Consider the following 144,179-nt stretch of genomic DNA (forward strand, 5'->3'; position numbering starts at 1 on the left):
CTTTAAGATCGAGTATACTACTGAATCTCTCTCTCTAACCTTCCCCCTCACCCCCCTATATATATATATATATATATATGCAGATGTGGTTGCCTGCCCCTTCACCAATAAAAGAAGGATATGACTATTTTGCCATAAGTTTTCTGTTGAGCAACAATACCCATATTCCTCCAATTTTCTCATAGATTTTACATCCCGTGGATCTACTCCCAAAAATTTTTCTTCCACAAACCAAGACACAAAGGACTACCGTGGTTAGCCCTCCACGATCACTGCAAGTGGTATAAAAGTTGATATCCGTCCGAGGCCTATGTCCCATCAATAGAAAAGTGATTTTTAGCCAATTGACAATATCTAGCTTTGACAGATGCTACCCAAATTTCATTTTTATAGCAAAAATCTATTGCATATGCATAACTAGCCATCTCCAGCAGCAAGCTAGATTTTATCCAACAAATAAAAAAAATTCTTCAGCAACTCAAGACAAAAATTACAATTCAACAGTGTTGAGCATCTTCGTCTGGAAAGTCATCATTATCATCAGAAGATGACCCCGATATGATTTTCTAGGAAACTAATCAGACATTACATCAATATGACAACATATTGACATCACCATAGCTAACATCATCTATGATATCAACAAGCATTTACTCCTAGGGACATCATCCATGACATTAAGAAACACTGTCTTGTTTTTAATTTTTGGCTGTAAATAGCCTTTCCCATCACGTGTAATACACACACTACACTACTACTTCATTAAAATTCTCTTCCCCTCTCTGAAGAATCGGTTAGAGCATAATCCCTCTAGCCTACTATTGTAAGTTTTTGACTTGTAATTCAAATTTTCAGCTTGAGTTTATATTTATATATTACTCTTGCATTATGTTTGGCTAAGCCAACTAACTTATTTTTTTACATCCCATTTATATGGTCGGGTCTACCATCCAACTTAATTATTGCATTCTAACTGTGTTTTCTGTAGGTTTAATTACATCGTTGTCACTTGCTTCATGTCCTTACTTCTCTTTAATTCATTCCCTAATCTTTTTGTGGATCCGCATTTGGTCCCCTTGGTATCAGAGCCACGGGGGAAAGTAAGAATTATCATTCTTTCTTTTAACTTGCTCTTATATGGTATTGATATATAATAAAACTTAGATCTATAAATATATAACTTCTTTTATAAACCTTTCTTAAATCATAATTTTTTTAAGAAGATCCTTTAATGATGGTAGTGTGAACCTTCCGGATCTATATTATAGGTAGTTTTCTTGAAAAATATGGATATGTTAATTCTCAGTTGGCTTGCAGATGACTATTTATAACCTTTGGGTCATCCGAAAGAACAACTTCTTTAATATGATCGGATTTAACTATTATATACACAGTCCATCATTTACAAGTCTTTACGATGGCCCTTAACCAATGATTATCATATTTAAACCATTGAGCAAATCATTCCTTTTGAATCAGATCATGAGGAAATTAGACTTTTAAACCCTTAGTCAGTTGAAAAATATAGGCAAAAATACAATTTTCATTTTGGTTTAGTGCAAATTGCAGCTAGACCTCTGTTCAAAGAAGGTCTAGAAACGTCTCTACTCCCCTGTCTTAGAGATTCTAGATTTCTAGACTTTCATGATTCCCTCCTAGGAATGATAGAAACCAGCCTTTCTAATGGTCCAATTTACTTGATTGTTTTTCTAATTTTACAGTGTTTCTAATACTACCCACTTAATATAATAATTAACCAATTATCTCAAATTACTTAAAATACTACTCACTTTTAACACACTTTATACACCTTACTATCATGGTCATGTGGTACCTTGTATGGTACTAGTCCATAAATACCTGGTATTATAGCTCGGACCCTATTTTATCCTAAATTGTCAAACTTCGACGAAATTCATCTTCTTCGATTTGCTTACCCTCTCACCTTCACGAATTTACTTATCACTTGTTTGAAACAACTTAATACTTATTATCCCAAAATAATCTCATTGCCGAACTTACGTCGATTAACTTACGATGAAACTTTAACATACGAAAATTTGGATGTAACATCTCATTTTCGAGCTTTCATCAATTCACTTATGGCATACTTAAAAAACATGGGGTGTAACACTTCTGATAAAGATCCTCTAAGATACTCAAAAATTACGAATGTAAAATCCTTTCCGAGTTTAGGTGGTATAATGATTTTTTTCTCACCAGAATCTACGAAAGACCAGATGGTAACCTCTCATATTGGAAAGAAAAATTCCTAGATAGTCTACGTAAACCCCTCAGAGATGTAGTCAAAGAAGAACTCCAAAACCTATACACTGGTGGTATTGTTCCTTATGAACAAATATCATATGGCCAACTTACCAGACTTATACAACAAGTTACTCTCTAAATCTATCGCCAAGATAAGTTCGTAATACAATTAGCCAAAGATAGAGTACAAACTCACATAGATTTATGTAGCTTCTGTGAACAATCAGGTCTACCGCCTGTAGCAAGAAGTCTCTTAAACAATGAACACCCAAACATATCTCAAAACCCGCACCCAAATTTAGGAAACCTTCCATTGATAAACCCAAAGCTATTACCAACAAATATAAGGAATCAACTTTCCCATCTTACAACCAAGGAAAATGTTTTAAGTTCCAAAGACCATGACATATTGCCAAATACTGCAATTTTTTTAGAAAGGCTAGAAATCTCGATTTAGATGAGTCTATCCTCAGTCACAGTGAACAACTCATGCTAAAAAATAGTGATGCTTCTATTGCTGACGTTGAACTTGAACACCAATTCAAAGACGATAAAATAGATCCACGTTTTTCCCAATCAGAACAAGAAGAACAAAATAGTCAACCTAAAATCAATGTTCTCTCTAAAGAACATGATATTTTTATCAAAATTATAAGCAATCTCCAGGATTCAGATCAGAAGAGGTATAATCTAGAACAATTTAAAGAAACCCTAGATAAGCCCTTCACCTCTTTCTCAAATATTTTCATCAAACATCCTCAGATAGTAAATACGTACAACATCGTTGATATTCTTTCTAGATATCCTTCTCAAAAACCAAAAGAGATAACTCTCCAAGATCTTCAATTTGAGATAACACTCCTCAAGGGAGAAATTCGGAAAACTAAGGCTAGACCACAACTATATCGCCTTGTTCTCCAAAAGCTCTCTACCAAATGTGAAGAACCAAACAAACTGAAACCAAGAAGTTTTTATCAACTACCTCTCCAGAATTTCCATATGAAAATGACATATGAGAATTACCCTAATTATTAGTAAGTACTTTACCTTAGATATCGTTTCCTTATTTAATACAGGTGCAGATCTCAAATGCATACAAGATAGACTCATTCCAACCAAATTCTTCAAAAAAATCAAAGAAGGCCATAAAGCTGCTAATCACGAAAGGAGTCAGCTTCAAACTCTCCAGTGTTAAGTCAGAGCCTCTCTACAAAATTCATCTTTGTAAGTCTCAAGTTCCTTTGTATTAGTAAAATACCTTACTAATCCAGTTATATTTGTACTCCCTTCACCGAGGAGATCATACCTTTTATTTAACCAACAAAGGGATTCTAATCGAATGTGTAGGAAGTACAACTCTTCTTCACTTCAATAGATCTCTGATTACAAAGATCTTATCTACCATAAAAAGTAAAGAAGCACAGACCAACTTTCTTAAGTATGAAGTAGCATTGCATAGGTTACAACAACAACTTCAAGACTATTCTCTCCAATCCAAAACAAAAACTTCAGAAACCAAAATCCAGGAAGAACTTTGTGCTGATTTACCTACAGCCTTCCTAAGTCGCAAGAAACACGTTGTTAGGTTTCTTTATGAACCTGACTTTGATGAAAAAATCATCCGCAAAAATGCTCATCCTATCCATATGAATCACGAGCTTTCCACTCATTGTATCATTGTCAAAAAAAAAATCAATGAGCTTCTTGATAGACGCATCATATCTGCAAGCGAATCACCTTGGAGTTGTGCTGCTTTTTACCTCAATAATAACTCAGAGATTGAACGAGGTGTACCTCAATTAGTCATCACTTATAAACCTTTGAACAAAGTACTCTGTTGGATTAGGTATCCTATTCCAAACAAAAAGATTTACTTCAGCGGCTTTATGCTGCAGCTAGCTTTTCATAATTTGATTTAAAATTAGGATTTTGGCAAATTCAAGTAGATCCCAAAGATTGGTATAAAACTGCTTCTACTATACCATTATGGACAATGAATAGAATGCAATGTCATTTCGTTTAGAAAAAGTTCCTTCTTAATTTCAAAGGATAATGGATGTCATTTTAAATCCTTTTTCAAAATTTATTATTGATTATATTGATGAGGTTTTAATATTTTCTACTAGCATATATCAATATTTTAAACATCTAAAGATTTTCTTTAATGTTATTAAAGAAAATAGATTAGTTTTGTCAAAAACTAAATACGATCTTTTTTCAAATCAACATCCAATATCTTGGAGACAATATCCAATAGAGAAACTGTCACAACCTAAATTTTACATGTCATGATGGTACCTATTGCAAAACTAGGCAAGCCGACAATCACAATAAACCACACATCTTTAAATTTGGAAACATAGTAAAATAATCTCAAGAGTAAAACCTCATAAATACTGATAAGAACATGCCGCGACTCAATAAATATCCCCCAAAATCTTGGTGTCATTGAGTACATGAGCATCTAACTGACAACATAGTTTGACTGCTAAACACTGTCTAGAAAGAGAGAACGGTAAAAAAACTGAAAAGAAGGAGAATCAAGACCTGTGGACACCAAAGCAGCTACCTCAAAAGTCTTCGATAGATAAAGCTCCAAAGCTAACAACCGTCGTACTAAGAAGTACCTGGATCTGCACACGAAGTGCAAAGTATAGTACGAGTACAACTGACCCAATATAATCAATAAGTAACAAGACTAACCTTGGGCTGAAAGCAGTGACGAACTCAACACAGTCCAAATACATATTTTTAAACAATATAATTATGTCAAGAAATATGACAATAATATCCCAGAGGAACTCATAATCTATTGGTACAAGGTATAGGAATGTAGACATGCTTCTAAGTTTAACAGTTATGCTCAATACAGATAAAATATGCCAAGTATGACTGATATGCGGAATATTAAATCTCTATATCCACATGTTAATGTGCATGTCACATGTAATGCAACAAAATGAAAACTTCACTGTTACATCTCGCATTTTCGTACGTTAAAGTTTCGTCTTCAGTTAATCGACGTAGACTTGGGAATGAGATTATCTTGAGGTGACACGCATTTATGCTATTTATAACAAACAATAAGTAAGAGTCGTGACGGATAAAGGTTATACGAATCAAATAATATAAGTTTCGTTGAAGGTTGTCGATTTAGAATAAAGTACGGTCCGAGCTACAATACTTGGTATTTTTAGACTAGTACCATACAAAGTACTACACGACCATGATAGTATGGTGTATATGATATGTTAAAAGTGAGTAGTATTTTAAGTAATTTGAGATATTAATTATGTGGGTAATTGATTAATTATTGGGTAATGGGTGATTGCCTAGTTAATTATGGAATTATTGGGTAATTAATTAAAGAGTGGGATAAGATTTAGCCCCCACCCCAACGTGGCAAGCATCTCTTTCCCATTTAATGACTAGTAATAAAGGTTGCAAGGTGTTAGACTTTAAGAAAGAAATGTGATACCAAGCTTAATTATGTGGGGCCTACCTAAAAGTTAAGGGATAACATTTATAATCTCTTAAGAAAGAATTTCAAGCAAGCTTTCCTGAAGGTTGTTGATTTGGAAAAATACCCGGTATATATGGGCTAGTGCCATACAAGGTACCCCATAACCACGATAAGTAGGGTACATAAAGTGTGTTAAAAGCGAGTAGTATTTTAAGTAAGTTGTGATAATTCTTAATTATATGGGTAATTGGTTGATTATTGGTTAATGGGGGATTAATTAGTTAAATAAGACAATAGTAATTAATTAAGTCTTTGAGATAAGGCCTAAAAGGACAAAAACGAGGCAGGCCCCCCCCCCTAAATTTAAGATGACTCTTAAGTCTTGCATAAATGTCATACTTTGGAGGATCTAAAGTGGTTTAGTCATCCTAAGTGGGGCCCACCTAAAAATTAAATGTAACATTCCTAGTCCGAAATTCATTTTCAAATCTCTTAAGAAAGAGCTTCAAACAAAACTTCCTTGCATAGAAACGTTACTGCTAATCACTTACAGAATTCAGCCAAGATTTTCTTTGCATAGCAACGTGATTGCTTCTAGCTTTTCGTACGACTTATTCCGTGTTTTGTCGCAATTAACGTGTGTTGGAGGATTGTCAACATAATCGACTCAGTTATGTTAAGGCTATCCCTTCTTTCCTCTTGGCATGATCCATAGATACAAACGAAACGAGTAAATACACAACTTTCATAAATAACTCTATTCGTAGAAGTATTAGAGGTGCCTATATTCTTGAATTCTCATATGTCTTATTATCCATCGTCTATTCATGGATCTCACAAAATAAGTAAGTTGATAAATTTTATTTCATGATATTAATCAGAAACATAATGGTCTTATGACGTTCTGAAAGATTTTATTGACATACTTCTCGTGCATGCATTCATTTATACATGCACATTGACCCATGACCAGATGGCGTTATATACGCGTATATATATATATATATATATATATATATATATATATATATATATATATATATATATATATATATATATATATATATGAGATACGCACAACCACTTGATCAACTGATATATGCTGATTATTTTTCCCACAGTGGCCGAGACGATATGATGGGATGCCCTCAGAGGCTTGATGATGTTATGTACACCTATACCTATGCATGACACGATATTTATACGCACGTGCATGACATTATAAATATTTTAGGATTTACAAAGTTATTTAGACTTACAGGCGAAATTCCTTATTACATGTCTCATCTATGTATCTTATGTATTGATTTTCATGCCTTACATACTCTGTACATTATTCGTACTGAAGCTCTATTTATCAGGGCCTGCGCTTCATGCCCGCAGGTGTAGGTAGACAAGCTGACGGTCCCCCTCCTTAAGATCCTTGATCAGCGAGAGGTGGTGTGCTCCATTTGATCCAGAGCTACTTTTGACCTTGGTACAATATGTTTGTATACATATATGGGTATGACGGCATCCAGTCCTGTGCTTGTACAATTGTATATTCTTATAGAGGTCTGTGGACAGTTATGTATAGTTGGATAGTGTGTGGCCTTGTCAGGTTCCAGTTTTGGGTATATTGTTGTCTATAACAGCCTTGCTGACTCGCCCCACTGTATTCCGCATGTATATATACATATGTCTTTTGGATAGGTTTCTCTCACATATGTTATTCATGTTTTATATCTCGGACACATGCTTAAGGATGTTTGACAGGTAGGACTCGGACACCCGTCGCGGTCCATCGGTGTGGGTTGTGACAAAATGGTATGAGAGTAATTCTGTCCTAGGGTTGTCTACAGACCGTGTATAGTAAGGTCTTGTCCATGGGTATGTTGTGCACCACACTTATAGACAGGAGGCTATAGGACATATAAGATGTTATCCTCTCTTCTTTTCTTAGATTGTGCGATATAAGAATTCATGTTCCTAACGATATGTTATATTTTTAACGACGCCTCGAAAGACTACAGCCGCCCAGAAGGGCAAGTCCGTGGCTGGTGAGACTACTAGTCGAGCGCCACGAGTTACCAGGGCTCAGAGCGAGTCTCATAGTGAGATTCTATCTCGTACTTGACATACCCCGCCCTCTCTAGAAGAGCTCTGAGGGGCACCAGCTCCAGTGCCCGCCCCTGTATGTTCAGCCCCTCAGCCAGATGCACCGGGTCAGGAGATGAGAGATGTTATTCAGCTATTAACTTGATTAGTAGCCGCATTGGCTCAGCATCAAGAAGTAGGTATTGGTCATGCAGATAGGTTCGTCAGTGCAGGGGTTCGTGACTTCATTTATTTGGACCCTTCGGTATTCACTGGAGCAGATCCAAATGAGGACCCTCTTGTATTTATCGATAGGATGCAGAGGACTTTGAGGGTAATGAAGGCCACTGTGACTGAGTCAGTTGAGCTAGCTTCCTATAGACTCCAAGAGGTTGCAGTTAATTGGTATGAGTCTTGGGAATTGTCCAGAGGTGAGAATGCCCCTGCAGCAGTATGGCAGGAGTTTACAGAGGCTTTTCTGTTACATCCCGTACTTTTCTACAGAGGATTTATGACCATAAGACCCCATAAGTTTAACAACTTTGATACGTTAGATATATTTAGATATTGTATTTATATTGAGTGGAACATTTTTGTAAAAAGTTTGAAAAATATGATTTTATAAAGTATTAATATTACTACTTTGGAATATATTTTAAATTATACACATAATATGAGGAAGTTTATGAGATTTTTTTTATTGTAAATATAGAATTATTTTCTCACCAGAAAATAAGGTTATCTTTTTAATATTTTAAGAATTAAGCGTACGAGAATTTTTACTCTTTACATGAGATTAGGAAAATTATAAGTTGAGAAAATATATGTATTTTACATGGATGTCTTAATAAAATAATAGTGTATGTATTTATTTTATATGATACCACATGACCATGATAGTAGGGTACATAAAGTTTGTTAAAAATGAGTAGCGTTTTAAGTTATTTGAGATAATTCTTAATTAGGTGGATAATTGGGTAATTAATGAATTTCAGTGGGAGATAATTAATAATCTTTGGATAAGGTTACATTATTTCACATGGCAGCTTTTGCCTTTGTAACAACCCGACCGGCCGTTTTGAGCTTTTGCACTTTCCTCGCCAGTTCTCGGGCATGAATAGCCCCGTGTGATGTATTATGACTTATGTAAATCGTCGGTTTTGGTTTTCAGGGTAATTGGAACGGATTTGGAAGAACAGTTCTCAGTTTGAAGCTTAAAATTTGAAAGGTTAACCAAGTTTTGACTTGTTAATAAATGATCTCGGATTGAAATTTTTATTATTTGGTTAGCTCCGTTAGGTGATTTGGAACTTAGGAGCGTGATCGGAATGTATTTTGGAGGTCCGGAGTAGATTTAGGCTTGAATTGACGAAATTGGAATTTTGGCATTTTCCGGTTGATAGGTGACATTTTGATATAGGGGTCGGAATGGAATTCTGGAAGTTGCAGTAGTGTATACGGCAAAATCGGAGGGTCCAATTTCCCGTTATCGAGGCATTTTGGAAAATCACCTCAAAGCCTCGAGGCTGCAAAGATGCGCTCGAGTCTTCTTCCTCGGAACTCATCGACACCCGGCCTGAAGAGAATATCGGTCGAGGCTATCGGTCAAGGCTAGAGTAAAATGGGAGTTCCCAAGACGCGGCTAATCCGACAAGGTCTAGCCGGCCTACCCTGAACTCACATCAATGTGTCGCATCTAGCCGTCCCATCTCCACATCTTTACAATTAATGTATGTCGTACCGTAGAAGGTTTCCCCTCTATATAAATGGGATCTTTACTATTTTGTAGAGGATTGATGTTGCTCTTACTTGCTATCTTCATACTTGTTCTTCATTTATTGCTTATCATTGGTTAAAGAGCCTACTTTAATATTATTACATCTGTTAGCCTTTCCCCGACTGCCCCTAATAGCTCGGGCCTGAGCTCGGGAATCAACCTCGAGGCCCCAAATCGGCTAGCACGAGGCCCTGAACGGCTAACCCATCGGTTCGAATATAACTCTATTTTAGCTTGCATCTCATTCTTATACTTCACACACATAGCATCAACTGCTTCACAACTAGCATAAAAATAGATCACATTTTTTTAGAGTCCCATCAACAAATTTAATTGTTATTACCATTTTTATGGTAAACAGTTTGGCACCCACCGTGGGGCTAAAAATAATAGTGATTATTTTCTTGCTAGTTTCATTACACAACGCAAGTTATCTTTCACACGTTTTCTTGTCCAGAATCTTTGATTTTAGGTCAATATGTTTGGCTCAGTGAACAGAATAGAAAACGACGACCTCGAAAATCATGGAGAAAACGGTGTGGCTGCTCCAATTGTTGGCACGCCGCCACTGAACCCCAAGAATGGAACTGGGCCGACTCCAGCAGACGCGGCTCACGCGATGCACAACAGATCGACGAAACCTCACGCCCCGACAGGAGCATACAACAAGGCGACCAACAGGAAGCCCAAAAAGCCCCAGCTCGGGAAGAACAGGAAGTTAGCCTTCATGTTATTTTTGAAATGTTGTAGGCACACAGCTGGCTATCACTCAGCTGCAAAGCCACCCAAAAACTCCCAGCACCGTAGCACCGGAACAACTCCCCCGGCCGAACAGGTACCGGAGAGATTGAGCAATAATGGTTCGATAGCCGACCCTGCTATCGCAAAAATGCTCGAAGATCTTACCAGAAGGATCGAGTCGGGCGAGAAAATGATAGCAGCCAACGACAAGAAGGTCGAAACTTATAACTCCAGGGTCGACCAAATCCCGGGCGCGCCCCCGGTCCTGAAAGGCGTAGACTCGAGGAAGTTCGTGCAGCGGCCGTTCCCGGAGGAAGCGGCTCCGAAACCCATTCCAAAGAAGTTCAGAATGCCAGAACTCCCAAAATACAATGGGACCTCAGACCCCAACGAGCACGTTACCACCTACACATGTGCAGTGAAGGGCAACGACATAAAAGACGACGAGATCGAGTCCGTCTTGCTGAAGAAGTTTGGGGAAATGCTCTCAAAGTGGGCCATGATGTGGTACCATAATATAGCTCCCAACTCCATAGACTCATTCATGCTGGCAGACTCCTTCATAAAGGCACACGCTGGTGCCATCAAAGTAGCAATGAGGAAGTCTGACGTATTCAAGATCAAGCAAAGGGAGAACGAAATACTGCGAGAGTTCGCATCTCGCTTTCAAACGGAACGAATGGAACTACCCCCGGTCTCCGACTACTGGGCGGTACATGCCTTCACTCAAGGCCTGAACGAGCGGAGTTCAGTGGCCTCAAGGTAGCCGAAAGAAAATCTAATCGAGTATCCTACCGTAACCTAGTTGGACGTCCACGACTGATACCAGTCAAAGATCAGGGTCGAGGATGATCAATTAGGATCCCCTTCGGGCTCAGTATACCCGAGCAAGCTCTTAGAAAAGGAATCAAAGCCAAATAAAGAAAGGTATCAGCCATACACTGAAGATACGAGAAACGCCACAAAACGAAACCCGCCTCGCAATGACCGGCTGGTCAACCAAGGGCAATCCTCAGGGATTCATTAACAGAGCCGAATTCGACAGAAACACGGGGCCAACAGGGGCACCACGCCTTTCAGAATACAACTTTAACGTTGATGTTTCAGACATCGTATTCGCCATCGGCAAAATCAAAGATACCAAATGGCCTAGGCCTGTATAATCGGATCCTTCCCAAAGAAATCATAACTTGGTATGCGAATTTCACAACACGCATGGCCACAAAACCGAGGATTGTCACCAACTACGAGAGGAAGTAGCCAGGTTACTCAGTAACGGTCATCTTAGAGAATTCTTGAGTGACCGAGCCAAAAATCAGTTCCGAGAAAGAGAGGCGGCCAAGAAGAACGAAGCAAACGAGCCACGACATGTTATCCACATGATATTAGGAGGCGTCGACGCTCCTCAGGAACCCGTGATGAGTAGGACAAAAATATCCATCACAAGAGAATAGCAAACCCGGGGATACGTACCCGAAGATGCCCTCACATTCAGCAAGGAGAACTCTGAGACCTTGTCCCAACCTCATAACGACGCACTAGTAATCTTTTTCCTCCAAAGTCGTAATCCCTCAATGAGCCAATCCCGATCTCACGAGTAACGACCCTCGAGCCAAAACAAACTCGATGACTCGGAGACTGTCGCCAATCGCTATTCAGCAAAAAACCCGAGGCCGTAAGACCCCGAACGGGCAGACTCGGTCTCGTAAGACCTACATAAGGCAACAACAAAAACTGTAAGACCTCAAGCAAGGCATGACTCATACTTATAAAGAGTATCAACAAACCGTAAGACCTCAAAGGCATGAAAATATTGTAAGACCTTACTACAGGCATAAAATCCCGAAGTTTAGGCTATATGTCGCATTTGTAAGATTCCTGAAAAGGCATACCCTCGATATAGACACCGAAACTACTATACCCGGGACCATAAATGGCTCCGGCCAGACACAAATGACTACGGTCATACGGCTGTACCAGCCAAACTAACGCGAGTCGGGGACGCCCGACAGTCACTACAAAATCATAGGGCATTACTTCGAATCTACTTCGAAAAGAACGGGTTAAATAGGCTACCCTCAACAGGCAAAAGAGCTTCGACCATGTCAGCTCCAAATCACGAGGCTTTGAGCTACTCTGCCAATGAGCCAAACCTTACGAGGTGCTCGAACATCGCTACAAATAACTTAAAATCGAGGTTCTCCCGAACCGACGATAGGTTAGGAAAAATCATTGCAAAAGTCCTTAAGGAGAGGAAAATAAAGCCTACATATGCCTAAGGGCAAAGCATAAGAGCCATTGTCGCCAGCCTAACGAGCCTCAGGGCCACACATATGTCTAAGGGCAAAGCATAAGAGCCATTATCGCCAGCTTACATAAAAGGTCGCTTCGACCCAAGGCGTAAGAGCCGTTGTCGCCCGCCCATGCAAACGTAAAACTTGAGGGTCAAATGAGCTCGAGTCGTAACCCGACTCGGAGACTGAACCCAAAAGAGTTAAGGCGTAAGAGCCATTGTCGCCAGCCCGTGCAAACACAATAAGCCCCAGGGCCATTCACATAAAAGATTGCTTCAATCAAAGGCGTAAGAGCAACCGTCACCAGCCCATGCAAATACAAAAAGCTTGAGGGTCATATGAGCTCGAGTCGAAACCCGACTCGAAGATATTACCCAAAACAGTTGAACAAAAGCACAAGTTCTCAGACGCCTGCTTGAACTAGAGGTCGCATCGACTGAGCGCGTATGAGCCCCCGGGCCAGCCTAATGAACCCCAGGGCCAGATGACGAATTTAAGGATTCTCACCGACTCCGAGACCAGTTCATCTGGCCAAATGAGGGATAGAAAGGGGTACAGAAGAACTAAAGCTGCAAAGGGTTTTTCTTTCATATACATACGTGGAAAAATACATTCTCCATCGACAAACATACTCTAAAAAGGTACTACATACGGGATGGTGAGGTATATGCCCTGCCCCTGAGGGCTACGGGATATCGGCCTCATCTTCACTCTCCACGGCATCAGACAGGAGTAATCGAGCATCGCGCTCGTCCGCCCTCGCCCGAGCCGACTCTTCCGAGTGAACAAAACCCCTGGCACTGATCTCCTCGAGAACCTTTCTTCGAGACTTGCAACGAGCATATTCTTCGATCCTCCCTCCACGATCAACGACCCTCTTCAACTCGTCTTGGGCGTCGGTAGTGTCATTTAAATGAATCGCCATCTCCTGATCGGCCTTAGTACAGTTCAGTGCCGCTTTGGTCCGAGCATCAACGATCTCACCCCTAACCTTCAAAAGTTCGGATTCACGCTTCGTGATCATATCCGCTTGAACTGAAGCGTTGTCACGAGCTAAGTGGAGTTGGACCCCAAAGGCAGGAGCTTTAGCCAAGGCATCTTTCTCCTCTGAATCTTGGACCTGCGCCCGAGCTCTCAGCTCGCTACAGTCATTCCTGATTCGGTCGGCCTCACCCCTAAGATGCTCTAGGGCCTTCGTCTTTTTCTGCAGCTGGGATAGATGAAGAGTTAACCTTAGAAGTTAAAAAGCAAAATGCGTACTCAACCAGGACGGGAAGTTACCTGTTCCATCAGATAGCTCTCGTAATTCGAGCTCCGGTATGCCTTATATCGCCAGTATGCCAACTCGACTTCGTTCTACTCGCAAAGGAGCCTAAGGGATCTACCCTCATCCAGAGCTTTCCGGAGCCTAGCTCCATGATGGAGCAGCTCGGACCTAATCCTATCAAAGGCCTACAAAATGAAAAACCCGATAAGGAAGGGAAGATGCAGATTCGAGAGGCCTATGTCGAAGCTCACCGCAAAGTGAAGTCGGCGGACTTCCTCGAAGGCCGAGCACACATCTGTTGATCTAGTCCCCTCAGCCCCGAAAGAATTAACCCCAGTCAAAGCACGATCGCTCGGAGGAGCCATCTTTCCAGAACCAGAAACCTTGGGCGCAGCAGGCTCGGGCGATGTTTCCGTCTTAGAGGTCCGACCCCATTTTGCCTTGCCATGAGTGCCATCGCCCTGCAAGTACATTTCCAGCTTATTGTTGTCGCCCTCTGTCTCGGAAGCTAGCAACCCCTCCTCATCTCCGGAGGAGCACAACCTCGCCTTTGGAGGCTCTCCGATACCTACGAGAGCAAGGTTAATACATGAAAAAGGAAAAATGTCTCTCCAAATGAACAAGGAACAAGGAAAGAGCAGTATACACATGCACCGTGATGTTTTTCTTCCCATCTGCCCCGAGACACAGCTAGCCACCTACGCTCGTCGCAAGTCGACTGGGTCGCCAATTTTCGGACCCAACTAGGCAGATCAGGAACTTCGCCCGGCGCCCATTAAATTGCTGCAGAAAAGAAGGAAACATGATTACGCAACTAGCTTCCCCCATGAGCGGATCTGAGAGAGTACGGGACGCTCTCACGCATATAGTTCCATTCTTCAGAGAATGGCATAAGTTCCACGGGGATAACGTGAGCCGTCCGGACCCGGACAAACCGAATAACCCACTCTCGATCTTTGTCTTCCTCATCATCAACAACAAAAGGCGTGACGAACAACATCGAGGTTAGCATACCTCGATGGTGAAAGGGCCGATACATCCTGACGAGATGGCTGAGCGTGAATTCAAGCCCCGCCTTCTCCGCAAAAAACCTCATCATCAACACTATTCGCCAAAACGACGGGTGTATCTGCACAAAGGTAACCCGATACTTTACACAGAAGTCGAGCACGCACCTATCGAGAGGTTCCAGTGTGAAAGGATACGTAAATACATTCAGGAATCCATCGGCAGGGTCCATGATATCCTCGCCGGGGGAAAGCACCTGTAACACTGCCTCCTTTCCCCATCCGAAGTCTCTCCTCACCAACTCAAGGTGCTCCTCTCTTATCAAAGACATAGTCTTCAAGGTAAACTCCCGCGGGTCCTGAGCACTGGGAGCGGAACTCTCCCGTCTCTGCCAGGCAAACCCCGAAGTAGCAGTCATGGCTATGGCAAGACTAGAGGAGCTAAAGCGGGAACCTACACAAACACTCTGGTGCTAAGGTAACGAAGGGCTCGATGCCGAAATGAAAGGATAGCTATCTAAAAAAGTACGATCTCCCAAGAAGAGGAAGCAACCCCATATATATGTGGAAACAACAATGGTTCGCCTGCCCAAGATAGGCCCCGGGAGGCCAATGACTTTGATGCGAGTCCCGAGGTGGTACCCGACCTCGACAACTTCCATCAAAAACAATTTAGGCTTTAAGAAGCCAATAGCATCATCTCCAGTATCGAGGTGGTACCCGACCTCGAGGAGCTCCATCAACGAGAAGTTAGGCTTAAAGAAGCCAATAACATCATCTCCAGTCCCGAGGTGGTACCCGACCTCGAGGACCTCCATCAACGAGAAGTTAGGCTTAAACAAGCCAATGGCATCATCTCCAGTCCTGAGATGGTACCCGACCTCGAAGACCTCCATCAACGAGAAGTTAGGCTTAAAGAAGCCAATGACATCATCTCCAGTCTCGAGGTGGTGCCCGACCTCGAAGACCTCCATCAACAAGAAGTTAGGCTCCCGGAAGCCTTCAGCACCATTGCAGAGCTCAAGATGGTATCCGATCTCAAATATTCTCCTCAAGAAGAAGAACGAGCATTTTGTGCTCCGCCCATAAAGGCTCGACCTTGGAACACCGCCTAAATCTGGGTAACCCCTCATCTGGGACGTATCTACAACGTCTCAAAATGTTATCTATACTAAGTTCAAAACAAATCTCCAGGTGCCCGAAGCTGACCCTCACTCAGATACCGCTCTCAAAAACTTCAAGTCTCGAGGTGCTATCTTCATATGACTCGACGTTCCCGACGGCCCGAGTTTATCGGACCACTATGGGCTCGGTCCGAGGAACAACGGTGGGCTAAAAAAGGAGCCATTTCTATCAACCAAAGACCGGAAACTACTCGCATCCGAGTTAGACATTGACAATCGCCAACAGAGACATACATTCAGGATCCCCACAAATATAAAAGAATATGGCAAGCATCAAAGGCAGAAGTTAAGAAAATATCTTTATCTTCATAAACATTTGCTTACGTCGGCCCTCGAGGGGTCCTTACATATGATTAAAAAAGCTTACAAAGGGTTCCTACATAGAAACACAGAACCAAACGGATACATAGAGTAAAAGACTAAAAGCCTAGCCTATTCTTAAGGGTGCAACTTCGGCAGCAACATCTCCGGATATCATCCCCTCGGGCACATGACCTCAAAGACAATATCCTCCAAAGCGCCATCCCTTCGAAGCCTTACCTTGAGCCCCCAGAATGGCATCTACAAAAGGGAAGATGTAGAAGGGGAAAGCGATGGAGAATAGCAAAATGACGAAGGAGAAGCCGAAAGGAGCGAAGAAGTGGCTGGGTGAAAAATATGGCTGGTGCGAACTCCTCCAGCACTGCTATTATAAAGCCACTTCTTGGGATATTGCCCCGGCATAGGATGCAACAGTTAGTAGATGAGCGCCACCACACCCCAAGGAATCCAAAAGGGGTGTAATGCACCGAGTCGGGGCAGGAGGGTGAGCAGCGGAGTATAGTCCGAGCACCGTCATGAGCAGCGGTGTAGAGTTCGAACATCCATCTAGACCGGAAGAAGTCATTCATTCCTGTATCTTCATCTTGGGACAACAACAACAACAACAACAACGGAGAAACGGCGAAATCTCGCTCAACTAAGGGAAGTTCAGGGGGTAAACCTTGGCACGACCGATATAAGCTCGACCAGACAATCGCGAGGCCATGGGCCTCAATCAGGGCGAATGATGGTTAGGGATGGAAAGAAAGGAAGATGTGGCAAATATAGGAAGATACTTGGATGGAAGATTAATCCCAGGAGGCTCCCATTTACGGGGGGGGGGGGGGGAACGTAACCGACGACGCCATTATTATCCTTGGAAACTGCAACGGCAGGAACATTTGATGCGTCCTTGGGAGTTGAATCGGGTACGACATTATGGCTTTGAAGAATAAGAAACCGCAAAGCTTTGAATGGTCTTGGAAAGACGAGATGACGGAACGTTTTCGATTGTCATAAAGGCTCATGTCACATACTGCGTCATCAGTATGGCGTCATCACATGGAGCCCGAAGAGTCGGGCGTCAAAATCATTTCCTATCGCTTTGTTCTAGGAAATGTGGAGACTATCTGTATACGGCAAAATCAGAGGGTCCAATTTCCCGTCATCGAGGCATTTCGAAAGATCACCTCGAAGCCTCGAAGCTACAAAGATGCGCTCGAGTCTTCTTCCTCGAAACTCATCGACACCCGACCTGAAGAGAATATCGGTCAAGGCTATCAGTAAAGGCTAGAGTAAAAATGGGAGTTCCCAAGACGCAGCTAAGTCTGACAAGGTCTAGCCGGCCTACCCTAAACTCAGATCAAGGGGTCACATCTAGATGTCCCATCTCCACATCTTTATAATTAATATATGTCGTACCGTATAAGGTTTCCCCCTCTATATAAGGGATCTTTACTATTTTGTAGAGGATTGATGTCAATCTTACTTGCTATCTTCATACTTGTTCTTCATTTATTACTTATCATTGGCCGTAAAGAGCATACTTTAATATTATTGCGTCTGTTAGCCCTTCCCCGACTGCCCCTAATAGCTTGGGCCCGAGGTCGGGAATCGACCTCGAGGCCCCAGATAGACTAGCTCGAGGCCCTGAACGGCTAACCCATCGGTTGAATATAACTCTATTTTAGGTTGCATCTCGTTCTTATACTTCACACACATAGCATCAACTGCTTCACAACTAGCATAAAAATATATCACATTTTTAGAGTCCCATCAACAAATTTAATTGTAATTACCATTTTCACGGTAAACAAGTAGGTTCATTGGGTCATATGTGATGTGTGTGCAAAATTTCATGTCATTCGGACGAGGTTTGATGGACTTTTTGATCAAAAGCGGAATTCGGAAGTTTTTGGAAACTTAGGCTTGAATCCAATGTTATTTGGTTGATTCGATGTTGTATTAGGTGTTTTAAAGATTGGTATAAGTTTGGATAGTGGAATGTGACTTGTTTGTGCTTTTGGTTGAGGTCCCGGGGGCCTCGGGGTGATTCGGATGCTTGACAGGTGATTTTGAGTTAGGTTTGGCAGCTGAAGTTTTTTGTTGCTGTCAGAACCACACCTGTGGCTAGGGGACCGCAGGTTCGGATTCGCAGAAGCAGATTTTGGAGCCGCAGAAGCGGCCAGGAGAGGGGCAGGCTGGGACTGCAGAAGCGAGGTCCTGGTCGCACCTGCGATTGCGCTGGTGCGAATTTCTTTGCGCAGATGTGACCTTGGAGTTTTAAGTGAATTTTGCAGGTGCGCACCTGGGACCGCAGGTGTGCGTCCGCAGGTGTGCGTCTGCAGGTGCGACCATTTAACCGCAGGTGCGGTTTTGCTGGGTCAGAATATGTTTATTTTACCCTTTGCGATTTTGAGTGGTTTTTCATAACATTTCAAACGGGAAGAAGCTTTGGAGAGCTAATTGAAGGGAGAATTCAAGTGGTCTTCTTAGAGGTAAAGTCCTTGGTTCGTAAACTCATTTTTATGATGATTTTTAAGGTTGTAAGCTTGAATTCTATAGGAAAATCAGTAGCAAATTGGAAGTTAGGGCTTGGATATTGGAGACCTAAAGATATTTGAGGGGTCGTTTGTGGTTGGATTTTGAAGTATTTGATATGTATGAACTCATGAGAGTGTAAGGATTCTAGTTTTGTGATTTGTATTGATGTAATTAGTTATTTTCGAGTGGGCTTTGTTCCCTTAGCATATTTTCATGGTATAAATCTGTTTTGGATAGATTTGGAGCATCTAGAGGCCGATTCGAGAGCCAAAGGCATCGCGGGCTAAAGTTTGGACCGGATAGAGGTAAGTAATGACTGTAAATACTGTTATGAGGGTATGAAACCCCAGCTTTCACATCGTTGTGTTACTTTGAGGTGACGCACACGCTAGATGATGAGCGTGGGGTCGTGCACCGTTGGGGATTGTGAATTGGTCCACCCCGTATGACTATTAAGTCGCGTGTTTTACTTGAAAACAATTTGATATTGTTATATTTTGGAAAATATTATTCTATTTGGGGCTAAATGCAGTGTTTGGGCCTTGTGCCGATTGTTTGGACCCTTAGGGTCTTTTACTACTGTTTTACCTCACTGTTTTGGTTTAATGTTTACACTCAGTCATGCTATGTTCTTATTGTTTTCATAACTCGGTTTTATTAACTCCTTTTGATTTCATAAATTATTTTGAGCCGAGTACTTGTTTTACTGTTAGCCCGAGGGGCTTGAGTGAGATCCGACTGAGCGAGGCCGAGGGCTTGTGATGTGAGGATATCATGGGATCGGGCTGCACGCCGCGACATGTGGTACTTATTTGTGATATATGAGAGGCTTAGGGACTGACTTATTATGCCACGAGGTGGCTTGTGATTGATATGAGGCCGAGAGCGTACTTGATAATGCCACGAGATGGCTTGTTATTGCTCTTGGGCCGTAAGGGGCCCCTCCCGGAGTCTGTACACCCCTAGTGAGCGCGGGTACCCTGTGTGAGTGATGTGTTGTAGCCCGAGGGGCTGTTGTTGTTTCATATTGAAGCCCGAGGGGCCGTTCTTGATCCACGTTGCTCGAGGGGTGGTTCTTGATTAATGTTATGCCTGAGGGGCTGATTACGAGTGATTGTGAGGTAGCTTGAGGGGTTGGTTCTGTTGATATTATGCTCAAGAGACAGTTTATGGTACATGTTTTGCCCGAGAGGCTGTTTACGTTTCTATTATTTTTACTCACTGTTTTATCACTCATTTGAAACTATTGAAAGTTGTTTTAAAAGGTTTTACTGAAACTGAGCATGATTTACAAAGTAAACAATTTCTGTACTGTTTTGGAAATGTACTGCATTTGCTGTAGCATTATGACGTGGCTTACGTGTTTTCTTACTGCCCAACTCTCATGTACTTTCATTACTTACTGAGTTGACGTACTCACATTACTCCTCGCACCTTGTGTGCAGATTTAGGTATTTTTGAACCTAGTAGCGGGTGTTGATTGCTCAGTGGCAGAGTCATCGGAGTTAGCAAGGTAGCTGCCCGACGTACGCAGCCCTGCTCTTCTCTCTCTTGTCTTCCTTAGTTTGTTTCAGTATATTTTCAGACTCTTCGTTATATTTCGACCTTAGTAGATGCTCGTGACTTTTGACACCCCGATTTCGGGCTTGTGTATTTATTCCGCACTATCCATTTAGACTTACATTATGAGATATCTGATTAATTAAAGGCTTAAAAATGATTGTTATTGATTAAATAGTTAATTCGGGAGCTCTGTCGGCTGGCCTAGTTTCATGATAGGCGCCATCACGACTGGGTCAGTTTTAGGGTCGTGAAAAGTTGGTATGATAGCCTAAGTTACATAGGTCTCACGAGTCATGAGCAGGTTTAGTAGAGTCTCGCGGATCGGTACGGAGACGTCTGTACTTATCCTTGAGAGGCTGCAGAACCTTTAGGAAAAACTCCAAATTCTTGATTTCTTATCGTGCATGTTTGATTCAACTTGAAAGGTAACTCTTTGAATTCCTTCCACACATTCGTATGCGCGCATGAGCGCTCAGTACCAGATGTGAAACGATGGCTTGTGATTCCTTGATCGAGGGGCGGGAAGTGATCTCTGTGTGTTGATGTTGGGCCAGTCTGGAAGACTTGAGGCCGGATTTTGCCTATAGCTTGAGCCTTGAGCTGTTGATTGCGCGAGCGCGTGTTTCTGGATCTATATGTTCGATTGTGTCCCTATTAAAGGAAGTGATGACTGGATAGTTACGTGATGAGTGTGATGTGACTGCGAGATGTGTTCATATGAATTAAATGCGAAGAGAAGGGTCTGCTTTGGGGCAGTAAAAACTATTTGGTGTTTGATTTTCATCGTGATTTGATGTATAGCCCCGAGTTGTGGGTGTAATGAAGGATCTTTTCATGTTGCCTAGTTGGGAAGTGAAGTAGATTTCACGTTATGATATGAGTTCAGACTCAGGAAGATTAAATGACTGCGTAATGTTTATGACGGTGGAAGGGTATAAAGAGATGTTAGTTTGAGGCGCAGCAGATGGTTTATCTCCTGTGGAGTGTTCTGAAGTTTGTGTTATCCTTATGTTGTTGTTGGAAGATCTCCTTTACCGGTGAAGTATATGTGTTGCAATTTAAATTTGGGTCGCTTAAGAGAGTGGGCTTGACTATTACGAGGGTGAACGCAAGATTTGCGGAAGATTTGAAGTACTAGATGGTCTGTGTTACACGAGCTTATGAAGGATTGACTTTAATCTCACTATGGTATTATGGTAGTAATAGAGTATATTCATTATGAGTTATTGTGTGTTTTGATCTATGGCTTCGAGCCAAGTGGAGGAGTCTGCTATTGATTAGTTGATTGTGCGGTTATGTGCTCTGATGGTTCCAGTTTGAGGCGTATCGATGAATCAATTATGGCTTACGGAGGTTGAGACCGAGGATGGCTCGAGTGAAGGAAATTTCAATAAAGGTTATGTTATGCTTTATGGGTGTATGAAAATCGTGGAATGACTTGAGTTGTTATTGGTAAATGATGTGCGGTGCATAGATCATGAAGTTGCTTCGTTGCATTAAGGTGAGGTTACACTCTGCGGTGTTGGAGTGCTATTGGAGCACAGGTCGTTCGGTCCGTTTGATCGGTCTAATCGTGGTTTGAGTAGAGTGGATGACTCTCGAGAATGGTTCTAATGGGTTCAAGATTTTACATGTAATAATTGGAGATTTTCAAGTTGTATATTTGGCTAGAAACTGAGGTTTGCATTGGAGGGTGTCAAGACTCGTGGTATTTCTATATCATTATGGGATTCTATATATCTGTATCAGGAAGGTAAAGGTAATGGCTTTGGATTCGTAGGAAGTCCCTTCAGGGTAGGTATTTTGAATGTGGTGCTTTTGGGAATATTTAAGAGAGTATTCAGCGGCTTATAAGCCTTAGACGGTGTGGTTTTATGCTTGGGTCTCGTATGGTGAGTCTGGGTTGAGGAATTGTGGTATTATAACAAGAAGGAGTATCAAGTTGAAGGTAAATCAGAAGGAAACTCCAAATAGAAGGGATAGCTTGGTAGTAGGCCGGATTGGCATGGTAAGGATATGATTAGTTCTTTGGATGCTTACGAGGTAATGAGTTTTTACAGGTGTTTCGTGGCAATGCTCTTGGGTTTTGGTGATCTGCGTAGCTTGGTTGAGTTAGAACGATACAGTACTGACAGCTTGGTTTTGTGCAAATGGGATTCGGAGAGTTCTTAATGGTTTCTAGTGCGGTGAGGGAGGTATATTTTCTACTGGCATGAGGAGCATGTGATGAATAGTGATTTTCTTCTAGATGGATCAAATGGAAAGTTCTCGGCTAGTTGAGTACGCAGTTGCTTGTGGCTCAAAACTGATATGAAGTTCACATGGTTATCCTAGGATGGTATGGTATATGTGGTATGTGGTGTAGGACTGAGATTTGCATGTGTAAGGTCACGGTTCAGTTCTGAAAGGAAGGTCATAAATTCTTAAGTAGCTTGGATAGTTCAGATGACTCGATAAATGAGATCACTAACCGGTTTTGATGAGAATAGACGTTTTAGAAAGGGCGATATGTTGAGTTGAGGATACTTCATTAGTGTTGCGACACTCTCTTATTTGATCGACTGCTGATATTCGAGTTTGCTTGCTGGCACAGAAGAATTATAGGAGTACCCGTCATGGGATGATTGGATATTAGAGGTACGTTGTATATTCGGACGATGGAGTTGGGATCAGATATGGTGATTCGCGTGCTGTATGGAATTGGGGACTGCGCGTTCTCATAAGCAGGTTAGGTCGTGGTTGGGACCGCGTATATCGGTCTTGTGTGGTAACTATTAGAGGTTTGGAGACCTGAGTGGATCCTTTGTGCTTGGTATGTTAGATTTTGGATGTGATATTGGGCATAGACTGGTTGTCTCAGTGTCGTGCTATTCTGGACTGTTGCGCTAAGACGACAACGTTGGCTACGCTGGGGATGCCATGGATTGAGTGGCAAGGTTCGACGGATTATGTTCTCAGTAGAGTAGTTTTATTTTTGAAGACCCAGCGGATGGCTGGGAAGGGTTGCCTTTTTCTTACTGGGCCTTTGTGATGAATATTAGTGCAGAGACTCCCACCGTTGATTCGGATCCGGTGGTGAGGGATTTTTCCAGATGTGTTTCTTGCTTCCGGGCATGTCGCCGGACAGGGTTGTTAATTTTGGTATTGATTTGGTAAGGGCACAATATTGTATGGCACCGACAGAGTTAAAGGAGTTGAAGGAGCAACTTCAGCAACTCCTTGATAAGGGGTTCATTAGTAGGCCAATATGGAGGTGTGTTCTACATCGAGTCGGCCTGGTTGACTCCGAGTTGTATTATTGAGGGATGTGTTGATTTGATTGTTATTTAGCTTATTAGTGATCTGGGGAGATCTATGAGTTATCTTTCCGTGATGCGAGGTGTTAGGATTTGTTGGTTATAGGCACATGTGGTGCCGTTTTATTGGGGCCTCTCAGTGGAATTCGAGCGGGAAGAATATTGGGTATTGCTCAGCGGATGGCGTATCGGTTGCGTCCTTTCGGGTTTGTGTAATGTTATGTCAATTGCTTCGCCGTGATTATGATGATTTGCTTTAGTCCTAGACATCAATTGCGCGTGGTTGTCAATTTTGAGCATAGTGACTTGAGGTGTTTCATGTGGATCAGTGTTTGGATAGGGTCGCACATTGCAGCGAAGTTAGGTAGAGGTATGACCCTTCGAGTTAGATTCGTGTGTTATGTTTCTACGAGGTATGACGGGTTATTAGCATTGTGTGTGGTGGTACTGGTGAGCTTGCGGTACAACTCTCTCATTTGAGTCATTTTCATGATTTGAGTATGTTTAGATTGTTGCGTATTGGTGCCCGGATTGCACGAGTTGTGGCCTTAGTTTGTATTGATGTGTCATGTCACCAGAGTAGTTGTGTTGGATTAGATGAGATCGTTGGGATCTATAATGAATACAAACGGATTCGATTTCAGCATGTTGGAAGGATAATATCGATGTTCGGCTCAGAAATTTGCTATGGCCCTTGCCAAAGGAGAAGTGGCTTCACGAATGGTTGATCTGAGGAATGGTTATGACTTTCTACGTGTTTCATTAATCATTGGCAGTATACAGAAGTGTTGGAATGAGGCTTTATTTGATAAGAGGCTTATTATCGATATTCGGTTGTTTTGAGCAACTGCTGTGATTAGAAGTTATCGCTACGAGTATTTGAGTTATGGGGTATATCATGTAATTGCATCTGAGGTTGTAGACATGGTTATTACATCTTGCTCGGGCTTATTCAGAGTATAGATGTGAGATTTTGATCTTGTGGATGATTTCAGAAGTGGGATGTGGTTCTAAGGTTTATGGGCTAGGTTGGATTGTGGAATTACAGTTACATTGTGTTATCGGACCTATACGAGATAGGGTGACGTGTGATCACCCCCGGGTATGTGCATGGTAAGGTTCTCAGCGATTGATGGTTTTCGGAACAACTCTGGGCACGTTCGAGGACGAACGTATGTTTAGTGGGGGAGGATGCAACGACCCGACCGGTTGTTTTGAGATTTTGCACTTCCCTCACCAGTTCTCGGGCATGACTAGCCCCGTGTGATGTATTATGACTTATGTAAATGGTCGTTTTGGTTTTCAGGGTAATCAAAACAGATTTGGAAAAACAGTTCTCAGTTTGAAGCTTAAAATTTAAAAGGTTGTCCAAGTTTTGACTTGTTAGTAAAAGATCTCGGATTGAAATTTTTATGATTTGGTTAGCTCCGTTAGGCGATTTGGGACTTAGGAGTGTGATCGGAATGTGTTTTGGAAGTCCGCAGTAGATTTAGGCTTGAATTGGCGAAATTTGAATTTTCGGGTTTTCCAGTTGATAGGTGAGATTTTGATATAGGGGTCGGTATAGAATTCTGGAAGTTGTAGTAGGTTTGTTGAGTCATATATGATGTGTGTGCAAAATATCAGGTCATTCGGACGAGGTTTGATGGAATTTTGATCAAAAGCGGAATTCGGAAGTTTTGGTAACCTTAGGCTTGAATCCGATGTTATTTGGTTGATTCGATGTTGTATTCGGTGTTTCGAAGATTGGTATAAGTTTGGATAGTGGAATGTGACTTGTTTGTGCTTTTGGTTGAGGTCTCGGGGGCCTCGGGGTATTTTCGGATGGTTGACGGGTGATTTTGGGTTGGGTTTGGAAGCTGCTGCTAGGGGACCGCAGGTGTGGACTCGCAGAAGCGGATTTTGGAGCAGCAAAAGCGGCCAGGAGAGGGGCAGGCTGGGACCGCAGAAGCGAGGTCCTGGTCGCACCTGCGATTGCGCAGGTGCGAATTTCTTTGCGCAGATGTGGCCTTGAGTTTTAAGTGAATTTCGCAGGTGCGCACCTGGGATTGCAGGTGTGCGTCCGCAGGTGCGACCATTTAACTGCAGGTTCGGTTTTGCTGGGTCAGAATATGTTTATTTCACCCTTCGCAATTTTGAGTGGTTTTTCATAATATTACAAACAGGAAGAAGCTTTGGAGAGCTAATTGAAGGGAGAATTCAAGAGGGCTTCTTAGAGGTAAGGTCCTTGGTCCCTAAACTCGTTTTTATGATGATTTTTAAGGTTGTAAGCTTGAATTATATGGGAAAATCAGTAGCAAATTGGAAGTTAGGGCTTGGAAATTGGAGACATAAATCTAGGGATTTGAGGGGTCATTTGTGGTCGGATTTTAATGTATTTGATATGTATGAACTAGTGAGAGTGTAAGGATTCTAGTTTTGTGATTTGTATCGGATTTCGAGACGTGGGCCCAAGGGTCGGGTTTGGTCAATTTCGGGATTCTTGATGTAATTGGTTATTTTTGAGTGGACTTTGTTCCCTTAGCATATTTTGATGGTATAAATTTGTTTTGGATAGATTTAGAGCATCCGGAGGCCGATTCGAGAGGCAAACACATCGCGGGCTAGAGTTTGGACCGGATAGAGATAAGTAATGACTGTAAATACTATTATGAGGGCATGAAACCCCGGATTTTACATCGTTGTGCTACTTTGAGGTGACACACATGCTAGATGACGAGCGTGGTGTCGTGCACCGTTGGGGGATTGTGACTTAGTCCATCCTGTACGACTATTAAGTCGCGTATTTTACTTGAAAACTATTTGATATTGTTATATTTTGGAAAATATTATTGTGTTTGGGGCTAAATGCCGTGTCTGGGCCTTGTGCTGATTGTTTGGACCCTTAGGGGCTTTTACTACTGTTTTACCTCACTGTTTTGGTTTAATGTTTACACTCAGTCATGCTATGTTCTTACTGTTTTCATAACTCGATTTTATTCACTCCTTTTGATTTCATAAATGATTTTGAGCCGAGTACTTGTTTTACTGTCAGCCCGAGGGGCTTGAGTGAGATCTGACTGAGTGAGGCAGAGGGCTTGTGATGTGAGGATATCATAGGATCGGGCTGCGCGCCGCAGCATGTGTACTGAATTATGATATATGAGAGGCTGAGGGCCTGAACTATTATGCCACGACTTGGCTTGTGATTGATATGAGGTCGAGAGCCTGTTTGATTATGCCACGAGATGGCTTGTTATTGCGCTTGGGCCGTAATGGGCCCATCCCGGAGTCTGTACACCCCAGTGAGTGCGGGTACCCAGTGTGAGTGATGTGTTGTAGCTCGAGGGGCTGTAGTTGATTCATATTGAAGCCCGAGGGGCTATTCTTGATCCATGTTGCCCGAGGGGCGATTTTTGATTCATGTTATGCCCGAGGGGCTAATTACGAGTGATTGTGAGGTAGCCCGAGGGGCTGGTTCTGTTGATATTATGCCCAAGGGGCGGTTTATGGTACATGTTTTGGCCGAGAGGCTGTTTATGTTTCTATCATTTTCACTCACCGTTTTATAACTCGTTTGAAACTATTGAAAGTTGTTTTAAAAGGTTTTACCGAAACTGAGCATGATTTACGAAGTAAACGATTTCTGTACTATTTTGGAAATATACTGCATTTGCTGTAGCATTTTGACGTGGCTTGCGTGTTTTCTTACTGCTCAGCTTTCATTTACTTTTAGTACTTACTGAGTTGGAGTACTCACATTGCTCCTTGCACTATGTATGTAGATTCAGGTATTTCCGAACCCGGTAGCGGGTGTTGATTGCTCAGTGGCAGAGTCATCGGAGTTAGCAAGGTAGCTGCCCGACGTTCGCAGCCCTGCTCTTCTCCCTCTTGTCTTCCTTAGTTTGTTTCAGTATATTTTCAGACTCTTCATTATTTTCAGACCTTAGTAGATGCTCGTGACTTGTGACACCCCGATGGCGGGCTTGTGTATTTATTCCGCACTGTTCATTTAGACTTACATTATGAGATATATGATTAATTAAAGGCTTAAAAATAATTGTTATTAATTAAATGGTTAATTAGGAAGTTGTATCGGTTGGCCTAGTTTCACGATAGGCGCCACCATGACCGGTCGGTTTTAGGGTCGTGACAGCCTTAGAAACAGTATGACTCTTACATTCATTAAATAGGTGGCGGATGCTTCTTCTGACTGAATGTGATGTAGTGTCTTCTAATTTACTGTAACATAAAATAAATTAGCTATTCTTAACTTGAAGCTTATGTCAACCTGATGCCTCCAAAACATTTTTATTTGTTTTTCGGAGGGGCTTGTGTTTCTTGGGAGAGGACGTAGTATTTAAATTTTCATTGTGTTAAGCATCATGATCTCTGTCAACTTTTCCTTGAAGAAGAAGTCATTCAGTTCTCTGATTTGGACATTGCTCCTTAATAAGTCAGTTGTTGAGCCTAAATAATTTAGTCTTTTTGTTTTAATTGGTTAGCATTGACAAGTACTGATATGGATATGGGGTTGATGATTACTTGGAGGAATTTGAAACACAGGGAGCTCAAATGTTGGTTAAAATCTTGATTTGAATAAAGTTTATTTCTTATCTAGTTTCATAAAAGAGCTTTGGGAGGAAATCAACTTGTACGTAAAATTGTTTCAACCTTCTACATTAAGTCATTCTATAGATCAAGCTAGGATGTAGGACAAGGAAATCGAGTCTATTCTTAAGAAAAGAGGAATGATGCTTAAACTTATAGGATCACATCCAACGAGAATTCTTAACACCTTAGCAACGTGAGATTTTGTGATTCTAAAGGAGTACGGTGCAACCTCTTCCAAGAATATCATATGGATTTTTCCTTACTCCAGGTATGTTAAGGCTATTCCTTCTTTCTTTTTCGCATGATCCATATAATATAAACGAAACGAGCAAACTACGCAACTTTCATAAATGATTCAATTCATAGAAATACTAGGGGTGCCTATATTCTTGATTCCCCATGTGAATTATTATTATATCTTCTGTTCATGGGTCTCAGAAAAATACATATTTGATAAAGTTTATCCGAAAGGTATATTGATTTTTATGGCATTCCGAGAAAATCTTATTGATGTATTTCTTATGCATTTCATGCATTTATACATGTACATTGACCCATGACCAGATGACATTATATATGCGTATTATGTATATTATATGAATATGGGATATGAGAAAAGCTTACGGCGTTATATACATGCCGCCACCTGATCAGCTGGTATACGTTGATGATTTTGCGCACAGTGGCCGAGATGATATGATGGGATGCCCTCAGAGGCCTGATGATCTTATGAAACAAGTACCTATGCACGACATGACATTCATACGCATATGCATGACACTATAAGTATTTCATAATGTAGAGAGTTATCCAGACTTACAGGTTAAGTCATTTACTCCATGTTTCTTCCATGCTCTTTATATATTTAGTTACATGCCTTACATACTCATTACATTTACTCGTAATGACGTCCTTTTGTTGGGGACGCTGCATTCATGCCTGCAGGTATAGATAATCAGTTTGACGAGCCCTCATAGTAGACAAGGTCAGCATTCAGCGAAGGATCGGTAAGACTCCACCTCATTCGGAGTGCACCCGAGTCTATGAGTCATCGTGTCAGAGTTTTCCTACAGACTTATGGGTAGGCCGGTGCCCTGTCCCATTCAATGTCGAATAATCTTACAGGCTTTGTAGATAGAGGTTCATTTTGTACAGTATGTCAGAGGCCTTGATGGCCTATATGTATTCATATTTTAAGAAAATTTATTCAGCGATACAATATTTTCCCACTTACAGTTGTACATTAAGAGTTGTGTCCATGATAGTACCAAAAGGAATGAGTTCTGCTAACTCGACCTAGGTATGTTCTAGTTTTGGTCGAACGATCATGAGTTGGAGAGTGGTTCACTCGGGCTAGTACGGCACCAGGTGCTAGCCACGCCTCCCCAGGTTTAGGGTGTGATATTTTCTTTGTCATTATCTGCCACCAGAGCTTAGACGGGCCAGAGTTGATAGGTTCTTGACCGTTCAGCAGGGTAACATGAGTGTTCGAGAGTACAATCTTCAGTTTGATTCATTGGCTAGGTATGCTACCACTATTGTATCTAAGATGTAGGATCGGGTTCACCGGTTCGTGATGGGATTAGAGCCGCACATGCTTAACGATTGTATGTCTGTCTCACTTAATCCACACATGGATATTTCTCGTATTCAGGCATACGCTCAGGGTGTATAGGAGCGTAAGAAGAAGCAAAGGGCCAATCCTAAGCGTGATATGACCTAGAATAAAAAAGCGAGGTCATTGGGTCCTTCTGGTTAGTTTCGAGGTGGTCAGTGACAACAAGACCCGAGTTTTCCAGCCCATTCATCGGCTAGCGCACCCCCTCAATTTGGCGGTAAGAGGTTTGATCGTTCCACATACTCAGGGTGGGGTCAGAATTCTAGGGCCTCAAGTTCTCAATATAGGGGTGAGTCAAGTCAGATAAGGTCGCCCTTGCCACGATATGGCCAGTGTGGTAAGCATCATGCCGGGCAGTGTCGTATGGGGTTGGGTGTTTGTTATACTTGTGGTTATCCATGCCACATTATGAGGGATTGTCCAACGAGTGGTGATCCATGCATAGCTCAGCCAGCGGGATCTGTAGCTGGTTCGTCATCATCAGTACGCCCCCCTGGGCAAGGTCCACAAACACCAATGGGTCGTGGTAGAGGCCGAGGCGGAGCATCTAGCTCGAGCGGTCCTCATAACCGTATTTATGCATTAGCAGGATAACAGGATCAGGAGTCATTGCCTGATGTTGTTACATGTATATTATCAGTCTTCTCATATGATGTATATGCACTAATTGACCCAGGTTCACCTTATCACATGTTACTCCGTTGGTTCCTAGTAAGTTTGGAATAAAACCTGAATTGGTCAAACCTTTTGAGGTGTCTACACCTGTTGGGGACTCAGTGATAGCTAAGCAAGTATGTAGAGGTTGTATAATAATAGTTCATAGTCAATCTACTATAGCGGGCCTATTTGAGTTAGATATGGTAGAATTTGATGTTATAATTGGGTATGGTTGGTTGGCTTCTTTTCATGCCAACGTTGATTGTAGATCGAAGATGGTCCAATTTCAATTTCCAGGGGAGCCTGTTTTGAAGTGGAAAGGTAATACGACATCAACGAGAGGTAGATTTATTTCGATCTCAAGGCAAGGAAGATGATTAGAAAGGGCTATATTTATCACTAAGTTCGGGTTCAGGATGTGAAAGTAGAGTCACAAACCATTCAATCTATCCCTGTGGATAATGTGTTTCTATTACACCCCATGTTTTCTGTTACATCTCGCACTTTCGTACGTTAAAGTTTCATCGTAAGTTAATCGGTGTACTTTCGAGATGAGGTTATTTTGGGACTATAAGCATTATGCTATTTCAAACACGTGATGAGTAAATTCGTGTAGGAGAGAAAGTAACCAAATAGAAGAAAATGAGTTTCGTTGAAGTTTGAAAATTTGCAATAAAATACGATCCAAGCTATAATACCCCGTATTTATGGACAAGTGCCACACAAGGTACTGCATGACCATGACAGTAAGGTGTATACGGTATGTTAAAAGTGAGTAGTATTTTAAGTAAGTTGAGATAATTTTTAATTATGTGGGTAACTGATTAATTATTGGGTAATGGGAAATTACCTAGTTAATTAAGAAATTATTGGGTAATTAATTAAAGAGGTAAGTGACCCTCCCCCACGTGGCAGCAAGCCACCCCAAGAATTGTGACTCTTTAAGTCATTATATTATGTGGCAAAATAAGATGTAAGATTTGGCAAGTCTTAAGAACGTTAGTCACATACCATTTAATAAAGGAGGGCCGTTTTAAGTCTTAAGAACGTTAGTCACACACCATTTAATAAAGGAGGGCCATTTTAAGTCTTAAGAACATGAAAGTCACATATCCATTCTTAAAAACATGAGAGTCATATATCAGAACGTGTGATTGGACAATTATAAGGGAGTACGGTGCAATCTTTTGGAAAAATATCATACAGATTGTTTCCTATTTCGATCTCACCGTTACGTGTTTCATCAAAACTACCGTGTGTTAGAGGGATTGTCTATAGAATAGACTCAGGTATGTAAGGCTATCTCTTCTTTCCTTTTGGCATGATCCATACAATGCAAACAAAACGAGCAAATGCACAACTTTCATAAATAACTATATTCATAGAAATGCTAGAGATGCTTATGTTCTTGATTCCCCATGTGTCCTATTATTCTATCATGTTCATGGGTCTCAGAAAAATACGTAATTTGAGAAACGTTTACTTCATGATATTACTCAAAGGCATAATGGTCTTATGGTGTTCTGAAAGATTTTATTGACGTAATTCTCATGCATTGAATCCATATATATGTACATTGACCCATGACCAGATGGTGTTATATACGCGTATATATATATATATATATATATATATATATGGGGAAAAGGTTACGGCGTTATATACGATCCACCACCTGATCAACTGGTATACGTTGATGATTTATCCACAGTGGCCGAGATGTTATGATGGGATGCTCTCAGAGGTTTGATGATGTTATGCCAGTTGATCAGGTGGTGGTGCGTATATAATGCTATAACCTTTTCCCATATCCCATATAAATATAATATACATATACACGCGTATATAACGCCATTTTGTCATGGATCAATGTACATGTATAAATGAATGCAATGCATGAGAAGTATGTCAATAAAAACTTTTGGAATGTCATAAGACCATTATGCCTTTGATTAATGTCATGAAACAAACTTTATCAACATACGTATTTTTTGAGACCCATGAACAGACGATAGAAAAATAAGACACTTGGGTAATCAGAACATAAGCATCTCTAGCATTTCTATGAATAGAATCATTTATGAAAATTGTGCATTTGCTCGTTTCGTTTGTCGTATAGATCATGCCAAAAGGAAAAATGGGATAGCGTTAACATACCTGGATAGATTCTCTTGCCAACCCCTCTAACACACGTCTTTTGTGATGAACATGTAACGACGTATTGAAGTAGGGAAAAATCCGTGTGATATTCTTGAGAAGGATTGCTCCGTACTCCCTTAATATCGCAAAATCCCGTTGTTATTACGTAGTATAAATTCATATGAAATCTCACGTTTTTAAATTGTTGAAGACCATGAAAGTTCACGTTACTAGATCTCTTGAAAGCTCACGTTTTTGAAAGATAGAAAGCTCATATTATTGGATCTCTTAAACGCTCACATTTTTGAAAGATAGAAAGCTCACATTATTGGATTCTTGGAGATCATACTATATAATATGATATATGCTAAAGTAGAAAGTCTTTTATTTAATGGGTGTGGGACCTACTTTAGGATGACTAAGCCACTAGATTGCCACCATTCACTCATAATATAAGATTTACAATTTAATATTGAGGGGCTGCCACGTGGGGATATTTTTTCTCAATCACATTCTTTAATTAATTACCCACAACTTCTTAATTAACTAGGTAATGTCCCATTACTCAATAATTAACCAATTATCCACATACTTAATTATTATCTTAAATTACTTAAAATATTGCTCATTTTTAGCACCTTATACACCTCACTATCATGGACATGTGGTACCTTGTATGGTACTGTCCATAAATATCAGGTATTTTTGCCCGGGCCATATTTTATCCCAAAGTATCAAACTTCGACAAAATTCATTTTCTTCGATTTGATTACCCTCTCACCTTCACCAATTTACTCATCAAAAAATAATTTCATTCCCGAACTTGTGTCGATTAACTTACGACGAAACTTTAACGTTCGCAGTTGCGGGATGTAACAGTATATGCGTTGTCATGAGTTTAAGCATGTGGGATGGGCTACTTAATTATTTGTCTTTAATTACATCTTGCCTACATTTATTCCATGTTACTAATTGTTACATGCTTTAATTATTACATGTCTTTACTTGTACAACACATGCCGTCACTTGTTACATGTCTCTATTTGTTATATGCGTCTATGTATTCAGGCCTTTATTTATTGTCCGCCTTTACTTGCTCTATGCCGTTACATGTTATTAGATATATGTTTATACTTGCCTTATGTCTTCACTTTTTTCTTAGTCTTACTTGCTCCTATTACACTTTACTATATTTTTTTGATTGTCTTAGAGGCTTTATTCGCTTATTTGCTTTTCGCCTTACGCTGCGAGATACACAGTAGCTCGTTGTAGTATTATAATATGTATATGTGAGATCGGGTTGTACGCTGCAACGATATTGATATTATATTTGGGATCAGATTGCACGTTGTAATGATATTGATATTATAGTTGGGATCGGGTTACACGTCGTAACGATATTTATTGTATATGGGATTGAGTTGCACACCGCAAAGATGTTAGTAATATATATGTGCATCGGGTTGTGTGATGTAACAGAGAAATTACATTATGATATTCTTGGTTGTTGGTTCTGTTATCGTATTATGTTGTGAAACTGAGCGTTAATAATATATTGGAGCCCTCTGTTGTGTATTTCTTATTCTAGTTTTCATGTTAATTGTTGTTTCTCTATTCTGTTATAGTTTTCCACATATACTCGTACATGTTTATAGTGAGTTTCTTTTCATAGCCTCATCATTACTTTGTCGAGGGCAGGCTCGGTACTTACGGATTACATGGAGTTGATTGAGTCCTAGCGGTGCTTAGTGGAGATTTGCTTGGACCATCCTTATCAGGTGACTAGAGGTAGAGCTGCACAACGACTGCAGGCCCTAAAGTCCCCTTCCTATCTATTTTACTGTTGTATTTTGTTCCAGACATTTATATTTTATTTTCGATCCAGTTTGTATTATTTTAGCAACTCATGCACTTGTGACACCAGTTTCTGGAGTTAGACTAGACAATCATGTTCACGGATGCTTATATGCATTATAAAGTATTACAATTTTATATTCTTAATAATCTACTCACGATGTCAACCCGCCGAACGACATGCTAGAGCTCAAAATGACCGGTGAGATCGTTACATGTACAGAGGGGGATGCCAAGTTTAAACAGGTTAGTGAACTCACAAATACAGAAAGTTAACTAAATAAAAGAAGAATGATAATTTTGCATATACAAGATTTTACCAGAAGGCAAATCTTTGTTACCCTCATCATTAACTATGCCATCCCTTGTTGTTACGTTCTTCACATTGACACCACTGCCTCCATGCTCTCGAACAACCTCACCAAAATCAGACATTGAACAAATAAAAGTATAATCAAGAGTACTACTTTCAAAAAGAAAAAGCAAAGAAAATATATCTAAATCTATGATTTACCTACACGAAGGCGCTTCAGGGGTGTTATCTCCAATAACTACAAGATCATTCCCACTGTCGCCCTATTAAAACTGGTCATAATCTTCATGCATCTTACCAGATTAGGGATTATTTTCCTTTTGCTAATGCTTAAAATGAGAAAATAATAATTTTATTCTTATGTATATTACAAAAATACTATGTGCACATAAAGTGAAGAATGGAATTTTATGTTGTAATCATATATTGTATTTGAAAAAAATATATTATAGCATTATATTATATAAAAGAACAATACCAGTGTATTCTCCTAATTGATTGCCTACAATAACTGTGTTACACCCCATATTTTCGTACGTGAAAGTACGCTATAAGTAAATTGATAAAAACTCGGAAATGAGATGTTATATCCCGCATTTTCGTACGTTAAAGTTTCGTTGTAAGTTAATTGACGTAAGTTCGGGAATGAGATTATTTTGGAATTACAAGTATTATGTTATTTCAAACAAGTGATAAGTAAATTAGTGAAGGTGAGAGGGTGATCGAGTGGAAGAAAATGAGTTTCGTCAAAGTTTGACATTTTGAGATAAAATACGGCCCGATCTAAAATACCTGGTATTTATGGAGTAGTACCATACAAGGTACCACATGGTCGTAATAGTAAGGTGTATAAAGTATGTTAAAAGTGAATAGTATTTTATGTATTTTGAAATAATTGGTTAATTATTAATTTAAGTGGGTAAGTGTAAGAATTCCGTGTCCACGTGGGACCATGACAACTAAAGTAATCTATGACTAATATGTATGCTACATTGGTGTCACAATTTGGGGACAAGAAGTCTTGCTAAGCATTAAAGTTATAAATGGGAGGGACCTACCAACCAAGACATTCAAAGAATGCATTTGAAACTCAATGAATCATTTTGAAACTCAAGTCTTTGGACGTAAGCTTGCTAAGATAAGAACAAACGGAGCTCACCATTTTTTAAAAGAATTCTTTATCTTGGAATCTCTTTATCCTTACTTCATTAAAGAATTCATGTGAGATTATCAAAGATCTCTATATCTATAAAGTAACGTATGGATTTATCAAAGAAAGAATTCATGTGAATTCGTGAATTCATGTGAATTTTTTACAAGGAGTAGATGGAAGCGTCATTTCTTCAGCAAACATATGCCAAAGTATGTCCAATACAAGCAACAACAAGCCACGAAATTCATACAAGAGTAGACGATAGCAACGTGATTTGCTACAACAAAATTTGAAACGGATTTTTCCCTAATCCGATCTCGCCGTCAAGTGTTTTATTGCAGAACGTGTGTTAAAGGGATTGCTAAGAGTATCGACTCAGGTATGTGAAGGCTATCCCTTCTTTCCTTTGGCATGATCTACACGACACAAGCTAAACGAGCAAATAAACAACTTCCATAAATAACTCTATTCATAAAGGTATTAGAGGTTCCTACATTTTTGAATTTTCATATGTATTATTGTTCTATCGTCTGTTCATGAATCTCAGAAAAATACGTATGTTGAAAAAAAGTTTACTTCATGACATTAATTAAATGCATAATGGTCTTATGACTTTTCGAAAGATTTTATTGACGTGCTTCTCTTGCATTGCATTCATCTATACATGCCTATTAACCCATGACCAGATGGAGTTATATACGCTTATATATGTATATTATATGTATATGGGATATGGGAAAAGGTTACAGTGTTATATACGCACCACCACCTGATCAGCTGCTATACGTTGATGATTTTGTCCACAGTGGCCGAGATGATATGATGGGATGCTCTCAGAGGCTTGATGATGTTATGAACACATATACCTATACACGACATGACATTCATAAGCATACACATGACACTCTAATTATTTCATGATTTGCAGAGTTATCCAGACTTACATGTCAAGTCTTTTACTCCATGTTTCTGTCATGTCTATTATTTACTTATTTTCATTACTTACATACTCGGTACATTATTTGTACTGACGTCCCTTTTACCTGGGGACGTTTCATTTCATGCCCGCAAGTCCTGATTGACAGGATGAGAGCACTTCAAGTAGGCTATCAGCTCAGCGAAGGTGTTAGTGTGCTTCATTTACTCCGGAGTTGCTTATTTGGTCAGTATGATTAGGACATGTATTAACTAGTATAGAGGGATCCTGTCCCGACCTTTATGACATTTATATACTCTTAGAGGCTTGTAGACATATGTCATGTATGTGAAAGATTGTATGCCCTTGTCGGCTTATCTTCAGTGTACAAGTGATCATTTTAGGTCTTGTAAGCCAGCATGTCATATTATAAGTTTGTATTCCCCCATGCTTTACTTTGATTAATTTACCTATGATAGAATGATACGAAAGTTTTGTTACGTTGGTAGTCGGTTGAGTAAGGTACTGGGTGCCCGTCGCGGCCCATCTGTTTGGTCATGACAAAAATGGTATCAGAGCAATTCTGTCCTAGGGAGTCTACAAGCCGTCTAGTGGAGTCTTGTTTATGGGTGTGTCGTGCAACACACCTATAAGCAGGAGGCTACAGGGCATTTAGGGTTGTCACTCTTTCTTCTTACTCTAGATCGTGTGGTAGAGCTCAGTCGTAAGTAATCAATTTCCTAAACTACATCTTATGATGATGCCTACACCCAGGAAAACAGTTTGTAAGAGATTGCATGTGGCTATGGAAGAGTTGAGTCATAGGAACTTGACTTTTTATGATGTTTATGATGAGTAAATGTAAGGTCTTTAGTAGATCATGTATGTACAAAGACATGTAAGCCTCTTGATAAGGAGCCTTAAGTCAAGAATATCTTTCCACCAATATGGTGAAAAGCAATAAAAGATTCAGAAGGTAGATACAAGTTACAACAAGTAAAAGAAGCAAGGTGAAGATATAGTTTATGTTACCTTCAACAGCAACGGGGATATATACAATTGATCACACCCATTTGGATTATGGGGGCTGGCATGTGTAGTTTAAGAGAAGGACGGGATATCAGGATCTGGCTGGGGTTAGAGTGACCCAAAATGGTGAATGAATTGTTTGCGTTAGTTCACATTTCCGAAGGGTATTGTAAATGTGCCAATAGACCTCCTTGTGAGACACCCACATGGTGCACTCTAAAATAGTATAGCTAGATATGAGTACAACAAAGATAGGCACTGGAAGCCTGGAAAGGATAAATATTATCTTAGTATGGCTCCCATCCTAGTAGAAAGATAATGTTAAGCAACCCGAAGAGCCAGTGGATGGAGCAAAGGAGAGCTAAAGGCAAAAGAATATTTTATCGAAGTTTTTCATAATAAAGTGATAAATAGAAATGTTAGCAGGAAATAAGAAGAGAGTTAATGAAGCATTATGAGTAAGATGTCATACACGGATGACAACGGTAGATATAAAAAAATGACAGTATTACAGAGCCCATAGTCAAGTGAAGGAAAAGACGAGAAGTGACAGGCCTTGAGTCAACAAGAGAGTATAGGCCATAAAGTCATATTCTTATTTCAAGAAATAAGTTCGTGAATCTAACATGATTAACAGAAGGAAAAGTTAGACCCCAAAACAATAAAAATTAGTATGGGCTGGTGAACAAGATAAACTAAACATGAATTAGGGACTGAGTGATTTGATAATGGTCGGCACCATGAGAATTTTAGATTATGTTCCAGCAATACTAGAATGGAAAACAAAAGAATATTCATGAGGAATTCAGATAAAGGTCATTCAGGAAGGCGCTTCCTTAAAGCAAGCAATGTGAGCAAAGTTAAGCTTAAGGGGTTGTATGTACCAGTTATACTAAGTGTCACCCCCGCGAGTGAGGAAAGTTGTTATCCTTTGTACAGAAGGATTACTGCAAGGTGAGTGAAGGTCATTGATGATGTGAGAGGACACCAAAGATGAAGAGGTAAAACATCTATAGGTAGATCATCGTAGTTTCTAGTACTCCCCTAAAGGGGGAATATGGAGTGATGTAGAATTAAGTCAGAATTAAGTGGTTCTAGTAACTATGGAATGGAAAAGGAACAATGCGATAAAAATGAGAAAGGGATGAGATTGCACTTATCCAAATCCAGTGGATATGCTACGATTCTAGAACATTATGCAGGCACGACGTCAAGGAAAGGAAGTAAGATTTCCAACCCGGGATGTTTTTGATAAATAAGGAGCCGGTGCGAGAGGTAAGTTATGACAAAAAGGAATAACCCAAGAAAGATTACTCGGAATATTGATATGAGGATGGGCCAACGAGTAGTTAGTATTTGATTCAGGAAGAGCCTAGTTATGACTAGACAAGAGGATAAAGACAAATCGATAGATCAATGCAAGATAAACATAGGGAATCCCAACATGGGGAATTTAGTCTCGTGGTTATGACATTGTAATACTTGAGATATATTCAAATAAGAGTTGGGAAAGTTAAAAAGGTACACTATGAATATTACGAAAATAAAAGAGAGTGGCACTGGAAAGACAGTCGAAGTATCAATTCAGAAACAACCCTACAAGCACAAGGGCGTGGAGGTAAGTAACTGCGAATAATTCTAGGCGAGGATGGACATCAAAAATTCCGTCAAGTATACGACGTAATAATCTCACAGCTTTACAAGAGTCATAGGGTCCTCCCTAAGTACTACAATGAAACACTAGTTGAGGAAATAAGGAAGAAAGCTTCAACCTAAGCATAGTGACCTAAAGAGGAAATGGTCGTGTAACAACAGTCTTACTATGAAATTTTATGCACTCCAAAAGAAAGTGGCACCTACCATGTATAATGAACGGGTAGTAAACCCAAAAGTAATATTCGAGACCATATGAGTTGCAAAAAATTTTGTCATGCGTGAGAACTAAGATAAGCTAAGTATGCATGCAACAGGGGAGGGGCAAAAAGAACAGGAACAACAATTGCTTACGTTTAAAGAAAGCTGAGATGGAACGAAAGGAATTATTAGATTTATGATCAGCCATAGAAGACTCTGGTATAAGTTAAAGAAGGAATTGGGTCATGATCATAGACAAATGATTGAGTCATTAGAAGATTGTATCGTGGTATTCCATAGCGTCCATAAAAAGATAAAGTAATTACTAAATTCCATGAGCCGCAGATCGAAAGATAGCTTAAGCCTACATAAAGGCTGATCAGAAGGAAGAGGAAAGTACATAGTTACATCAGCTAAGTAAATCAGGAATTTTATTATTGGACCTAGAAAATTATGGACATCGTGATTGAGAACATTGCAGAATCACTCTTAATATCAGAGATTCAAAAGAGACAATACAATAGCCATATTCTATAACGACTCTACGATAAAGCCAGTCAGAAAAGTACCAGCCTTATAAGAAGTCAGTATGAAGCTCTCACCGGATTGTGTATACACCAAAGGTGCAAGTATTATAATAGAGCTTCAATTTGTGGATATGAATTATACCTATGTGGAAGGGAGGCCATGAAAGAGATAGAAGATGTGATGCAAGATTTTAAGGTAAGTAAGGTAAAAGTGAACAACATATGAGATACTCAAATGTAGAAGGTTGTGAATAGTCCATACTTCGGATATAAGGCTAGAAGCGCGGGTATTCAGTATCTAGGAATGATACCGTCATCAGTGGAATGTCTTCCAGCCTATGGTTTCTAGGTATCGAGGAAGCTAATTAAGGAAGTAAAGAAGAGTTAGAAACAATGTGATGTCTCGCTTGATGTTCCACAATGACATAAGGAAATTTATGATGCAAGCAAGTTGAAGAAAGATTGCGAATAGTATAAATAGATATATGTAGGACACAAACTTAAGTATGGTAAAGCGACGAGGTTTTAGGAAGACAGGAGTATGGACAAGAAAGGGCGAGTAAGAAGGTGACGAGAAATAGATAAGTCCTCGGAATTAAGCCCGGGAAAATAAAAGAGCTAATTGTGATAAATGAAGGATAATGTTAGGGCCTTCGATTGAGTGATGATTTGAAGGGATCTCATGAATTGTACAGGATTAAAATACCCACGTAAGGAAATCACATTGGGATGCTATGAAATATGGTTATGGAATGGTATCGCCCCTAAGTGGATCAGTCTAATCATTTCAAATGATCCTCGATGCGATTTAAGCCCTAGCGGCAGTGTTGCATAAGACCTCAGCAACGTAAATCGAAGTAAGGGTTATGGTATAGTATGACCTACTTAGATGCAGTAAAGTCATACGAATGGATGGCCGGGTCTATGAATTAAGATATAGCAACATTCGTAAGTTCAACAAAGCATCGAGCAAAGAACATCAGTATATCTATAGATTCCCAAAGGTACATATTATCAAGCTCTGTATATGTTTACAAAGTGAGGCCTAGAGATTGGCTAAAAGCTGGAGGCAACAGGAGAGAAGAGTCGTATAGACGCACTTACAAAGTCAGTCGTACAAGCTGCATGATAAAATGTAGCAACAATTACAAGATTGGAAAGATTCCGACCACAAGTCGTGGTGTGAGAAAGAGGCCTAAAGAGGGGAATGCCTTGGTCGTTGGACTTATTTGCCGAACAGTTGCCTAGATGGTAAGGAGAGTACTAAAGTACTCGCAAGAGCTATAGGTTATGAAAATGATAAGTCCATCAATCAACATTCGAGGAAGAATGTTCCAAAGTGGGGAATGATGTTACACCCCATATTTTCGTACGTGAAAGTACGCTATAAGAAAATTGATAAAAGCTCGGAAATGAGATGTTATGTCCCGCATTTTCGTACGTTAAAATTTCGTCGTAACAACGTATGTTCGGGAACGAGATTATTTTGGGATATTAAGTATTATGCTAATTCAAACGAGTGATAAGTAAATTCGTGAAGGTGAGAGGGTGATCGAGTGGAAGAAAATGAGTTTCGTCAAAGTTTGACATTTTGAGGTGAAATACGGCCCGAGCTAAAATATCCGATATTTATGGATTAGTACCATACAAGGTACCATATGGCCGTGATAGTAAGGTGTATAAAGTATGTTAAAAGTGAGTAGTATCTTATATAATTTGAGATAATTGGTTAATTATTAATTTAAGTGGGTAAGTGTAAGAATTCCATGTCCACGTGGGACCATGACAACTAAAGTAATCTATGAATAATATGTATACTACGTTGGTGTCACAATTTGGGAACAAAAAGTCTTGCTAAGCATTAAAGTTATAAATGGGACATACCAACCAAGACTTTTAAAGAATGCATTTGAAACTCAAAGAATCATTTTGAAACTCAAGTCTTTGAACGGAGCTCACCATTTTTTTAACGACTTCTTTATCTTGGAACCTCTTTATCCTTACTTCTTTAAGGAATTCATATGAGATTATCAAGGATCTCTTTATCTACAAAGTAACGTATGGGTTTATCAAAGAAAGAATTCATGTGAACTCTTGAATTCATGCGAATTCTTTACAAGGACTAGATGGAAACGTGATTTCTTCAGCAAACATATACATAAGTATGTCCAAGACAAGCAACAAGAAGCCACAAAATTCATACAAGAGTAGATGATAGCAACGTGATTTGCTTCAACAAAATTACATACAGGTTTTTCCCTACTCCGATCTTGGCATCACATGTTTTTTCGCAGTTAATGTGTGTTGGAGGGATTGCTAAGAGAATCGACTCAGGTATGTTAAGGCTATCCCTTCTTTCTTTTGGCATGATCTATACGTCACAAACGAAACGAGCAAATGAACAACTTGCATAGATAACTCTATTCATAGAAGTATTAGAGGTGCCTACGTTCTTGAATTCCCATATGTCTTATTGTTCTATCATATGTTCATGGGTCTCAGAAAAATACGTAAGTTGAAAAAAAGTTTACTTCATGACATTAATTAAATGCATAATGGTCTTATGACTCTCCGAAATATTTTATTGACGTACTTCTCATGCATTGCATTCATTTATACATGCACATTGACCCATGACCAGATGGCATTATATACGTGTGTATATGTATTTTATATGTACATGAAATATGGAAAAAACTTACGGCATTATATACGCACCACCACCTAATCAGCTGGTATACGTTGATGATTTTGCCCACAATGACCGAGATGATATGATGGGATGCCCTCAGAGGCTTGATGATGTTATGAACACATGTACCTGTGCATGACATAACATTCAAACGCATATGCATGACACTCTAATTATTTCATGATTTGCAGAGTTATCCAGACGTACATGTCGAGTCTTTCACTCCATGTTTCTCTCGTGTCTATTATTTACTTATTTTTATTCCTTACATACTGGGTAAATTATTTGTACTGACGTCCCTTTTACCTAGGGACACCGCATTTCATGCCCGCATGTCCCGATAGACTGGATGAGAACCCTCCAAGTAGGCTATCAGCTCAGCGGAAGGTATTGGTGCGCTCTAGTTGCTCCGTAGTTGCTTATTGGTCAGTATGATTAGGACATGTATTGATTAGTATGGAGGGACCCTGTCCCGATCTTTATTACATTTATGTACTCTTACAGGCTTGTAGACATATGTCATGTATGTGAAAGATTGTATGGCATTGTCGGCTTATGTTCACTGTACGAGTGATCATTTTTGGTCTTGTGGGCCAGCATGTCATATGTATAAGTTTGTATTCCTCCATGCTTTATTTCGGTTAATTTACCTATGATAGAATGCTACGAAAGATATGTTACGTTGGTACTCGGTTGAGTAAGGTACAGGGTGCCCGTCGCGGCCTGTCGGTTTAGGTCGTGACAAGCTACAAGTACCTCTGCAAACTTGGTCTCTACAAAAAGCTTCAAACATTCCAACTCGTTCATTATCTCATCATTTTTTGGCTTAGAATCACCTCAGTACTTTGATACATACTTTGTGTCTTTGGCAGTTGAGTGCAAGTAAATTTGAAAACTATCAGGCTGAATGTCAGTGCAATCAGCTTCAATCTCACCATTAGTTGGAGTAATGTTCTTTAACTGCAATTATTAATGACACTAGCAAGAAAAGAAATGATAATAAAATAAGCAATAAAAGTATAAGTAGAAAAACAATTCCTCGTACCATATGACACCAATTTGATATACATGTAGACCAACAGAGTATAGGATTGCTCTAGGATATTGTTACAACTACCTATGACTATACTACTATACCAAAATATTAAAAGATGCAATAAAAGTATGACAAAATTACCTGCTCGCGTTATATGCTAAATATACACAACGCAACTTGCTCATTCTGTATCTACTCTTTGACTAGCCAATTTAGAATTCATGAAAATTTTGTTCCAATATGATTAGCATAGGGACCATCCTAACTTGGGCAACATTCATACAACAAAATATGTAACGCCAACAGGAAGCCACCGAGCCTATAAAAAGAAGGCTTATCTTGAAACATGTTGGAACATAACTCGAGTGTAACGTTACAAACATCTATACCCCAAGGATATTTATTAAAATTACCGCACCCAACCAAGTCAATATAAGCCCGTAAAATAATCTTTGTTTTGACCACAGAATTAAGAAGTTGTTCACAAAATAAAGTACTACTGTCCATCAGCGCATCATCATTTTGTAACGACCCGTTCTGTCGTTTCTAGAGTTATAGCCCTGTTTTATCATTTCTGCTTATTTTTGTGTTCTTCAGCTATATTATGATATGTTGGGTCGGTTGATTTGGGTTTGGAGTGGTTTCGAAAGGGATTTGAGACACTTAGTCTCTTTTGTGATGGCTTAAGTTGGAAAAGCTAACTGGATGTTGACTTATGTGTAAACGACCTTGGATTTGAAATTTGATGGTTCTGTTAGCTCCGTTAGGTGATTTTGGACTTGGGAGCATGTCCAGAATTGGATTAGTAGTGTAGTACACTATGGGCAAGCCTATGGTTCATCTTTTGTGGCATATGAATGTTGTTTCTGAGAGTGAGTGAATTCTTTCTATCTTGAGTTCCTAGTTGTTCTTAAATTTTATTGTGTGTGGAACTACTCTCTTTTGCTTGTGAAGGGACATGATTTGCGAAGTTAAGGTAACGTCTTTGACCTCTGTGTTAGACTAAGTGAGCAGGTTATGAAAAATTCGTGGTACTTTTGAGTCGAGTCTTGAGGGTGGGATGTTATGATATGGTGCTCAGTCTACTTTAAATATTCTTGGTATGGTGTGTTAGGGAGGTTTTTTGATGAAAAGGTCATCCCTAGGTGAAGTGTAGTTTAATTTCTCGAGGACGAGCAATGATCTAAGTGTGGGGTGTTGATGCTAGGCTAGAAACCCGTGTTTTAGCTGTAGTATTACACTCTAATTACTGTATTTTACGTGTGTTTAAGCTTAAATGATAGTGAATTACACTTAGTACGTGTTTTATGCCTTGCAGGAAGTGATTCCAAGTTCAAAAGTTAATTTGGAGCTAAATCGATCAATTTGGAGCTTTGAAGTCTGAGTAAAAGCCCAATAAATTAAGTCGGGATCGTGTTCGGAGGTCGTGTACCAAGTTTGGATGTCAAAAGAGGATGAAACAATTTCACTCTAAGAAATTAACACTGACGCACCGCATGGGGCACCACATGGCATGATGCAGCAGTGTAAAAATGGTCTGACAAGAAAAATGCATGCATGCTGATAAACTCCACAAGCGCGCCACGGAGGGCGGCGCGGGGCACGACGCATCTGTGAAAAAATCGCAGAGTAATTCCTACTTCAGCTTGGTAAGGGTAGATTCATCTGGGGTTGTTGCTACACGATATAAATACTCAAATAAACACGATTTTTAGGGGTGACCTAACTGAAGAGGATAACAAAAGGAACGAACACTCGGGAGCATGATTTGATCAATATTTTCATCTTATTCATTGATTCATTGACTTCATGTTTGAAAACATTAAATTTTAAGATTGTATGAACATGAGTGGCTAAGAACACTAATATGCTGGGGTCAGGGGGCTACATGAATGATGTTTGAAGTTTAATTTGACGAGTTTGAGTTTATCATATTGGGTTATTTATTTAATTTTGTTTTTAATTATTTTGCTGAGTAGCTAACAGTGAAATACTAACTACGAATCTAGAATTGAACTCGAATGTTGGAATTCGAGATTGCATATAGAATTAAATAGAGCAAGTTCTTGAACCTGGGTATCGGGGAAAGGATTTGCAATTAGGATAGACATATACCTACTTGCCTTGCTTGGTTGAAATACAGGAAGTGTAAATGCATTCTTGTTAATCTTAATTCTATAGACATATAGGCATTAAGTTAACTTGAATAGGCAATTAAGAACTCGACAAACTCGTATGAGTAATGTCAACCTTATAACTCAACAATCTAGATAAAGTCATTTTAAGCCAAGAACGTAACACGATTGTTAGCTAGCCTCTTGTCACGACCCACATCTTTTTATCAGTCCAGGTACATTTCTATGTCCATCCGAGGACGATTGTTTCTTTTAGAGGCGGTGAATATATCGACCTAATATGTCATTTTGAGTACTAGATCCTTTTTCTAGGTTTCGAGACCTTTCGTAGCTTTATTTGATGATATATGACTTATGTGCATGGTGCATATCTCTTTGGAAAGCTTATATGTGAAATTTAAAAGAAAATATAATTTTTGTCTTTAAAAACTACTAGAGTTGACCACGGTCAACGTTTAAACAACCTCAGATCAATATTTTAACAATTTTGGTAGGTTCGTATGATGTTTTGGACTTTTACGCATGTTTGGTTAGCGTGCCAGGTAATCCGAGAGTGTCTCGGCGCATTATGTGAAAAATTGAGTTTCAAAGTTTAAATCTTGAGTTTTGATGAATAATTTATGTTATTTTGATGAATTGATATAGCGAGCGAGTTTATATGATGTTATTACACTTGTGTGAATGTTCAAGTTAGAGCCTGAGTGGCTCGAATGAGTTTATTGATTTCGGATAATTTTTAGCCTTGTAAGTTAGCTGATTTTCTGGTCTATCTCAGTTCTTTGCGATCGTGAAGCCTCTATCGCGACCACAAAGGAAAAATTTGGGAAAGGGGCAGGTTGTTCCTACACAAATGCGAGGAGAAGTTCGTGAGATTGACGGCTTGGGGGGGGGGGGGGGGGCTAGCCTTCACGAATGCAGTAGCCCACAAGCGAACGCTTAGGATTGGGATCTTTGGGGAAGGCAGATGAGGTCTTCATTGGGAACGCGGAGGCTTGGCTGGGGTGATGCCTTTGCGAATGCGGTGCGGACCTCGCAAACGCGAAGGCCAGATAGCCTGTGTACTTCGCGAACGCGGTAGGTTCTCCATGAACGCGAAGAGTACCTGATGCCTGTTATATTATGCTGAAAATCTAGATTTGACCATCTTTCATAATTTTTGAGACTTCGCGGATTGGAGAGTGTTTTGAAGATATTTTCATCCCATATTCATTGGTTTGTGCTTTTCATTTAGTTTTTATTTATTTTCATAAACACCCATAGATTTTTATTCTTAAATCTAGTAGTTTAAAGGTAGAAATTTTAAATTTTGGGTAGAATTTAGGAGTTTTGTAAAATTAAGATTTAGACCTCGAATTGACGTTGAATTTTGAAACAAATAATATATTCGGGCTCGGGGCAAATGGTTAATCGTAATTTGTTCAACCCTCGGGTTTCCACCACGTGGACCCATTTGACTTTGGTTGAGTTTTTCAATTTATTTAAAGATTGAACCTTTTTTTATTCGTGGGCAGTTTCTAAAGCTTGTTTTTAATTGTTTTAACGATATATGGTTTGATTTGATTGGTTTGGAGGCTTTTTCTAAATAAAAAGTCGTTGTTGATTGTTGACTTATTTTTTTGAAAGAGGTAAGTGCCGTGGTTAGCCTTGACTAGAAGTAATTATGACTTGATTGTTCTATTTGCTACTTGATTTATGTAAGGTGACGAGTGTATATGCGTTGTTATGAATTTAAGCATGTGGTATGGGCTACTTAATTGTTTATCTTTAATTGCATCTTGCCTTCATTTATTCCATGTTACTACTTGTTACATGCTTTAATTAGTACATGTCTTCACTTGTACAACACATGCCTTCACTTGTTACATGTCTCTATTAGTTATATGCGTCTATGTATTCATGCCTTTATTTATTGTCCGCCTTTACTTGCTCCATGATTTTACATGTTATTAGATAGATGCTTATACTTGTCTTATGTCTTCACATTTTTGTTAGTCTTACTTGCTCCTATTACACTTTATTATGTAATTTGGATTGTCTTAGAGGCTTTATTCACTTATTGCCTTTTTGCCTTGCGTTGTGAGATACACAGTAGCTGTTAGTATTATAATATGTATATGTGAGATCAGATTGTACGCCTCAACGATATTGATAGTATATTTGGGATTGGATTGCATGTTGCAATGATATTGATATTATAGTTGGGATCAGGTTGAAAGCCATAACGACATTTATTGTTTTTGGGATTAGGTTGCACGCTGCAACGATGTTAGTAATATGTATGTGCATCGGGTTTCGTGATGTAACGGATAAATTATATTATGATTATTCTTGGTTGTTGGTTTTGTTACCGTATTATGTTGTGAAATTGAGCACTAATAATATATTGGAGCCCTCTGTTGTGTTTTTCTTATTCTAGTTTTTATGTTAATTGTTGTTTCTATATTCTGTTACAGTTTTCCACACATACTCATACATGTTTATAGTGAGTTTCTTATCATATCCTCGTCATTACTTCGTCAATTTAGGCTCGGTACTTATGGATTACATGGAGTCGGTTGTACTCATACTATACTTCTGCATTTCTTGTGCAGATTTCCGTACTGTCCCAGCGGCGCTTAGTGGAGATTTGCTCGGACCATCCGTATCAGGAGACTTGAGGTAGAGTTGCACAACGATTGCAGGCCCTAAAGTTCCTTTCCTATCTATTTTACTGTAGTATTTTTCCAAACAGTTGTATTTTATTTCAGATCCAGGTGTATTATTTTAGCAGCTCATGCACTTGTGGCACCAGTTTCTGGAGTTAGACTAGACAACCATGTTCATGGACTCTTATATGCATTTTAAAGTATTACAATTTTATCTTCTTAATATTCTACTCAAGATCTCAACCCGCCGAACGATATGCTAGAGCTCAAAATGACCAGTGAGACCGTTACATGTACATAGGAGGATGAAAAGTTTAAACAAGTTAGTGAACTCACAAATACAGAAAGTTAAATAAATAAAAAAAGAATGATAATTGCATATACAAAATTTTACCAGAAGGCAAATCTTTGTTACTCTCATCATTTACTATGACATCCCTTGTTGTGACGTTCTTCACATTGACACCACTGCCACCATGCTCTCGAACAACCTCACCAAAATCAGACATTGAACATATAAAAGTATAATCAAGAGTACTACTTTTAAAATGTAAAAGCAAAGAAAATATATCTAAATCTATGATTTACATAGTAGAAGGCGCTCGGGGGTGTTATCTCCAATAACTACAAGATCATTCCCATTGTCGCTGTTTTCAAACTGGTCATAGTCTTTATGCATCTTACCAGAATAGGGATCATTATCCTTTTGCTTATGTTGAAAATGAGAAAATAATAATTTTATTATTATGTATATTACAAAGATACTATGTGCACATAAAGTGAATAATGGAATTTTATGTTGTAATCATATATTGTATTTTGGAAAAATATATTATTGCATTATTATATATAAAAGAACAATACCAGTATGCTCCTCTGGTTTAATTGATTGCCTACAATAGCTGCAAGCACCTTTGCAAAATTGGTCTCTAGAAAAAGCTTCAAACATTCTTACTCTTTCATTACCTCAGTATTTCTTTGTTCAAAATCACCTTCAGTACTTTGATGCATACTTTGTGTCTTTGGCAGTTGAGTGCAAAAAATTTTGAAAACTATCAGGCTGACTGTCAGTGCAATCAGCTTCAATCTCGCCATATGTTGGAGTGATGTTCTTTAGCTGCAATTATTAATGACACTAGCAAGAACATAAATGATAATAAAATATGCAGTAGAAGTATAAGTAGCAAAAATGATTCCTAGTACCATATGAAATCAATTTGATACACATGTACACCAACGGAGTATATGATTGCTCTAAAAATATACTACCGTACCAAAACATTAAAAGATGCAATAAAAGTATGAGAAAATCACCTGATCGCGTTGCAAGCTAAATATACACAACACAGCTTGCTCATTCTGTATCTGCTCTTTGACTAGCCAATATAGAATTCATGAAAATTTTGTTCAATATGATTAGCATAGCGACCATCTATTTACCGTGAAAATGGTAATAACAATTAAATTTGTTGATGGGACTCTAAAAATACGTGATCTATTTTTATGCTAGTTGTTTAAGCAGATGATGCTATATGTATGAAGTTTAGAGACGAAATGCGAGCTAAAGATAGAGTTATAATCAAACCGATGAGCTAACAAATCGGGCCCGGGCCTCGAGGTCGATTCCAGGGCTTGGGCTCGTGCTATTAAGGGCAATCGAGGTAGGGCTAACAGTTATAAGATAATCAACGAATGCTCTTTATGGCCAATGATAAGCAATAAATGAAGAACAAATATGAACGCAATAAATGAGAGGAATAATATCGAGAGAGTATGTTAGAGAGAAGAGAGAATGTTCTTTGTATATTAGTATGGAGTAGCTGAAGCAATAGAGTTTACAAAATGGTAAGGTCCCCCTTTATATAGTAGGAGAATCCTAACATAGTACAAAATACATTTATTTCAAAGATACGGGGATGGCACAGCTAGATGTGACACCTTGACTCAGGTTTAGAGTAGACCGACAGACTTTGTCAGCCCTAGCCGTGTATCTTGGGAACTTCCTCTTTCCTGCCATGGTCGTGGTCACCTTTTCCCCTGGGTTGGGTGTCGACAAACCCCTAGGTCGGGCATCGACGAACCCCGAAGAAGGAGACTCAACCACAACCTTGTAGCCTCGAGGCTTCGAGATGACCTTCCGAAATGCCTTAAAATCGAGAAATTGGACTCTCCGATTTTGCCGTATACAGATAATCCTCGCGTTTCTTAGAGAGGAATGATAAGAAATGACCTTGACATCCTATTCTTCGAACTCCCCGTGATGATGTCGCATTGGTGATATCATACTTATGACGTCAACCTTCACAATAACCGGGGCATCCACATGGACTTGTCTTTTTAGCTTCATTCAATGTGCTACAATTTTTCGTTCATCAAAGCTATAACATCGCTGCCGATTCTGCTCCCAAGGATGCATTAAATGCGCCTGCGGTTACGCCTTTCAAAGATAATAATGGTGCCTTCAGTTACGCTATCGCCCTTCCTATAAATGGGAGCTTTCTGGGATTAACCTTCCATCCAAGTGACTTTCGATATTTGATCCATCTTCTATTCTTTCCACTTTATCCACTGTTGTTCGCCATGTTTGAGGCCCGCGGCCTCACAATCGTATGGCGGGGCTTCTATCGGCTGTGCGAAGGCCTACCTCCTGGACTTCCCTCAGTCGAGCGAGATTCTGCGATTTCGTTGTTGTTGTTGTTGCTATTGTTGTCACAAGATGGTGAGACAGGGAGACCGAACTCTTCCGCCTGGGGAATGTGTTTGGATTATACATCGCTGCTCATGAGGGTGTTTGGACTATACTCTGCTGCTCACCCTCCTGCCCCGGCCCAGCGCACTACACCCTCTTTGATTTTCTTGGGGTGGGGTGATAATATCTACCAACTGTTGTATCCCGCACTCGGGCAACGTCCCAAGAAGTGGCTTTACTATAGTAGTGCTGGCGAAGCTCGTACTAGCCAGATTTTTCACCCAGCCACTTCTTCGCTCCTTTTGGCTTCTCCTTTGTTACTTTGCTCTTCTCCATCACTTTCCCCTTCTACATCTTCCCTTTTGAAGATGCCATTCTGGAAGGTCGAGATAAGACTCCCGAGGGGACAACGCTTGGAAGATATTGTCTTTGAGGTCATGTGCCCGAGGAGATGATGCCCGAAGATGCTGCTGCCGAGGTCGCACATTTGAGAGTAGGCTAGGCTCTTAGGCTTTTACTATGTGTACCCTTTCGCTTCTTTGTTTCTGTGTAAGGACCCCTTGAGGGCTTCTGTAATCATATGTAAGGACCCCTCCCAGGTTGTTGTAACCAAACGTTTATGAATACAAAGATGTTTTCTTAACCTTTGTCTTTGGCGCTTGCTGTGTTCCCTTGTATTTACGTTAATGAAGATTCTAAGTGTATGGTTCTACCGGTCGGTGCCAATATTGATCCTGGATCAGGTCGATAAGCTCGGGTCTTCGGACCCCTTACTTCGAGTAATGAATGTAATGCTTTTATCCTTAAAACTGTGAGTTACCACTTAGGCTTCGTGATATCCTTTGAGGAGAAATTTGCTCGGAGGCCCATGGACAGGGACTGCCTTTTGAACATTCGAGTGTAGTCCCCGAGTAGAGGTTCGTACAAATCCAGACCGTGTGGAAACTTGCTTTGCACTTAGACTAAACAACCCTAAGGTACTGTAGATAAATCCTGGAGGAGGGTTAGTCCGATCTCGAACGATACCCCGGGGCCAAGCCCACACGGGTGGAGATTAAATGCTTATTTCCTTGGGGCCTGATTCCCTTTTGGCAAAAGTCCCCGAGGTCGGTTACCACCTCGAGAATTATTACGATGTCATTGGCTTCCTGGAGCCTAACTCCTTTCTTTGATGGAGGTCCTCGAGGTCGGGTACCACCTCGTGACTGGTGATCATGCCATTGGCTTTTTAGAGCCTAACCTTTTTTTTAGATGGAGATCCTCGGGGTCGGGTACCACCTCGGGATTGGCGATGATGTTTTTGGCTTCTTGGAGCCTAACTTCTTTTAGATGGAGATCCTCGAGGTTGAGTACCACCTCGGGATTGGCGACGATGTTGTTGGCTTCTTAGAGCCTATCCTTTCCTTGATGGAGATCTTCAAGGTCGGGTACTACCTCGGGATTGGCAACGATGCCGTTGGCTTCTTGGAGCCTAACCTTTCCTTGATGGAGATCTTCGAGGTCGGGTACCACCTCGGGATTGGTGATGATGCCATTGGCTTTTTAGAGCCTAACCTTTTTCTATTAGATAGAGATCCTCGAGGTCGGGTACTACCTCGGGATTAGCGACGATGTTGTTGGCTTCTCGGAGCCTAACTTCTTTTAGATGGAGATCCTCGAGGTCGAGTACCACCTCGGGATTGGCAACTATTCCATTGGCTTCTTGGAGCCTAATCTTTCCTTGATGGAGATCTTCGAGGTCGGGTACTACCTCGGGATTGGTGATGATGCCGCTGGCCCTTTAGGCAGGCGGGTCGCTGCCGTTTCTTTCCATATATAGGGTCGCTTTCGCTCCTTTAGAGATCCCATCACTTAGTTAGTTATCCTCCCGTTTTGATGTTTAGCCCTTCATTACCTCAGCGCTAAAGTATTTGCACCGGTTCCTGCTTCAGTTCTCTAGTCTCGCCATAGCCACGACTGCTACATCAGGGTCTATCTGGCAGAGAGGGGAGAGTTCCGCTCCCGATGCTCAGGATCAGCGAGAGCTTACTTTGAAGATTATTTCTTCGATAGGGGAGGAGCACCTTGAGTTAGTGAGGAGAGACTGCGGATGGGGGGAGAGAGTAGTGTTACAGGCACTTTCCCCGGATGAGGACATCTCGGATCATGTTGATGGATTCCTTAATGTGTACACGTATCCTTTCACACTAGCCCCCCCCGGATAGGGTTGTGCTCGACTTCTATTTAAAGAATTAGGTTGCCTTGGCGCAGATACACCTGACATTTTGGCGAATAGTTTTGATGATGAGGTTCTTCGCGGAGAAGGCGGGGCTTGAATTCACGCTCAGTCATCTCATTAGGTTGTACCGGCCCTTTCACCACCGAGGTCTATTAATCTTGCGGTGCCGGTCGACCACGCCCTTGGTTATTGATGATGATGAAGATGGAGATCGGGAGTGGATGAGTCGATTTTTCCGGGTCCGAACTACGGACGTTATCCCTATGGAATTGATGCCATTCCACAAGGAATGGAACTATACACGTAAGTGGTACATCCCGTGCCTTCTCAGATTTGTTTATGGAGAAGGCTAGTCTTGTAACCGTGTTTTTTCCTTTTTTGTAGTGGTTTCATGGGCGCCAGGCGACGTTCCTGATCTGCCTGGTTAGGTTCGGGAGTTGGCAACCCACTTGCCTTGCAAGGAGCACAAGTGGCAAGCTTCGTTCGGGGCAGAAGGGAAGCAAGACATCACGATGTGTGTTTGTACTACTTTTTCCTTTCCCTTTGTTCATTCGGAGAGACATTTTCCCTTTCTGTGTAATAATCTTGCTGCCGTAGGTATCGGGGAGCCTTCTGAGGCGAGGCCGTGCTCCTCCGTAGAGGGGGAGGGGTTGCCAGCTCCCGGGCTAAAAATGACAATAATAAGCAGGATATGCATTCACAGGGCGATGGCGCTCAGAGTAAGGCGAAACGGGGCTGGGACTTCGGGATGGAAACATCATCTAAGCCTGCCGTGCCCGTAATTCCCGATTCTAGAAAGGTGGTTTCTCCAAGCGACCGTGCCTCAACCGGAGTCGATTCTTCCGTGCCTGAGGGAGCTAGATTAACAGATGTGCGCTCGGCCTTCGAGGAAGTCCGACGGCTTCACTTCGCGGTGAGTTTCGACATAGGCCTTTTGAATCTCGCATCTTCCTTTCCTTATCGAGTTTTCTTTTCCAGGCTTTTTACAGGCTTAGGTCTGAGCTGCTCCATCATGGAACTAGGCTCCGGAGAGCTCTGGATTAGAATAGGTCCCTTAGGCTCCTTTGCGAGGAAAAGGAAGTCGAGCTTGCACACTTGCGATATGAGGTGTGCCGGAGCTCGCATTACGAGAGCTACTTGATGGAGCAGGTAATTTTCCATCCCGAGTGAGTATGCGTTCTGCCTTTTAGCTTCTGGGGCTAACACTTTGTCTATCCCAGTTGTAGAAAAAGACGAAAGCCATGGGATGTCTTCGGGATGAAGCCGGCAGAGTCAAGAAAACCTGTGACGAGCTAAGAGCTCGGGCGGAGGTTCAACTCCGCTTAGCCCGTGATAATGCTTTGGTTCAAGCGGATATGATCCCGAAGCTCGAATCCGTGCTTTCGAAGGTCAGGGATGAGATCGTTGATCCGGAGCAACACTGAGCCGAACAAAGGCTGATCAGGAGATGGCGATTTATTTAAAGGACGCTACTGATGCTCAAGCCGAGTTGAGGAGGATCCTTGATCGCGAGGAGAGGATCAAAGAAAATGCATGTTGCAAGTCTCGATGAAAGATTCTCGAGGCGATCCGCGCTAGGGGTTTTGTCCTCTTGGAAGAGTTGGCGCGAGCGAGGGTGGACGAGCGTGATGCTCGGTTACTCCTGTCCGACACCGGGGAGAGTGAAGATGAGGCCGGTAGGCCGTAGCTCCCAGGAGTAGGGCGTAGATTTTTCCATTTTGTATGTAGCATTTTCAGAGCATGTTTGTAGATGGAGAATGTATTTTTCGTGCATGTGTATAAAATAAAACCTTGTGGATTTAATTCTTCTGTACCCCTCAATGTCTCGAGTTTGGAAAGGTGAACTGGTCTCGGAGTCGATGAGTATCCTTAGATTCGTGACATGGCCCTGGGGCTCATTAGGCTGGCCCGGGGGCTCTTACGCGCTCGGTCGATGCGACCTTTAGTATAAGCTGGCGTTTGAGCTCTTATGCTTTTGGTCAACTATTTTTCGTTTGGTCCCTGAGTCGGATTCTGACTCGAGCCCATTTGACCCTAAAGCTTTTATGTTTGCATGGGCTGGCGACAATGGCTCTTACGCCTTTGATCAAAATGATCTTTTATGTGTGTGGCCCTGAGGCTCATTAGGCTGGCGACAACGGCTCTTATGCTTTGCCCTGAGGCATATGTAGTTGACTATTTTGGGTTCAGTCACCGAGTCGGGTTTCGGCTCGAGCTCAATCGACCCTCAAGTTTTCATGTTTGTGTGATTTGGCGACAATGGCTCTTACGTTTTGGGCCGATGTGGCCCTTTAATATAACTTGGCGACAATGGCTCTTACGCTTTAGGTCGAAGTGGCCTTTTATTGGCTTTATTTTCCTCTCGTTAAGGACTTTTGAAGTATTTCTTGCCTGACCCGTCGTCGGTTTGAGAAGAATCTCGATTTTGAGTCATTTTGGGTCGATGTTCGAGCACCTCGGAAGGTTTGGCTCGGAGGCTGAGTAGCTCGAAGCCTGTGATTTTGAACTGACATCGTCGAAGCTCTTTTCCCTATGCCGAGGGTAGCCTATTTAACGGTTATTTTTGAAGTAGATTCGAAGTAATGGCCTATGATTTTGTAGCGACGGTAGGGCGTCCCCGAGTCGCGTTAGTTTGGCTGGTATAGCCGTATGACCGTAGTCATTTGTGCTTGGCCGAAACCATTTTGGTCCCGAGTGAAGTAGTTTAGGTGTCTATTTCGAGGGTTGCCTTTTTGGGGTCTTACAAGTTCGATGTATCACCTAAACTTCGGGATCGAGTTTATGCTTGTAGTAAGGTCATACAAATTTTTCATGCCTTTGAGGTCTTACAGTTTTGGATACTTGATACAAGTATTGTCCATGCCTTGCTTTAGGTCTTACAGTTTTGGATACTTGGTACAAGTATTGTTCATGCCTTGCTAGAGGTCATACAGTTTTGGATACTTGGTACAAGTAGTGTTCATGCCTTGCTTGAGGTCTTACAGATATTGTTGTTGCCTCATGTAGGTCTTACGAGACCGAGTCTGCCCCCTCGGGGTCTTATGGCCTCGGGTTTTTTAATGAATGGCGATTGGCAACAGTCCCTGAGTCATCGAGGGTATCTTGGCTCGGAAGCCGTCACTTGTAGATTTTGTATTGCCTCGTTGAGGGCTTACAATTTCGGAGATCCCGACCCTGAGGTCGTGCATTTTTTGAGATTTTGACGCCACTCCCCGAGTATTCGGGGCATTTTCGGCCTTGGAGACGTTTCGTGATTTTTATGTTGCCTCATTGAGGGCTTACGAGTTTGGAGTCCTGACTTAGAGGTCGTTCAAATGTTGAATTGCCGACGCCAGTCCTCGAGTGTTTGGGACGTTTTGATGGAGGAATTGTTTTTGCGAAAATGCTGAGTTTCCTTTGGAGTATGTGATGCTTCGATAAAGGTATTCTTTGATTACTTGATACAAGTATATATGTCTCCGCCATCGGGGGCCCGGCTATAGCAACACGGCTAATTCGATCATTTGGCCCGGTACATCATTTTCCTATTGAGGCCCCATTTGGCATTTTTTGGCTTTTCCGAGTGGATGATCTTCCGGGGGGATGTCCTCCAGTGTTCGAGGTTGATTGCAAAAGAAGCCTTGAACATTTGTTTGGATCTTCCTTAGGTAACATATAGGCGTTGCCTCGTTAAAGAGCTTGCCGCTAAAACCCTCTTCGGGACAAAAAACTCAGTCAAAATAAAAGAGTGCAACAGATGCTTTAAAACCTTATGGTCTTTGGGCTGGGTCAGCGCTTTGACTGCTTTGATCGGACGCCTGCATAAGGGTTGGTGCCAAAAATAAAAATGAAAAGGGAGACGGTCGTACCTTAGTATGGGATGTGTCGGCGATGTTCCGAGGTCTGATATGTCCCTGTCGCTTGTAATAAGGACACGGTACGGTCCTCTCTTATGTTTAATCGAGTCTAACCGAAGATGTATTTTTATTACCCTCTAGATCTTTCGTGAATGGAGGTATTGGTGCTGGTGCCACATCGTGCACCGCAAATATTTCCCTTGCCGCGTGTTGTTCCCCGTAGACGGTTTTAATCCGGTACTTTGTTGGGAACTTCATCATTTGGTGGAGGGTGGATGGTACTGCTCTCATGCAGTGTATTCACGGTAGTCCGAACAAGGCGTTGTACCTCATGTATCCTTCGATGATATAAAATTTGACATTTGGGTCGTGCCGGCCATGCTGATTGGGAGGGTGATTTCTCCCTTCGTCGTTTCACTTGCCATGTTGAATCCATTGAGGACTCGAGTGGCAGGGACGATTTGGTCGAGCAATCCAAGCTGCTCTATTACCCTCGACCTGATAATGTTAGCCGAGATACCTGGGTCTACGAGCACACATTTTATTTGAAATGTATATACGAGGAAAGAGATTACTAGTGCGTCGTTGTGAGGTTGAGACAAGGTCTCAGTGTCTTCCTCACTGAACGTGAGGGCATCCTCGGGTATGTACCCCCGAGTTCGCTTTTCTCTAGTGATGGATATTTTTGTCTTTCTCATCACGGGTTCTTGCGGGGCATCAACGCCTCCCAAGATCATATGGATGATATGTAGCGGCTTGTTCATTTCATTCTTCTTGGCCGCTCTCTTTCTCGAAACTAGTTTTTGGCCCGATCACTTAGGAATTCTCGGAGGTGACCCTTGTTGTGTAGTCTGGCTACCTCCTCTCGGAGCTGGTGGCAATCCTCGGTCCTGTGGCCATGTGTGTTGTGGAATTTGCATACCAGGTTGTGGTTCCTTTGCGAAGGATCCGATTGCATAGGCCTGGGCCACTTGACATCTTTGATTTTACTAATGGCTAATACAATATCCGATATATCAACGTTGAAGTTGTATTCTGACAGGCGAGGTGCCTCTGCCAGTCCTGCGTTCCTGTCGAATCTGGCTCGGTTGATCAGTCCCCAAGGATTCTGTCCTCCGTCAATCCTTCGGTCATTTCGAGGTGGGTTACGCCTTGGGGCGTTCCTTCGGTCTTTGGTGTACGGCTGATATCTTTCTTTGTTTGGCATTGGCTCCTTTGGCAGGAGCCTGCTTAGGTATACCGAGCCCGAGGGGGCCCCCAGCCGATCGTCCTCGACCTTGATTTTTGACTGGTATCGGTTATGAACGTCTGACCAAGTCACGGCATGATATTTGACCATGTTTTCTTTCACCTGCATCGAAGCTATCGAGATTCGCGCATTCAAACATTGAGTAAAGGCATGTACCGCCCAGTCGTCGGAGACCGGTGGTAGTTCCATTCTTTCCATTTGAAAGCAGGACACAAATTCCCGCAGCATTTCGTTTTCCCTCTGCTTGATTTTAAAGACGCCGGACTTCCTGGTGGCCACCTTGATGGCCCCGACATGCGCCTTTATGAAGGAATTTGCCAACATGGCAAATGAGTCTATAGAGTTTGGGGCCAAGTTATGATACCACATCATCGCCCCTTTAGAAAGTGTTTCTCCAAATTTTTTTAGCAGGACGGACTTGATCTCGTCGTCCTTCATGTCGTTGCCCTTTACTGTACAGGTGTACGCGGTAACGTGTTTATTGGGGTCCGAGGTACCGTTGTATTTCGGAAGCTCCGACATTCTGAACTTCTTCGGAATAGGTTTTGGGGCCGTTTCCTGTGGGAACGGCTTCTGCACGAATTTCTTCGAGTCCACACCCTTCAAAATCGGAGGCGATCCTGGAATTTGGTCGACCCTGGAGTTGTTAGTCTCGACCTTCTTATCGTTGGCTTCAGTTATTTTTTCCCCTGATTCGATCCTTCTGGTGAGGTCTTTGAGCATAATTACGATGGCGGGATCGGTTATCGACCCATTATTGCTTGGCCTATCACGTACCTGTTCGGACGGGGGAGCTGTCCCCGGTGCTACCGTGCTAGTAGTTTTCTGGTGACTTTGCAGCTGAGATATAGCCAGCTGTTGTGCCTGCAACATTTCAAAAATAACATGAAGGCTAACTTCTCGTTCTTCCCAAGCTGGGCTTTTTTGGGCTTCCTGTTGGTCGCCTTAGTGTATGCTCCTGTTAGTGTGGGAGCTTATTTCGACGTGTCGAGCGTCGCATGATACCTCTTCCGCCGGAATCGGACCTGGCGCGTTCTCAAGATTTTGTGGCAGCTCGCCAACACCTGGAACAGCCACACCATTTTCTCCGTGGATCTCAATATTGTTGTTTACTGAATGAGACATTATGACCTGAAATCAAAGATCCTTGGACAAGAAAAAGCGTGAAAGATAACTTACGTTGTGTAATGAAACCAGCAAGAAAATAATCACTATTATTTTTAGCCCCACGGTGGGCGCCAAACTGTTCACTGTGAAAATGGTAATAACAATTAAATTTGTTGACGGGACTCTAAAAATACGTGATCTCTTTTTATGCTAGTTGTTTAAGCAGAAGATGCTATATGTATGAAGTTTAGAGATAAATGCGAGCTAAAGATAGAGGTATTATCAAACCGATGAGCTAGCCAATCGGGCCCTCGGGATGACGGATACGTGGCCTCGAGGTTGATTCCAGGGCTCGGGCTCGAGCTATTAAGGGAAATCGGGGTAGGTCTAACAGTTATAAGATAATCAACGAAGGCTCTTTATAGCCAATGATAAGCAATAAATGAAGAACAAATATGAACGAAATAAATGAGAGGAATAATATCGAGACAGTATGTTAGAGAGAAGAGAGAATGTTCTTTGTATATTAGTGTGGAGCAGCTAAAGAAACAGAGTTTACAAAACTGTAAGGTCCCCCTTTATATAGGAGGGGAATCCTAACATAGTACAAAATACATTAATTTCAAAGATATGGGGATGGGGCAGCTAGATGTGATACCCTGACTCAGGTTTAGAGTAGAGCGACAATCTTTGTTAGTCCTAGCCGTGTATCTTGGGAACTTCCCCTTTCCGTCCATGGTCGTGGTCACTTTTTCCCCTGGTTCGGGTGTCGACAAACCCCTAGGTTGGGCGTCGACGAACCCCGAAGAAGGAGACTCAACCACAGCCTTGTAGCCTCGAGGCTTTGAGATGACCTTCCAGAATGCCTTAAAATCGAGAAACTGGACCCTCTGATTTCGCCGTATACACCATCCAAATCTGAGCAGCATTCATACAACCAAATATGTAAAGCCAACAGGAAGCCACTGAGCATATAAAAAGAAGGCTTATCTTGAAACTTGTTGGAACACGAATCGAGTGTAGCGTTACAAATCTCTATACCCCTAGGATAATTATTAAAATTATCGCACTCAACCAATTCAATATAAGACCGTGAAATAATCTTTTTTTTTACCACAGAATGTAAGAAGGTGTTCACAAAATAAAGAACTAATATCCTTCAGCGCATCATCATTTGTGTAACGACCCGATCGGTCGTTTTAAGAGTTATAGCCATGTTTTCCCATTTCATCTTATTTTTATGTTCTTCAGCTTTATTATGATATGTTGGGTCAGTTGATTTGGGTCTGGAGTGGCTTCGGAGAGGATTTGAGACACTTAGTCTCTTTTGTGACGGCTTAAGTGGGGAAAGTTGAACGGATGTTGACGTATGTGCAAACAACCTTGGATTTGAATTTTGATGGTTCTGTTAGCTCCTTTAGGTAATTTTAGACTTAGGAGTGTGTCCGGAATGTTATTTGGTGGTCCGTGGTAGTATTAGGCATGAATGGGCGAAAGTTGGAATTTTGGCGATTTTGGTTGGCATTGGAAATTTTGATATCGGGATCAGAATGGAATTCCGGAAGTTGGAGCAGGTTCGTGGGGTCATATATGACTTTTGTGCAAAATTTGGGGTCACTGCGACGTGATTTGATAGATTTTGGCATCGTTTGTGAAATATGGATGTTTAGGAGTTCTTAGGCTTGATTCCCAGGGTAATTCGGTATTTTGATGTTGTTTTGGGTGTTCTGAAGGTTCGACCAAGTTTCTGTGTTGATATATGACTTGTTGGTATGTTTGGTAAAGGTCCCGAGGGCCTCGGGCTTATTTCGGGTGATTAACGGAACAAGTTTGGAATGGGAGGCGGTTGAACTCAGCTGAGCGTACCTGCGGAGTGGGAACGCAGGTGCGAGCTCGCAAAAGCGGAGAAGGAGCCGCAGATGCGGCCAAGGCTGAGGTAGGCATGAGCCGCAGGTGCGATGGACAGGTCGCATCTGCGAGCCCGCAGGTGCGAGACCTGGGCGTAGATGTGGAACAGGAGAATATGGCCATTACCGCAGAAACGGGCAAGGCCCGCAGGTGCGATATTTTTACCACAGAAGCGGATTTTGAGGGAGTAAGTCGGATCCTCACCTGCGATGCATTCGACAGTTGGACAGCAGATGCGGTATCTCTAGGTAGAAATTATAAATTGCACACTTCGTGAATTTTGGTCCATTCTTCACCATTTTCTGTCGGATTTGAAGCTTTTGGGAGTGATTTGGAAGAGGGATTCAAGGGATTATCAGTGAGGTAAGTTGCTTGAGCCCTAATACTCATATATGTGGTGATTTCCCTTTGTTTAATCATGTAATTAGTGCGGATTAGGGGTGAAAATGAGGGGTTAGGGCTTGGGATTTTAGAGCGTTTGATTTGAGGATTTGAGGGGCCAAATGGAGTCAGATTTTGATGAATTTCATATGTATGGACTCGTGAGTGAATTGGCTTTCTAGTTTTGTGATATTTTTCGGATTCCGAGATGTGGGCCCGGGGGCCGACTTTGGTTGAATTTTGGGATTTGCGTCCAATTAAGTAAGTTTTCATGTGGAATTGGTTCCTTGCCTCTATTGATTAGATTGTATTGATTTGGCTATATTCGGGATGTTTGGAGGGCGATCCGAAAGGTAAGGGCATCGCGGAGTAGGAGTTTTGCTTGGTTTGAGGTAAGTAACGCTTCCAAATATGGTTCTGAGGGTTCGAAACCCTGAACTATGTGTTATGTGATTAGTATTGAGGTGACGCACATGCCAAGTGATAGGGGTGCGGGCGTGAACCGTGAGAATCGGGACCTGGTTCATTCCATGGCACCGTTTAGTGAATCTTTCTTGCTAATATCCGTGTTTCCATCATGTGACTAAGTAAATGAACAATAAATCATGCTAGATATCATGTTAGGGCTTTACGCCGATACTGTTGGGACCCAGTGGTCGTTTTTTGCTGTCATCTAACTAGTTTTATTAATATTCTGTACTCAGTCTTATTCATGCATTTCATATCATTTCTCAGTTGTTATTTATTGTCACATCATATCATTATTGCGGGCTAGTTTTAGGGCATTGTGAGCCCGTGTATAAGACTGGAGAGTGATGACTAAGTAAGATCGAGATCCTGATTATGAGTGACATTTATGGGATCGGGTTGCACACCGCAGCGGTTATATTGATGATTATGACAGCGCTTGGGCTGTAGGAGCCCTTCCGGAGTCTGTAACACACCCCCAGTGAGCACAGTTGATATTATCGAGGGATGGATCTTCCCTGGACATGGATCTTGTCCGAAGCATTTATACCTGGAGATGGATCTTCTCCACAAGGATGGAATGGCCTTCCTCGGTACTGAGCGACTGTTGTCAGAGATGTGTATATGTTTCGAGATGGATCTTTCCTGGGCCGGATGGCCATATGCAATACCGAGTGGTTGATCACGTGAGAGTGGAGGTACATGGTACATTTTCATACATTTTGTGCATTGGCACGTAGAGATTAGCTGAGCTTACACTTCACATTGTCCAGATCGGTATTTACTTTACTGTTTGAGTTGAATACTTGAATTGAAAGCATGCCTACTTTTCTACACTATTTAATTATATTTACTTGTTGAGGTTGAATTCGTCACTACCTATCAGTCCATAGTTTGGGCTTGTTACTTACTGATTTGGTGTACTCACGTTACCCCCTACACCATGTGTGCAGATCCTGGTATCTCTGGCCATGGTAGCGGTTGTTGATTTACTCAATAGCGGATCACCGGAGATAGCGAGGTAGCTGCCTGGCGATCGCAGTCCTGCTTTTCTCCTTCTTTATCTTCCCCTTACCATATATTTTGGTATTCTCAAACTATGCTAGTCTTGCTACATTTCACAACAATTGTAGTAGTTGCTCATGACATAGTGACACCCTAATGTCAGGCTATTTATTTCCACATTCTGTTGTCCAGTTGAACTCTCTTTAATGAAATTTCAGTATGAAAAATGCTTTTACTTATCTTTTAATAAAATATCGAATCGTTGTGGAAGTGTGTCGGCTTGCCTAATACCACGATAGGCGCCATCACGATCGGATTTAGTTTTGGGTCGTGAAAAGTTGGTATCAAAGCCTAGGTTACATAAGACTTACGAGTCATGAGCGGGTTTAGTAGAGTCTTGTGGATCGGCACGGAGACGTCTGTACTTATCTTCAAGAAGCTGCAGAACCTTTAGGAAACCTTCACATTCATGAATTCTTGTCGTGTGAATATGTTGAGCAACGTAGATTGGAGAGGTTTGGTAGATTTCAGCCTCCGACTTCCAGTGGTACAGAGGGCGAGGATGCCCAGGGTTTCTTGGACAAGTGTTAGCGGATTCTCCGTACTGCGGGTATTTCGGAAACCAGTGGGGTCTCATTCACTACCTTTTAGTTCTCTAGAGCTGCCTTTACTTGGTGGGAGGCTTATGAGAGGCGTAGGTTTATTGGTGCAACGCCCCTTACCTGGCAGCAGTTCTCCGTTCTCTTTCTAGAGAAGTATGTGCCGCTGTCCCGCAGAGAGGAGCTGGGCAGGCAGTTCGAGCAGTTGCGTCAGGATGATATTGTTGTGACGCATTATGAGATGAGATTTTCGAAGTTAGCCCATCATGTTGTTTGGTTGGTTTCTACAAACAACGCTTCGTAAAGTAAACGAGAATGGAAAAAGTGACAAAAAGAGTGGAAGTCGAGAGAGAGGATCAGGAGGTTCATAGATGGCCTCGCAGATCAGCTACGAATTCTTATGACCAGGGAGAGAGTGTCTAGTGCTTCTTTTGAGGAAGTGGTTGACATTGCTCGAGAGATGCAGTCGATCCGCCGCCAGGAGCGAGTTGAGAGGTAGGCCAAGAGACCTCTAGGATATGGTAGCTTTGGTGGTATTCCTCATGGGGGTCAGTTCCAACACGGTAGAGGTCGTCCATTCCAACATGCTCAATCAGCTCAGCCAGATCACCGTGGTGGATCATTTGGCCATGGTCCTCATAGCTCATATCATTGCCACTTATCTCTCAGTGCCTTTCCAGCTCAGAGTTCGACTCATGCACCATAAGCTCAGGGTTCGTCTATGCCTGGTTCTTCTAGCAGGTATCCCGATGCTCGGGGCTCCCTTCAGTCCCCACCGCCATTTGCTGGGAGAGATTGCTTTGACTGTGGAGATTTGGGGCACATCAAGAGATTCTGTCCCTGTCTTACGGGAGGTTTATCCTAGCAGAGGAGTCAGCCTTCAACTTCAGCACCAGTTACTTCCCCACCCACCCAGCCAGCTCGGGTTGGAGGTCACTTAACTAGGGGTCGCCCTAGAGGGCGAGGCCAATCAGGTGGCGGTCAGGCCCATTTCTGTGCGCTCCCTACAAGACAAGATGCTATTGCTTCAGATGCTGTGATCACAGGTATTATCTCAGTTTGCCACAAGGATGCCTCTGTATTATTTGATCTTGGTTCCACTTTTTCATATATGTTGTCATATTTTTCTCATTATTTTGGTACGCCTCGCGAGTCTCTTGTTTTATTTGTTCATGTGTCTACTCTTGTGGGTGATACTATTATTGTGGACCGTGTATAGTGGTCTTGTGTGGTGACCATTGGGGGTTTGGAGAGTCGAGTAGACCTTTTGCTGCTTTGCATTGTTGATTTTGATGTTATATTGGGCATTGATTGGTTGTCTTCGTGTCATGCTTCTCTAGACACTCACGCTAAGATGGTGACGTTGGCTATATCGGGGTTGCCACGGGTTGAGTGGCGAGGTTCGTCGGATTATGTTCCTAGTAGAGTGATTTCATATTTGAAGGCCCATCGGATGGTTTGGAAGGGTTGTCTTTCTTATCTGGCCTTTGTGAGGGATGTCAGTGCAGAGACTCCTACTATTGATTATGTTCTGGTGGTGAGAGATTTTTCAGATGTGTTTCCTACAGACCTGTCGGGCATGCCGCCAGATGGGGATATTGACTTCGGTATTAATATACTGCTGGGCACTCATCCTATTTTTATTCCACCGTATCGCATGGCACCGGCGGAGTTAAAGAAATTGAAAGAGCTGCTTTAGAAATTCCTTGATAAGGGGTTTATTCAGCCTAGTGTGTCACCTTGGGCTGCACCTGTTCTATTTGTGAAGAATGAAGATGGCACTGTGAGAATGTGCATTGATTACGTGCAGTTGAACAAGGTCGTAATAAAGAAAAAGTATCCTTTGCATCTTATTGATGATTTATTTGACCAGCTTCAGGGAGCGAGGGTGTTCTCAAAGATTGATCATAGGTCAGGGTATCACCAGTTGAAGATCAGGGACTCAGACATTCTTAAGACAACTTTCAGGACCCGATATGGTCATTATGAGTTCCTTGTGATGTCTTTTGAGCTGACCAATGACCCAGAAGCGTTCATGCATTTGATGAATAGCATGTTTCAGCCTTATCTCGAATCGTTTGTTATTGTATTCATTGATGATATCTTGGTGTACTCTCGCAGCCTGGAGGAGCACGCCGAGCATTTGAGAATTGTATTGCAGCGGTTAAGGGAGGAGAAGCTTTATGCAAAGTTCTCCAAGAGTGAGTTTTGGCTCAGTTCAATGGCGTTCTTGGGGCACGTGGTGTCCACTAATGGTATTCAGGTTTATCCGAAGAAGATAGAGGCGGTCCAGAGTTGGCCCAGACAGTCCTCAGCCACAGAGATTCGTAGCTTTCTTGGTTTGGCGGGTTATTACCGTCGGTTCGTTCACGGATTTTCATATATTGCATCACCCTTGACCAAATTGACCCAAAAGGGTGCTCCTTTCAGGTGGTCGAATGAGTTTGAGGGAAGTTTTCAGAAGCTCAAGACCGCCTTTGTCACGACCCAAATCGATAGGCCGCGACGGGTGCCCGAGTCCTACATGTCAAACATCCTTAAGCAAGCGTCAAAGATATAAACATGAATAACATGTGTGAGGGAAACCTGTCCAAAAGACATATATACATGCGGAATAAAGTGGGCGAGCCGTAAGGCTGCTATAGACAACTATATATCTAAAACTGGAAGCCGACAAGGCCACATACTATCCAACTATACATACGGTCTACAGACCTCTATTAGAATATACAACTGTACAAGGACGGGACTGTGTCCCTTCATACCGATGTATGTACGCAAACATATCGTACCAAGGTCAAAAGCAGCTACGGATCAAGTGGAGCACACCAACTCTCGTAGATGAAGGATCCTAAGGAGGGGGACCGTCGACTTATGTACCTGCACCGCACGGGCATAAAACGCAGGCCCCGGGAAATAAGGCATCGGTATAAATAATGTACTGAGTATGTAAGGCATGAAAATCAGTTTATAAAAGACATAGATGAAACATGGAATAAAGAAATTCACCTGTAAGTCTGAATAACTTTGTAAATCCTGAAACATTTATAATGTCATGCATGTGCGTATAAATGTCGTGTCATGCATAGTTGTAGGTGTACATAACATCATCGAGACTCTGAGGGAATACCAATTGATCAGGTGGTGTTGCGTATATAACACCGTAACTTTTTCCCATATCCCAAATACATATTTATACATATAAATACACGTATATAACACGATTTGGTCATGGGTCAATGTACATGTATAAATGAATGAAATGCATGAAAATATGTTAATAATCTCAATATTCCTTTCGGGTAAACTTTATCAACTGCGTATTATTCTGAGACCCATGAACAGAAGTATAATAATATGTCACATGGGGAATCAAGAACATAGAGACCCCTAATATTTCTTTGAATAGATACATTTATGAAAGTTGTGCACTTGCTCATTTCTTTTGTATCATTTGGATCATGAAAAAAAGAAAGAAGCGATAGGCTTATTATACCTGAGTCGATTCTCTTGACAATCCTCTAACACACGTTAATTGAGACAAAATACGGCACAAGTTGTACGAAAGGCTCGAAGCAATAACGTTGCTTATGCAAAGACCATCTTGGCTGAAACTTTTCCTTAAGAGATTCGAATTAACGTAACTATGAAATGGGAAGCTTGAATGAAGCTCTTAGAAATGATGTTACTGATATATGGAAAGTTTTGTTGAAATTCTTTCATAGGAGATTATAATTGTTATTCTTAACTTTTTAGGTGGCCCCACATAATTAAGCTTGGTGTCACACGTCTTTTTCAAATTGTGACACTTTGCAACCTTTAATACTTAGTCATTAAATGGAAAGGGATGATTGCCACGTTGGGGGTGAGGGGTTCAATCTTATCCCACTCTTTAATTGATTACCCAATATTTAATCAATTACCACATAATCAAGAATTATCCAAATTACTTAAAATACTAATCACTTTTAATACACTTTACGTACCCTATATCATGGTCATGGGGTACCTTGTGTGGCACTAGTCTATAAACACTGGGTATTATGGCTCAGATCGTATTATATCCCAAATCGACAACTTTCGAAGAAACTCATTTTCTTTGATTCGTTTACACTTTAACCTTCATGGCACTTACTTATCGCTTGTTATAGGTAGCATAAACGCGTATAACCTCAAGATAATCTCATCCCCGAGTCTACATCGATTAACTTATGATGAAACTTTAACGTACGAAAACGCGAGATGTAACATCCTTCCCCCCTTAAAAACATTTGTCCTCAAATGTTTAACTTCCCAGGATCTATATAAACTTTGGCAGTGTCGCCTTTGTAACAATACTACTACCAACTCTTTTTGTAGAAACTCAATAATTCAACGCCACATAGGACCACATTCATCAATAACGACAAAGGCCTCACACGACCAATGACAATAACTAACAAAAGAATCCATACACGTACCTTAAGGTTTTGATGTCTCAGTCGGACCCTTCTTTGGAGGAGGAAATAAGTGAGGATATCTAGACTTCATGTCTTCCTCTCCCTCCCAAGTCATTTTCTTCCACATTGTTGTTTCTCTAAAGTACTTTCACCGAAGCTACGTCTTTCGTTCTCAATCTCCGAACCTATCTGTCTAATATAGAAATGGGAGTTTCTTCATATGATATCTGCTCTATGACCTAAATGACTTCAACTGACACGATTCTAGAAGGATCTCCAGTACATTTATGGAGCATAGAACCATAAAAGACTGGATGTACAGATTCCAAGTCCGAAGGCAAGTTTAACTCATATGATACCCGGCCTACCTTGCATATGACCCTATATGGTCCAACGTACCGAGGGCTAAGTTTTCCTTTCTTACCGACCCTCATGACACCTTTCATCGGTGATACCTTTAGGAAAAACCAGTCATCAACTTGAAACTCCAAGTCTCGTCGTTGACTATCCGCATAAGACTTCTGACGGCTTTGAGCTGCTAATAGCCTTTCCTGTATAAGCTTAATTTTCTCGATTGCCTGTTATACCAATTCTGGTCCTACTAACGTAGTCTCCCCAACATCGAACCACCCTATAGGCGACCTACACTTCCGTCCGTAAAGAGCTTTGTATGGAGCTATCTGAATACGAGAATGGTAGCTATTATTATATGTGAACTCAATAAGCGGCAGATGATCATCCCATCTACCTTTGAAGTCCATCACACAAGCTCATAACATATCCTCAAGTGTCTGAATAGTACGCTCAGCATGTATGTCTGTCTGGGGATGAAATGATGTACTAAGACTTACCCGAGTCCCCAATCTTTTTCGGAAGGACCTCCAGAAGTTAGTTGTAAATTGAGCTCCTCTATCCGAGATAATAGATACAGGGATACTATGCAGTCATACTATCTCCTTAATATAAAGCCTTCCATAATCCTCCGCGGAATATGTAGTCCTAACAGGCAGAAAATTGGCTGACTTTGTAAGCCTATCAACAATCACCCATATCGAATCGAACTTATGCTAGGTACCGAGGTAAGCCTACGATGAAATCCATATTGATTACTTTCCATTTCCAAGTCGGAATCTCCAGAGCCTACAATAATCCACCAGGTTTTTTATGCTCAATCTTAACCTGCTGACAGCTAGGACACTGAGCAACAAACTCTGCTATATCCTTTTTCATTCCGTCCTACCAATATACTTCCTTGATATCATGATACATCTTTGTTGCTCCTAGATGGATAGAATAACGAGAATAGTGAGTTTCTCCCATAACCTGCCGACGCATCCCTACAACATTAGGGACACATAATCGTCCTCGATATCTGACGACCCCATCTTCTATAATTTCAAATAGTGTCTTCTCATTCTGAGGGGTGGTATTCTACAATGAACTAACATAGAATCCTCGTACTGGCGTTCCTTTATTTCAGTTACTAACGAGGATGTTTCCGTATCCTTAATAGTAATTCCACTATCACCTGAGTCCAGTAACCGAACTCTAAGACTAGCTAGCTAATGAATCTCATGGGCTATTCCCCTCTTTTCTGGATGTAACTATGACAGGCTACCATACATCTACGGCTGAGGGTGTCGGCTACCACGTTCGCCTTTCCCGAATGGTGTAAAATATCAACATCATAATCTTTAAGTAGCTCCAAACATCTCATTTGACGTAAATTTAATTCCTTTTGCTTGATGATATACTGGAGGCTTTTATGATTCATATATATATTAACATGAATGCCATACAAGTAGTGCCTCCACATCATTGGTGCATAAATCACTGCGGCTAACTCTAAATCGTGGGTCGGGTAATTCTTTTCGTCCTTTCTTAGTTGTCTAGAAGCATATGCTACAACCTTAGCATGTTGCATCAGCACACAACCCAATCCAACGCCTGAAGCGTCACAATAGATAACATAATCATCGGTCCCTTCTAGGAGCGTTAGAACCGGTGCTGAAGTTAATCTGTCCTTCAATGCTTGGAAACTCTATGCGGAAGCATCAGTCCATTGAAACTTTGCTCCTTTTTGAGTCAACTTTGTCAAAGGTGTTGAAAGGAAAGAAAATGCCTCTACAAATATCCTGTAATAACCTGCCAAACCCAGAAAGCTACGAATCCCTGTCGGTGTCGTGGGTCTAGGCCAACTCTTTACTGCCTCAACCTTTTTTGTATCAACCCAGATACCTTCACCCAAAATGATATGCCCAATGAAAGCTACAGAGTTCAACCAGAATTCACATTTAGAATATTTTGCATACAACTTCCCTTTTTGTAGAATTTTAAGCACAATACGCAAATGATCGGCATGTTCAGCCTCTGAACGAGAATACACCAATATATTGTTGATAAATACAATTACGAACATATATAAAAAGAGCATGAACAGACGGTTGATCGAATCGATGAATACTGCTCGGGCATTGGTCAAACCGAATGACATAAACGATTCAATGTGCCCGTATCTGGTCCTGAATGTTGTCTTCGGAATATCTTTCAACTTAACCCTTACCTGATGGTACCCGAACCACAAGTCTAGTCGTGAGAAACACTTGGTACCTTGCAACTAATCAAATAAATCATCAATCCTCGAGAGCGGCTACTTATTCTTGATCATCACCTTACTCAATTTTCTATAATCAATACACATCCGTAAGGAACCATCTTTCTTCCTCATAATGACACAGGTGCTCCCCACAGTGATGTACTAGGTCTGATAAAGCCTTTTTCAAGCAAGTCCTTTAGTTGCTCCTTCAACTATTTCAGCTTTGCGAGGGTCATTCTATATGGAGGAATAGATATTGGATGAGTATCTGGTATTAGGTCAATAACAAACTCAATTTCTCGCTCTAGCGAAAGATCCGGAAGCTCATTGAGAAAAACATCGGGAAACTCATTAACCACAGGGATGGACTGAACGGTTAGTGACTCTACTTCCACATCCCGAACCCGAACTAACTGATAAATATATCCCTCTCTGATCATTTTCCTTGCCTTGAGATAGGAAATAAATTTACCTCTCGACGATGCCGTATTACCTTTCCATTCCAAAACGGGCTCCCCTGGAAATTGAAATTGGACTACCTTCGATCTACAATCAACGTTGGCATGATAAGAAGCCAACCAATCCTTACCCATTATAACATCAAATTCTACCATATCTAACTCGATTAGGTGCGCTACGGTAGATCGATTATGACCTACTATTAATAAACTTCTATATACTCGCTTAGCTATCTCTAAGTCCCCAACAGGTGTAGACACCTCAGAAGGTTTAACCAATTCAGGTTTTATTCCAAACTTACTAGCAACCAACGGAGTAATATATGATAAGGTGGAACCTGGGTCAATGCATATACATCATATGAGAAGACTGATAATATACCTATAACAACATCTGGCGATGACTCTTGATCGTGTCATCCTGCCAATGCATAATTGCGGTTCTGAGGACCGCTCGAGCTGGATGCTCCGCCTCTGTCTCTACCACGACTCATTGCTGCTTGTGAACCTTGCCCAGGGGGCATGCTGATGATGACAAACCAGCTACAGATCCCGCTGGCTGAGCTATGTTTTCATCACCTCTTGTCGGACAATCACTCATAACGTGGCCCGAATAACCACAAATATAACAAACACCCAACCCCATACGGCTCTTCCCAGCATGTTGCTTACCATACTGAGCACAGCATGGCAAGGGCGACCTCATCCGACATGACTCACCCCTATACTGAGTACCTGAGTCCCTGGCATTCTGACTAGGCCCTGAATATTTGGAACGATAAAATATCTTACCGCCAAACTAAGGGGGCACGCTTGCCAATGTCAGGGCCGATACCTCGGGTATTGTAGTCTCTGACCACCTCAAAACTCACCAGAAGGACACGAAGACCTCGCTCTCTTATTCCGGACCTATCATGCTCACGATCGGCCCTCTGCTTCTGCTTACGCTCCACTACACCCTAAGCGTATGCCTGAATACGAGAAATATCCATGTCTGGCTGAAGTGAGACTAACATACCATCATTAAGCAAGTGCGGCTCTAACCCTATCACAAACCGGTGAACCTGATCCTCCATATTAGATGCAATAGTGGGAGCATACTTAGCCAACGAATCAAACTGAATACTGTACTCTCGAACACTCATGTTACCCTGCCGAAGGGTCAAAAACCTATCAATTATGTCCCGTCTAAGATCTGGTGGAAGATAATGGCGAAGAAAATCTTCTGTAAACTCTTGCCATAGTGCTGGAGGGGCATCCTCACCTCTGGACAATTCCCAAGACTCATACCAATTAACTGTAACATCTTGGAGTCTATAGGATGCTAGCTAAACTGACTCAATCGCAGTGACCTTCATTACCCTCAACGTCCTCTACATTCTATCAATAAATACCTGAGGGTCCTCGTTTGGATCTGCCCCCGTGAATATTGGAGCGTTTAAATTAATTAAATCACGAACCCTCACACTAATGGACCTCTCTTCATGACCAATACCTACTTCCTGACGCCGAGCCTGTGTGGCTACTAATCGAGTTAATAGCTGAATAGTATCTCTCATCTCTTGACCTGGTGCATCTGGCTGAGGGGCTGAACGTCCAGGGGCGGGCGCTGGAGATCGTGCCCCTCGGAGCTCGTCTCGAGAGGGCAGGGTATGTGAAGTCTGAGATGGAATCTCACTACGAGACTCTCCCCTAGCCCTAGTAACTCGTGGCGCTCGACCAGTAGTCTCACCAGCCATGGACTTTCCCTTCTGGGAGGCTGTTGTCTTTGGAGGAATCGCTTAAAATATAACATATTGTTAGGAACATGAATCCTTATATTGCTCGATCTAACATAAGAAGAGAGGATAACGTCCTATATGTTCTGTAGCCTCCTGTTTATAAGTGTGGTACACAACATACCCATAAACAAGACTCCACTAGACACGGTCTGTAGACAACCTAGAACAGAACGGCACTGATACCATATTTGTAACAACCCAAACCAATGGGCTGTGACGGGTGCCTGAGTCCTACACGTTTAACATCCTTAAGCATGCGTCTAAGATATAAACATGAATAACATGCGTGAGGGAAACCTGTCCAAAAGACATATATACATGCAGAATACAGTGGGCGAGCCGGCAAGGCTGCTATAGACAACTACATATCCAAAACTGGAGGCCGACAAGGCCACATAATATCCAACTATACATAACGGTCTACAGACCTCTATTAGAATATACAACTATACAAGCACGCGACTGGGCCCCGTCATACCCATGTATGTATGCAAACATATTGTACCAAGGTCAAAATCATCTCTGGATCAAGTGGAGCACACCAACTCTCGCTGATGAAGGATCCTAAGGAGGGGGACTGTCAGCTTGCTACCTGCACCTGCGGGCATGAAATGCAGGCCTCGGGAAATAGGGCGTTAGTGCGAATAATGTACTGAGTATGTAAGGCATGAAAATCAGTACATAAAAGACATAGATGAAACATGGAATAAAGAATCCACCTGTAAGTGTGACTAAATTTGTAAATCGTGAAACATTTATAATGTCATACACGTGCGTATAATTGTCGTGTCATGCATAGGTATATGTGTACAAAACATCATCAAGCCTCTGAGGGCATCCCATTATTTCATCTCGGCCACTATGGGCAAAATCATCAACATATGCCAACTAATCAGGTGGTGATGCGTATATAGCAACGTAACCTTTTCCCATATTCCACATACGTATATATATATATATATATATATATATATATATATATATATATATATATATATATATACATATAAATACGCGTATATAACGTCATCTGTTCATGAGTCAACTTACATGTATAAATGAACGAAATGCATGAAAAATTGTTAAGAAGCTCAATATTCCTTTCGGATAAACTTTATCAACTGTGTATTATTCTGAGACCCATGAAGAGAAGATATAATAATATGTCACATGGGGAATCAAGAGCAGAGAGACCCCTAGTATTTCTATGAATAGAGTCGTTTATGAAAGTTGTGCGTTTGCTCGTTTCTTTTGTATCCTTTGGATTATTCCAAAAAGAAAGAAGGGATAACCTTAACATACCTTAGTCGATTCTCTTGACAATCCTCTAACACACGTTAATTGCGACAAAACACAGAACAAATTATATGAAAATCTCAATGCAATAATGTTGCTTATGCAAAGACCGTCATGGATGAAACTTTTCCTTAAGAGATTATAATTAACATAACTATGAAATGGGAAGCTTGAGTGAAGCTCTTAGAAATGACGTTACTGATGTATGGAAAGTTTGTTGAAATTCATTCATAAGAGATTATAATTTTAATTCTTAACTTTTTAGGTGGCCCCACATAATTAAGCTTGGTGTCACACTTCTTTCTCAAAGTGTGGCACCTTGTAACCGTTTATACTTAGTCATTAAATGGAAAGGGATGATTGTCACGTTGGGAGAAGGGGTTAAATCTTATACCACTCTTTAATTAATTATTCAATAATTAATCAATTACCCACATAATTAAGAATTATCTTAAATTACCTGAAATACTACTCACTTTTAATAGACTTTATGTTCCCTGCTATCATGGTCATGGAGTATCTTGTGTGGCACTAGTCTACAAATACCGGGTATTATGGCTCGAATCATATTATATCCTAAATTGACCACCTTCGACGGAACTTGTTTTCTTTGATTCATTTACCCTTTAACCTTCACAGCACTTATTTATTGCTTGTTATAAATAGCATAAATTCTTATAGTCTCAAGAAAATCTCATCCCCGAGCTTATGTTGATTAACTAACGACGAAACTTTAACGTACGAAAATGCGAGATGTAACAGCTTCGACCACGGCTCCAGTGTTAGTTCTGCCATCAGCTTCAGGTTCTTATACAGTATATTGTGATGCTTCTCGGTTCAGCATTGGGGGTGTGTTGATGCAGGAGGGCAGATTGATTGCTTATGCTTCTCGTCTATTGAAGCCTCATGAGAAGAACTACCCCGTTCATGAGTTGGAGTTGGCTACCATTGTTCACGCGTTAAAGATTTGGAGGTGCTATCTCTATGATGTATCTTGTGAGGTGTTTACGTATCATCGTAGCCTCCAACACTTATTCAAATAGAAGGATCTCAATTTAAGGCAACAGAGATGGTTGGATCTGCTAAAGGACTATGATATTACTATTTTGTATCATCCGGGAAAGGACAATGTGATGGTCGATGCCTTGAGTAGAAAGGCAGTGGGTATGGGTAGCCTTGCGTTCCTTCCTATTGGTGAGAGACCTCTTGCAGTTGATGTTCAGGCCTTGGCCAATCGATTTGTGAGGTTGGATATTTCGGATCCAAGTCGGGTCCTAGCTTGTGTGATTTCTCCGTCTTCCTTATTTGATCTCATCAGAGAGTGCCAGTATGATGACCCACATTTTCTTGTCCTCAAGGACAAGGTTCTGCATGATTATGCCAGAGATGTGACTATTGGTGACCACGGGGTATTGAGGATGCATGGCCAGATATGTGTGCCCAATGTATATGGACTTCGGGAGTTGATTCTTGAGGAGGCCCATAGTTCGCGGTATTCCATCCATCCGGGTGCCTCGAAGATGTATCAGGAATTGAGGCACCACTGTTGGTGGAGGAGGATGAAGAAAGATATAGTTGGGTTTGTAGCTAGGTGTCTCAATTGTCAGCAGGTGAAATATGAGCATCAGAGACCGGGTGGTTTGCTTCAGCGGATAGAGATTCCATAGTGAAAGTGGGAGAGGATCACCATGGATTTCATAGTTGGACTCCCACGGACATTGAGGAAGTTCGATGCAATATGGGTGATTGTGGATCGGCTGACCAAGTCCGCGCACTTCATTCCTATGTGTATTACCTATTCTTTAGAGTGGTTGGCGGTGATTTATATCGAGAGATTGTTCACCTACATGGTTGTAACGACCCGGCCGGTCATTTTTGGAATTTACGCCCCGATCCCCTATTTACTGCTTTCCCCAAGTTTATGTCTGCTATTTTTATTTGCCGGGATGTTCGGTTTTGAGTTTCGGAGAGTTTTGGGACATTTAGTCCCTGAATGAGAGTTTAAGTGTTGGAAATGGTCCATAGTCAGAACAGTGTGAAGACGGCCTCAGAACGGAAATCCGATGGTTCCGTTAGCTTTGTTAGGTGATTTCGGGGTTGGGAGCGTGGTCAGATTGTGTTTTGGAGGTCCGTAGCTAATTTAGGCTTGAAATGCCGAAAGGTCAAATTTTGAAGTTTCCGGTTCGATAGTGAGATTTTGATCTAAGGGTCGGAATGGAATTCCGGAAGTTGCAATAGCTCCGTCATATCATTTGGGATGTGTGTGCAAAATTTCAGGTCATTCAGACGTGATTTGGTTAGGTTTTTGATCGAAAGCGTATTTTGAGAGAAATTGAAGTTCTTCGGCTTAAATCCATGATTAATTCGAGTTTCCGACGTTGTTTTAGGCAGTTTAAGGATTGGTACAAGTTTGAATGATGTTATGGGATATGTCCGTAGGTTTGGTTGAGGTCCCGGGGGCCTCGGGTGTGTTTTGGATGCTCAACGGGGCATTTTGGAGTTGTGGAAAATTGCAGAAAAACCTTCAGCTGTTGCAGGCCCCTTTTCTTCTTCATGATCGCGTCCTCCTCCACACGTTCGCGTAGAGTAATTTTGGAGGAGGGCCAGTTTTTTCTGCGCGTTCGCGTTCACCCACCCGCGTTCGCGAAGCTTTATCATTTTCCTCATTCGCGTTCGCAGCCAGCCCTCGCGTTCGCGTAGTTCTATTTGGCTCTGAGGGCTGTGCTTATTTTTTTATTCATCGCATTCGCATCCCGGTGTCGCGTTCGCGTGGCTTTGCCAGCCCAGGCCTTCGCGTTCGCGTACCATTCCACACGTTCGCGAAGGGCAATTTTACAGCCTTCATTTTTCCTTCTACACGAACGCGTGACTCCCCCCGCGTTCGCGATGCATTAAATGTCTGGGCAGATATAAACATTTCAAAACGAGGGTATCCATTTTTCCCAAAACTCAAGCTTGGGAGCTCGGATTTGAGAGAAATTTCGAGGGATTTTCAGGGGCAACGATTGGGTAATGATTCTAAACTCCTTTTTGCTTATAACCCACTAATCTAATCACGAATTCCTCTTCTAATTTCGGATTTTTTAATGGAGAATGGGTAAAACTTCATAGACCGAATTATTGAGTTTTGAGTGGGTGTTTGACCTCCGATTTTGAGAGATTTTTATATGGTTAGACTCGTGAGAGTATAGGGGTTCTGAAAATGTAAATTTGGCCTGAGGGGCATTTTGGTCATTTTACCTAATTTCGCGTCTTAGCTTTAAATTAAATAGTAGAATCAGTTGCTTGAGATGTTATTTACGATATGTAATTGAATTGAATAGATTTGGGCCATTTGGAGTCGGATACTCGTGGCAAACGTGTGGTTTCGAGTTGATTTTGGAGCCGGTTCGAGGTAAGTGGCTTGTCTAACCTTGTGTCGGGGACGTTTCCCCTTAGGATATGATATTTGGTATTTGAATGCCTTGTTCGTGAGGTGACGAGCGTGTACTTGAGCTAATTGTTGGAAATCCGATTTTACTTTAAGTGTTTAAACTGAGTTCTTTTCGTACTTGTTTTATTCTACTTGCAAATATAGCCTGTGTTAGTTTAGAAGAGCATGCTTAGTTGAATTAATTGCCTATTTGCTTAAACTGCCTTAATTGCATTACGTGAAGCATGTTAGGCTAGAATTTGCTGTTTACTTATTACGGACTTAGTATTTATTTTGATATCCTTGAGCTGCTGCTGTGTGTTATAAATTAGGACTACGGGACGGCATCCCGGGAGATCCCCTATGCGTAGTTATGATCTGGATTGAGGTGCGGGATACCAAGAGATCCCTGGCACGTGTATTGAGGATACCAAGAGATCCTCGGGATACCAAGAGATCCCTGGCATATGTATTGAGGATACCAAGAGATCCCTAGTCTGTATATTGAGGATACCAAGAGATCCCGATTATTTATCTTGATGTGAGGGGTATTTCCTGGTAGTTTGCCTTATTCCCTATTTCCGTTATTGCACTCTTATTATACTGTGTAGATCCTTATTATCGACTCTCAGTTTTACTGCTTATTGCCCTATCATTTCATTATATATATATTTATCTCAGTAGAGGTCTGACCTTCCTCGTCACTACCCAACCGAGGTTAGGCTTGGCACTTACTGAGTACCGCTTGGTGTACTCATGCCCTTTCTGCGCATGTTTTTCATGTGCAGATCCAGGTACTTCTGCACAGGCTTACCATCCTTGAGGCAGGGAGAGCTTTTGGAGACTTCGAGGTACATCTGCCGCGTCCGCAGGCCGAAGAGTCTCCATCTTTATTCTATCTTGTAGTATTAGACCTTCTATCATACGGTTGATGTAGACATTCTGGAGTTAGAGCATTTTTTTACTATATTTCTCTCAGCTTGTGTTCCCGTGAGTTTCCGGGTTTTGGGATAGTATTGTAGAAGTTTGAGATATTGTGTTGTATATGTCGAGTGGCATTTTACATTTCATTTCCATTTTGTTAAATCTTGGTTTTAAGTTATAACTTCCGCAAGGTTTCGATTGTTTTCCGCGCTTGTTAGGCTTACCTAGTCGTAGGGACTAGGTGCCGTCACGACAATTCACGGAGGGCGAACCGGGGTCGTGAAAATGGTATCCCAGTTTCTATCATTTCAGATAGAGGTACTCAGTTTACATCACAGTTTTGGAGGGCCTTGCAGCGAGAGTTGGGGACTCAAGTCGAGTTGAGCACGACATTTCTGTCACGACCCAAGCCGATCGGCCGCGACGGGCACCCGGTACCTTACTCAACCGAGTACCAACATAACGTATATTTTCATGTCATACTATCATAGATAACTGAGTCGGAAGGCTGCCGTGAGATAAGTAGAATACAACATGTGATACCAACTTATACATATGACATGCGGGCCTATAAGACCAAAATAACCACTTGTATACTGAACATAGGCCGACAAGGCCATACAATCTTCTACGTACATGACATGTGTCTACAAGCCTCTAAGAATACATAATTTTTATAAAGGTCGGGACAGAGTCCCACCATACCAAACAATACACGTCTAAATCAAACTAACCAAACAAGCAAATATAGCGCACCAACATCTTCGGCAGAGATGATAGCCTACTTGGAGGGGTCTTGACATATCTATCGAGACCTGTAGGTGTTGATACCCAATTTTTCCCTATAATAGTTAAAATGCATATATATCTTCAATATCATACATTAGCATCAATTGGCATATTTCCATAATTTTTACATTTTTTAAATTAATTTATCAGTATTTTATTCATATAAATAATTACAAAATTGCATTACAAATGTTTTAAAACATTTCTTTATTTAATATTAATATTTATGGTCCTATTAAGTCCTAATTATTTCATAACTGGCCAGATTTATATCTTTTGATTACAATTGCAATAATTTTATAGCCCATCCATATATCACTATAGTATCTTATCAGAAATTTACCCGATATATTTTTAAAATGTTTAATAATAATTTTAAAGTGTCTCCCTGCATGAAAATTATTTTTTCTCATTGTTAACTATTTTATAAAATAATTTTTATTCAAGTACCCGGGTATTTAACAAATAGTCATTTTTTATTTCAAACTTAACCCTTTTAATACCTAAAATCTACCAGCCCAAATACCCTTATCAGGCAGCCCAAACACCCTAGGCCCAAACCCCTTATCTACCCGACCCAATTCTTGTTAAATCCCCGCCGTTGATCAATATTGATCAACGGCCCAGAACCTTCCTACCATAATTAAACCCTAATGACACCCCCCCTCCCAAACCTCTCATTTCCTTTCCTCTCACCGCCGTCACCCCCCTCTCCTCCTCTCAAATATTCTCCAATCTTAACCCTAATTCACCCTCCTTGTCACTCATCTACTGTCGTTCATGGTGGTTTTTCACCACCACCAAGCCTCTAATTGCGTCTCCTATGCTGGTACCGCCATCTCTAAGGTCCTCGAGGGACCAAGGTCAGTCCGCTTACACCTGTGGCCTTTTTCTTGCCTTTTTCTTGTTGTTCCGGTTCGATTTCGAGTAAGATCTTCCTATTTCGCCTTTAACCTATGCATTTCTAAGCCTACTTCATCATCTTTGTGTTATTTTTCTTGAAACCCTAATTTCGTCCTTTGAATTTCCCAGATCTGTGCTAGATCTGAGATGGATTGAACCTATTTTACATGAGTTTTACAAAAATCTTCTAATTCTCGAGTGGCTTTCCATTTTCCTAAACTAGGGTTTTCTGAAAATCTCTTTCTTCAAAACGTTTTGCTGATTTTAAGTATTTAATCTTCTATTCTTATATGTTTTTGACCGATTTCGTAGAGTTTGCTTCAACCCTAACTAGTTTATGCTAAAACCACAATTTTTTTCGACATTTTGTTTGGATTTTGAGTTTGTCCGGGTTACTTGTGCACTAATTTCATTCTATGCTTTGGTTCCTGTGATTTTTCTTTAGCTTAATTAGATGTATCATTATTTTTGCCCTAATGTGCCTCTATTGAGGTTCTTGGTTCGACTTCTCGACTGATTTTATGTGTTTATATTCATTTTGTTTATCTGTTCATTGAAAACCTATATTTTCTCCTAAAACCAGTGTTGTTTTGAATCCTTAGGGAACTATGACACACCTGGATTATTCCTTTATTTGCAGCCTTATTTAGTTTCTTTCCTTATTTGAATTATTTGCGATACTTGCTGATTCTTACTAATTGTTTCGTTAATTAAACCCTTGTTATTTACCCCTAATTGCCCATTATATGCTTAAGCTTCACTCGATTCTTCTTTCCTTAAATGTATTCTGCCTTTACCGTTGGGTAATTGCCCTTAATTAAGGGAGAATTACGCTAATTGGTGTGTAATTGATTCTGTAGCTTCCTTAATTGCTGAATGATTGATTCTTTACCTTATTCTGTTTAATTCTTGATTACTATATATACTCTCCTCTATTCTCACTTCAATGAGACAAACACTAATTCACTGCTACACTTACACTCTAAAGCTCTCTCTCTGTTCATCTCTGTTACTTGTGATATTCATAGGCTTGGCCGGCTGAAAGCCAAGGCTAACCATTGTGCAATCCTTGCTCTACATTCTGTGTTCTTCTTCCTAACTGGTATGCCTCTGATTAATTTTTGAAATCTAAACCCTATGTGTTTCATTACTGCCTTAGTTCATCAGTCATGAGTTCATTCCTGCTCCTGACTGTTTATCCAGCATGACTAATATTGCCTTGTTCAATATGTGATTAGCATGTCTCAACTTTACTTGCCTATCTACAATTTGTCTAGCATGTCTAAATCTTGTTTTGCTCAGTGTGTGGTTAGCATGTCTATATTATGATTACTTGGTGGTGTTTTGCCTAGTTTGTTCATTTAAGTCCTTTCCTACTCTGCTTTGCTAAGTCATCTAGTCTCTCAAGGCAACTCTAGTTGTGTGTTTGAGGTTTATGTGTTCTCAACATTTTTGCTCCATGTCTTAATCACCTACCCTTGTAACTAACTTAGTAATTATGACATCTGTTTGCTTATGTGCTCCACTATACACTAAGGTGTATTCTATGTATCCCCAACCCCTCTCTCCCAGTGTGGAACCTACTTGCCAAGTGTTTTTGAATATGGTTGTTTTGTGATTTGTGTTTTGATTTCAATGTGTTTTCATACTTTTCTCAAGTTGTTTTACTACCAAACTAGTACTGGTTTTCAGAAAATCTTTTCACCCCTAAGAGTCCTCTCTATACTGTTTACAAAAACCTTTCAAAATTATGCACTTACTCTTATTCTTAGATTATTAAGTCCTACCCCTCTTGTATGTGTACCGCTTAGAGATCCTTGAGATCTTTCTGAACTCTGACATATCAGGGCTGGCTATTCCACACTGCATATAATCAGTCCTTATTTGAGAAAGTCTGGGTGTGAGCACTACCGGGGATCCTTGAGGTCCTTAGGGAACTATGACACACCTGGACATGAAATTGGCTATGAAATCTTGGGCATTTAAGACCACTGGAGGCCTGGTACACCAGGGTTTGCTTTGGGCCTACTTCAGGCTCCCTATAGCTTAATTTATATTTCATTTATGTAATTTTTATTCCATCATCGGTCTGTAATAGATAATTGTAAACAGATATTGCGCTGACTAGTGAAAAGGGAGGGTAGCTATATGATACTGCGGGTAAAGCTGGGTAGATAACATGTCTATAGAGTTTATATTGGCTCAAATGTGCCTTGTTAGATAACATGCCTATAAGGTTTACTTTGGTTTAAATGTGCTGAGTAGATAACATGCCTATAGGGTTTGCTTTAGTTCAAATGTGTTTTGTTAGATAACCTGCCTATAGGGTTTGCTTTGATTGAAATAAGTTCTGCCTACTTTTCTTTACATGATTAGATGCCATGCCTATAGGGAATAAAATAACTAAGGTTCAGTTTTTTCATTACGGCATATATTCAAATCCGTCTCTTTAGAAATCATGCATGTAGGTTTAATTGGTCATCACACTTGCTCAGTTAGTATGCGAGTCTAATAAGAACTAATAGCAGTTTCACTTATTAGAGATAGAACTCATGTCCATAGGGTATTACCATGTGCAATAAGTGCTAAAAATGGAATATCATACGGTGTCTTGTTAAATGTCACTAGCAAGCATGCCTATAGGATAAGAACTTCAAAATATTTTCCCAGAATTGTGACTGCATATACACACTTAGGCAAGCCTTAGGACGTTAAGTAACTATGAAACCAGTTCTGTTTATATGTGAAATTATCCAGGCTTAACAGGCTATGAAACCAGTTGGAAAACTGGTTAGGATCCTGCCACTTCCCTTAAAAAAAACAAACGCTGCATGTTCTGTTTTGTGATGTTCATCTAGATATCATGTTCCTAGGCTTTCTGAGCTTATTTAAAATCGGTTGTTTGAGACGTGCTGCTTATTTGTTTATGTACATGTGGAGGTAAATATGAGCCTTCTAACTGTTTGTCCCTATTTGCTTGTCCTTTATGTTATTTGCTTGTCGCCTAGATTTTTACCTTTTAAAAACCTTAGATTGTCTAGAACTGTCCAGATTTAGAGGTCCTAAATTCCACCAGGACCATAAGGAAGGGACGGGTAGCAGCACGCTTATGGGTCATTAATTAAACTCGCTTATATAACCACTAAGGGGAGGGTAAAGGGTAGTAAAAGGATATGACGACCTGTGCGCTAATGCAATGCGTAGCCACTCTCATTGAGGAGTGATTATCGGGAATTTCATGGGTATGATCCTGTAAGCTAATCTACTTGGGACTTCCCTTTCCCAATTACCATACGTGTTTAAATTCTCTAAACTTACTTTTCTTTACATATACATGTATAAGTTGTCCAAACCTCTTTTACCTTCATTATCTGAACTTCCTTGATCATATATGCATTTAGATGGGGAAAGTTATTTTATTTGCAAATACTTGCTTAATTGTTAATTGACTAATTCACATAGTTTAAGTTCGGTCGGGACCCACCGTTGTGTACTGCGAGGGGTGCCTAACACCTTCCCCTCAAGATTATTTCGAGCCCTTACCCTATTCTCTAATACATGAGTTAATCGCTCTAGGTGCCCTAACGCACCATAATCCGTTAGGTGGCGACTCTTCAAAATACCCTATTCCCAAAAGCAAATGAGTTGTTCCCCCATGAATGTCGATACCCGGACGCCCGCGAGGGAAAAAAGGGCCGCGTCAGCAGGCATGAAGCACAGAGTCCCCAAGCAAAAAAGACGTCAGTACGAATAACGTACCGAGTATGTAAGGCACATAAATAAGTGCATAACAGACATGGAAGAAATATAGAGTAAATGACTCAACCTGTAAGTCTGGATAACCCTATAATTCATGAAATAATTATAGTGTCATGCATATGCGTATGAATGACATGTCGTGCATAGGTACATGTTTCATAACATCATCAGGTCTCTAAGCGCATCCCATCATATCATCTCCGCCACTGCAGGCAAAATCATCAACATATACCAGCTGATAAGGTGGTGGTGCGTATATAACGTTGTATCCTTTTCCCATATCCCATATACATATAATATACATATATATGCGTTTGTAACGCCATCTGGTCATGGGTCAATGTTCATGTATAAATGCATGAAATGCATATGAAATACGTTACTAAAATCTCTTGGTACGTCATAAGACCATTATGCCTCTGATTAATATCATGAAGTAAACTTTTTTCAACTTACGTATTTTTCAAAGACCCATGAACAGAAGATGTAATAATAAGACACATGGGAATTGAAGAACATAGGCACCTATAATACTTCTATGAGTAGAGTTATTTATGGAAGTTGTGCATTTGCTCGTTTATCTCATGTCGTATAGATCATGCCAAAAGAAAGAAGGGATAACCTTAACATACCTAGAGTAGGGAAAATCCGTATGATATTCTTGGATAAAGTTGCACCGTACTCCTTTAGAACCGCAAAATTTTACATTGCTATGATTTCAATAATTCTCGTTGGATTTTTACGTAGGAATTTGAAGAATCGCACCGCTAGTGTAAGGTTTAGAATGTGCTTTGAAGTGTTTTTGAGAATGTAATTTGTTGAAAGGTTCTCTGATTGTAGTATTCCTTTGTATGGAAATTCTTAGAATTGAAATGTCTGGTAATTAGTAGATTAGGTTGCCACCTATTTAAAATTGATCAAGAGTCATTTGGTTAAAGAGTGGCTTGCTGCCACGTTGGTCTTTTCCATCTTTCTCCAAATAATTCTTTATTTAAGTGGGTAATATCCCAATACCCAATAATTAACCAATTACCTGCATAATTAAGAATTATCTCAAATTACTTAAAATACTACTTATTTTAACACACTTTATACATCATACCATAATGATCATGTGGTACCTTGTATGGCACTAGTCCATAATACCGGGTATTTTAGCTCGAGCCGTATTTTATCCCAAAATGCCAAACTTCGACGAAAATTTATTTTCTTCGATTTGCTTACCCCCTCAACTTCACGAATTTACTCATGACTTATTTGAAATAGCATAATGCTTATAATCTCCAAATATTCTTGTCCTTGAACTGAGGACAATTATCTTACAACAATTACACGTATAATACAACAGGGTGTAACATCGCAGTAATATAATACTGCAAAGCGTAACATCATCGTAATGTGATACTGCAAGGCGTAACATCATCGTAATATAATACCGCAGACGTAATATTGACGTAATATTACGGGGCGTAACAATTTCACCCTCAGGCGGACGGGCAGTCTGAGCACACTATTCAAATATTGGATGACATGTTACGCGCTTGTGTCATTGATTTTGGGGGTTCATGGGACCAGTTTCTACCGCTCACGGAGTTTGCTTACAACAACTCTTATCGGTCGAGTATTCAGATGGCTCTGTATGAGGCTTTATATGGGAGACAGTGTAGATTACCAGTAGGTTGGTTTGAACCCGCCGAAGCTAGGCTTTTGGGTACAGACTTAGTACAGGATGCTTTGGACAAGGTGAAGGTGATTCAGGAGCGGCTTCGTACAGCACAGTCAAGACAAAAGAGTTATGTTGACAGAAAGGTTCATGATGTGTCTTATATGGTTAGGGAGAAGGTTCTACTAAAGGTTTCACCCATGAAGGGTGTTATGAGATTTGGGAAGAAGGGAAAGCTGAGCCCTCGGCTAATTGGGCCTTTTGATGTGCTTTGGAGGATTGGGGAGGTGGCTTATGAGCTTGCTTTGCCACCTAGCTTGTCGGGTGTACATCAGTATTTCATGTTTCTATGCTCCGGAAGTATATCGGCGATCCATCTCATGTCTTAAATTTCAGCATGGTTCAGTTAGATGGTGATTTGACTGATGAGGTGGAGCCAGTGGCTATTTTGGAGCGGCAGGTCGGAAAGTTGAGATCAAAGGATATAGCTTTAGTGAAATTACAGTGGAGAGATCAGCCCGTGGAGGAGGCTACTAAGGAGACCGAGCGGGAGATGCGGAGTAGAAATCTACACCTATTTGAGGCTTTGATTATGTTTCTAGATCTGTTCGAGGATGAACGTTTGTTTAAGAGGGGGAGTATGTAACGACCTGACCGGTCGTTTCGCGAGTTATAGCCCCATTTTCCCATTTTTGCTTCATTTTGTGTTTTTCAGCTATATTATGATATGTTGGGTCAGTTGGTGATAACAGCAAGGTCAGAATCCAAACTAGATAAGAATTTAATAAGTAAATGCGGAAGCAATAACAATAACAAATTGAACGACTAGAATTAAAGTGTAGAAAATAAAGGATATGGGAAAATTCAGGGAAAGAATTCCAAGAACGCATGTTCTATAGCCTTGACAAGATCCAAGCAACAACGCTTTGATTTATTGAAGAAATCAAATGCCTTTACTTAAGAACAAATCAAAAACAATAGATTCGGATCTTGACCGCTTTACGAGTAACTTGAGACAACAGTTAATAACTAGTATTAATTGCCTTCTAAGAATACCACAAAGGAATCTATTTAAAGAAGTTATTTTACTACCTTGAACTATGAACTAGTAAAGGTTGGAAGATAAATCTCAAAGCATAAGCAACAAAGGTTCAAAAGAACTCTCAAAGTATAATATTATTAATCAATAATGAAGTACCACAATAAAGAAAAGAAATCCTATTTATAGGAGTAAAATTTCCTTAAAACTAGGTAAGGTGGCTGCCAAAGTAAACCCTAACTTGGAGAGTAGGGTAAATACTAGAAAACCTAATAAAAGCTAATAGAAATAAGAGGGCGTGCGGCCAAATCCCTTAGGGGCAGATTTGGGACATAAAACTACTAGTTTGGGCCATTGGTTGGGACTCCAATTGGGCTCCTTTTGAAACACCCCCTTTTGGACCTCTTTTAAGCTCATTTTAAGCTCTTCTAGGTGCCCTTTTGGTGGAGTTCAAGGGATGATGTTGGGACCCAATCTTCATCCTCTTGGACTTCAATTTGGGAGACCAAATAATTGTAAAACTTGGACAATTCATCTCCTTTGGGCTTGAGCTCTTCATCTACAATTAAAAGATTCTTTATTTGCCATTGAAGTCCAGCAACCTTAGTCTGCAATTCTTCAACTTGAAATCTTGTAAATGGACTTCTTGGAGCTTCCAAAACTCTATCATTGTCCTTGATTCTATCATTCCCCTCTTCTTCAAAAGAATTCGTCCCCGAATTCGATCCAACATCGAACAAAGACAAGTCAGCAACATTGAATGTAGCACTTACTTGAAACTCACCAGGAAGGTCCAGCTTTTAAGCATTGTCTCCAATCCATTCAAGGACTTGAAATGGGACATCTCCTCTAGGATGAAACTTTGACTTCCTTTTGGAAGGAAATTTCTCCTTCCTAAAGTGAACCCAAAGTAAATATCCAGTTTGAAAAACAACTTCTTTTCGACCCTTATTCTTTCTCAAGGCAGTGTGCTCATTTTTCTTCTCAATTGCAAGCCTTGTTTGCTCATGAATTTTTTCCATCATTTCAGCCTTTGTCCTACCGTCAAGATTAGCAATATCATTATTAGGTAATGGTAATAAATCAAGGGGAGTAAAGGGATTAAAACCATAAACAACCTCAAAAATAGACATATCTGTAGAAGAATGGATTGTTCTATTGTAAGCAAATTCAATCATAGGTAAGTGATCTTCCCACGAAGTTAATTTACCTTTCAAAACACCCCTCAATATGTTTACTAAGGTTCTATTAACTACTTCAGTTTGTCCATCAGTTTGTGGGTGACAAGAAGTAGAAAACAACAATTTAGTGCCTAACTTCCCCCGAAATACATGCCAAAAGTGGCTCAAAAACTTAGCATCCCTATCACTAACAATAGTTCTAGGTATACCATGCAATTTAACAACCTCTTTTACAAATAGATCAGCAACATGTGAAGCACCATTAGTCTTTAAACAAGGAATAAAACGAGCCATTTTGGAGAACCTATCTACCACAACAAATATACTATCCTTATCATACCTTATTCTAGGCAAACCTAACACAAAATTCATAGAAATATCAATCCAAGGTGAAGTAGGAACAGGGAATGGAGTGTAAAGACCATGTGCTAACACTTTAGATTTAGCTTGTTTACATTCCAAACATTATGCACACACTCTTTCAATATCTTTTCTCATGCCATGTCAAAAGAAACTTTCAGCAAGTATGTCTAGTGTATTTGTGACTCCAAAGTGACCCGTAAGGCCTCCACAATGTACTTCCCTTATAAATACTTCACGTAAAGAGCAATTAAGAATACACAATTTATTTTCATTAAAAAGAAACCCATCTTGAAGATTAAACCTCTCAAAAGGACCCAACTTACAATCTACAAAAATCATGCCAAAATCAACATCATTAGCATAAAGTCTCATGATTTGATCAAAACCCATCAATTTAGAAGTCAGAGTAGTAAATAAGACATACCTTCTTGAAAGTGCATCTGCAACAAAATTCTCCTTCCCTTGTTTGTAAGAAATTACATAAGGAAAGGTTTCAATGAATTCAAGCTAGTTAGCATGCCTCCTACTAAGCTTACCTTGACTTCTTCAAGTACTTCAAGGATTCATGGTCAGTTTTAATGACAAACTCTCTTGGCCACAAGTTTTGTTGCCATGTGGCTAAAGCCCTTACCAAAGCATATAGCTCTTTGTCATAAGTGGAATAGTTCAATGTGGCTCCACTCAACTTCTCACTAAAGTAGGTAATAGGTTTAGAATCTTGCATCAAAACAGCACATATTCCTTTGCCAGAAGCATCACATTCAATTTCAAAAGATTTAGAGAAATCAGGTAATTGTAACAAAGGAGCAGAACATAACTTTTCTTTCAACAAGTTAAAAGCATCATCTTGTTCTTTTCCTCATATAAAAATCTTATATTTTTTAATAACTTCAGTTAAAGGAGAAGCAATGGTGCTAAAGTCTCTCACAAACCTCCTATAAAACTAGCAAGTCCATGAAAACTCTTAACTTCAGTTACACTCTTAGGTTTAGGCCATTCCTTTATTGCTTTGATTTTCTCTTCATCAACCTCAAGTCCTTTAGCACTAACTACAAAACCCAAGAAAATCACATGATCCGCACAAAAAGTACACTTTTTAAGATTAGCAAATAAAAGTTGCTTTCTTAGGACTTCAAAAACTTATTTTAGGTGTTGTACATGCTCCTATAAAGTGTAAGAAAAGATCAAGATATCATCAAAGTACACCACAACAAATTTCCTATGAAAATCCTTAAAGATATGATCCATTAATCTCATGAAAGTGTTAGGTGCAATAGTCAAGCCAAAAGGCATAACTAACCACTCATAAAGCCCATATTTGGTCTTAAAAGCAGTTTTCCGTTCATCTCCAGGATTCATTCGAATTTGATGGTAACCACTTTTTAGATCAATTTTAGAAAAGATTTTGGATTCATGTAATTGATCCAACATGTCATCAAGACGAGGAATAGGATGTCGATACTTTACCGTTATCTTGTTGATTACTCTACAATCCACGCACGTCCTCCAAGTTCCATCCTTTTCGGGTACCAAAAGGACGGGAACAGAGTAAGGGCTCATGCTCTCTCTCACAAAGAATCTCTCAAGCAACTCCTCAACTTGCCTTTGAAGCTCTTTTGTCTCTTCTAGATTACTCCTATAAGCAGGCCTGTTTGGGATTTGTGATCCAGGAACAAAATCAATTTGATGCTCAATTCCACGTAAAGGTGGCAATCCATTAGGAATATCTTCAGGAAAGACATCTTCAAAATCCTGTGAAAGAGAAGAAATACTACTTGGCAAATAAGAAGTTAGTAACTCAGAATTAATCAAAGCTTCTTTATAAGTAAGTAGTATAATGGGCAACCCCTCTTTTCTTGCATTTAAACACTCTTTGGCTTTTATATAGAAACTCTCTCTTTTCCTTTTCTTAGCCTTTTTCCCCTCACCAAGACCTTCTATTTTTTCACTCAAACCCCTTTTTATCTCTTATCTCAATTACTACCCTCTCTCTCTTTCTCTCGGCCATCTCTCCTTTTTTCTAACTCTTGGCCTCCTTTCTTTTCTTTTCCCTCAAGCTCACTTTTAACCCCTCCCCTTGGTTTTCCCTTTGTTTCCCTTAATCTCTTCTGATCTTCAAATACTTGAGAAGGAGATAAAGGTGAAAGAGTAAATTTCCTGCCATTAAGCTCAAGATAATATCTAATCTTCCTTTCATCATGAAAAACATTCCTATCATACCTCCAAGGACGACCCAGTAAGATATGACAAGATTGCATAGGGATTATGTCACAAAGAATATCATCCTCATATCTACCAACATTGAATAAAATCATGCATTGTTTGTTTACCTTTAGTTCACCACTATCATTTAACCATTGGAGTCTATAGAGAGTAGGGTGTTTCATGCATGCAAGTCCCAATTTTTCCACAAAGAAGGAACTCACCACATTAGCACAACTACCACTATCAATGATCATAGAACACGTTTTCCACTTTATCCCACACCTAGGATGAAATATATTTTCCCTTTGCTCTTCACTATTGCTTCACAAATTGATAGTCATAATCCTCCTTACTACCCCCAGTCATGCCATCATTAAAGGTAGTACTACTTCATCTTCATCTTTACTCACACCTCTCTCCTCTCTCTCACATTTATTACTCTCGTATTCTCCACTCATAATCTTCCTAGACACCCCAATCATACGAGTATAAGGCAGTTCTACATCGTCTTCATCACTCACATCTCCCTTTTCTTCTTCTCCCTCACTTTTTTCACTCTCATATCCCCCATTCCTTTAAGAATGATGTTTCTCTACTTGGACATTCATGCATAATATGTCCCCTTCCTTTATATTTATGACATGTAATAGAACTAGAAGGTGTAGAAGGTTTAGTGTTAAAGGGTTTACCTCTCTCTTTGTTATCAAATTTTCCTTTACCCTTGTCTTCTTGAGGTCTAGAAGAACTCTGCATCTTTTGATTCGGCCATGGCTTCTTGGAGATGGTGTTTGACCGACCTTTCCACGAGCTAGTTTGCTTTATTTTATTTTGCTTTTCTACCTTTACAAACAAATCAACTAACTCATCTATTATTACATATTATTGTAATTCTACTACATCAATTATTTCCTTATTTAAACCATTTAAAAACCTAGCCATTGTAGCCTCTGCTTCCTCCATACAATTATCTTGGATCATAGCCGCCATATCCATAGCCTTAAAGTATTCATCCACAGACATGGACCCTTGCTTCAATGTTTGAAGACGTTGTTGTAGCTCTCTTTGAAAGTGTGATGGCACAAATCTCTTCCTCGTCACCCTCTTCATCTCAGCCCAAGTATCAATTGGTGCTTGTCCTTCTTGCAATCTATCCCTAGTAACCTTTTTCACCAAATAGCAGCATATTTAGAAAACTCAACAATAGCAAGTTTGACCTTCTTACCTTCAGAGTAGTTGTGACAGTCAAAGATGGCTTCAACCTTTCTCTCCAATCAAGATACAAGTCTGGATCCCTTGTTCCCTTGAAAGATGGCATCTTCATCTTTATACTACTTATATTGTCATCTTCTACTCTACCTCTTTGTCCCCTCCTATCTCTTCCCACCCTATCAAAATTAATATCATTAAAGTCATCTATAGAGTTTTCTTGATTTACAATGGGAGCAAGGGGTACATTTCTCCTAGCTTGGGGCCTAACATTATTTTCCCTCCTAAGTTCAGCTATTGTATCATTTTGCTCAGCAATGGTGTCCCTCATTTCTTGGAATTGCAAATTCCACCTTTCTAATTGTTGATGCATAGCTTGCAAGGTAAAATTATTTCTTGCTTTGATTTCGTCTTCTTGGAGAACCCTTTGTTCATCATCACTACCTGTATGCGACATCTTAAAAGAAATAATTAAATTGTATCTCACAAATTGGCTTTTCCCTCAATTGTTCTCACACACACTTGCCTTTTCTCCTCTCGAAATAACCTTTGAACAAACTACTTTGTAGATTAATCGTTAAACCCAACTCGTATGAAGTTCATAGTAGTAAAATACAAATTTTTGGGGAACGAATGAAAGAAGAACCAAATCCTAGAACTAGTAGGCTAGGTTGAAACAAGACACGAACAACTAAGGAAGTTATTATATATTTAGATTAGAAAGAGTAAGAAAAATTGATTTTTTTTCTTATTTTTGAAATCTAGGATCCCCTCATTCTTGTTTCCTTTGTTAATTTTTAGAAACAAATTAAATACAAAAGAAATTTCTTGGAGAGAATGCAATTCTTTTCTCTTTTTTTTTTACTGATTTTCTTTTTTCACTTTTGCTTTTTTTTAACTTTTTCTTTTCAAGATACTATTCACGATGCTACAGTAACGTCTTTTTTTATTTTCTTTTTTTTTGCTCTTAGTATTCAAGAAATCCCTAGAATTATCAAGAACGAAATCTTGATAGAACCGCTCTAATACAACTTGATAACAGCAAGGTCGGGAATCCAAACTAGAGTTAGAATTTAAGAAGTGAATGCGGAAGCAATAACAATAATAAATTGAACGACTAGAATTAAAGTGCGAAAAATAAAGGATATGGAAAAATTCAGGGGAAGAATTCCAAGAACTTCCAAGAACGCAAGTTCTATAGCCTTGACAAGATCCAAGCAACAATGTTTTGATTTATTGAAGAAATCAAACACCTTTACTTAAGAACAAATCAAAAACAATAGACTCGGATCTTGATCGTTTTACGAGTAACTTGAGACAATAATTAATAACTAGTATTAATTGCCTTATAAGAATACCATAAAGGAATCAATGATATCACAATAATGAAGTTATCTTTCTACCTTCAACAATGAACTAGTAAAGGTTGAAAAATGAATCTCAAAGCATAAGTAAGAAAGGTTCAAAAGAACTCTCAAAGTATAATATTATTAATCAATAATGAAGTACCATAGTGAATGAAATGAAATCCTATTTATAGGAATAAAAAATCCTTAAAACTAGGTAGGGTGGCTGCCAAGGGAAACCCTAACTTGGAGGCTAAGCTAAATACTAGAAAACCTTATAAAAGCCAATAAAAATAAGAGGGTGGGCGGCCAAATCTCTTAGGGGCAGATTTGGGCCTTAAAACTACTAGTTTGGGCCATTGGTTTGGACTCCAATTGGGCTCCTTTTGAAACACCCCATTTTGGACCTCTTTTAAGATCATTTTAAGCTATTCTGGGTGCCCTTTTGGTGGACTTCAAGGGCTGATATTGGGACCCAATCCTCATCTACTTGTACTTCAATTTGGGGCACCAAAATTGTAAAACTTGGACAATTCATCTCCTTTGGGCTTGAGCACTTCCTCTACAATTAAAAGCTTCTTTATTTGCCATTGAAGTCCAGCAACCTTAGTCTGCAATACTTTAACTTGAGATCTTTCAAATGGATTTCTTGGAGCTTCCAAAACTCAATCATTGTCCTTGATGCTATCAGTTGGTTCGGGTATGGAGTGGTCTCAGAGAGGATTTGAGACACTTAGTCTCTTTTGTTAATACTTAAGTTGGAAAAGTTGACCGGAAGTTGACATATGTGTAAACGACCTTGGATTTGAATTTTGATGGTTCTGTTAGCTCTGTTATGTGATTTTGGACTTAGGAGTACATCCGGAATAGGATTTGGAGGTCCGTGGTAAAATTAGGCATGAATGGGCGAAAGTTGGAATTTTGGCGATTTTGGTCGGCAGTTGAAATAATTATATCGGGGTCGGAATGGAATTACAGAAGTTGGAGTAGGTTCGCGGTGTCATTTCTGACTTGTGTGCACAATTTGGGGTCATTCAGACGTGATTTGATAGGTTTCAGCATCGTTTGAGAAATTTGGAAGTTTAGGAGTTCTTAGGCTTGAATCCGAGGGTAATTCGGTGTTTTGATGTTGTTTTGGGTGTCTCGAAGGTTCAGTTAAGTTCGTGTGTTGATATATGACTTGTTGGTATGTTTGGTAGAGGTCTCGAGGGCCTCGGGTTGATTTCAGGTGATTGACGGAACAAGTTTGGAATTGGAGGAATGCTGAAGTTGAACTCTCCTGTCATAACCACACTTGCGGAGTGCGAACCGCAAGTGCGAGCCCGCAGAATCGGAGAAGGAGCCGCAGATGCGTCCAAGGATGAGGTAGGAAGGAGTCACAGGTGTGATGGACGGGCCGCATTTGCAAGCCCGCAGGTGCGAGATCTGGGGCGCAAATGCTGAAGAGGAAAAAATGGCCAGTACCGCTGTAGCGGGCAAGGACCGCAGGTGCGATATTTTGACAGGAGAAGCGGATTTTGAGGGAGTAAGTGGGATCCGCACCTGTGATGGAATTTCCACAGGTGAAGCGTCGCAGAAGCGATAGTTGGACCGCAGATGCGGTATCTCTGCGGAGAAAGTATAAATTGCACACTTCGCGAATTTTGGTCCATTCTTTACCATTTTTAGTCAGTTTATGCTTTAGGGAGTGATTTTGAAGAGGCATTCAAGGTATTATCATTGAAGTAAGTTGCTTAAGCCTTAATACTCGTATATATGGGGATTTCCCGTTGTTTAATCATGTAATTAGTGAAGATTAGGGGTAAAAATGAGGGGTTAGGGCTTAGGATTTTGGAGAGTTTGATTTGAGGATTTGAGGGGCCAAATGGAGTCGGATTTTGATGAATTTCATATGTATGGACTTGTGAGTGAATGGGCTTTCTAATTTTGTGATATTTGTCGGATTCCAAGACGTGGGCCCAGGGGCCGGGTTTGGGTGAATTTCGGGATTTGTGTCCAATTAAGTAAATTTTCGTGTGGAATTGGTTCCTTGCCTATATTGATTGCATTGTATAGATTTTGGCTAGATTCGGGACGTTTGGAGGGCGATTCGAAAGGCAAGGGCGTCGCGGAGTAGGAGTTTGGCTTGGTTTGAGGTATGTAACGCTTTCAAACATGGTTCTGAGGGTTCAAAACCCCGAACTATGTGTTATGTGATTAGTATTGAGGTGACGCACATGCTAAGTGACGGGCGTGCGGGCATGCACCATGAGAATCGGGACTTGGTTCATTCCATGGCACCGTTTCTTTCTTGCTGATATCCGTGTTTCAATCATGTGATGAAGTAAATGGACTGTAAATCATGCTAGATATCATGTTAGGGCTTACGCCGATATTGTTGGGACCCCAGTGGTCGTTTCTTGCTGTCATCTCACTAGTTTCATTGATATTCTATACTTAGTCTTATTCATGCATTTTATATCATGTCTCAGTCTCAGTTGTTATTCATTGTCACATCATATCATTATTCCGGGCTAGTTTTAGGGCATTGTGAGCCCGTGTGTGAGACTGGAGAGTGATGACTGAGTAAGGTCGAGAGCCTGATTATGAGTGACAGCTAAGGTATTGGGTGCACGTCGCAGCAGTTATGTTGATGATTATGACAGCGCTTGGGCTGTAGGAGCCCCTCCGGAATCTGTAACACACCCATAGAGAGCGCAGTTGATATTATCGAGGGATGGATCTTCCCTGGACATGGATCTTGTTTGAAGCATTTATACTTGGAGATGGATCTTCTCCACAGGGCTGGAATGTCCTTCCTCGATATTGAGTGACTGTTGTCAGAGATGTGTATATGTTCTGGGATGGATCTTCCCTTGGCCGAATGGCCATATACAATACCGAGTGGTTGAGCACTTGAGAGTGGAGGTACATGGTACATTTTCATACATTCTGTGCATTGGCACGTAGAGATTAGCTGAGCTTACACTTCACACTGTCCAGATCTATATTTACTTTACTGTTTGAGCTAAATACTTGAATTAAAAGCGTGCCCACTTTTCTGCGCAGTTTAATTATGTTTACCTGTTGAGGTTGAGTTCGTCACTACATATCAGTCCATAGTTTGGGCTTGTTACTTACTGAGTTGGTGTACTCATATTACCCCCTGCGCATTGTGTGGAGATCCAGGTATATCTGGCCACGGTAGTGGTTATTGATTTAGTCAGTAGCGGGTCACCGGAGATAGCAAGGTAGTCGCCTGGCGATCGCACTCCTGCTTTTCTCCTTATTTATCTTCCCCTTAGCATATATTTTTGTATTCTGAGACTATGTTAGTCTTGCTATATTTCAGAACAGTTGTAGTAGTTGCTCATGACTTAGTGACACCCCGATGTTGGGCTATTTATTTCCGCATTCTGCTTTCGAGTTGAACTTTCTTTAATGAAATTTCAGTATGAAAAATGCTTTTACTTATCTTTTAATGAAATATCGAATCGTTGTGGAAGTGTGTCGGCTTTCCTAATACCACGATAGGCGCCATCACAAGTGGGTTTAGTTTTGGATCGTGACAATTTGAATTCCATTTCTTCTTCATGAAACAGTCTACTAGTTGGGTGCATGTCATTGATAAAGTCCCAAAATATTTTGAAATTGACCTATTCTTTGATGGGCTCTCTATACTTCTATCACGTTTATATTTCAGTCCGGTAATAAGTGCAAATTCACCTAAACCAAAACGCAACCTAGAACCGCTCACTACAAACCGCATCTCATATTTCGCCTCATGATGTACTTCCCTAGTAATTAAATGGTGCATAACTCGAATTTGCACAATGACTGGTGGAAGATCCAAAGCATAGTTCCTAAACATCCGATGTTGCTTCTTTGTTAACTTCTCTTTCAACTCACGAATGATGTTGCACTTGGTATCCCAGTCTATTTTTGGTTTGTAATCTATGTCCATAGGCACAAGAAAATTCCAACATTGCAAAATATGTTCATACAAATAGTTTCAGAATAGAATTCACTTAAAAGGCAGCTAAAACAACCAAAAAATATTTCAACTACCATATGATACTAATATATTACTATACCAACATGGTATACAGTTCTACTAGTTAATTCTCGCAACTATATATGACTATACTACTATCACATAACACACATGCATAAAGAGAGAAATAAAAAATAGTGTACAACGTATTAATATAATAAAGTATTTCAAGATATTGTACTATACAACTATTATATAAAACAAACACATAAAGGAAAAATTAAATATATGATTACATAATACACATGCATAAAGGGAAATCAAACAATGTACCACATGTTCGTATAATAAATAAAAATTTAATATACTACACTACTATTGCTAAAGGAAAATCAAATAGTGTACCAATTAAATGCAATTAATACAACAAAAAAAGGTTCCAACTAACATATGATACCAATATAGTATACCGATATACTGATAGGGCATATAGTTGTACAGGCTCATTTCTACAACTACCTATAACTATAAAAATTATTACATATGCATAAAGAAAAATCAAACAATGTACCACATGTTCATATAATAAAAAATTCAAAACATCGTACTATACTATTATTACTAAAGGAAATCAAATAGTGTACCTGTTAAATGCAGCTAATACAACCAAAGGGAAGTGCCAGATAAGAATGATGAGAACCATAGTACAAACAATCAAACCATGGAAAGTGGAGATGTATGGTAACAAGTGAAGAGTAAATCAGCAGCAAAAAGGCAGAAAATACCAATATTTGGACATCACATAACAGTTCTTAATGGCTTTAACACACCAGTTGAAGCAGGGCAAGAACAAAGTTTCAAAGGAACTGAAATGGCAGAATGTAGTTCATGTAGAGGAGTTGAGGAAGAGGTGTTACCACAAAATCATTCCAAAATATCAAAATGATAGTGACATGGAATGTAAGGGGTTTTAATAAGGTGTTTAAGCACAAGAAGTTAAGGGTGTTTTTGAAGGAAAATAAGGTGACTATGATATCAATAAGTGAGCTTCGAGTTCACGATGCAAAAGTTGCTCAGATTATAGAGAAAATTATGCCGGAGTGGAATTGGTGTCATAATGTGTCAAATTCATGCAAGGGTAGGATGGGTAATTTGGAATCCAAATGTTATAAATTTTACAGTCATGGAGAGATTTGATTAGATTATCCATGGACATGTTAAAATTAATCACAACACTAAGAAGTTTCAATTCTCAGCAGTTTATGGGTTGCATACTATGCGAGATAGAAAATCTTTATGAGACATTCTGAGGAACATAGAGGGCTAGATTATGGGACCTTGGTCGATAATGAGAGATTTCAATGCAATTTTGGGGGTTGATGATAGAGTTCATGGCAGAGAAGTACAGGATCATGAAACTAAGGACTTCAAAGCTTTGATAGAAGACTGTAGTTTGATATAATTGTCACCTGTTGGTAAATAATATACATGGACTAATAGTCATGTGTTTAGTAGAATAGACAGGGCAATTGTGAATGACCACTGGATGATAATATATGCCTCCTCTATAAGTTCATGTGATGGACTCATTGTTTTCTGATCACTCTCCAATGGGAATAGAGGTTGAGGGAAACTGTGATAAAAAGAAGAGGCCTTTAAATTCTGTAACTGTATGGCAGACAATCCTGACTTTGGGAAGATAATAGAGGATAATTGGTGCGTACATGAAGGAAGTATGGCAGCTATATGGCAAAACTTGAAAACTGTAAATCAACTTTGAAGAAGTTGAATAGGGAGGAATTTATGAATGTAGCAGAAAAGATTAAATCCATCAGAGAGCTGTTGAAAGACACACAAGGAAGAATGAGGAATTCTAATGCCCCAAACAGTTTGTTCGAAGAAGAAAAGAACCTCATGTTTCAACTTGAGAAATGGGATAAGATTGAAGAATCAATTTTTAAACAGAAATCTAGAGTACAATGGCTGCAATTGGGAGATACAAATAGTGCTTACTTCTTTGCTAGCATGAAGAGGAGAAAGGTGCAGAATCAGATAACAAAGCTCACAGATAGTAATGGAAATGTGCTGACAAATCCAAAGAGTGTTGAAGATGAAATAATTGGGTTTTACAAACAGCTATTAGGGACTGCAAGTCATAGTGTTCCTGCTATTCACAGGGTGGATAAAGAATGGAACACTTCTAACAAGAAGCCAGCATACAACTTGTTACTCCTTTTACAAGAGAAGATGTAATTCAAGCACTAAAAGGAATTGATGATATGAAAGCACCTGGAGGGGATGGTTTCAATGCATATTTTTTCAAAAACGTGTGGCATATTACTGGTGAAGAGATTGTAAGAGCAGTACACGACTTTTTTAGTACAGGAAAGATGTTTAAGCCAATAAACACTATAGCAGTTACTTTAATCCCAAAAGTTAAGAACCCAGCTTCGATCAGGGAATACAGGCCAATCTCCTGTTGTACCATTCTATACAAGATTATCTCCAAAATATTAACAAGCAGATTGATGCAAGTGATGGATACTTTGGTAGATGATAGCCAAGCAGCTTTTGTACCTGGAAGAGTCTTGACAGACAACATCCTCCTTAGCCATGAGTTGGTAAACGTTATGGTAGAAAAGGGATCTCGCCTAGATGTATGATCAAGATCGACATGCAAAAAGCGTATGACTCCCTTGAATGGGTATTCCAGGAACAAGTGCTTATAGGCCTATGTTTCCCCAAAGAATTTATAGGGTGGATCATGGAATGCATTAGAACAATATCATATTCCATAACTATCAATGGAAGTCCAACTGTACCATTTGCAGCTAAGAGAGGGATGAGACAAGGCCACCCTATGTCTCCTCTACTTTTTATTTTAGCAATGAAATACTTGATGAGGATACTGAAAAAACTAAAAGAGCAGTCAGATTTTAACTATCATCCTAGGTGTGAAAATTTGGGTATCATTCAGCTCAATTTTGCAGATGACATGCTCTTGTTCTGTCGAGGAGATGTGATATCTATGCAGTTGTTGTATGAATATTTCCAAAAAATTTCAAAAGCTTCAGGACTTGTTGCAAACCAAAACAAAATTCGTGTGTACTTTGGTGGAGTATCAGTAGCTGTACAACAAGAGATCCTCCAGAAAATTGGCTTTACAATAGGTGAACTTCTTTTTAAATACCTTGGTGTGCCTTTGAGTTCAAAAAGACTATCAGTTAATCAATGCCAGCCTCTACTGGATAAAATGCTGGGGAGAGTGAAGCAATGGACTGTGAAGTTTTTAAGCTACGCGAGAGATTACAGTTGATAAAGATTGTATTGATTGCTATACAATCCTTTTGGTCACAGATCTTTTCTTTACCAAAGAAAGTTATTCAATTTGTCGAATCTATATGTAGGAAGTTTCTTTGGACAGGAGATACTAATGCAAGTAAAGAAGCTTTGGTGGTGTGGGACAAGTTGTGCAGACCAAAACCAACAGGGGGACTCAACATTACTGATATGAATGTGTGAAACAAAGCTGCTGTGCTGAAACACTTATAGAATCTATGCCAAAAAAAAAAGGATAAACTATGGATACAATGGGTACGTGCTTACTATATAAAAGGGAAGGTTCCTTGGACAGTGGAAGCGACGCAAGCATCATGGATAGTAAAGAAGATACTACATGCTGCAAAGTATCTGAATGAGGCTGGTCTGGAGACAGAAAAGGTGCTAACAGCAGGAACATACTGCATCGAATAATTTATAACTAAGGGTGTGTTTGGTATGAAGGAAAATATTTTCCGGAAAATATTTTCCAATTTTTCCATGTTTGGTTGGCTTAAATATTTTGGAAAATATTTTCCTTATCAACTCATTTTCCTCCAATTGGAGGAAAATATTTTCCTTATCAAGTCAAGGGAAAATATTTTCCAAAACTCCTTCTCAACATTCCCTACCCTCACCAACCCCCCCTCCTCTAAAAAAGATTTTTTTTTTAAATTTCAGTTTTTCTGTTACCACCCACCCTACTACTCCTCCACCCCACCCCACCGCAAAAAAAAATTCACCTTAGTTTTTTTTTTTTTGCAATTTCAAATTTCTGTTTTTTCATTTTTCTGCACCAACCACCCCCACTCTCCCTCTACCCCTACCCCCACCCCCCCTCCCAAGAAAAAAAAATATTTTTTAAATATATTTTTCATTTTTAGTTTTTTTTATCGGTTTAAAGGTTCAAAATTTTACAAGTACCAAAGTTATGAGTTTGGAGGTTTATGTGTTTGGAAGTGTACGGGTTTAGAAAATTATAAAAATTACGGGTTCGAAATTCCGCGGTTTCAAAAGTTTAGCAGTTCGAAAGTGTGACGACCCGACCCGTCGTCTCGTGAGTTACCGCCCCGTTTCCCCCATTTTCTATTTATTTATGCTTCATTATCAATGTTGGGTGTGAACGAGTTGATTTGGATTGGTTCTAGAAGGAAATGAGACACTTAGTCTCTTTAAGGAAGGTTTGTTTTGGAAAAGTCAACCAGACGTTGACTTCTGTGTTAGAGGGCTCGGATATGAATTCCGATGATTCGGTTAGCTTCGGGGGATGATTTGTGACTTAGGAGTGCGATCGGAAGTAATTTTGGAGGTCCGGTGTAGAATTAGGCTTGAATTGGCGGAGTTAGTATTTTGGCGAATTCCGGTTGATAGGTGAGCTTTTGATCTGATGGTCGAAATGGAATTATGAGAGTTGTTGTAGCTTCAGTATGTGATTTGGGATGTGTGTGCAAAATTTCAGGTCATTCGGAGGTGATTTGGTAGGGTTTCTGGTCGAATACGTGTTTCGGAAGTTTTAGAAGAACTTAGGCTTGAATTCGATGTAATTTGATGGTTTTTGTGTTAATTGATGTGTTTTGATGATTGGAACAAGTTTGAATGATGTTTTAGGATGCGTTGGTGCTTTTGGATGAGGTCCCGGGGGCCTCGGGGTGAGTTCAGATGGTTAACAGGGAGTTTTGAACTTGTGAAAAGGGAAAAGTATTGCTGCTTCTAGTATTCCCGCTTCTGCGGAATTTGGACCGCAGAAGCGAGGTCGTATGTGCGAAAGAGAGGCCGCATAAGCGAGTTTTGGCCTGGGCGCCTGTTTCCGCAGGAGCGGACGGGTGGCCGCATCTGCGAAGCCGCAGATGCGGGATATGTATTGCAGAAGCGAAGTTGGGCCTTAGGGAATTTTCCGCAGAAGCGGAGCTGGGTCCGCAGAAGCAGAAATCGCAGATGCGGTAATGGACCGCAGAAGCGGTTGGTCCCTTTAGTGAATTTCCGCAGAAGCGGATAGTGACCGCAAAAGCGGAAGTCGTAGAAGCGACAATACGACCGCAGATGCAGTAATGTCTGGGCAGAATATTTAATTGGTCTTCTTCGCGAATTTTTGAGGGTTTCTCATTTCTAACTCGGACTTGGAGAATTGTGAGCGATTTTGAAGAGGGATTTCAAGGAGCTTCGATAAGGTAAGGATTCTTGGACTTAAAACACAATCCTATGGTATTATTACATGAATTAAGGCTGGAAATCTAAGAAATCATGGGCTAAAAATGGAGGTTAGGGCTTGAATTTAAGAGAGCAAAAATTGGGTTTTGAGGGGGTCAATTGGACTCCGATTTTGGTGTTTTTCATATGTATAGACTCGTGGCGAGATAAGGAACCCGTTGGTGTAAGAATTTCTAAGTTTCGAGGAGTGGGCCCGAGGCTCGAGTTTTGCCAATTTCGGGATTTTTAATATTTTTCGATTGTTTTCGATTGGGTATTGTTCCTTTGGCATATTGTGACGTATTCGTTGTGGTTTTGGTCAGATTCGACACGCGTGGAGGCCGATTTGAGGGGCAAAGGCGTCGCGAGCTAGAGTTTTCGCCGGTTCGAGGTGAGTAATCATTGTAAATAATATTCTGAGGGTTTGAAACCCCGGATTCCACATCATAGTGCTATGTTGAGGTGACTTGCACGCCGAATAGCGAGCGTGGGGTAGAGCACCGTTGGGGATTATGACCTAGTCCATCCCGATTAATGATTTTACCACGTATTTGATAGAAATCAGTTTGCTATCATCATTATTTGGGCTGAATGCCATATTTGGGCTTCGTGCCAACTATTTGAACCCTTCGGGGATTGTTGTTGATAATTCCTCGCTGATTTAATTATATATATTTGAACTCAGTCATGTTATTTCCTACTGTTTTCAAAACTCAGCCACGTTCACTCAGTTTTAATACTCAAATGATATTTAAATGATGTTTTGGGCTAAGAAACACTGTCTTATTGTTGCCCGAGTGGCTTATGTGATTTTGTTGATTGAGTAAGGCCGAGGGCCTGTATTGTGAGGATACTTATGGATCGGGCTGCGCGCCGCAGCAGTGTTATACTGATACTGATATGAGGCTGAGGGCCTAGTTTGATGCCACGAGATGGCTTGATATTGCGCTTGGGCCGTAAGGGGCCCCTCCCGGAGTCTGCACACCCCCAGTGAGCGCCGTCGACGATAAACGGAGCGGGCTGCACGCCGCAGCGGTACCGGTACTGTTTGATATGTTTACCTTATTTCATTGTCTGCCATTATATGCTGTTTGTGCTACTTCTTTAAATATTTACCTGTTGCTCTGGTATTAACTGATAACCGAGTGTGGTGCCCGAGAGGCGGACTTCTGTGCTTATCTGCACTATTTGTTTTGTATTCAATTGCGTAATTGTTGAAAAAGTCATTTTCAAAAGAGGTTTTAAACTGAGCCAAGATATTTCTAAAGGTTTTACAGTTTCACTGCTTTCTCTCAAAGGATTTCTCACTGTCCCTATATAGCATGATGGTTTGCTTTACGTGATTTCTTACTGCTCAGTTGTTATTTACCCTTATTACTCACTGAGTTGGAGTACTCACTTTACTCCCTGCACCTCGCGTGCAGATGCAGGTATTTGTTCACCCGGTAGCGGGTTTTGGCTGATCAGAGGCAGAGCTATAGGAGTAGCGAGGTGACTGCCTGCGTTCGCAGCACCATCTTTCTCTCTTTTGGTTCATTATTCCGGCTTTGTATATTTTAGGTCTTGTAGTTGTATTTACACTCTGATAGATGCTCGTGACTTGTGACACCCCGGTTTGGGCTGTGTTTGGGTTTTATTCTGCACTTATTAAAGAGATCTTTTAATAGACTGTGGTTACATAATCATATTAAAGCTGCTTACTAATGTTAACTATTCTAAAAAGATAAGTTGGATCAGTTGGCTGGCCTCGTCTTCACGAGAGGTGCCATCACGACCAATGCGGGGTCTGGGTCGTGACATATTAGAACCCTTCAGTTTTTGTTGTGTGTTGAATTCAATTTACTGAACTTATTTGCAATAGATGAAAGTGAGGAGAATGTGGCTACTCCTAATATAATTCATCACAGTGAAACTTACGTTGGCTCTATAGCTGATGGAACTGATTGTGATAGTTCTGAGGAAGAGGAAGGTGATGAACTTGTATCTAGTGATTATTATAGTGAGGAGTTTGAGGTGTTTAGAAAGGAAATGACTAAAGAAGTCAATGAAAAATTAGAGTACAAAGAGCTGGAAAAAGGCATGACCTTTAAAGAAATACCTGAAGCTAGAAGAATTATTGGATTTTAAATCGTTGATAATTCTAAGGGTCTAAAGGTAAAAAAGAGTGATACAAAAAGACTTAGCTATAAATGTGATACTGGATGTCCTTTTAGGTCCTTTATTTATAAGGATGGGCAAAGCCAAACTTTTAAGATTAAGACTTTGAACCCAAATCACGATTATGATCCAGTTTATCAGAATCGTAGAGGTGATTCCAAAGTTTTAGCGCATTAATTTACGAGAAAAATTCAGAATAATCATAAGTATAAGATCAAAGACATGAGGGGAGACTTGGAAGGAGAATTCAAGCTCAATGTTCGCAAGTCAAAAATGAAAAGAGTTAAGAGTATTGTATTGGAAAAATTGGACGGGAGTTATATGGATGACTACAATAGATTAGAGGCATATGCACAAGAATTGAGAGAGAGCAATCTTGGTTCTGATGTGATGATAAATATATCCAAGGAAGTCTTGGCAGAAGGTAAAAGAAGATTTCTTAGGGTGTATGCGTGCTTCCAAGTTATGAAACATGTCTTTAAAGATGGTTTGAGACCTTTCATAGGGTTGGATGGCACATTTTAAAAGGGAAATATAAGGGCAGCTGCTAGTGGTTGTTGGACAAAATTCTATGAATCATTTTTATCCACTTGCTTGGGTGGTGGTGGATAAAGAAACCGATAGGACATAGAGTTGGTTTATGGAGATGCTGAAGATTTCATTGGACTTGAAGGACAGTGAAAGAGTGACCTTTATCTCAGATATGCAAAAGGTATCTTTTTACTGTTATGTCTTCCTTATTTGCTTTAAATGAGGTCCTTATTCATAAACTTAATTTTTTTCTGCTATTTTTTAACTACTGCAGGGGCTGTTGGATGCTATTTCTATAGTGGTTCCTAAAGCAAATCACAGATTTTGTGTAAGACTCTAATACCCTATATATTAATAAGGGCATATAAGTTTTAACTAAAGTTTAAAAAAAAAATAATAGGACAATGGGCTAAAGCCCATAAGGACGAGAAACGGGAAAACAAAAGGGGAAATGGGGAAAAGTTGCTGCTAAGCAATAGAAGCTAAAAACAACGAAAGAAAGAAAAGAACGATAGAGGAGGAAACAAAGGAGGAGGAGAAGAAGAAGAAGAAGAAGAAGAAGAAGAAGAAGAAGAAGAAGAAGAAGAAGAAGAAAGAGGCTAGAGCCAAACCTTGAGAAATTTTAAAAACGCACTGGTTCTAACGGGTAATACTCGAATTTCTCATCTGGGTTCCTTTCTTCTGGTAATTATTTTTTTATCTCAGTTCATATATTTGAAGGGTTTCACAAAGTATAAGAAATTAAATACCAATAAGAGTTATTCTGGGCAAATTATGCAATTGAAAGTTGGTCAATGTAACTGTAGGATAAATTCACTTGGAAAAAGAAGGGTACTGATGTATTTGTACTTAAACTAGTCTCATTATATATGATCATTATTAGGTGTAAATCAAGTTAGAGTGCAAGGATTGAATTTTGCTGTTTAACTGTATTGTAATGACAATATCGAATTTGGGTTTGAATGTTGTGAGTCTAGTATTGAGTATAAAAGATAAGTACCAATTAAGAAGGAATATTATGGACAGTAAGGTTATTTCAGTTTCAATTTATGCACACGATTAAGGAAATTGAACAGTACAGGGAATAAACCATATAAATACCTTTTTATTTACAAGATCTTGGACTAATTTAAATTACTCATAGCATGGGTAAATATAATTCGGCGAATTGACGATAAAATATAAAACTCGGAGAATTGGGTATCCTAAATTAGTGATGGATTTAGTCTAAATGAGGCAATTAACATGCGACCGATATTATGTAATTATAGATTGATTGGAGGAATTTGTACGGATTGCTCGAGGTGAAGCATTTGGTAATTCGGCACGAGTACTGTAAGTAGTAATCTTACCGCAATTTGTGTTTTCATAACTTGCATGATTTACATATGATTTTTAATATGAATATGTTACCGATTATTTTGAGTTGCATGTGGGACAAGTCTTTTACTCGATATGATACCGAAATAGTTATTTGAGATGATTACCGTTGTTTTAAATATTGGCGTTGTCACTAGATTTGTTTTATTGTTACTTGAATGTACTGTTATCGAAATGAAATTATATGATTTGATAAGAACCGAAATGCCCTATATTTTTTTAAAATATTTTCTACGAGTATATACGGATTACGAGACAAGTATAAATGGGAGTAGACATTGAAGGGTCCCGTAGCTAACGGCGGGTTCATTAGACCTGGTGCACCTTGTAATTACCGATTACCATTACAGCCCTCGCTAGCGGAAGGTAGAACTAGCATACCGTCACCGATTTTTCTCGAGTAGGGACTACCGTTATATTTGACTTCTTGCGAAGAAGTCCACAGTTACACCGATTACATGATTCGTTCATTGAAACATCCCAAATGTGAATATTGATATTATACAGTGGTTACCGAGCTTATTACTAAATTATTAATTGTATTATACTACAAGAAGAACATTATGAGACTGAAAATTATTTATTGTTTCTGAAAGGGCATTTCTATGTTATTTTCTGTTTGAGATACTTGCATGTTTTATGACTTGTCCCCAATAAAAACGGTTGTGGTTGAGTGTTATTACTCACTAAGCTAGCGACTCATTCCCTGCTAAGTTTTTTTTACAGAGATAGCAGTTGACGCAGGCGAGGATTTCGTTAATTAGAGCGCACAGTTGATAGTTCTTGGTGAGCCTCGCACTTGTTCGCATGTGCAGAGATTTTATTTATTGTTATGGTCTTTTCTTTGAACTCTTAGAGTCGCTCCATAGTCATTCTTTTTCTGTCTTGAGTATTCTTTTGTTATTATAGTCTTATGTTGAGTATCGTTCTTTATTATTAAAGTTGGGGATAAATTGGTATTTCTGGTTGTTAGTAATGGTGGAGACTTGTTTTGGTTAATTGATAAGTTGTCGATTGTTTGATTTGATATTAGGATGGTTGGTTGTTGATTTTTGAGACAGGAAATTTTTGGATAGTCCAAAAACAGGGAAAACTCTGTCCGATTTTCTGTAAAATATCGATGAGGCTTACTTGGGAGCACTTGCTCCTAAGTGCCGGTCATGATCCTAAATTGGGTCGTGACAAAGTTGGTATCAGAGCTTAGGCTTTAAGTCCCGAGTCATGGAGAAATGTTTAGTAGAGTTTTGTTCATGGGTATGTAGGCGATCATACTTATGATCTTGAGGCTACTGAACATCTAGGAATATTTTCCCTTCTTTCATTCTTTGATCGTGCGTTGAGATAACTTGAGATTGACTTTGGAATATTTTTTCCGCAGATGTCTAGGACACGCACACCCTCATCTGCTGGACATGGTGCTGGACATGGTGCTACCCAAGGTGGAGGTCAAGTTGGGGTTCATCAAACTAGAAGACAGACTGCTCCTCCACCTGAAGGTGGAAACATGGTTCAACCCCCAGCTGCTATGCCAGATCAAGTGCAAGGGCAGGGAGTTCAGGACGCTCCACCACCAGTGCTAACTGTTGTACCTATTGTTGCCTTACCTGCAGATGCCTGCAGATGTAGTGGTAAGGTTATTGAATGTGTTAGAGGCATTGGTGCCTACTCAAGGTGGAAGTTCAGCTCCTCAGGCTACTTTACAGACACAAGCCCCTGCACAGACTCAGATTTTCGGGAATAAGGAAGTATCCCTACAAGAGTTCCTGAAATTGAAATCACCAAAATTCACAGGTTCCGATAATTCAGCAGATCCTCAAAGTTTCTTGGATGGGACACTCAAGGCATTACGTGCTCTTGGATGTTCTAGTGAGAGAGCCGTGGAGCTTGCAGCATACAAACTAGAGGATATGGCCAACACATGGTATGAAACTGTATTGCTAGGAAGGCTAGCAGGAGCAGCACCACTAACATGGGACGAATTCACTAAGTTGTTCATGAATCATTTTCTTCCAAACAACCTAGTGCAAAAATATTCTAGAGACTTTAAGAGATTGGTTCAGACTCCGGATATGGATGTGTCAACATATAACACCAAGTTTTGTAAGCTGGCTCGATATGCCCCTTACTTAGTGTCTACCGAAGAAGATCGAGTTTAGAGGTTTATGGATGGATTGGTTGGTCGTCTATACACTGCAGTAGCCCCACAGATGAAGACTTTATCCTACACCGATATAGTCGATCTTGCTAGAAAAATTGAAAACAAGGGACGTGATGAGCGTGCATCTAGTGATTTACGTAAGAAGACCAAAACAGGAGGGTCTTTCAGTGGCGGTTTTAGTGAAAATCAAAGAGCAGAAAATCAGGGACAACAATCACAGGGTTCTCAGATAGGGACACACCTGTCTTCACAGTCCACATACATACCACATTACAGACAGGGTAATAGGGGACCATCATCTTCTGGACATCGTAATTCTGGACAGATATATGCCACTGCTCCAATCTGCCAGACCTGGTAGATCACATTTGGGCCAATGTCGTGTTCTAACTGGAGAGTGCTTTCGGTGTGGCCAGTTGGGATATCACTTGAGGGATTGCCCTCAGCCTCCGAGAAATTTCAACCAGGCTTCTATTCAGTCAGCTGCACCTACTCAGACTACTCGTAATACTTCAGGTGCTACAGGTACAGGAAATTGAGGTCGAGGTGCTGGGGACCGTGCTACTATGACTCAAGGACAAGGGAATGCTGGTAGAGGTCAGGCGAGAGTTTTTGCATTTACTAGACAGGATGTTTAGGCCTCGAATGCTGTGGTTACAAGTATTCTTTCTGTCTGTTCATTTGATGCACTTGCGTTGATTGATCTGGGATCTACTCACTCCTATGTGTCCTCGTACTTTGCTTTGAGGTTTAGTAGACAGCCTGAGCTATTGAATGGCCCTTTTCTAGTTGCTACTCCTGTTGAAGAGTCTCTATTAGCTGAATACGTGTATCGTGCTTGTCAGATTCGGGTTGAGGGTAGAGATACTCTAGCTGATCTTATTGTACTTGATATGATTGACTTTGACATGCTGATGGGAATGGATTGGTTATCTTCTTGCTATGCTATCATCGATTGTCATGCAAAGATAGTCAAGTTTAAGATACCAAACGAACCCAGTTTTATTTTAAAGGGGGGTCAGGTTCCAGAGACTTGCAAAGTTGTATCTTTTATGAAAGCTCAGCGACTTCTGAAGAAAGGTTGCTTGGGTCTCTTAGCTATTGTAAATGACACAGAAAGGAAACAATTAGTATAGAAAATGTATCAGTAGTGAGAGAATTTTCTGATGTATTTCCTAAGGATTTACCAGGATTGCCTCCAGTACGAGAAATAGATTTTGGTATTGATTTTCCACCTGACACACATCCCATATCAATACTGCCATATCGAATGGCACCAGCAGAGTTGAAGGAGCTAAAATAACAACTGCAGGATTTGTTAGATAAGGGTTTTATCAGACCAAGTATATCTCCATGGGGTGCACCAGTACTATTCGTAAAGAAGAAAAACTGATCCCTGAGAATGTGCATTGAGTACAAACAGTTGAACAAGATAACAATACGCAATAAATATCCTTTTCCTTGATAGATACATGTTTGATCAGTTACAAGGAGCTGCCCACTTTTCAAAGATTGACCTCGGTTCTGGTTATCATCAACTTAGAATCAAAGATGAAGATATTTCTAAGACTGCTTTCAGAACTCGATACGGGAACTATGATTTCCTTATGATGCCTTTCGGACTGACTAATGCTCCAGCTGCATTCATTGATTTAATGAATAGGGTGTTCAAGCCGTTTCTAGATAGATTTGTAATAGTATTTATTGATGATATCCTAATGTATTCTCGTAGCCAAGGAGAACACGAGGATCATCTCAGGACTGTGTTGTAGACATTGCAAAAACATCGGCTTTATGCTAAGTTCTCGAAGTGTGAATTTTGGCTAGACTCGGTATCATTTCTGGGGCATGTTATTTCCAAAGATGGAATTATGGTAGATCCTAAGAAGACAGAAGCTGTGCAGAAATGGCCCAGGCCTACTTCTCCTATAGAGATTCACAGCTTTTTAGGCTTAGCAGGCTATTACAGGCGTTTTGTGCAGGATTTCTCTAGAATAGCAGAGCCGCTGACCAAGCTAACACAGGAAAACGCAAAGTTTCAGTGGACGGAGGAATGTGAGCAGAGCTTTCGAAAACTTAAAACATGTTTGACAATTGCACCAATATTAGCCTTACCATTAGGTTCCGGAGGATTTACGGTGTTCTGTGACGTATCGAGGGTGGGATTAGGATGTGTTCTCATGCAAAATGGTCGCGTTATTGCTTATGCTTCGAGACAATTGAAAAAGAACGAGCAAAACTATCCTACACATGATTTGGAGATGGCTGCAGTGGTATTTACTCTAAAAATTTGGAGACATTATCTATACGGCGAAACTTGTGAGATTTATATTGACCATAAAATTCTGAAGTATATCTTTCAGCAGAGAGATCTAAATCTTCGGCAGTGTCGTTGGATGGAACTACTCAAAGACTACGATTGTTCTATTTTGTATCATCCTGGAAAAGCCAATGTGGTGGCTGATGCATTGAGCAGAAAATCTATGGGGAGTTTGGCAAATATAGCTCCTACAAATAGACTTTTGGCCAAAGATATTCAGAGACTAAGATACAGGTATCAGATTTAGTATCGGAAATTCAGAGGCATTGTTGGCTTGTGCTCAGGCTAAGTCTTCATTAGTTGAGCGCATTAAGGCCACCCAATTATGAGGATGAGTGATTATGCAAATACAAAGATGAGGCCTTAGCTGGTAAAAGCAAGGATATGATTGTTGAAAGTGATGGTGTGCTTCGAATGGGTGACAGGCTACGTGGAGCAGACGTAGATGGGTTGAGACATGCTATTTTTGAAGAAGCCCACAACTTTAAATACACTATACATCCCGGATCCACAAAAATGTACCATGACCTGAAGCAATTTTATCGGTGGGAAGGTATGAAGAAAGATGTTGCTAACTTTGTTTCTAGTTGTTTGACTTGTCAGCAGGTCAAGGATGAGCATCAGCGACCCGCAGGACTTCTACAACAAATTGAGATTCCAGAGTGGAAATGGGAAAGAATTACTATGGATTTTGTCACCGATCTACCACGAACCCTTAGAGGTTATGATTCGGTGTGGGTAATTGTAGATCGACTGACAAAATCAACACACTTTTTGCCAGTGAAGACTACATATGGTGGAGTGAGGTATGCACAGATATTTATGAACGAAATTGTCCGACTTCACGGAGTTCCAGTATCCATCATCTCGATAGGGGATCACAGTTCACTTCACGCTTTTGGAAATATTTTCAAGAAGCATCGGGTACTCGAGTAGATCTTAGTACTGCATTTCATCCACAGACAGACGGGCAGTCTGAACGTACCATACAGATCTTGGAAGATATGTTGAGAGCTTGCATTCTTGAGTTTGGAGGTAGTTAGGACACTTATCTACCTTTAGCTGAATTTGCTTACAATAATAGCTTCCAGTCCAGTATTCAAATGGCACCGTACGAAGCATTGTATGGTAGAAGATATCGTTCTCCTATCGGATGGTTTGAAGCTTGTGAGACTAACTTATTAGGACCCGACTTAGTACAAGAAGCTATGGACAAAGTCCAGTTGATCACACAGAGATTGCTTACAGCTCAAAGTAGACAAAAATCTTATGCGGATAAGAGAAGAAGAGATTTAGTGTTTACAATTGGGGACAAAGTGTTCCTACGAGTCTCTCTTATAAAAGGTGTGATGCGGTTTGCGAAAAGAGGCAAGCTGAGCCCCAGGTTTATAGGACTGTATGAGATACTAGACCGAGTGGGGGCGGTGGCTTATCGTTTGGCACTTCCTCCTGAGTTTTCCTTTATTCATCCAGTTTTTCATGTCTCAATGCTAAGGAAATGTATATCAGATTCATCTCAGGTGCTTGAAGCACCTGTTATACCGCTTGATGAGAAGTTACCTTACGAGGAGGAGCCGATGGCTATTGTTGATAGGCAAGTAAGGAAGCTACGGTCAAAAGAAATTGTGCTCGTTAAAGTGTTATGGAGAAATCATACAGTTGAAGAATCTACGTGGGAAGTGGAAAAAGATATACAAGCAAAGTATCCCCATTTATTTCAGTCCACAGGTACGTATTTAAATTAAATTCGGGGACCGAATTTCATAAGGTGGGGAGAATGTAATACCCTATATATTAATAAGGGCATATAAGTTTTAACTAAAGTTTAAAAAAAGGAAATAATAGGACAATGAGCTAAAGCCATAAGAACGAGAAACGGGAAAACAAAAGGGGAAAAGGGGAAATGTTGCTACTAAGCAACAGAAGCTAAAAACAACGAAAGAAAGAAAAGAACGATAGAGGAGGAAACAAAGGAGAAGAAGAAGAAGAAGAAGAAAGAGGCTAGAGCCAAACCTTGGGAAATTTTAAAAACGCACTGGTTCTTATGGGTAATACTCTAATTTCTCATCTGGGTTCCTTTCTTCTGGTAATTATTTTTTTATCTCAGTTCATATATTTGAAGGGTTTCACAAAGTATAAGAAATTAAATACTAATAAGAGTTATTCTGGGCAAATTATGCAATTGGAAGTTGGTCAATGTAACTGTAGGATAAATTCACTTGGAAAAAGAAGGGTACTGATGTATTTGTACTTAAACTAGTCTCATTATTTATGATCATTGTTAGGTGTAAATCAAGTTAGGGTGCAAGGATTGAATTTTGGTGTTTAACTGTATTGTAACGATAATATCGAATTTGGGTTTGAATGTTGTGAGTCTAGTATTGAGTACAAAAGATAAGTACCAATTAAGAAGGAATATTATGGACAGTAAGGTTATTTCAGTTTCAATTTATGCACACGATTAAGGAAATTGAACAGTACAGGGAATAAACCATATAAATACCTTTTTATTTACAAGATTGTGGACCATTTTAAATTACTCATAGCATGGGTAAATATAATTCAGCGAATTGATGATAAAATATAAAACTCGGAGAATTGGATATTCTAAATTAGTGATGGATTTAGCCTAAATGAGGCAATTTACATGAGATCGATAATATGTAATTATAGATTGATTGGAGGAATTTATACGGATTGCTCGAGGTGAAGCATTTGGTATTTCGGCACGAGTACTGTGAGTAGTAATCTTACCGCAATTTGTGTTTTCATAACTTGCATGATTTACACATTATTTTTAATATGAATATGTTACCGATTATTTTGAGTTGCATGTGGGACAAGTCTTTTACTCGATATGATACCAAAATAGTTATTTGAGATGATTACCGTTGTTTTAAATATTGACGTTCTCACTAGATCTGTTTTACTTTTACTTGAATGTACTGTTATCGAAATGAAATTATATGATTTGATAAGAACCGAAATGCCCTATATTGTTTTAAAATATTTTCTACGAGTATATATAGATTACAGAGACAAGTATAAATGGGAGTAGACATTGAAGGATCGCGTAGCTAACGGCGGGTTCGTTAGACCTGGTGCACCTTGTAATTACCGATTACCTTTACAGCTCTCGCTAGTGGGAAGGTAGATCTAGCATACTGTTACCGATTTTTCTCGAGTAGGGACTACCGTTATATTTGACTTCTTGCGAAGAAGTCCACAGTTACACAGATTACATGATTCGTTCATTGAAACCTCCCAAATGTGAATATTGATATTATACAGTGGTTACCGAGCTTATTACTAAATTATTAATTGTATTATACTACAATAAGGACATGATGAGACTAAAAATTATTTATTGTTTCTGAAAGGGCATTTCTATGTTATTTTCTATTTGAGATACTAGCATGTTTTCTGACTTGTCCCCAATAAAAACGATTGTGGTTGAGTGTTATTACTCACTGAGCTAGCGACTCATTCCCCTCTAATGTTTTTTTTACAGAGATAGTAGTTGACGCAGGTGAGGATTTCGTTAATTAGAGCGCACAGTTGATAGTTCTTGGTGAGCCTCGCACTTGTTCGCGTGGGTGGAGATTTTATTTATTGTTATAATCTTTTCTTTGAACTCTTAGAGTCGCTCCATAGTCATTCTTTTTAGTGTCTTGAGTATTCTTTTGTTATTATAGTCTTATGTTGAATATCGTTCTTTATTATCAAAGTTGGAGATAAATTGGTATTTTTGGTTGTTAGTGGGTTGATTAGTAATGGTGGAGACTTGTTTTGGTTAAATGATAAGTTGTCGATTTTTTGGTTCGATATTAGGATGGTTGGTTATTGATTTTGGAGACAGGGAAATTTTTGGATAGTCCAAAAACAGGAGAAACTCTGTCTGATTTTCTGTAAAATATCGATGAGGCTTACTTGGGAGCACTTGCTCCTAAGTGCTGGTCATGATCCTAAATTGGGTCGTGACAAAGACACATTGAAACTGACTGGGCAAAGAAAAACAAGAGGGGTGACGAGCGCAAAACACAACACAAAATTTATGCTCGCTAGCCAAAGATTGTATAGTATGATTATCGTCTCCACAGGGATTGGATTTAAATAATGCTCTAGTAATTACTAGCTTAATTGCTATTCAGGATGATCAAAACTTGATCGGAATGATTACGAACTACAATCAACTAATAAAGTAAAGCAATTGATAATTGGCGGCAAAGAACTAGAGATTAGTAGAGTTGGTTTCTTATCAAAGTGAGAAATAAGGGTTTTGACATGATAGGTGCAAGATTGTTATTCTGGATATGATACTGTTATATTTCACTCTTGAGGTTCTATCGATTCTCACGAATTCAAAAGGTGATTAGCTTATACTTCAGATTCAGATTCCTCTATCGATTAAATCTAAATCTTTCAAATAAACTAATGTGAAGTGCGGTAAAACTTGCAAGAATTTGCTGGTAGGAATGATCTAAGAGAAACTTCTCGCGAATATTTCTCAATCTTAATATAAACGGTAACTCAAAAAGCTCTCTTGATTACTTCAAAGAATCACCAAAATAAACTAAGGTATACGCTGTAATAATATTCAATAAGACGTTCCTCTTTCGATTAAACACTATAAAGAATAAAATCACAACTATATAAAGCTCCTCCAATAAATTCAAGCAATTAAGTAGTAATCATATCCATAAACAACAACCAAGTCACCAAATCATGTCAAGCCCTAATGTAAACTACTCCATAATTATGAAGGAATTCATCACAAATATAATTAAAGAGTGAGAAAGTATCAATCTAACGTTACAATCCAAACTCCCGTATTAAATTGATGGAAATATGATAAAATCCCGTGTCTTGTAGCCTCCAATGCTCTCCCACAACTTCCAAGGTCAAAAGTCCTCTTAAAATCATATTTTTGGTGTATTTATACCATGTAGGAATGAACCTAGACGAAACTATCCTTTCCAAGCCGAAGTAGGAGAAATTGTGATGACCCGATAGGTCATCTTATGATTTAGAACCAAACTCTGTGTTTCGAAGCCTTTAGAACCTCATTCTAGCCTTCCTCGATTTTGCGTGCGCAGTTGGGGTATTGACCCGGAAGGCTTATATGCTAAAAATTGATATAAAAAAGAATTTTTGCCTTAAAAGTTAATTTAGTTGACTTCGGTCAGTGTTTTGAGTAAAGGGACCCAGACCCGTGTTTTGACGGTCCCGGTGGGTTTGTATTGAAATATGGGACCTGGACGTATGCCCGGAATCGAATTCGGAGGTCCCTAGCTTGAGTTATGAATTTTTATTGAAAATTAAAAGTCTGAAAATCTAATAGTTTTTAAGAATTGATTAATGTTTGGCCTTGTTGATACCGGGTCCATATTTTGGTTCCGGATCCCGGTACAGGTTCAATACAATATTTTTGACTTGTCTATGAAATTTGGTGAGAAACGAAATTGGTTTGATGTGATTCGGACGTCCGGTTAAGAAATTAGAAGTTTCAAAGTTTTCTTGAAAATTTCATTCGATTTGGTGCTAAATTCGTAGTTCTAGGTGTTATTTTGGCATTTTGATCGCACGAGCAAGTTCGTATGATGTTATAAGACTTGTGTGCATGTTTGGTTTGGAGCCCCGAGGGCTCGGGTGAGTTTCGGATAGGCTACATAGTGAAATGAACTTAGAAATCATAGCTGGTGTGCATCAGACCTGCAGCTCTCGCATTTGCGAGCCTAACCCCGCATTTGCGAAGTTGGTCTGGGGGAAGGGATCTTCGCATTTGCGAAGAAGGAGGTCGCATTTGCGATCCTCCAGCATCGCATTTGCAAACAAAATGTTCGCATTTTCGAAGGCAGCAGAGATGCGACAGGTTCGCATTTGCGATACTTTTCTCGCATTTACGACATCTGCAGCTGTGTAAAAGTGACTTAGACGGGATTTTTCTCCCATTCTTCAAATTTTCAAAACCTAAAACATAAGAGGCGATTTTTCAAAGAACTTCTCTTCCCCAAATCATAGGTAAGTGATTCTAAACTAGTTTCTTTCAATCTTTCACTACATTTTTCAAGATTTCAACCTAGAATCTAAGGTTTTCATGATGGAATTGGGGATTTTTGGGTAGAAACTAGGAATTTCGAAAATTGGAGATTTAGACCTCAAATTGAGGTCGGATTCCAAAACCAATTATATATCCGGGCTCAGGGGTGAATGGGTAATCGGGTTTTGGTCCGAATTTTGGGTTTGGACCAAGCGAGCCCGGGTGTTGATTTTTTGTTGACTTTTTCAATAATGGTCTAAATTGAATCCTTTGCAATCGTGGGTAGTTCCTAATTGTGACTCCAGATTCTGGGTAGTATTATATATTGAGGTTGTTATGGATTTCCGAACTCTTTTTTTAACTTGTTATGGTTTAATTGTTGTTAATCACTGAGAGGTTTAAGAATTGGCTTAATGAACTCTAACGTTGGCTTGCCTAGCAAGTGAAATATTAGGCGCCATCACGGTCCCGACGGTGGAAATTCTAGGTCGTGAAAAGTTGGTATCCGAGAGGGTATTCAGGTGGATCCTAAGAAGATTGAGGCCGTTCTAAATTGGCCTAGACCAACTTCAGCCACAGAGATCCGTAGTTTCTTGTGTTTGGCGGGTTATTACCATTAGTTTGTGGAGGGGGTTTCATCTATCACAGCCCCGTTGACCAGGTTGACCCACAAAGGTGCCCTATTCTGATGGTCAGACGAGTGTGAGGCGAGCTTTCAGAAGCTCAAGATGGCTTTGACTATGGTGCCGATGTTGGTGTTGCCCATAGATTCAGGATCTTATACGGTATATTGTGATGCATCTCGTATTGGTCTGGGTGCGGTATTGATGCAGGGTTGCAAGATTATTGCATATGCTTTGCGGTAGCTGAAGGTTCACAAGAATAATTACCCCGTTCGTGGCCTAGAGCTAGCAGCCATTGTTCATGCGCTGAAGATTTGGAGGCACTATCTTTACGGTGTGCCATGTGAGGTATTCACGGATCATCGGAGCTTGCAGTATTTGTTCAAGCAGAAGGAGCTCAATTTGAGGCAGAGGAGGTGGTTGGAGCTATTGAAAGACTATGATATCACCATATTGTATCATCCCGGGAAGGGCAATGTGGTGGCCGATGCTTTGAGTAGGAAGTCAGCTAGTATGGGCATCCTTGGTACATTCCAGTCGGTGAAAGACCACTTGCATTAGATGTTCAGGCCTTGACCAATCAATTTGTGAGGTTGGATGGTTTTGAGCTCAGTCGTGTTCTAGCTTGTACAGTCACTCGGTCTTCCTTGTTTGAGCTTATCAGGGAGCGGCAGTATGATGACACTGATTTGCTTGTCCTTAGGGACGCAGTGCGGCACGGTGATGCAAAGCAGGTTATGGTTGGAGATGATGGAGTTTTAAGGATGCAGGGTCATGTTTGCGTGCATAATGTGGATGAACTTCGTGAGTTGATTCTAGAGGAGGCCCACAGTTCCCGATATTCTATTCATCCGAGCGCTGCCAAGATGTACCAGGACTTGCGGCAGCATTATTGGTAGAGGAGTATGAAGAAAGATATAGTTGCATATGTGTCTCGGTGTCTAAATTGTCAGCAGGTAAAGTGTAAGCATCAGGGACCCGGTGATTTGCTTCAGAAGTTGGAGATTCCTGAGTGGAAGTGGGAGCGTATTACTATGTATTTCGTTGTTGGACTCCCATGGACTCAGAAGAAGTTCGATGCAGTTTGGGCCATTGTGGACAGGCTGACCAAGTCAGCATTTCATTCCTGTGGCAGTTACTTATTCTTCAGAGCTGTTGGCAGAGATTTATATCCGTGAGATCATTCATCTTCACGGTGTGCCCGTGTCTAGCATTTCTGATCGAGGTACGCAGTTCACCACGTATTTATGGAGGGCAGTGCAACTTGAGTTGGGCACGCGGGTTGATCTAAGCACACCATTTCATCCTCAGACGGACGGGCAGTCCGAGCGCACTATTCAGATATTAGAGGATATGCTCCACGCTTGTGTTATAGACTTCGGAGGTTCGTGGGATCAGTTCTTGCCGCTAGCGGAGTTTGCCTACAACAACAATTATTAGTCGAGCATTCAGATGGCTCCCTATGAGGCATTATATGGTTGGCGGTGCTGATCTCCAGTCGGATGGTTTGAGCCGGGGGAGGCTCGGTTGTTGGGTACAGAGTTAGTACAGGATGCCTTGGATAAGGTCAAGATTATTCAGGATCGACTTCGTACAGCTCAGTCAAGGCAGAAGAGTTATGCCGACCGTAGAGTTCGTGATGTTGCATTCACGGTCGGAGAGAGAGTGTTGCTCCGGGTATCACCCATGGAGGGTGTAATTTGGAAAGAAGGGCAAGTTGAGCCCTAGGTATATCGGGCCTTTTGAGATCCTTGAGCGAGTGGGAGAGGTGGCCTACAGACTTGCGTTGCCACCCGGTTTATCATCGGTCCATCCAGAGTTCCATGTGTCCATGCTTCGGAAGTATCACGACGATCCATCCCACGTGTTAGACTTCAGCACTGTCCAACTGGATAAGGATTTGACCTACGAGGAGGAGCCGATAGCTATTCTACACCGGCATGTTCGTCAGTTGAGATCGAAAAGTTATCCTTCAGTTCGAGTGCAGTGGAGAGGTCAGCATGTTGAGGCAGCTACCTGGGAGTCCGAGTCCGATATGCAGAGTAGATATCCCTACCTTTTCACCAGCTCAGGTACTATTCTATGTCCGTTCGAGGACGAACGGTTGTTTTAGAGGTGGAGAATGTGATGACCCGTTAGGTCATCTTATAATTTAGAACCAAACTCTGTGTTTCGAAGCCTTTAGAACCTCATTCAAGCCTTTCTCGATTTACGTGCGCAGTCCAGGTATTGACCAGAAAGGCTTATATGCTAAAAACTTATAAAAACAAGAATTTCTGCCTTAAAAGTTAATTTTAGTTGACTTCGGTCAACGTTTTGAGTAAATGGACCCGCCCCCCCTCCCCCCGTATTTTGACGGTCCCGGTGGGTCCATATTGAAATATGGGACCTGGATGTATGCCCGGAATTGAATTCGGATGTCCCTAGCTTCAGTTATGAATTTTTATTGAAAATTAAAAGTCTGAAAATCTAATGGTTTTTAAGAATTGATTGATGTTTGGCCTTGTTGATACCGGTTCCGTATTTTGGTTTCGGAGCCCGGTACAGGTCCAATATAATATATATGACTTGTCTGTGAAATTTGGTGAGAAACGGAATTGGTTTGATGTGAGTCGGACGTTCGGTTGAGAAATTAGAAGTTTCAAAGTTTTCTTGAAAATTTCATTCGATTTGGTGCTAAATTTGTAGTTCTAGGTGTTATTTTGGCGATTTAATCACACGAGCAAGTTCGTATGATGTTTTAAGACTTGTGTGCATGTTTGGTTTGGAGCCCCGAGGCATCGAGTGAGTTTCGGATAGGCTATGGAGTGAAATGAACTTAGAAATCATTGCTGGTGTGCATCAGACCTGCAGATCACGCTCGCAAATGCGAGCCTCGCATTTGCGAAGAAAACCCCGCATTTGCGAAGTTGGTCTGGGGGAAGGGATCTTCGCATTTGCGAAGAAGGAGGTCGCATTTGCGATCCTCCAGCATCGCATTTGCGAACAAAATGTTCACATTGGCGAAGGTAGCAGAAATGCGACAGGTTCGCATTTGCGATACTTTTCTCGCATTTGCGGGCTTTACATTTGCGAAGCTAGGTCGCATTTGCAACATCTGCAGCTGTGTAAAAGTGACTTAGACGGGATTTTTCTCCCATTCTTCAAATTTTCAAAACCTAAAACACAAGAGGCGATTTTCCAAAGAACTTCTCTTCCCCAAATCATAGGTAAGTGATTCTAAACTAGTTTCTTTCAATCTTTCACTATATTTTTCAAGATTTCAACCTAGAATCTAAAGTTTTCATGGTGGAATTCGGGATTTTTGGGTAAAAACTAGGGATTTCAAAAATTGGGGATTTAGACCTCAAATTGAGGTCGAATTCCAAAACCAATTATATATCCGGGCTCGGGGGTGAATGGGTAATTGGGTTTTGGTCCGAATTTTGGGTTTGGACCAAGCGGGCCTGGGTGTTGACTTTTTGTTGACTTTTTCAATATTGGCATGAATAGAATCCTTTGCAATCGTGGGTAGTTCCTAAGGCTTAAATTGAATCGTTTGGTTGGAAATTTGCTATATTCTATTGGTCCGGAGGCTTATTTGAAGGGAAAAGCTGTGGTTGAGCTTTGAGTTTGGCCGTTGGAGCGAGGTAAGTGTCGTGGTTAACCTTGGCTTGAGGGATTAGGTATTATTTGCTTATTTGCTATGTGTTTGAATGTTAGGTACAACGTATAGGTGAAGTGACGAGTACCTATGCGTTGTTGTCGAGTTATAGCATGCGAGTGGGTCTTATTCTTGTAATTGTTGCTTTCTTTGATCATATTGTCCATGCTTAGACTAGCTACTCGTTATGTTGAGCATTCTTATCATGTTTACGGACCTTGGTATTGAATGAGTAAAAGTTGAGGTTGTGGCACCAAATGTTGAAGTGAGACTTGTTATTGTCATTTCTATCTTCATTGTTTTGGTTGTCACACCTCCTTTTCACTACACCTGTGAGGGTGTAAAGGAGTTTTTCCAATTAAAGGACAATCGGGACGGGACTTATTTTTAATATTCAGAGTCGCCACTTGGGAGATTAATGGTGTCCCAAGTCACCGGTTGAATCCCGATCCGAGGAAATTATGACTCTGTTAACAGTCTGCGAACCAGAAATTCGAGTAAGAAATTCTGTTAACCCGGGAGAAGGTGTTAGGCATTCCCGGTCCCGTGGTTCTAGCACGGTCGCTCAACTGTTGTATTTGATTTTATCTGATTTCAAAACATGTTCTAGCTTATGTGCTTTTATTAGTAAACCGCTTTTATTTTTATTTTTAATAAGAATTACAACGTCGTGAAATGCGTCTCGAACCATGTCGCACCAGTGCACCCGTGATTGTTAACACATTTCGACTTCGTTGAGATTTGAATTTGGGTCACATAAATGTGCACCCGAATTTAGGAAAATAATATTATTAAAATACGCGCCTAAAGGGACTAACGCGTTATTATCTTTGGGGAAGACCGTGAGATTCGCTAAACGGCCCATCCCGAAGTCTAAGTATTTTTAGTATTTATTGAGGGCCCCACCATTTGTATTTGGCTTGGCGAGGCTTGTCTCATTTTATTAAAAGGCCAATCCTAAAGCAAACTAGAATTTTTTATTTATGTGTCTCTAAAGGCCAATTAATTCACAAATACAAATTCGGGTCTCGAATTCAAGTCCGAATTCAAACAAAAGGGAAGACCCTTCTAGCTTGAACCCGCTACCTAATTCGAAATCCAATTTTAATATTTGTGAATTAATGACCCATATTCCTAAAGATTAACATTGTTTGGAAACCATTATATTTCAACCAGTTCAGGCCTATTAAACAAATAAAGGACAGGCCAATTGTAGATTCGGGCCCAGGTCCAAACACATACATGATTGAAATAAGACCTGGGCCGTCTGTTAAAGTCCTGAGACTCTACTATTGAGATGGGCTGCTTAGCCCTACCCGTTAAAATCAAATTCCAACCCGTTCAGCTTAAGAAATTTCACTGAAATTAAAATCAAATTCCTGCCTATTCACGTTGACTAATGAACATTGATCACTGAAATTAAAATTCAGATTATTTCATTTGTTTACTGCTGATGAATTCTTAGACACTACTAAGTGAAAGACAATTGAAAACAATGACAATACTACACAAATGGACTAATCATATTTGAATTAACTCAGCAAACTATTCACTTGCAAAGATGTGAAATTACTAATATCATCTATTGCAACACAAGATTATTTAAGACGTTTCTTCAGTTTGAACTCATAATTTACATTGGATATCATGTGCTAATCTCGCAATCAACTATGGATTCAAGCTAATTCTGATTCACTTGTCCACAATACATGAAACTAGATCTAACATCAAATCATACTAAGATTGATCATGTCCACAAACATATTCAACAGTCCAAAGTCCAAATTATACAATCCAGTATCCAGTTTAATCGTCTAGCATCTATGTAATTTTGGAGATGATCCCGAACAACATTCATTATCAGTATTTAAGCTATTAAGACAATATGAATATACATATTTAGAAAATAGATGAATAGGTTTTTTATTTCAGCACTTCACTCAAAGCTGCACCAAATTGTGATTTGAATAAGTACCTGGAAATGGAATTTTAACAGAAGAAGAATCAGCAGTAGCAGTACAATAGCAGACCAAGAGATGATCAAACAGCAACAGTATACAGCCCAGGAAGTTAGTTCAATAGCTCAGAAAAGTTTGAAACCAAGCAGGCTCAAGCAATCAACTATGAATCACTTGAAAATGCACTCAAATGGACTTGAGATGCTCCAGAAATAGGATCAGCAATCAGAAAATGTTTAAATCAATCCCAAACAGCATCAAAATACCCAGAACAACTTGAAATTAAATCAGTAAACTTCTGAGAAAACTTCAGCAGTCAAATGTTGAGCTGAATGCTGAAATTAAACTGAATATTTTCAAGGAAACAGTCTATTTTTGGTGTTTCTACTGCTTTTCTATTGTTTTTTGGATTTTTTTTATATAAAACTAAGATCTAGAAGAAGGTTTTGAACTTCTATTGACTTAAAATTCAAATTTTAGGTTCAGATCTGTAGAGAAGGTTTTTGGGGGAAATTTTGGGGGCTCAAAAAAACTTCTCCATGAATGCATTGGGGTTGCCTTTTATAGGCAACAAATAGGGTAGAATGTTCTAGATGGCACTCACACAGTTTTCCTTCTTTTAATTCCAGATTTTACCTATTAGTCCTTCAATTTCTGACTTGTTTCTCAAGTTACTGCCCTAAGTTTACTGAATCCTACACTAAAGTCCTATTCTAGAAGGCCCTAGGGTGTTCTTCTACCCACACAATGTCTATACTACCCTTTCTTTTGTTTTGAAATTACTATTCTTAACAAGACTACCCTTTTCCATGCCTAAACTACCCTTATTTGCTCCCTGAAATTACTACCCAACCCTAAATGTCCAAACTATCCTTTATCTAGACTAAAATTTACCAAATGACCCAATCCCTTTACCCCAGTCAGCAATTAGGATTAAACACTAAAAGGAATTCACAAGTTCAACTAAACCTGAACAAACTAACTAAACTAAATACTGATTACTAACTAAACTAAGCTAACCAATCAACTAATACAAGATTAACAGTTAACCAAAACAAAACCAAACAAAGCTCAAGCAAGATCAAATAACAGATTATCTACACTAATGAAAGCAAATTTCGGAACATCATATCAACTAATGGACTTAAATCATACATGAAGCAAAACTAAAATGTAAGCTAATATGCTTGACCCTAATTTCAAATCATTATCATGGATAAAAGACAAGTAAACGGAAATAAAAGAAATCCTCATAGGCCAATTAACAGACAAATGAAAAAATGCGGGCAAATCCTAAATTAACTTAATCGAGAAGAGATAACAATCGATAACAAAGGTGAATGAACCAGAAGACGTTACCTATGGGGCCCGAACCGGAGGCTAGAAAAAATGATTCGAGCCTCAGAATAATGTAATCGTTTGTTCTTACCAAAGAACAAATGAACACGTTATTTCGTGACTCGAATCCAACGCTGAACTCAGGGAATCCAAAAAAAATGAGCAAACCCAAATTCCTAAAATTCTGCCATCGCCATAACTTAGATTCGAACAGTTCCGCTAACATTTGAGAGAAACCAATGAGGATTTAGGGATGATACAGGTCGGAGGAGGGTAGGGTGTGAATTTGGACGAGTTTGGATGATTTAGGGTTTTCACCGGAGATTTCGATCTAAGATTTGAGAAGATCGGCTAGGATTTGAGGGATGGGATTTGGGGATTTGGAAAGAGGAGGGGACAGGGATTCAATGGTGTAATTTTGGAGTCCATTGGAGCATCGCCGCCGGTGGCGGCGATTCCTGCCGGCGGAGGCATGGCGGAGCCGATGAGGAGCGACAGGGTACGAGGAGGGAGATACATGTCTTTAGGGTTTGAAAATTATTCAGACACTTATATTATTTACCAACATTGAACATGATCCGTTGGATCAGGGGGAATCAACGGCTATGATCAATTGACGCCAAAACAGCGTCGTTTGGTCCATCTCGGAACTGGACGAGTACAGGAGCATTGGGCTGGGTCGGAACACTGATTTGGGCCAAGGAATGGGAAAATTATAGAGGCCCCAAAAGGCTGATCTCTTTAATTCAAGCCCCTTTTCAATTCATTTTCCTTTTCTTCTTCTTTATTATTTTTTTTATATTGTTTTTGTATTTATTTTATTTACTATGCAAAAAATAAAAATAAAGACTCTGTAAAGGATTCTGCGTGATATTCTGGGTGTCGCCGTCTTGGAGAACAATCAGTTCTTCCTGGATCATCCTTTCTATTTCTCTTTTCAATATATTTTCAAAATTAAGCTAATTAATTTCTAAAATTGTTTAAAACCTATTTCGCGACAAATTCAACAATTAACAATTAAAAATGCAAAAGTGGACTATTTTTGTTATTTTCTTCATATTGTGTTCTAAAAACAACTTAACCACTAATTAATCCTAAAATATGAAATTAAATCCTAAATGCGAATGCCAAGTGTATTTTTATATTTTTCATGTGAATTAAAATGCACAAATAAAATGCCAACAATTAACAGAAAATAACACAAAATTCCCAAAATCATAAAAATAAAGAAAAAATCATTTTGTTTGAAGTTTTGGGAATAATTCATATATAGGGCAAAAATCACGTGCTCACATTGGTGAGGGAGAGTGTTAATGCACGAAAGGTGATGCCGTGCCATGTTTTGTGAGTGTTAATGCACGAACGGTGATGCTGTGCCATGTTTTGTGAGTGATAATGCACGAAGGGTAATGCCGTGCCATATTGTGAGTGTTAATGCACAAAGGGTGATGCCGTGCCATGTTATAAGAGAGTTAATGCACGAAGGGTGATGCCGTGTCATTTCTATTGTTTCGTATGGTGAGGTTGAGAGTAAAAGCACGAAGGGTGATACCGTGCAGTTTCCTTTACCGCGTTTACTTGTTTCTATCTGTTTAAGGCATATTGGTTGATCAAGTTCTTATCACTGCTTTGATTCTTTCTCTTGTGATCCCCTCAGCATGTCCCCCTCCCAATATTACTTGTCTTGTTTCTTTTATTGCTGTTATTGGTATATATATTATTATATTGCACAGGTTTGTTTTGTGGGTGACTTGTCTTAGCCTCGTCACTACTTCGCCGAGGTTAGACTTGACACTTACCAGTACATGGGGTCGGTTGTACTAATACTACACTCTGCACTTCTGTGAAGATTTCGGTACTAGTCCGAGTTGATCCTGAGTTTAGCTGCTGGCTTCATCTGATCGGAGACATGTTGGCGTTCGCAGGCCCTAGCATCCCCTTCTATACATTCTCTTTACTGTTTCCTTGTATCGAAAAGAATTGTATTTCCTTCAGACATTTACTTGTAGTTAAATCTTAGAAGTTCGTGAATTATGACTCCAGATTCTGGGTAGTATTATATATTGAGGTTGTTATGGATTTCCGTACTCTTTTTTTTTAAACTTGTTATGGTTTAATTGTTGTAAATCACTGAAAGGTTTAAGAATTGGATTAATGATCTCTAACGGTGGCTTGCCTAGCAAGTGAAATGTTAGGCCATCACGGTACCGACGGTGGGATTTCGGGTCGTGATAGAAATACTCTGTAAAATTTGCACATGCGCGGTGCGCCTATGGAGAAGTTCAGAGAGTTGGTTTTTACACTCTGCAAGAATTTTGCACTAGCGCCCCGCGCCTCGCGGCGCGGTAGTGCATTTTTTCTAGAGTAATCTTTTTTTCTCATTCTTCGACTTCCAGACTTGGTCCTCGACCCCCGAACGTGATCCCGACTTAATATTTTGTGCTTCTACTTAGACTTCAAAGCTCCAAATCATCCATTTTAGCTCCAGACTTGTCTCTCCACTCGAAATCACATCCTACACAGCATAACACACGTAATAAGTACAAAGTATTAGCAATTAGGCTCAAATACAATCAAAGTGTAGAAACTAGAGTGCAAAATGTAGTTAAAACGTGAGTTCCTAGCCTACCATCAACACCCCACACTTAAACCATTGCTCGTCCCCGAGCAATCAAACTACACTTCACATAGAGACAACTTTTTTCAAGCAACTTCCCTAACTCATCATGCCAAGAATATTCAAAACAGACTAAGCACCCTACTGTAACATCTTAGCCTCAAGACTCGACTCACAAGCGCCACGTATTTTATTCAAAACCCTGCTCACTTACTCTAACACAGAGGCCAAAGACATTACCTTTCCTTCACAAGTCATGCACCCTCACACAATCAATACAGAGTAGTTCCACACACAATAAAGTTCCAAGAACAATTAGGAACTCAAGATAGGAGAAATTCACTCACTCTCAGAAATAAAATTCATGCACCGCAGAAAACGTACCATAGGCTTGCCCGTAGTGTAATACTCTACTAATTGTGCTTATTTATTTAAGGATCAAGTAGGACTTTAATTGACTGTAATGTAGGCTGCGGGACGGGTATGATACATTTGGATATAGTGACTACACCTCCCTAAACACTTTAATACATATACATTAACAATTTAACCCCACACTTATGTTGAACCAACCCCTAACCTTCACATATAATAGTATCAAGCTCCCAATATCTTTAAGCACAAACAAGATGAGAACTACCACTAGCAAGGAATCCATTTTTTTCTTTTCTAAGTTCTGGCTTTTTTTTTCTTTTCAAGCAAAATCACTTTTTTTTCCTTTCAATTCCCTACAAGTGGCTCTCACAATTTTTTCAAACAATGAACCTTTCTCTTTTTTTTAATAGTTCTACTCAAAAACCCGACCATACCTCAACTTAGCTTTTACAAGATCATAACAAATTCAAGTGCTCAAGAGAGGTAAAAAGTTCAAACAGATAGTCAATTCAAACAAAATAGATCAGGCTTGCAGTGTGGTTGCCAAAGAAGTAGGATTAGAGGCTCAAAGAGGCTAACTAGGATACACGACAATTAGGCGGGTCATAAACATATAATTGGCTCAACAAAGAAATATCTATATCACTTCCTAGACTGAGCAAGACTGCTATTTCACTTTGCAAACACACATGGCAAGTTCTAGACATCAACTGACATGCACAGAATATCAACAAAATCTCACACACACGTTGCCACATAACTCACTTAGGACCGGATCTATCCGACTCTCTAGTCAAGCAGTAAAGCAACATCAAAATCAAATGTTTTACGACACTTATACATGAGTCAAGAACTGAGCCTAGGCATCACAACTAAGGCACTCACTACTCTCAAGGCACCACAAAGTCAAGAAAAGTCATCTCCATTTAATACCACAGCACAAGACTTCACTATTCCTAATAAAAAAGAAACTAACTACACCTGGTTCAAACAAAACCCTTGGAAAAGAACCCCAACAAAAAGAAAAACCAAGGGGGAATTGTCACACTACCTAGGAAAAACAAAATATATTTTTTTCTTCGACTTTGATCCCTCAAGAAGACAGTCGAGGAAATCCATCATCGGAAAAAGTCAATTTTTTTTTTAAACAAAACACAAGAAAATAAACATACATGTACATATTTACATCCCCCACCCCACACTTTAAATTGTGGCATGTACTCGTGACACACAAATAAAAAGCAAGAGATAAACAAAACTCTGTGATTTATCTAGTCGGGGTGTGAATCGAAGTTGAGATTTCCTTTGCACGCCTGATAACTAGGGATTCTAGTTCATTTTACACTCCTTTTCACTTGAGTTTTGAGTAAAAATGTATACAAAATAGTCCCAAAGGCTTACATGTCGTACTTGTTTGCAGGGTTTGAGCAAAAAGGTGACAACTAGTCAAAATCAGCTCAAAAAGGAGTGAAACATGCACAAGTACAAGGACAAGTTCAAACACAGTTGAAGCAATACCCACTGCGGACCGCACAAAATGGGGTGCGGCCGCAGTGAGGAGATTCAGAGAGTGCTGATTCCGGAAACCTAAGCAGTGCGGCCGCAAAGCATTTCGTGCGGACCGCATTGGACTCACCGCGGCCGCACTCGATATTGTGCGGTCCGCAAAGAAGGAGTTCAGAGAGTTGAAGATCTGGAGCTAATTGCCAATGCGGTCCGCAGTCCTTTTTATGCAGACCGCAACAGAAGCCACCGCGGCCGCGGTGCATTTTATGCGGCACGCGGTGGCCAAGTTCAGAGAGTAAAGTTTAAAGCCAAGAAGCCTCACTGCGGCCGCACTCGATTTTTTGCGGACCGCACTACCCCCGCAGGGGTATTTTTATCTAGAAAATTCGGCCTAGTATAAATACTTTCTTTTCACATTTTTAGGTCATCTTTTGTAATATGATTTGGGGCTGAGCACGTGAACAACTCTTTTATTCCTTTTTGAGTAAATTTGGGCTACTATTACGCTGAATCTCTATTATCTTAGTTTGTAATTAATTATTATGGTTATTTCTTCATCTAATTTCTTGTTTTCTTCCCTAATTATGAGTAGCTAGACCCACTAGCTAGGGTTGTGGCTCAACCCTAGTGTGGGTATTTTATGGGTCTTGAGTTTTAAGGCTTGAATGTGTATGGGTGTTTGATATTTGAACCAATTTATGTTTTCCATGTTGAATTAGTGGTTGCAAACACTAATTTGTACCTTAATGACTTGGGTTCTTCTTGAGAAAGAGACCTTGAGTCTAGGAAAATTGGTCCAACAAGGAATTCAGGCGTATTCAAGAGATTGATAGCCCCAATTAAAGGGTTAAACTACAAACACATTACACAAGGGTGCAAAGTTGAATTCAATGGAGATAATAGGTATGAAGTAACAGAGGATGTAGATAGGCACACAATCAACTTATTGCTGAAGAAGTGTACATGTAGGGCATGCGACTTGTCTAGGATCCCATGTCCTCATACAATCAAAGCACCGATTCATCAAAAAGTTGATCCACTGACTGGGGTACATTGGTGGTACTCTAAGGAGGCTTATATGCTGGTTTATAAAAATAAGGTGCAACCTGTTGGAGGTGAAAAATTCTGGAAAGTGGAGCCACATCGTGCCATGGAGCCACCACCTTTAGCTAAAATAGTTGGTAGACCAAGGGTGAAGAGAACAAGAAAAAAGGATGAGGCTAGGAAAAGGGAGGGGATATGGTAAACTTCAAGAAAAGGGCTTTGCATGACCTGTGGTTATTGTAGTGCACTAGGACATAATATCAGAAGATGTCCACTTGTAAGATGATTTTATATTCCCATTCTAAATTAATAAGAACATATTTCAAACACCTAACTTAAATTTCAAATCATGTAAGGCAAAGGAAAGAACAATCTGTCTTCTCATGAAGAAACTTCTCAATCACTAGAAGATATTCACATGACATCACCTCAAGATTCCCAAGATTCACAATTTGTGTTCATTCCTGTTCCTGGATTAAATATAGGAGTATCTTCTAATCAGTCTTCTAGTCACTAAAGTCAACTTGAATCAGACTCGACCTTTCAGTTTGAAGCTAACACGCAATTTTATGATGTTGACGAGATTAGGTGTGAATCTGATCCAACTCTAATGCCCAAGGTGATTTCTGAAGCTAACACTAGGCTTAAACAAAGGCAACTGTTGCAAAATCCTACTGGTACCAGGAATATCAATTTCATGGGAGATGAAAATGGTATATATCTAGTTTGATAAGGTAACTGTTCGCTTTAAAATCGATTACCTACTAATCTACCATATTCCCCAAGAAAGATCACTTGGAAAGGAAAAGCAGCATTGACCTCAAACCAACTGGTAGAAGAAAAGGAAAGAAGAATTACTAAACTGAAAGCTAAAATGGCCATGCTTTAGGACAATTAGAAGTTAAATTATTTTGGTGGTTACGAGGATGTTATATGAAATATCAATAGACATGTAAACTGATTATCTTTTGTAGTTTCCGTAACGAATATTCAGTTATGCCAATGGTTTTACTGATTCTAAACAAAAATATATTTATGTGTCGAATCAGTTATGGCAATGACTTTGCTTTTGTGGTGAACTTGATGTTATGGCGACGATCCTTTTATGGTGATTTTCAGCAGTTTAGTATTTTTTCAATTATTTTTTTTTATATATTTCAGCAGTTTGGTATTAAGCATTTTAGTATTATTTAGTTTTTTTTTTTTGTATTTCAATAGTTTGCTTCGGGTAATGGCACTAACTAAGCTTCAGGCCATGTCAATAGCAGATGAGTTCTTAATCAATTGACGTTGAAATTATTACCAAGTTGCTGGTATTTTAGAAGCCTAGTGATTATGCATGAGAAAGTTTTAGAATAGCATACTTGAGAATAACTACACCAACCATTTTGTAGTTTTACATGCACGAAAATCTCTATTCCATACCAAAACAGGCTGGTAAAAATAAATGGATATAGCCCGCTTGTATTTTAAGATACCTCCATTAACATACTAAATTCTTAGCTTCAAATCTACAGTATTACATAAAAATTATTATCCTTTAAATCTGCAGTTTTATATAGCTTTAAATCTGAATATTACATAGCTACTAATCACTATTACATCACGTTACAGCTACAAAACCAACAGATATACACCACGAGAATAGCAGAAAATCTTCATTCTCTGCACTTGCGTCTCCAATATATACATTTTCACCACATTTTAGTCACCGTTTTCTTCAAATTATTTCTTCAAATATATCCAATGAAGCTCTCAAATTATTGATCCCCAATGTCACGTCGCACCATTCCCAATAGCCATAAGAGGCAGCCTTATCAAAATAAAATTTCAGTGAAATCATCCGAAACATTAAAAAATAAATTTACAAGTTTCTCGGCAAAAATATTACTTACTCCATAAATTAATAGGAGTTTTGGCAATAAATTGACTTGTAACCTATCCAACAATTACATATACTCGACTGGGTTGAGCTTTGAGAGGAAACATAATTCTTGTACATTCTATCACAAAAGAATAAATTTTTATGCAAAGATAACGTGAGATTATGATAAACGAAATTGGAAGAAAGAAGAGGAAGAAGAAATTTACCTAATTAAAGAAGTAAAAATGAGGAAGAAGGAATGGGGGTGTGTGTTTAAGCTGACTTATTACCCGTTATTAGGTTTTAGTTGGGTTATAGGTATTACGTGTCAGCGGGTCGGTGTTTGTTTATTGTTTAATACACGTGGCATACTTATAACGTGCCACGTGGAAATTTAAAGTGTAAATTTGACCATGACTGATCTGTTAAATCTCATGGGCAGACTTGAGCCTAACAAAAAAACGTTGAGGATATTTCTGGTCCAAAGGTTAACAGACGGCATTTTTGAGCCATTTTCAATATGTTAGGGGAATTTTTGGCTTTTTTCTTATTTGATCGTTGGCAAAGGTCAACTCTAATTTTGACTGTTGCGGTGTTGCCCAATGGCCTGATTTGCAAAATAGCCCTTTTGGGCTTTATCAAAATAATAACATCTTTATTATTTACTAATTTAGCCCTTCGATAAATTATAAATAGACCTCGCCCCTTCTTCATTTTTTTATTTATCTCTCAAGTCACAATTCTCAATTGTCATTCTCTCATTCCTCTCCTAAATTGCTATCAACTATTTGGCTCTCGTTTTTTTTTTTTTTGAATTTTATTTATGGTGTTATTTGAACTTTGAAGAATTGAAGCTTAAAAAATCGGAGTAGTAACGACTAACGAGCAAGTTCATTTGTGATAATGTCGGAGTAGTGAAATACAATTTCAAGACTTCAAAATTCATCAAGTGTTCGATTTATTGCAGATTTTGATGTACTCGTTCCAACTCTTTCTCTTAATTAAATTTTAGTAGTTAAATTTTCAAAATATATTTTATGCTGCAAAACGAGTTTGTAGTAGGGTTGCTAATCGGGGTAATCGGGGAAATAGAAAAAAAGTGCTAGTTCAACTTCTGGTAGTAATATAAATGACTTAACACATATTTCTGAAACATCACCTGATAATACTATAGGTTATGAAAAATTACAAGAAGATTATGGTATAGAAGATAATTGATATTCGGCTTAAAGTGTGCATATTTTAATGTATATTGCCTCACATTGTGCTCACGTCTAGTAGATTACAGATGTATAATATAATGATTTGTACTAATTTATGGTATTTTTATGTTTAGGAATCACTCGGATGTGATTTGGGAATGAAAATGCGCGAATTGGAGCGAAAATTGGAAGAAAAGACAAAAGTGCACATTTGAGGGCCACAGGCAGCGTGGGGCGCTAACTGTGGCGCTCAAAACAGAATGCTAAAAAGTTGAGCACCGGGGCCAGCGCCCCACGCTGCCCTGGACGCTTAAAACGTAAACATGTCCTATTTCGATCGGGACTCGGTTATTTCGATCCCAAGACATCCCCAACTCATTAAAAGCCAACCTAAACCGATTTTGAGGAGGGAGGACGTTTTTGAGAAGAAAAAAAAAATACAAGCACAGAGCCGCCGTGGAGGCCGAAATTCATCAAGTTTTATTTTTCTTCCTCCAAACTTAGTAATTTATATGTTTCTTTGTACGGTTTGTTTTCTGGCTACCATGTCTATGTGGAGCTAAACTTCACGTTCTAGGGTCGTGTTCTTTCATGACTATTGTTATTCGGATATTGATTTTGATTTCTTAGTTTATCATATTGGTTTATCTATTCAATCCTGCGCTTAATTATTTGACTGTTTGATCACCAATTGAATACTATCTACGAATCTAGAATTGAAATCGAAAGTGGGAATTCTAGATTGCACATAGGATTGAGTAGAGCAAGTTCTTGAACCTGGGCATCGGGGAATGGATTAGCAATTAGGATAGATACATACCAAATTGCTTTGCTTATTTGATTTACAGGTATTATAAATGCGTTCTTGTTAGTCTTAATTGCATAGACATATAGGCGTTAGGTTAGCTTGAATAGGCGAGTAAGAACTCGACAGATTCTTACGAGCAATATTAACCCTGCCAATCAATAAGCTAGATAAAATTAGTTAGTCGATTTAATTGAAGAATACAATAGGAATGTTAGATAGCCCATAACCCTAGATTGTTTTCATAACATTGATAACATAATAAAAATCTGTTCTTCCTCTATTCAAAGTTCATTATTTGTTTTTCTTTATTTTAATTAGTTTAGAATCAAATACTTCTAGTTTTACTTCTCGTTTAGATAGTTAGGATAGTCTAATTTAGTTAATAGTTAATCACAAGTCCTCATGGGTTCGACAGCCGAATTTTAGTCACTTTATTACTTGACGACCGCGTATACTTGCGTGTGCGTTTGACCGCAACAAGTTTTTGGCGCCATTGGCGGGGACTTAGAATTAGCTATTTTTCTAAATTAAACTTTTACTTTTATTTTTACAGTTTTTTTCTTCTTTTTGTAATTGTTTTTATTTTGATAACTATTTTCTCTTATAAATATTTGATATTTTCTCTAAGTGTGTTTCTAGTTCTTGCAGCATGACAGCTGGGGATGAAATATACGGAGGTAAGGTTATTGATGAAGACGCTTGGTTGACGGAAGACTTTTATGGCCCGTATTTTTGGGCTTCTCAAGAACTGACCTCTTGGAAGTCTAAATTTAAATATGGGAGTAAGGGTTGATATTGTGACGAATATTATCGGTTAAGGGAATGCACGAAACGACGTTGTTTATTAACAATGTTGGTGAATGACTGGTCTAAGGAGAGAGTTGATCTTGTATAAGAAATTGACAGGTTTGGCTTGGCTGGGCGCAACTTAGATGCAGATTTGAGTGCAAAAGTTGATGCGTGTAACGCCCAACAATTTAATGATGAGTTGTGTGAAGCTGAAAAAAATCTTCTAGACCAAATTGAGGAGCTAAAACGAGAATACCAATCATTAGACCATATTTTTCTTGAGGATGTCAATGTTGGGGAGAGTGTTATAGAGTCATATGAGAGAGTAGATAACATAACTTTTGCAGAATCTAATATATGTAAATATGGGGATGTAAATGTAGTAAATTCATGAGTTAGGGCGCGTTATACCTCATTCCAATTATTTTTCCACATTGTGTTTAGATAATAAGATAGTGATCGAGCCATCTGAGCCTATGGGGAGTCAAAGAGTGAGGATGAGAGTGCCTATATTCTTGAATTTGTTGTGCCAAAAAGTAAAAATTACATTCCTCATTTAAAGGCCGAGAAGTATAGAGCAAAATTTTTTTGGCCTGGTTATCTTTGTATCCCCACCAAAAGAGCATAGCAGAAAACTAGATGTCTTGTTAAGGGTACAATTCATAAGTTCAACGTGGAGGCAAAAAGTTATTCACGTCGTGCCGCGATGTTAAATTAGGCGCTTGTTGGGAGGCAACCTAGCTTTACTGCTTTATTTTATTTTTGTTTATTATTTTTTGTTAATTTTGTATTGTTATTTTATTTTATAGGATTATAAATATAGGAAGAAAAACCAATGGAAGTGTGCAAAAGCGAGCAGATGGTTGGAACTAGTGTGGGGTACCCGCACAAAGGATCATGCCTGAGAGAAGTGTGAGTACCCTGTGAACCGCTTTTGCTTCGGCCTTTGGCCTTTCAGGGAGTTTCTTGTCCACCCTCGTTAGTTATTTTTGCTTTTATTTGTGCATTGGGGACACTACACTCTTTTAACTGTGGGGTGGAAAAATTCCTCTAGATAATTAGTAGTAGTATGTTAGTAGTAAATTTAACTTCTTATTTTTGTTTTTGTAGTAGTGTAGTATTTTAGTAACTTATTTTTTTTTAAATATGGAAAATCAAAAAATTTAAATTAATTGGACTTTTTCCGACGATGGACCTCCTAAACAGTTTTCTTGAGGGATTAAAGTCTAACCAAAAAGTTACAAAAAAAAATAGAAAAACACAAAAACATGTCTTTTAGTTTTTTTTAGGTCGTAATAATCCCCCATAGTTTTTCTTTGTGCATCGGTTCTTTTTCATGGGATGTAGTTTGAACCGTGTAAAAGCTTTTTTCTTTTAGAGTAGATTGGGAATTTAGGGAATAAAAGGAGGAAGAATGAGGAACCTAGGCGCCCTTGACTTGTTTGATAGTAGCATATTTATGCTTTGGAATATGTAGTATCTTCTCTATGATTTGAAATTATTGATGATGCCTTGCTTAGTTGGATAACATGTTTTGTGACACCTATATCTCATTTTCTTGACTTGTATTCACTTTGTGCTTAATGTTTAATATCTCGTGGCTCCGTGAATACTTGCATTAGTTGAGAGTCGTAATGGGACCATCCTTAGTGAGTCATGTGCCATGTATGGTGAGATTTTTGTGTAGTCCATGTATTGTACTTGTGTCTAGAACTTGCCGGTTATGTGAGTTGAAGCGAAATTCTAGGTGATGCTCGGTTTAAAAAAATGATTTTAGGCTTTCTTTGATCTTTTTGAGCTTATTACTTACCACAAATAAAATTGATCCTTAGTTAACCCTTTTGAGCCTATAGACTTTTATTTGGCACCCACATTATAAAGCCTATACCCGTTTTGTTCTTAATTGATATTTTTAATTATTTTACCTCTTAAACCACTTTAATTGTGAAATGAGCGCTAGAAGAAATAAGAAGAGAATTTGAGGGGCTTTTGAGCGAACCATTGAAAAGAAGAAATGGGCACTTATGTTGTAAAAGAATATACCACTAACGAAAATTGTATAAGAAGAGAAAATTGTTATTGAAAAAAAAAGAAAAACAATGTAGAAGACTAAATATCTTATTTTGCTAGTGGAGTGTAAATGAAGATAGTGCTTAAAGAAAAAGGTAATATTTTTTGGGGTGATATTGTTTGTGAAGTTAAAGTTAGATTGAGGAAATATGCGTTTAAAGTTGATAATGTGATGTGTTAAAGTGCTTAGGAGGATTAGCCACTATTCCTAATATATCCTACCCGTCCCTTAGCCCACACTACAACCATGAAAAAGTCCAAATTGATTTTAGATCAAGCGAGCCTACATTAGTAGAGGTTTACATTATGTGCAAGCATATGGTACTAATTACATGCATGTGACTTCTTTTGTGAGAGTGAGCGATTTTCTTTGATATATGTGAGCATGAGATTCGAATGTTGTCACGACCCGGAATTTTCACCACCGAGACCGTGATGGCGCCTAACATCACAATCGCTAGGCAAACCAACATTAGAGTTTTATTAACCTTTTTCCTTTACATTCATAGATTAAAATTACCAAACTACGTCAAGTAGAAGCAAATGCGGAAGTACATGAAAAACATTTTGTCTATATGCTATTAACAATACCATAGCTATTACTACCACCCGGAATCTGGTGTCACAATCCACGAACATACAATGAAGATCTACAAACATCGGTCTGAAAGAAATTACATCTGTTTCGAAAGAAAAGAAAACAGGAATGTAGAAACATAGGAGGGAACGCCAGGGCCTACGGACGCCAGTATGACTACCTTGGCTCTCCTAGATGAAATGTCTGTAACTGACCTCTCGATCAGCCACTACCAACTCCAAAATCTGCATAGAAAGTGCAGAGTGCAGTATCAGCAACCAACCCCATGTACTAATAAGTGCCGAGCCTAACCTCGACGAAGTAGTGACGAGGCTACGGCGGGGCAGTCACAATATAACCTGCATACAGTGCGTAATAAAACAGAAAGAAGAACGGAGTAGATAAAATAGTAACTTGCAAGGAAATAATTTAGAACTACGGTATCTCATCAGTACCCAGCTATAACCAATCCTTAAGTGTAAAGCCAAATTACAGAATAACTTGCATAGCAGAAGAAAGATATATAAACACATAAACTAATGCGGCACACATCCCGATTCTACCATATAATCAATATCAATATGAATATTCACCCTTATTACTCCATATCAATCCACCCTTATTCCTCATTTTGCGGCGTGCAACCCGATCCCACCGTACAATAGTAATTCACCCTTATTTCTCCTCAACATACCACCCTAATTACTCCTGTTGCGGCGCGCAACCCGATCCCACCAAATAATAGCATTTCACCCTTATTCCTCCTCAATATATCACCCTTATTCCTCCTGTTGTAGCGCGCAACCCGATCATACCATATCAGTACCAATCACACAATAAGATCAAGAATTTCACCATTAGCTCAAAACTCTCCACAATATTTAAGCCTCAAACCAAAGCACACAGAAAGCAACACAATTATGAAACTTCACTCAAATAATACTACACAGCGAGACCAATAGAATCTAGCAATTTACCAACCAAACGATTCAATTTAAGCCTTGGGAACTACCCACGATAGCAGGGAATTCAATTTAGGCCATTTTGGAAAAAGTCAACACCCGGGCCCGCTTGGTCCAAACCCAAAATTTGGACCAAAACCCGATTACCCATTCACCCCGAGCCCGTATATACAATTGGTTTTGGAATCCGACCTCAATTTGAGGTCTAAATCCCCAAATTTCGAAATCCCTAGTTTCTACCCAAAATTCCCCAATTCCACCTTGAAAATCCTAGATTCTAGGTTGAAATCTTGTTAAAAGAGGTGAAAGATTGAAATAAATGAGTTAAGAATCACTTACCTATGATTTGGGGAAGAAATGATCTTTGGAAAATCGCCTCTTGAGGTTAGGTTTTGAAAATTTGGGAAATGAATCAAAAATCCCGACTAAGTCCCTTTTACACAGTTGCAGATGTCGCATTTGCGACCTGAGCTTCGGAAATGCGAAGGCGCTATTGCAATTGCGAAGCCCTTCACAGTCCTCCTGCCTTCGCAAATGCGAGGAAAGTGTCATAATTGCAATCACTGAACCTTGCAAATGCGAGTAAAAGATCGCATTTGCGATCCTTGCCCCTCGCAGACTCCCTTCGCAATTGCGAAGGTAACCTCGCAAATGCGAGAACTACTGGCCCAGGTTTTCTTCGCATTTGCGATGAAAGCCTCGCAAATACGGAACCTGCAGGGTTTGCAATTGCGATGCCTGATCTCGCAAATGCGAGATCAGAGGCCTGCAATAGGTTCAATTATACCAACAAAATTTTCTAAGTTCAAAACACCCAGTAGCCTACCCGAAACTCACCCGAGCCCTCGGGGCTCCAAACCAAACATACACACAAGTATTAAAATATCATACGAACTTGCTCGTGCGATCAAGTCGCCAAAATAACATATAGAACTACGAATTTAACACCAAAACACATGAAATTCTTAAGAACACTTGAAATTCCTCTTTTCTCAACCGGATGCCCGAATCACGTCAAATAAACTCCATTTTTCACCAAATTTTACGGACATGACTTAAATATTATTTTAAACCTCTACCGGGCTCCGGCACCAAAATACGGGCCCGATACCAATGAAATCAATCATTAATCAAGTTCTTTAAATCATTAGATTTTCAGACTTTTAATTTTTAACAAAAATTCATTACTCGGGCTAGGGACCTTCGAATCCGATTCCGGACATACGCCCAGGTCCCATGTTTTACAATGGACCCACCGGGACCGTCAAAATACGGCTCCGGGTCCGTTAACTCCAAAACGTTGACCGAAGTCAACTAAAATCAAATTTTTAGGCCCAAAAATTATTATTTCATCAATTTTTCACATAAGAGCTTTACGAAAATACGCACGGACTGTGCACGCAAATCGAGGAGGAATAAAATGAGGTTTTGAAGGCCTCGGAATACGGAATCGAGTTCTAAACATAAGATGACCCTTTGGGTCATCACATTCTCCACCTCTAAAACAATCGTTCGTCCTCGAACGGACATAGAAAAGTACCTGAGCTGGGAAAAAGTTGGGGATATCTGCTCCGCATATCGGAGTCAGACTTCCAGGTAGCTGCCTCAATAGGTTGACCTCTCCACTGCACCCGAACGGAAGGATAACTCTTTGATCTCAATTGACGAACCTGCCGGTCTAAAATGGCTACCAGATCCTCCTCGTAGGTCAAATCCTTGTCCAACTGGATAGTGCTGAAATCTAACCGTGGGATGGATCGCCGTGATACTTCTGAAGCATGAACACATGAAACACAGGATGTACCGCCGATAAGCCTGGGGGCAACGCAAGTCTGTAGGCCACCTCTCCCACTCGATCAAGAATCTCAAAAGGCCCAATGAACCTAGGGCTTAACTTGCCCTTCTTCCTAAACCGCATCACACACTTCATGGGTGACACCCGAAGCAGCACTCTCTCTCCGACCATGAATCCCACATCACGAACGTTGCGGTCGGGATAACTCTTTTGCCTAGACTGAGCTGTACGAAGTCTATCCTGAATTATCTTAACCTTGTCCAAGGCATCCTGCAGTAAATCTGTACCCAATAACCGAGCCTCCCCCGGCTCAAACCACCCAACCGGTGATCGACACCGTCTACCATATAATGCCTCATAGAAAGCCATCTAGATGCTCGACTGATAGTTGTTGTTGTAGGAAAACTTCGCTAACGACAAGAACTGATCCTAAGAACCTCCAAAGTCAATAACATAGGCATGAAGCATATCCTCCAAGATATGAATAGTATGCTCGGACTGTCTGTCCATCTGAGGATGTAATACTGTGCTCAACTCGACCCGCGTACCCAACTCACGTTGTACTGCCCTCCAGAAATGCGAGGTAAACTGCGTACCTCGATCAAAAATGATAGACACGGGCACACCATGAAGACGAACGATCTCACGGGTATAAATCTCTGCCAACCGCTCCGAAGAATAGGAAACTGCCACACGAATGAAATGCGCTGACTTAGTCAGCCTATCCACAATAACCCAGGCCGCGTCGAACTTCATCTGAGTCCGTGAGAGTCCAACGACAAAATCCATAGTGATACATTCCCACTTCGGCTCAGGAATCTCTATCTTCTGAAGCAAACCACCAGGTCTCTGATGCTCGTACTTTACTTGCTGACAATTCAAACACCAAGCTACATATGCAACTATATCTTTCTTCATTCTCCTCTTCCAGTAATGCTGCTGCAAGTCCTGATACATCTTGGCAGCGCCCGGATGAATAGAATACAGGGAACTGTGGGCCTCCTCTAGAATCAACTCACGAAGTTCATCCACATTAGGCACGCAAACATGACCCTGCATCCTTAAAACTCCATCATCTCCAACCATAACCTGCTTTGCATCACCGTGCCGCACTGCATCCCTAAGGACAAGCAAATGAGTGTCATCATACTGCCGCTCCCTGATAAGCTCAAACAAGGAAGACCGAGCGACTGTGCAAGCTAAAACACGACTGGGCTCAAAAACATCCAACCTCACGAACTGATTGGCCAAAGCCTGAACATTTAATGCAAACGGTCTCTCACCAACTAGAATGTACGCAAGGCTGCCCATACTAGCTGACTTCCTACTCAAAGCATCGGCCACCACATTGGCCTTCCCAGGATGATACAAGATGGTGATATCATAGTCTTTCAATAGCTCCAACCACCTTCTCTGCCTCAAATTGATCTCTTTCTGCTTGAGCAAATACTGCAAACTCTTATAATTCGTGAACACCTCACACAACACGCCATATTAGTAGTGCCTCCAAATCTTCAGCGCGTGAACAATGGCCGCCAATTCTAAGTCATGAACTGGATAATTCTTCTCGTGAACCTTCAACTGTCGTAAAGTGTATGCAGTAACCTTGCCACCCTGCATCAATACCGTACCAAGTCCAATACGAGATGCGTCACAATATATTGTATACGACCCTGAACCTGTAGGCAATACCAATACCGGCAGCGTAGTCAAAGCTGTCTTGAGCTTCTGAAAGCTCGCCTCAAACCTGTCCGACCATCTGACCGTGGCACCCTTATGAGTCAACCTGGTCAACAGGGCGGCTATAGATGAAAACCCCTCCACAAACCGACTGTAATAACCCACCAATCCCAAGAAACTACGGATCTCTATGGCTGAAGTAGGCCTAGGCCAATTCTGAACTGCCCCAATCTTCTTGGGATCTACCTGAATACCCTCTGCTGATACAACATGACCCAAGAAAGCAACTGAACTCAACCAAAACTCACATTTCTAAAACTTAGCATATAGCTGGCTGTCTCTTAAAGTCTGAAGTACGATCCAAAGATGTTGCTCATGTTTCTCTCGACTGCGGGAGTAGATCAAAATATCATCAATAAAAACAATCACGAAGGAATCCAGATAGGGCTTGAACACCCGGTTCATCAAATCCATGAATGTTGCTGGGGCATTTGTCAGCCCAAATGACATCACTAGAAACTCATAATGCCCATACCGAGTCCGAATAGTTGTCTTAGGGACATCGGATGCCCTAATCCTCAACTGATGGAAGCCAAACCTCAAATCGATCTTTGAAAATACCTTGGCACCCTGAAGCTGATCAAATAAGTCACCAATCCTTGGCAATGGATACTTGTTCTTGATGGTGACTTTGTTCAACTGCCGATAGTCTATACACATCCTCATCGACCCATCCTTCTTCTTTACAAACAACACCGGTGCACCCCAGGGCGAGACACTAGGTCTAATAAAGCCCTTATCAAGCAAATCTTGCAATTGCTCCTTCAATTCTTTCAACTCTGGCAGGGCCATGCGGTACGGCGAAATAAAAATGGGCTGAGTGCTTGAAGCCAAATCAATGCAAAAGTCAATATCCCTATCGCGTGGCATCCCCGGCAGGTCCGCAGGAAATACCTTTGGGAACTCCCGAACAACTAGCACAGAATCCATGGAAGGAACCTCCGCACTAGAATCACGAACATAAGCCAAATAAGCCAAACACCCCTTCTCGACCATACGCCGAGCCTTCATATAAGAGATAGCCCTGCTGGTAGAATGACCAAGAGTCACTCTCCACTCTAATCCAGGCAACCTAGGCAACGCTAAGGTCACGGTCTTGGCGTGACAGTCCAATATAGCATGATAAGGTGACAGCCAATCCATCCCCAAAATAACATTGAAATCAACCATATCAGAAGTAGGGGATCTACGCTAGTCTCAAGAACCCCAATAATAACCATACAAGAATGATAGACACGATCTACAACAATAGAATCCCCCACCGGTGTGGACACATACACGAGAACACTCAAAGAATCACGAGGCACAACCAAATATGAAGCAAAATAAGATGACACATAAGAGTATGTAGACCCTGGAACAAATAGAACAGAAGCATCTCTACTGCAAACTGAAACAGTACCTGTGATAACAACATCCGATGACTCAGCCTCAAGCCTAGCT

This window comes from Nicotiana attenuata, chromosome 1 (genome assembly GCF_001879085.1).
Source record: "Nicotiana attenuata strain UT chromosome 1, NIATTr2, whole genome shotgun sequence".
NCBI lineage: Eukaryota > Viridiplantae > Streptophyta > Magnoliopsida > Solanales > Solanaceae > Nicotiana > Nicotiana attenuata.